Source organism: Dermacentor silvarum, chromosome 1 (assembly GCF_013339745.2).
Source record: "Dermacentor silvarum isolate Dsil-2018 chromosome 1, BIME_Dsil_1.4, whole genome shotgun sequence".
Taxonomy (NCBI): Eukaryota; Metazoa; Arthropoda; class Arachnida; order Ixodida; family Ixodidae; genus Dermacentor; species Dermacentor silvarum.
The window spans coordinates 345,892,052-346,036,230 of NC_051154.1; the positions used below are offsets into that span (position 1 = coordinate 345,892,052).

Consider the following 144,179-nt stretch of genomic DNA (forward strand, 5'->3'; position numbering starts at 1 on the left):
TATTTTCTTTGTATTGCACCTGTTTGGACAGTAATGTTCCCCTCTATTATTCGAACTAAAAGCTCGGTTTCCTTCGGCGAATGTATCTTTCTAGATGAGCACGCCTCCGATTTTTGGGGTGCATAGTTTTCTCGGGTGGAGCTTATTTCTTTCTAGGTGATTATCTGCTTAAGGTGGGACGCGGCTTTCGCATCGCGAAAAATGGCTAAAAGATCGATTTTTTTGAAAATCACATTTTCAGTTTCTGTAACTCTTATTCTATCTGATTCCGAAATATCATCACTGAAAACCAAGTAGAAGTGCTCTAAAAAAATTGTTGTATCAGCCAAGGTGCCGAAAGATTTCGCGGAAATCGCGAAAGAACGGCGTTTTTCAAGCCACGATATCTCCGGAACGGCGCAGCCGAGCGCCGCCATCTTGGTCTCGTTGGAAAGCGCATTTCTCCGTCTTCAAATCTGCCGCTTCAGCTATCTCCTCCATACAGAAACAAGCACACAAAAAGCAAATGATTGAAGGTCGTGCCGGAGCCACCGATTGGCCGCGCCCGCCACGTGACTCCAGCGCTGTTCGCCATTGCTCCGGTGCTCGCTCCGTGATGGTGTCGTCTGCTCCGCTTGTTGCGGTCTCCTCGCGAGCTCCGGACAGTTTCCGTAATCTCGACGAGTGTTAAAAGCGGGCGCTACGCGGACATCGCAGTAGCGTGGCCGATCCCGCTTTTTGTGGACGTCTCAGACCCGCCGCTAAGCATTCCGAGCATCGGTGACGCGGACTTCGCGACCGAGCTTCGGGCACGGAATGCTCGGACACGCGGCTAAGCCTTTCGCGCGTAGGCGTCTCCGACTCGGCGATGAAGCACATCGCGCGCGGACTTCTCGGATCCTTGCCTAAGCATTTCGTGCGTTGGCGCCTCCGACTGCGCGACTAAGCAAATCGAGCGTCGACTCCTCAAGCCCGCGGCTACGCATTTCGCGCGTCGGCACATCGCTCATCGAGTGTCAACTCCTCGGACCCGCGGCTAGGCACTTCGCGCGTCGGAACCTCGAGCGTCGACTCCTCGAGCCCGCGGCTAGGCATTTCGCGTGTCGGCACATCGCTCATGGAGTGTCGACACCTCGAGCGTCTATTCCTCGGACTCGCGGCTAGGCATTTCGCGCGTCGGCACCTCGGACTGCGCGATTGAGCTTACCGAGCGTTTGGACCCGCGAAAGGCATTTCGCGCATCGGTACCTCGGACTGCACGACTAAGCTCGTCGAGCGTCTATTCCGCGGACCCGCGACCAGGCATTTCGCACATCGGCACCTCGGACCCGCGACTTAGCATATCGCGTGCCGACTCTGTTATCGTAATGCCACGATATCTCGTAACAATACCTATCATACCACCCCTTCATAAAGAGAACCTGATCATGAGCTCTGTTCACTAGGCCACTTGGGCTGGCACAGACACCTGGCTGCAGAAGTGAGGCATGATACAAAAGTACAGGCTGGAAAGCACCTAGCAGCTGCATTGCTGCCTATCTATCAGTGGCTCTCCTAACCTCCATAGCCATTGTCAATGGAAGATGATTCAGAAGGCTGCTGAGAGCCTTCATTCAGTAACATGGTCGATTCTACCAAAAGAAAACAATGCCTCACTGACCTCACTAGAGGCTGCTATCAATGAGGCAGTCTGCAGGTACAACGCTAGAACTACTGTATATTTATGCCCACATAGTTCTGCATCTCACTTGCTTTGAAAGCCAGGCACCATGCTCTTTATAGAGCAGCAGTAAAGAATGCCATACAAACATGAAAAAGGCAGAACGAAGGCTCAGCAGACCAGAGGCCACATGTCCAAGAAGCCCCACGTCACAAAACACATCAAAGATTACAACTTTGGTGCATTTTAGAGAACTGAAGAGATGGTGCAACTTTGAGAGCCGTTTTCTCAAAACTGTTTTTTCGCTTTTCTGCTCAGTTTCTGGAGCTGATTTATTCGTTACCGTTTAGCCTATTTTGATTCTGTTTTTTTCGTCACGTTCCTTGGACTACGGTGCAGGTCGAGACAGTCTCGCATTTTTATCTTGACTTTTTATAAATTTATGGCGTGGCTATTCGTTCACCCCGAAAGTGTGCTTGGTGCGAAGGTAACTTGAAAAATGACTATCTAAAAATTTGTGTTGCGAAAAAAAAAGTAAGACTGTCACGACCTTCAGCACGCATTGAGCTATGCACTCAATACTCAACGAGCCTTCCATCATGTTTTTTAAGCTCCCCAGGCCCTCCAGAAAGTTCTAGAGAGAAAAATTCTGCTCAATAAAATGTTCTCAAGGTATCACTCTGAAACTTTTATGGAAGTATCAGGGAGACATTCTAAAGGATGGAGGGCGCCGCCACTCCATCCGTTCGAGAACTGCTGCCCGAGGCCGGCAAGCGTCTGCGCCCGTGGGCAGAACGAGAGCTGTCGGGCTACGGGCCCGAGCTCCACGACCAGCTGCCCGGCCAGAACGCCGCCGCCCTCAACCCCTGCTGCCAAGCCGCCTGCCTTCCCGGGCATCGCCACCCTGCCCGATAGTCAACTGCTGCTGCCCGAGGCCGGTGAGCGTCTGCGTCCGCGGGCAGAACGTGAGCTGACGGGCTACGAGCCCGAGTGCCACGATCAGCTGCCCGACCAGCACGTCACCACCGTCGGTCCGAGCTGCCTGTCTTCTTCCTCTGAGCCAGAGCTGCCACGCTCTGGTAGCCGGTCCGATACAGCGACCTTTGGTGAGACCAACAACGCTTTTCTCGTCGTCTCGTCTCCGCTTCGCCGCGTCGAGACTGTAGTGCATACGCACACCCGCAGCCTGCCCGAACTTGCCCGACATCAGTAAGCGTTCTAGCCACATGTGTGTTGTATTATGAGTTCTTTTTGAGTGTTTACTTTATGGGGTTTTTTCTCTCATTCTAGTTACATTAAACGTTTTGTGTGTGCGTTCCACAAACGGCTTTGTCCTCGATTGGGTTCTGGGAGGCTCCGCCTCAGAGAACCGCCAAAAAAACATTAACACACAAAAAAAACCTGCTCATCACAAATTGGCGTCCGTGACAGGACGAAGCCGTTTGTTCGGATTCTCTTGCTAATTCTAACAGTTTAAAAACATGGCTAGCACGCGAGAGCTGTTAGCTTTAGCGGAACGCATGGGGCTTGAGGGAGCAGAGCTAAAAGCGTGGTTCGCGGAGCGGCAGGCGCGAGCGCGAGAAGAACGCGCTGCGGAGCGAGAAGCGAAAAGAGAACAGATTGAGCGCGAGGCACGTGTTTTGCAGTTGCGTCTCAGGGTCGCGGAGGCGGAATGGGCGCGAGCATTGAGAGAAATTCGCGAGCTGGAGTCGCATGCAAGCTCGATCGAGCGAGCGTTTGACACGCGCTCCAGACACGAAGTTTTGAAATCTCCCTCCAGTGATTGCCCCGAACGCCGTCGCAGTCTTCCGCTCGAAAAAGGCACGCAACCAGGGGGCAGCCGAGAATTATACAAGGAACAGACCAGCGTAGGTCCCGATATTAACCTCAGGGACGCTGAGGATAGTTCAGGGAGCAGACAGCAGACAGCTTCTCATGAAATCGAGGCACGCATGCGCATCTGTGCTAGAAAAAGCACCTTGAATAAAGAGGCACAAATGCCTTCAGAAAGCCCGATTGACTGGGCAATGGTGCGCATGGACTGTGACCTCGAAGAGGACAAAACCACCAAGGAGGTACGCATGCGAACCTGTGCTAGTAAAAGCACATCAGATAAAGAGGCACAGATACCTCTACAAAGCCCGACGGACTGGGCAAAAGTTCGCATTGCCAATGGCCTCGAAGAGTATGAGGCGAGCAATGAGACGCTCACCCACTCTTCCGGTGTGCCCCTTGCAGTGGTAACAAGTGGCCTCACGAAGTTTGAGGACCACCGAGACAACTCACCTCGAGAGAAGGTGAGCTTGATTGTCTGCATCCCGGAAGACCCGATAGGTCCAATTACAATGAACTTGAGTACCGATGTACTCACCAATGAGACGAATCCAGATAGCTCACCTCAAGAGGTGATCTTGCCTCTCGGCTTCCATGAAGGCCAAATAGACCAAGATGCAAGGATGAGTACAGATGCACTTGCTAAAGAGACTAGCACAAAATCCAAGGAAGAGATCTGTGACTTACAGTGCGAGTCACATTGCCAGTCAGCACTAAGTGATGACGTGCGCATACTAGGCCTGGGTAAATGCAGATTGGGAAAGGCCCTGACAACGTCGCAGGATGATCCCGCTAAATAACCCACTGGTGAGAGTCACAAAGTAATCTCGAGAAGGTCAGCACATTGGCTAGGCATGGTGACTTTTGAATCAGTTCAGCACCTGAGTCAGATAATTCAGGGGCCCCCCTCAAGTATGCATTTCGCGGGGGGCAAGAAATTGGCTCCGGTGTGGTCCTCTCGAACGCAGAAGAGACGTGCGGTTCGTCTCACTTGGGACGCAATTACCTAAGAAGCCGATTGAATAGCCGGCTGCCATATCAGGATTTGACCTTGGACAGAAACGTATTGGTTGGACAACTTAGTTATCAACTATAAGTGCTTTATTTAAAGCAGTTTTTGTGAGTGCCTTGCTTTATACGCCCCATAAACATTGTATTTAACTTGTAAGGGCTTTCGCTTGTTATGAGCATTCGTGGGTGATGTGCTTGAATGCCTCGTGAGCTTCAATTTAAGACTTGAATTTGTGTGATGGACCCACAGTGAATGTGCCATATAGAGCATAAGTGTGAACTTGTCGCGCACCGACCGGCAGTTTTTCCTGTGGAAAAACTTGTCCCAAAAAGGGGCTTATGTGATGTGTGGTGCGCGACGGTGATGTTTGTGGTGTGCGACAAGGTGCGTTGCATTTCAAACAAGAAGCAGACGACAAGGAGAGCGCGTGCCGCTCTACCGCGCCGCGCCGAAAACGACGACGCCGAAGACCGTCCGGCGCGTGAACACGCGGCGCAAGAAAAGAAATCAAAAGAAGAAAAGCCAATCCAATCACAGAAGAACACGGAGCCTCGAGCAGCCAATGAGAAGTCGACGAATCGACCAGAGCAGCAGAAAAAGGAGCCGCGCTGGCAGTAGGGGGAGGAGTTCCAGAAGCGACACCAGGACAAGGTCGGCCACCGGATCGGGAGTTGAAGACGGCCGTCGGGTTCCGGACCCGAGCCACCAGGACTTCACCCGGCCGGGGCCTCCTGCCAACCCGTTCCTGGGCGCCGCCACTCCATCCATTCGAGAACTGCTGCCCGAGGCCGGCGAGCGTCTGCGCCCGTGGGCAGAACGAGAGCAGTCGGGCTACGGGCCCGAGCTCCACGACCAGCTGCCCGGCCAGGACGCCGCCGCCGTCAACCCCTGCTGCCAAGCCGCCTGCCTTCCCGGGCATCGTCACCCTGCCCGATAATCAACTGCTGCAGCCCGAGGCCGGTGAGCGTCTGCGTCTGTGGGCAGAACCTGAGCTGTCGGGCTACGAGCCCGAGTGCCACGATCAGCTGCCCGACCAGAACGCCACTGCCGTCTTCCCGTGCTGCCGAGCCGCCTGTCCTCTTCCACCGAGCCAGAGCTGCCACGCTCTGGCAGCCTGTACTACGGTCCGACGCAACGTCTTTTGGTGAGACCAACAACGCTTATCTCGTCGTCTCGTCTCCACTTCGCCGCATCGAGACTCTAGTGCATTATCACACCTGCAGCCTGCCCGAACTTGCCCGACATCAGTAAGCGTTCTAGCCACATGTGTGTTGTATTATGAGTTCTTTTTGAGTGTTTACTTTATGGGTTTTTTTCTCTCATTCTAGTTACATTAAACGTTTTGTGTGTGCGTTCCACAAACGGCTTTGTCCTCGATTGGGTTCTGGGAGGCTCCGCCTCAGAGAACCGCCAAAAAACATTAACACAAAAAAAAACCTGCTCATCACATTTGTGCCTATTTTCGTCAAAATCCATGAAGAAATCAGGAAGTTGATTTTCAAAGCCACGTCCCCCCTTAACTGAATTTGTTAAAGCGAAAATGCGCCATATGATCAGAGTATTGTGTTCAACACTGCCGATTGCATCCAGTGCACATAAATTTACTGAGAAGCAGTCATTCACATGGGCACTATGCCGTATACGGCGATATCACATTAGAGTGCACTTGATATTCGATGAAAAAATGGGATTGAACATAATTCCCGACATTCTGCGTCTAAAAAGCTCCAATGAATAATGAAGAAAAAGCACCAAGTTAAATACGAACCCCAGTAGCGCACCCAGGATCTCTGCCAGGGGGGGGTTGACAGTTTGCCAATACCATCTAAACAGCACTAATTTCGATTTCCTCACGGGAAATTGTTAAAAAAAGGCGCTTTTTGCGAGTGTGCAGACAATTGCGCGTCTTACATCTTAGTTGCAGTACTCAAATGCGTAAGGAAAGAAAAGGGGTTAAACAAAAGGAGGGGTTAAGTCGGCCTCAGGGGGGGGTTCCAACCCCCGAATCCCCCCCCGTCGGTGCGCCACTGACGAACCCTGATAACCATTCGGGAACTTGCCCAGATGTGAACTTGTATATCAATCACCTTGCGCAGAACTTGCCTACCGCAGAAGCCGCAGCGCGACCACTGCAAGAACCCGGGCCAGGGCTCCCTCAAACACTTTTGTGCCTTTCCCCTTACCGGCTTGTTTTCATCCCAGTGAGAGACACAAGTAAGCAAGAAAAAAGTTGCAGTTTCGCCCGAAAGGCGAGGCATCGATTGCGATAGCAAATTAGTGGACAGCTATACGAAGTAAGGATAGTAGTTTAATCGGCCGTATAAACTTGTAAAGATAAGCATACCAACTAAATTAACAAGCATGGTATCACGCGCGCCCAAGCAAACATGAACGCATCTCAATCGATGACCGCGGAACTCGCCGTCAAAACGCTGTAGTGAGCAAGCGCGGCTGCCGCAGCGAGAGAATTGATCTTCATCCCGCCGCTCGCACCAACGCAAACGAAGCCGCGAAAAGACAGCGCAGGGAGGAAGGACTCTGCCCTGGTGACGCAAAACTAACGGTGAATGGACTATCAATAGCATCGATAGTTTTTTTTGAACTATCGATAATGTAAAAAGACTATCGATAGTATACTATCAATAGTGTTACCATAGATAGTGCAGTCGGTGTTTCTATCGATAGTACCATCGGTAGTCCTTATACGTCCTTGTGTGTACGTATGTACATTCGTGAGCAGACTTGTTTAGAGCACTGGAGTGGTGTGCTGCGGAACAAATCATAGTGCGCAACTGCTGTGTCAAGGGCAACGCGCTCGTTCCACGCTTTTATGTCTATGCAGCTTCTATTTAGTTCCGCCACTGACCTTGAAATCCAGCAAGAATACGTTCTGAAGTAATAATTCGACTCGGAAACCAGCTCAGAAGCAGGCGCGCCAAACCTTGCGTCTCGGGTCGCTGTTGCCACCACAACAATGACATTTGCGACACTAACACGTTATCTAGCAACATCTGCCGAGCTCGGTGACGGGTAGACTGCGATAACGAAGAGTCCTGTCATAGTTAGCACCACCGCCATATACCACGCACTCGGGAAACCAAGTTTATGTTGCAGTGAGTTCGCGCGGTTGATTTCATGGTATCGGTAGTACTATAGAAATTACTATCGATAGCGCTATCGACAGTGTTTTGTAGCATCGATAGTTGGACAGCGACTCAACTATCAATAGTTCTGCATCACTACAGTCTGCCCCCGCCGCAGATGGCTTTCAAGATAAGAGCCGCCCGCGTGGAAGCGCGCGGCGTAGTACGCGGCCTCCTCCCCCAGTCTTGCAGACCGGCGGGCGCGCGCGGTCGCTCGGACGACGCGGAGAACGCCTGAACCACTACGCCACCACGGCGGGTGTCGTCACCTTCTCAATGCGTGGCAACGCCGGCTGTAAACGGCACACTTTTCTTCCTTTTTTTATTTTACGAGCCATGGTTGAACGCAGGTTTGGCGCATACAAGCAGAGTATTCAACATTATCTTTATTCGGTCAATAAATAAATTCGGAATAAATAATTAAAATATAAAATTATTAACATAAAAGTGAACAATAAAAGATCATCTTTATTTTACGAAACAATTACAAAGGTAAAGTTGGAATTGCGGCACGCAATCTTTCAAACAAAGAAATTTATGTGATGCAAAATATAATTAACGAACACAAATTTCTGTAAGGATATCAGCAGCCTTCTCCGATAAATTGTACAACATTGCAGAACCTCGCATAAAATGAATATATTATATAGAACTTTTTTTAGTTTCTTTTTTTATGTATCGCTAGTGCACGACGACGGCGCACTTAGCGGCTCGTGCGAAGATTCATGGCGCGCGGTTCCTCAGTCTGGGGCCGTTGCACGCGCCTCGCTCTGCGCGGTGCCTCGGCGTCGCGTTCGAGATGGGGGATGACCTGTTGTGCCACGAACTCCTCGGCCGACGAGAACGACAGGATCACGTCCTCCCAGGCGGCCAGTCGGCCGCGAGGAGTGGACGGCTCAACGACATCCGCGACTTGTTTTGTCTTGGGGAGCTTCTTCAACAACTTCGTCAGCAAGTAGTGAAGCCACAGCACGTTGGTGTGCGGGCGATAGGCTTCCCAGTCACCACTGCGAGAGAAATACGTAATAGAGCGCGTAAGATGCGTGTCGTACACTCATTTACTACACTCGAAAATGGTAGGTCTGCAACACACACACAAAAGGCAGGAACACGAGTACGCACACACCGCCTAGGCAAAACGTGCGTGAGTGCCCAGGAAGGCCCACCGCAGGAACCAGTGCGCATGCGCAAAAAAAAAAAAATACCGAGTTGGAAAGGGGTTTGGAGCAAGAGGAGACGGAATGTCTGGGTCTTTCACCTCGGGGTAACACGTGTTGGTGGCGTACAGAACGGTCCACTGTTAAAGGGAACACCGAGCGCGTGGCGTCTGCGCGGCGCCACAGCCGGTCGGCGGCTGCAACTAGTATCGCGCAGGCTCAGTGAGCGCTGTGGGTGGTGCTTTTTCGCCGTCTGCTACCGTCGGCTGCGGCGCTTCGGATCGTCGCGAAGCAAGCAGCTCGCGAAATTCGTATTTAATAGCAGCCACTGTCCTTCCAGCTGGAAGGAAAGTGAGATTATATTTGAGATTATATTTGAAATATAATCTGAAATATAAATTTGAAATATGTTAGTGAGATTATATTTGGATCATCAAAACAGTGATGCGTTTATTTAGGAATACCACCGATCCCCCTAACAGCAGGCTAGTCACCACCAGCCCAGCGTGTTCTCCGTCAACGCCTCCTCCTCCAACGGCGGCGGCTAGAAACATGGTACGCGCGAGCGGCGCAGCGTGGCGCCAAGGGTCCAGCGCTGTGCGTGGGCTCAAATAGAAATACGCCTCCCACAGCGCTCACTGCGACCGCGCGAAATTCGTTGCAGCCGCCGGCCGGCGGTAGCGCCGAGCAGAGGTCACAAGGTAAATACACCTGGTAGTCTACCTGGTAGCGAAGCTTCCATAGAAGCCCATACGTTTAAAAATGGCGGTTCATTGGTGGTTCATGGGGCTTAGCGCCATCTGTGTGAGGAGAGCCGGAAGAAAAAATAATGTGACGCCATATGCGTTAAAGACAGAAGTGACGTCATTTTGTTCTCAAAGGCGCGAAATTTGCTTTCGGGGGCCTGCCATTAGAGTTGTATATTCAAATGCCCCGCCATTCGACGTGATGGGCGTTTCGAGGTTTCAGCGCGGAAACCGATGCAGCAAAAGTTCAGCGATACGGGTGTCGAAACCGCACCCTTGCGCAGAACATACTTTGTTTGGAGCCCGATAAACGCTTTGGGCGTAGAGTGCTCGTCCTTTCGTCGGACGACCAGCCCGTCGGCCAGAGCTGTCCCAGGAAAACAACTAAAGTAAACAATTATCAGGCGGTCGCAACTCAATACTTTTGACTGAACAGGTTAAGAAACAATGAAACTACACGCGCCACCAAATTCAGACAAACGTCGACAAGCAAAGTAACACAACATGTGAGGAGGGCGTATTGTATCAGGTGAACTTTACGAGTGCCCCTTTCTGCCCACTTCAAGAGCTGCATTGCATTGCAAGCGATAGTAGCGTGAACGCCCGCCGCTATCGGTAGGTGCTATTACGGTGGGCGCTGAAAAAAGGTATTTATTGATAATGATCAAGTAAAATACAGTTGTTCTTTTATCACCATGCGTATATAAAATTGATTAGAAATTTTATTTTTGTTGAATGAATCTAACTGTGTTCCGCTTTAATTAAAAAACGCTTTTTTTTCCCCAATGTTTGTTCCCTCCAAACATAGTCGCCCTTCAATCGCTGCTCCCATAACTACCCTTGCTGATGTCGGTGACAATTCGTTCTGAACCGCTTACCGCCCGAAGCTTCGCGACCATTTGGATCGACCTTGGAGGTCACGCATAAAGTCCCTATATAGGAAAAGTACCAGCATTCTTTGATCAACGCCGCTTCTCTCTCTCCTGTATCTCCGATTGGACGATGACAGCGCGCGCTTTCACTTGTTTATATTTTGCTTTTTTTCCGCCTCAGAGCCACTTTGAAAGTCACTTCCGCAGCCGCGGTCGCCGGCGGCGGCCGCGACGCGCGCCCGGCCTGAAAGATTTAACGGGGACTTTCTAGGGCCGCCACCGTCGACTTGCTTTAGTAAGCCAAAAGTAAAGGAAAAAAAAGCGCTTTAGGAGAGGAGACGACGGAGGAAATAGTAGATGGCAGTACTTTTACTATATAGGGACTTCAGTCACGCGCTCCGGTGTTCCCTTTAATTGTGGACCGCTCTCTACATACGCCCTCGCAGCGTCGGCGTGGAGTGTACACCCGCCAAGTGTAAGGAAGCGAGGGGAGAAGGAACGTCTGGCGGCGCGGTTGGTGACGTCGTTCCTCTCTCGCAGCGGCGCGCGCCCGGGTTATTCTCCCTCCGACATCGCAATGATACAGCCACGCGTCATGCGTTCTCCCGAGCGTACGAAGAACGGTGCCGCTAACAGCGCCGGGAGTCCGCCCACCACCGCCGTGCCGCCAACGCCAAACGTGTCCGTGTCTTCATTGCTCCGCTTAAAGGGGCGCGTTAAGTGACACTTAATTGCGTCACACAGTTCAGGAACACTTTAATATACCCGCGTGATAAACCTTAAGATAAACACCGCAGCAACCCCTTTCCAACATCGCTGTTCAACCATCTCCACGGCATGTAAGGGCTGAACATTTTAAAAAAAATGAAGCTTTATAGGCTCAAAAGTGTTGGCGGTAGTGGTGGTGGTGGTATCACGCTGAAAATTGGGCCGATCCTGGTGATTGTGCAGAAAGGATTCAAGCTCAATGGCACATACCCCGATGGGCTCGGGGATCTGTAACGCGCCCTTAAACTACCCTTGTCACATGTAAGACCCAAAGGGAAAATCACCAGCCCTTCCCCTGTTGAGAAAATAGGGTAAGCGAAGCTTGGTTGTCCGATTCTAGCGTGAGGGCTTCCGAAACCCAGGCGATACGTCAGCGAAGAGGCGCGGACACCGAGTTGCGGGAGCGCGCTGTTGAACCCAAACGTCAGCGAAGAGCCGCCAACCCTAAGTTTAGGGCAAACGAAGCGGAACTACAGTGGCTAGAATGGGGAAGTGTGACGAGAGGCACGCAGCGCCTACGGGGAGCGCATTGATGATTGAAGACGCCGGTAGGGAGCCGCGAGGCTGCGCGCGCTGTCGTTGGCACGTCGCCCGATGCGACGCGCCTGCTCTGCTGCTTCAGTGACGCCGCCCGCCCTGACCTGTGTAAAGTTACGTTCGCTTCTTTTATTGCGATAGCAATTATATGGACACTTCAACCGGATTTCTGCCGTCGCCGTCGCCGTGAGGTTCCGTATAGATTCCAAGGGCGATAAAATCATCGCCACGCGCCGTATGTGCGAGCAAAAGCGCGCGGGGGACGCGTGCTATCACAGAGGGCGAACTCCCCCGCGCACTATCATGAAGAGCGAACGCACGGCGGAAAGCAAACGCGACCGTCGCGCGAGAGGCCGTGGGGGTATGGGAGGGAGGGAGGCGGGGCGGCGCTGTGCTCCGACACCAAAGGCGTATCTTGCCACTCAATCTCCCACGCGAAATCAACAAAGCGGGAAGGCAGCGCGGGAAGGAGGGGGGGGGGGTGCAGCTTCTCCTCTGCTAACAACTTCTCCTCTGCACAACTTGCCTTGCGTTGGCCGTCGCCCGCACCGTCTCTTATCTCCACACCGCTCTGACCTTTGTATGCGCTGTGCATTCGCCGCTCAGTTTCCGTTGAAGCGATAGACCGCGTGAGCCTTCGCCCACTGCGGCGTTTTGACAGTCGTCTGCGGTCATTCAGTGTGATCTATTCATGTTTGCACAATTGTGCGCGCTGACACCACGATTGTTATTCAGTTAGTAAGCGAATGTGTCCAAGTTTATGCAGCCGATAAAACCACTATCCCTACTCCGAATAGCTCTCTACTAATTTTCTATCGCAATCGATGCTTCGCCTTTCGGGCGAAACTGCGACATTTTTTTTTTGTGCTGCAGCAAGTCTATATTGTCACGTAGTAGTGACGGTAAATAAAACAGTCGCAAAACTGTGTATGAAAACTGGTTGTTTATTGGGCGAACCTGTGCCCACAAAAGCAAGCTACACTCAAAGCACAACGATAGCGGCGAACACAGTCGGCGATCGTCGAAAATCTGATCAGCGGCAAAACGCGTCGGCTTTTATACCTGAGTCATCGAAGGTTCCAGAATAATCCCTGGTACGCGCGTGTCTTCCAGAAAGTTCTAGACAATTCGCGTCGCTCATACAATCAGATAACATAAGCGTCGGTGAAAACAGGCAACGGAAAGAAGCATCGATAACGTTCTAGAAACTTCCGATACAGGCGCGTCCTGCGCCGAGCGATAACGTTTAACATTTGTTAGCCGGTGGAAAGCGGCCATCGGAGAAAGATAAACATGTATACGTGTCAATATGTGTACTGATGGCGCGAAAACATTGTTTCGTGCCTGAATGCTACTATCGTACTACTGCCACATTTTCCCTCACCATGAACTGCCCTTAGTTTCTACGATTTGGTCAAAGCTCCCAGCAGTGGCAACTGTGAATGGGGCGATCTGACACTTCTCCTCATCATTGAGGATATAAACCATGAACTGGACGCACTGCTGGATAGTGGGGAGGTTGAGGAAGCTTCTCAAATGATAATGAAATCCTATACAATGCTTTGTTTACACAGTAACGCAGAAGCACACGGACGGCGAAATAAACAGACGAAATTGAGCGCTAACTAATAACTGAGTGTTTATTACACGAGAGCAGATGTATATATCACCGCACAAAAGGAATTAAGGGAGAAGGAACACACACAAACAAATCAAACCAACCCAGCAAGTTTAACTGACACAGACGCCTTAAGCGACAAACACTCAGTTGTTAGCGCTGTGCCCCGTCTGTTTCTTTCGCCGTCCGTGTGCTTCTGCGCTACTGTGTAAATAATGCCATACCAATTACCGCACCAGTCTGTCCTTTTGAATCCGCAATGCTCCCCGACCATGATTGCCCTTAAAGGATGAGCGACTCGCGGTTAGTCTTCTGCGTGACAAGGTATCCTGCACGCAAAACAATCCTGCAGTCTTTGTGCAAGGAGTGCTTTGACGAGCCAACGAACTGGTGGCGATGTTCACCAAGTTCTACGTCAATGGGGACCTCATTTACCCTTCGGAGGAGCTCTTCTCATTTGTATAGACGGCCTTGAAACAACTTTTTTAGATGTGGGTCAGTTACAACTAGCAGCACAGTTACATGCAGCTAGGAAGAGCTTGTTTCCTGCCTGCACAAAAACGATGTCATACTGGGCTGTGCACGGCATGGCCTCAGCCTTACCAACCAGGTTACAAAATTATTTTTGGTCAACCGTTTGCACTGCTACACGAAGGCACTCAACAAAGAGAGAGCGTCTTCCCGTGAAAAGAAGAAGCACCTGAAGCTCAGGCGCGTCACTAAGCGGAGAATAACCCAAGTCTGACAACTTTCTGTTTGAACTGTTTGTGAACAATTTAAACATTTTTTTTTCTCTCGTGAGAAAAAAGCAGCAGCTCAGGTGCGTCGCGTAGCAAAACATCATCGATGACTGAGAATGGTTTGTTTTAAACGGATTGTGAGCCACTCTTCAAAAATGAGTGGTTTGCGTAAACAGTGTGTCAAAAATAAAATGTTTGCTTCCGAGTTACCACTGGGAATGTGTTGGCTTTGCGTTCGATAAGGTGCCAGCGAGAGTAAATTGGCTAAAGCAAGCTGCATTCTACCATCGTTACCTTGGCGCCGTTCAATTACGAAAGGGCTAGCATAGCTACTCTCTCGCCATCTGCTTCCATGCACGAGCGAGTATATTACGATGCTTTCTTTTTTTTGTTATTGCATATTAAGCTGCGCGCGCGGATTATCGTATTCCACACAGCGCCCTTGCACTGCGGCTGCTATCCGCCGTCGCGGCCGACATGATGATGATGATGATGATTTATTGGCATCCCCTTTGAAACGGGGCGGCGAGAAATAGTCACCTAGCCTGCTTGATTTAATCAGGTATACTATACATGTTCTTTATCTAGCATTTTTGTATACCCCCTCTCATTATTTTTATTTTTCAAAAATTTACCTTGTACCGCTGCCTATGATTTTAATAGATCAGGTCGTATCCATCTTTTCCCTGCTTTTTTTTCCACTAGTACTCTAATCGTCTCTTGCTGATCTCTACGGCTGATCTGTTTATGTTTCCTTCCACTTTAAACCCAAGCGCTTCTGGGAGTTGCACGTTACCTACGGTTCTCGCTGGGTGGATCCCGTCGCATTCCATCAGGATGTGCTGAGTGGTTTCTGGATCTTTACTGCAGCATGCACATGTCTCATCTAGTTCCGAATATTTGTTCCGATATGTTTTCGTCCTTAGGCAACCGGCTCGAGCCTCAAATAGCAAGGCACTGCCCTTTGTGTTATCGTACAGATTTTCCCTTCTAATTTCTTTCTTCTCATTCTTGTAAATCTCCATTGTCCTTTTCGTTTCCATTCTTTGCATCCAATTCACGGTCTCTATTTCTCTCACTTTCTTTCTGATGACCCCTGGTTGTCTATTTACAGTTTCGATTATCCTGTACTTGGTTGCCAACTTCCTTGACCTCTTCCTCCATTCTGTGTCCACGCTTTTCATGTAGAGATACTTGTGCACTTTAGCCGCCCATTTATTTTCATCCATGTTCCTGAGCCTTTCTTCAAAACTAATTTTGCTCTGTGCTTCTCTGACTTCAAAAGAGGCCCAACCCATGTCACCATGCACTGCCTCATTTGTCGTATTACCGTGTGCTCCCAAAGCCAACCGGCCTACTGATCTTTGGTTAACTTCCAAACCCGCCAATATATCCGATTTTAAGCATATAATGGCATTTGCGAATGTTAGCGCTGGCACCATTACTCCTTTCCAGATTCCACGCACCACCTCATACTTATTGTGGCCCCATAGTGATCTGTGTTTCATTATTGCTGCATTCCGCTTCCCCTTTATTTTCAGATTATCTTGGTGGTTGCTTGAGTAATTCTTTCCTTCGTTTATGTGTACGCCGAGGTACTTATATTGCGCCACTATGGGTATTACTTGCTGTTGAATTGACACCACGAAGTTGCTAGTGTGTTCATTAACGATCATAATCCCTGATTTCTCTGTGCTAAACTTAAGGCCTAGATTTGTCGCTGCGTTCCCACAGATATTCGCAAGTATCTGTAAATCTTTTTTATTGTCCGCTAGTAGCACAATGTCGTCTGCGTACATCAGTCCATGTCTGCGTACATCAGTCCACATTGATGATGATGATTTATTGGCATCCCCTTTGAAACGGGGCGGCGACAAATAGTCACCTAGCCTGCTTGATTTAATCAGGTATATTATACATGTTCTTTATCTAGCATTTTTGTATACCTCTCATTATTTTTATTTTTCAAAAATTTACCTTGTGCAGCTGCCTATGATTTTAAGAGATCAGGTCGTATCCATCTTTTCCCTGCTCATGTAAGCGTGTGTCAGCGCCACCTGGCGGTTTCCTCCCAAAGAGCCACGCGCGAGCCGGCGCGTTCACACACTTCCCCATTCTAGCCACTGTAGCGGAACACGTCTTGCCACAAGCTTCACTTACCCCCATTTTCTCGACAAGGGGAGGGCTGGTGATTTCTTTTATCTAGCATTTTTGTATGCATATCCTTAATCTTTTTTCCCCCTTCAAAATCTACCTTGTACCGCTACCTATAAATGCAAGAGATCAGGTCGCATCTATTTCTTCAGATTTTTTTTCAACCTGTGCTCTAAACGTCTCTTGCTTATCTCGACTGCTGACCGGTCGACGGTTCCGTTCACTTAAAACCCAAGCGCTTCTGAAAGGTGTACGTTACCTACGGTTCTCATTGGGTGAATCTCTTTGCATTCCATTAGGATGTGCTGAGCGGTCTCGGAATTTTGGCTACTGCATCCACATGCGCAATCTAGTTCCAAATATTTGCTCCGGTATGTTTTTGTACTTAGGCAACCAGCTCGAGCCTCAAATAGCAAGACACTGCCCTTTGCGTTATCGTACAGATTTTCCCTTCCAAATTTCTTTCTTCTCCAATTAACATCCAATTAGCTGTCTCTGTTTCTCTCACTTTCTTTCCGATGACACCTGGTTGTCTACTTACAGTTTCAATTACCCTGTACTTGGTTGCCAACTTTCTAGACCTCTTCCTCCATTCTGTGTCCATACTTTTCAAGTACAGATACTTGTGCTCTTTAGCCGCCCAGTTATTTATATTTATATTCCTGAGTCAGACTCAGGAACATGAACCAACTAAACTTAGAGACAGATAAATTATTAGGCACAGCCGCCAAGCACATGCCTGTGTTGGGCAACGTCCTTTTCCTGCAAGTTTGGCGAAACCGATACGTGGCTTCGCTACAAATTTTGCACTAGCCGTATAAGAGACGGGTTTGTCGTGAGCAGAAACGGTGAATTTCCGTAAATAAAGAAAGGCTACTATCATCATAATCATCGACAGAATCTGACCCCCCTCAGAAAAAAGCTGGATCCGCCCCTGTCTGCAAGACGTCCTTCCCTCCAGGACGTCCCCTGACTTTGCGGTGGCGCTGTCGTCAGTGCAGACTTCATTACAGTATAGGCGCTCTGCTGGCTCTGATTCTTCAGTGCCTTAGTTGCCGTGGGGTTTTTCCCACGTTCGTGTACGATTAGCAGTGATGTAGGAAAGAAAATGCATTTCTGACGACAAGCTGATTCACGGCGGGCTGCGCAAAGGCACAAGCAACAAGGCGTGGATATAGCCTCGCACACTTTTACGTGGGCATGGATGCAACGGCATCGAAGCTGTGCTCATTGCAGTGTGGTCGTCAATAAGTGCACTTTAACTAAAGTGTGCCGAGTTGATAATTCAAGCTAAAGCAAGGAAAAACGTGGTTCCCGTGGAGCTTTATCTGTGTTCGGTGTGTTTTAACAAACCGTATGTATACGTATACAATTAGGTACTCTGGACACGAATTCATACATGCTATGAATTGGCCTCGTGTAACTGCGGGTCGTGCGGCTGTCTCCGAGATTGTGAGGCACGCCGTATAGTGGGGGCCTCCGGATTACTTTTGATAACAAGGCATGTTTAACGTGTCCGTAATGCACGGGGCACGGGCGTTCTTGCATTTCGCCCCCATCGAAATGAAGCCGCCGCGGCAGGGATTTGATCCCGCGGCGACCTCGTGCTTAGCACCGCAACACCATAGCCGCTAAGCCACTGCAGCGGGTGTAGGAACATCTTAAAGAGTATGGCAGCACATACAGGGTGTCCCAGCTAACCTTATAATAGCCAAGCTCTTAAAGGTAAAATATGAAAATATAGAGTATACAGGACGCAATCAATGCTATTCTGTCACCAGTGGCGTACCGCACCAGCAGGATTGTTTTTTTTTTTTTCAGAGTTAGGATATCGATCATATTAACGAACTTTTGAATTACTGAGTTTAGGGCACAAATTTTGATATAAAGGCAGTAATTGTTTTTTTGTTTTTTTTTTAACGCCCGGTTCGTTGCTGTCAGTGTTGCTATGTCTCGCGTAATTACTTTTCCCGCGTTATAAAGAAAACGCGCGAAATATGAAAACAGCCGCATGATTACGCGTCCGCGCGCCGCGACACCAGCGGTCTCAGGTGTTACTCGGAAGAATTAGCTCTGCTCAATGCCTGACTCGTCGACCACGTGGAAGTGGAGAGGCATCGCTATTGGCGTTGCTCACCGCCAACTGCGAGCTGCCTTTTGCGCGTCAAGCGCGAAGCCAATGCAGTGCGCAGCAGCATTGAGCAGAGCTCATTCTTCAGTCCATTCAACGCAGTTGAGTGCATTCACCGCTTTGGCCGAAAAAATAACAACCGGATGCGTGCCGTGACATTGCGCTTTTGTGATTTCAGAGGAAAATCGGTAGTTGTGAGCAACTGCCGCAAACATAAGGATGAAAGCGTTTCTCTTTCAGAAGATTTCTCGGCCACTGTTAGGGAGCCACGGGGCAAACTGTGGACCTCATCCCATGCAGTTTGAGCGATGAAATGGACAGGTTAGTCATGTTTATGATAAGCTTAAGATTAACAATGACTCGAACGTGTGAGATTCTGCGATGCTTTTAAAGCAAAGCAGAAAGCCGGGTTACTGAAGTCACTGAGGGGTCTCAGTGATGCCAGGTTTGGCTATATATAGCCGAATTGGGCTACATGAAAAATATTTTGGCTATGTGGCTATATTTGGGCGACTGAAAATCTGCGTCTTGGCTTTGTTTGGGCATAAGTGGCACCCTAATCCACGCTACAGAGGTGGCTCTGATCGGTTAGAAGCATATCTCGAAGGCTATGCTTTCGCTGGCTGAGCCGGCCGCGTGGCTGGACGTGTGTGCGTGCGCGAAATGACCCTCCCTCCCCTTCCCTCTCTGCGCCGTTATATGAGCCGGTGGCGTTGATCTTTGATGCACTTAAACTTACACCTCGCTTGACCGTTATGCACCCGATCCCCGGGCATCGGGATGAACCTAGGAGTAGTGGGTTTTTCACCGTACACCATACTAACATGGCTATGCTCAGGAAGGGAGAGAAATAGCATAGGGTCGGGGCCGTCGGGCGATCGTGGCGCCGACATGAAAGAAGGGAAGCACGGGTGGATGACACGCTCCAGTCTGTTCATGGTCATGTTTTCTGGCTGAAGTATCGCGCCGGGCACAGCATTCGACCTACTCCACGTTTCTCACGCGAAGCTTTACTGCCATTTTCCTTCTCCTGCTAGATGAATTTTTGTTCATGCTTACATTCGAGATTCATTTCGATAGGTTGGACGTAAGATCGGATCCTCCTCAGAGAGGAGAATCCAAAGATGGAGAAGTGGGCCAAGTATGCGAGAACGTATAAAAAAGAATGGGAGCAAGACCCCGAGCCAAAGGTGGGTTCTGGTGCTTTTACTTCTATAGTCGGGTACAACTTTGGAAGACAGGAGGAGGCCCCGCCCAGTTGACCGAAGCGCAGCAGCCAATTCCTCCGCTACTAAAGAAATAGTCCCGCTGAAAAAAAATTGAGACTGCTTCTAAAACGCGTATTTGTCGGTATAAATAAGATTTCTGTATCTTGACGAGCGGTTTGGTAGAACTATCATGATGGAAATGCTACAGCACATGCGGGAGCGCGAGAGAAAAATAACTCCGTGCCTTCTACAACGCTGTGCGTCGTCTGCTACGGAGCAAGATCGACGGCACCGGGCGTAGCAGTCGCTGGATTAATAGCATAAGATTCATATATACTTTTTTTGCAGAAGCTTATTTTTTAATGTGTTGTGCTAATTTTTAATTGATATTTTTTTCTTTTTTTTCGTGGTTACGAACCTGCGATCTTGTGAGTTCGCGCACGATCGCGCGCGGCATTCCGTGCCTGTTTTCCGCCATGGAGCCCAGCGAGGTGACATCGGAACGCGATCCTTTGTTGCCGAACGAGCCTTGTGTCGCCTCGATGACCACACCACCAAGGAGCCTCGGCAAGAACAAGAGCGGCCACATCCTGAACAGCGATTCACGCAACATGATCTTCCACTGCTACACGTTTTGGCGTAACAGGCAGCCTGAACGCAGCGTGGAGGACACGAGCAAGTTTGTCGCCGACATGCTCGGTGTCAGCGAAAGGACTGTGTTCAGGGTGAGGGAGGAAGTTAAAGCTTCGCATTTTTCGGGTGGCAAACTGACGACGCCATCGCGAAAGCGCCCACGCAATGCGGAGAAGAGAAGACGCAGCGCGAAGTTTGACAGCTTCACGTTGTACACGCTGAGGTCATGTGTGCACGATTTCTTTCGCCGCAACGAGATACCGACGGTAGAGAAGATAACTACCGAGTTCTCGGAGCGTATGGAACTCCCATCACTAAGGCGGTGTACTGTGCGTCGCCTGCTTGCCGAGATCGGCTTCAAGCACGAAAAGAGAAGCCGCAACTCGCTGCTTATCGACCGGGATGACATCACCGATTGGCGGAATCGCTACCTCCGTGACGGGGAGCGCTACCGGGCGGAAGGCCGAAAGATCTACCTGGACGAGGCATGGGTGATGGCGGGACACACTCGGTCGATCGTGTGGACAGACACCGTGGTGCAGAAGCGCGGACGCCTGTTCGCTCGAGCAAATGGCCCGACGACGGGTCTAAAACAACCTTCTGGGAAAGGTCAGCGCCTGATCGTGACGCACATCGGCAGCGAGGATGGTTTCGTCGACGGCTGCTTGGATGTATTCAGAGGCCAAAAGACAGGCGACTACCACGAAGAAATGGACGGCAATCGCTTTGAGGGCTGGTTCAATGACGTTCTGCAGAAGTTGCCAGCTGGTAGCGTCATTGTTTTAGACAATGCACCTTACCATAGCCGGCGAGAAGAGAAATTGCCGACGACGGCCTGGAAGAAGGAAAAGATACAGGAGTGGCTCACAAGCAAGAACATCACCTACGGTGAAAGGATGATAAAGAAGCAGCTGCTTGAGCTGGTGGCATCTGTAAAGTCACGCTTTCTGAGCTACATTGTAGACAACACAGCTGTAAGGGCCGGTTGCATTGTACTCAGGCTCCCACCGTACCACTGCGAATTTAATCCCATTGAGCTTGTGTGGGCCAAGGTCAAAAACGGCATCGCTGCGGACAACAGAGACTTCAAGCTGTCCACGGTCGACGTCATCTTGAGGGAGAAAATCAAGCAGGTAACGGCGGAAGACTGGAGGAAGAGCATTCAGCATGTGATGGACTTGGAGGCAAAGTTCAGACTTGACAGGTCTGGGAGTGAGCACATTCAACCCATCATCATCCAGCTGGGTGAAGATGACACTGAAGAAAGTGACTCTGACTGCGAGCTGTCTGGCATTGAGCCACTCGACGAAGCATAAAGGCTTCTTATTAACGAAAGAACAGCCCTTATTAGGGCTACCAAAATTTTGCCGGTCGCACTGCTCAAATAAATAAGCAGTTCCATTTATGGCATATTCCTTATAATAGAAGCTCAATTCTGATAAGCAACGTCCTGCACACATTGTGCTCGATTTAAGAAGTGGTTAAGAAACACATTTAAATGCTGGCATATCTGAATTGAAACACTATTGTTAACCCTGATTATCGTTGGCGGGCTCAAAATGCTCATTCGGGCAGCCACCGTCGAGTTTGACGTGCCCCATAGTGAAATAGCAGCAGTCAGAGCACGCTTTATGGTTCTGTTAGCAGTCTGCACTGGAAATCACAGTAATGTCATAGCGAGTGGTGGTGAAATAGCAGCAGCCAACACCCAACTGACCCACTGTCAGCTGCTTGAATGCCAAAGCACATTCATGTGGTTGCATTATTGATTTTGTTATCTGGCTCACACAAGTAATGCAATTAAGAGAACAAATATAAAACATCATTAGCTTAGTGAGGCCCAAAATGCTCATTCAGGCAGCCACCGTCGAGTTTGACGCGCCCCATAGTGAAATAGCACCAGTCAAAGCATGCTTTATGGTTCTGTTAGCAGTCTGCACTGGAAATCACAGTCATGTCATAGCGAGTGGTGGTGAAATAGCAGCAGACAACACAAAACTGACAGCGACTGTCAGCAGCTTGAATGCCAAAGCACATTCATGTGGTTGCATTGTTTATTTTGCTATATGGCTCACACAAGCAATGCGATTAAGAGAACAAATATAAAACATCATTAGCTTAGTGAGGCCCAAAATGCTCATTCAGGCCGCCACCGTCGAGTTTGACGCGCCCCATAGTGAAATAGCAGAAGTCGGAGCACGCTTTATGGCTCCGTTAGCAGTCTGCACTGAAAATTGAAGTGTTGTCATAGCCAATTTTCAATTTATTAATCTGACTCGTGCAAGTAATGCGAATGCAAGCACAATTATTAACGTGATTAACTTTGCTAGCATTTTTTGTCATATTTATATACCATAAAAATGCTCAGTAAAGTTGAACGTGTTTTAGTGAGTCACTTTGTTCATTACAAGGCCGTAGGCAAAGTGACGGACAGATTCAGACAGTGATATTGGGGAAGTAATAAATGGTGAAAGTTGCAAAAGCTCTCACAGCACTGCTTTGCTGGACTCCATTCACTAGAAAACTGCATTTGTAATAATGAAAGCGTCAAGACAGGAAATGATACCCCACTGCACAATGTTATATATGTGTACCACCACATGTGACGGGCAGCAAAACCATCTGTTTATTAAGACTGAATGCAACAATATAGCAAGGTGCTGTTTCACAATATGGCACCTTTTCATGTGCACTTCTGGCAAGCTACCGTATGCACTGATGCATAAACACATTAAGAGGGGTAAGAGACGAAGTAAGTGTGCAAGCCACATGATGCTTTTAACAATTTGTATCTGTCAATGTTTCTGTTGTCACAGCTGATAGAACTTTCTTTGGTGCAAGTTGGTTAATCACGTTGCGGCAACAGCACAAGAAGCAAGGTCAGAATAGTAGGAGAAAACAAAGCAAGTTGACAGACTGATGAGGCAAGGTAGACAAGAGAGAATGGCTTTAATGACATCGAAGAGGCCAGCCCTGCTATTCACAGGACTTGGTGCTTTGAATGAGACGAGTTAATTGAATTGTAAAGAAAGACGTGGCTGCAGCATGCTTACAAGAACAAATGCAAAAATAAAAGGATAGAAATAGGAATAAATACATACACGCACGGAAGAACTCATATAGTCACACATGAACACAAACGCGAGCGCGAAAACTAAGATCTAAAATACAAAAAAGGGCAAAATAACAAATATATACAAACACACAAGAAAAGACGCATACACATTTAACGCAGACGCGAGTAGAACTATTAGGAGTCAGTTCACAAGCAGCGGTGCCTACTTTGTCGTACTTTTTTTTAATGTACATGTTGGCTCTGTTGCCTTCACTGTCATAGGAGTTTTTTAGTAGCGACATATCACGACAAAGCGCAAAGCTGTCTTGCGGGAAAGCGAGTCGAGAGCTGACAGCACAGCTCATGCGCGATTGTGTCACAGCAGGCTTTCTATACAGCTGGCGCGTGCAGTGAGCGAAGAGTTCTAAGCCACAAAGCGACGCGAATTCATGCCAAGCTCCCTTGCAACGGCACCAGTGTATCAGTGATAATTTTATATTAGCATTCAGGCTGACATTAAGGAAACAAACACTGCTTCCAAACGCCTGACCGTTAACAATCCAATGACATTCGCTCAAGCAGCGCGTGTTAGTCACTGATTGTTAGCATTGGTGGAAAGCAATCAATCGACGGTGCTACACAACACTCGAACGACGCTGCTAGACGCTCGGCTATCTTATCACACTGCTGCCAACGATCGGTCATTTGCATGCTGAGCTGGCAGCAACGAATCTTTGCGTTGGAGGTTGCTTTCACAAATCTTTTCTGTTGAGAAACTCGCAGGTTGGTTTCATCCGCGCATGCTTTTCTCATTTATCCTGATAATGGTTTTGCTCCATCACTTCACCACGTCCGACGAGAAATGCAGGGGCACAGTACACAAACACACCCGCCGCTCACAGTCGGTACCAAACTTTGGCGAACTCTCTTCGTCGTAACTTCACTTAGGAGCAGAACAAAACACCACGGAACAAACACGTACGATGTTTGTTTGCAGCGGTATGTCACCGCGGGATCCTGTTTCCACACGAAGCGCAGCGTAACCGATGTTCGCTGCAATCTTTCTTCGCCGGCTCACGGCTCAGAACAAACGCACGCGGCACAAATTGTGCATCGTAAGCTCACAATAATATTTCCGGCATGACAGACCACCACAAATAATTCGAATTCACTCTGACGAAGGGAGACGCACAGAGCTGACGCGACTCGGCCCAGTTCGAAGCGAGGGCGGCCATGTTAGGCATGTTCTCCGTCGGCGGGGACACCGGCCGTCCGGCTCATGACGTCACCTGAAGTGCGCGCCTATTGGTGCCGGCTCGTGTGCATCCGCCTTTGAGGTGCAAATGCCGCTGCCTTCTAAAGTTGTATCCGACTATAGATGGTTTGCCCGTTATTCCACGGATAAAGATACTCATTCTGCTAATATCGAAACATGTTTGCCACGATGACATCAGTGCACCACATAACATTAACTTCACCCACCGTGTTAGCTTAGCTTGTGAGGTGTCGCGCTGCTGGCTCGAGGACGCGGGTTTGATTCCCGACCACGGCGGCCGCATTTCGATCAAGGCGATATGCAGGAACACCCGCGTATTTAGATTTAGGTGTACGTTAAAGAACCCGAGGTGGCCAAAATTAATCTGGAGTCCCCCACTGCGTCATGCCTCCCAACAGTAGCGCACCCAGGATCTCTGCCAGGGGGGAAGCAAGCGCTTTGCATAATATGCAATTTCCTTGCTTTAGCCAGAGGAATTCAACAGCAAATAAAATGCCTAATAATTACAATAATGACACCAAGGATGAGGACGATGTTTATTTCTTCAGCGTTTTACTCAAAGTAATTTCAGAGTGAATGAAGAAATACATCACAGTGATCGAGTGTTTTTGTTAATCAGGAAAATTCGACCTCAAGCCACCTCCTGAATTTCATTGACAATGTGAACAGAGCGCTGAAGGTACACGTTGCACTGGTGGGGCTGTCCGCGTGGGGTGGGGGGGGGGGTGGGGGGTTAACTCGGCCTCTGGGGGGGGGGGGGAGGGGGTTACAACACCCGAAGCTCCCCCCGTCGGTTCGCCACTGCCTCCCAATCATACCGTGGTTTTGGCACGTAAAACCCCTGCAATTATTAGAGAGTTTTAGAATAGGGGCCTCAAATGTTTTGGGGCCCCAAAGAAATAGCATCGAAGCCACTGCGCATGCGTAAGACGCAAACTGTGTTTGCGTTTTGCGTCGAGCACGCTATTTCATCGATTTAGCAGGAGCCCCAAAAGATGCTCCAAAAGCTTTCGTCAACAAACATGGCGGCGCCCATCGAAGCGACTGCTCTAACCTATAGCGCCAATCTGGGCTTAATTGATGGTAACGCGTGAAGTTCGTAAGCTAAGAGAAGTGATTGCAGTTATCGCTTTCTCTCAACTAACATGTGTAATGAAGCTTGATTCATTAGACGCCGCTGATTCCGAATTCAATTGTGGATTTCATGGCTCGTAGGCCTAACACGGATTGGCTTGGCTAGGTGAAGGTAGGTAAAGTTGGTTACGCAGAATTAAGCGCAACAATTTGCTTGCTGCTAATAGAATAAGTTCTAAATTGTAATTAAACGCGGAAACAAGAAAATCTAAATTACTCTTCTTATCATGAAATGGCATATTTTATTTTACTATTTATAATAGCTTTTCTTTGACGCCATGGTGACGCTGCAAGCACAACACGCTATCCGCAAACGCAAAACGCCTATTCTAAAACTCTTCACTCCTGCATGCCCCAACGCTAACACCCACAAAGCCCTTTGGGGGCCCCTATTCTAAAACTTTATTAGCCCATTAACATGGTTTGCTTTTTGACAGTAACCGGTTTTCACAGGATTACCACTGTTTTCAATTTGTTGTTTACCTTTGCTCTTTGTGCGCCGTCGCGGCTTTTACCATTTCGAGCGAGTTACGTTCGGGACGTGCTGGTCGCCAAATACGACTGCTGCTTCTTACACTGGTGTGCCGTTTTGCTCAGTAACCTTTTAAAGCTTCGCTTACACTGATTGAGACAGCGAGTGGCATCTGTTGTCTGTCACTTTAACGCATGTTCTTGCCGTGCTGGAGACCTAAGATGGCGGCCAGGTTGATGTAAATGGACAGTATATTTTATTTATTTATTTATTATACCTCAAGGGTCCCGTGAGGGACATTAAATGAGGGGTGGGTACAGGGGATACAACATAATTACAGTTAAAATTGGTGAATACAGGTCAAATGAATACAAGTCAGTTAGCAAATACAAGGCAGAAATAAATAAAATAATAATGATGCGCAGCAGTGTACACGATAATCCTATGGGTTAGCGTCAATGCGTGTGATTTCTTCGACGGCGGATTTGAATTCTGCAGGGTCGGTGATCGTAGCGATATGGCCGGGAAGGCGCTTCCAGTCACGCGCAGTACGAATGAAGAATGATTGATGAAATGTTGTGGTGTGGGCATGTGGAGGGATAACGGCGTTTGGATGGGTGTTGCGTGACATGCGATGGACGGGAACGATGAGCTCGTTTTTAGGCGGCAAACAGTGAACGAACTTGTGATAGAGATTTCGTCGAGAATTTCTGCGGCGATGAGCCAGGGCGGGTAGATCAAGTTGTGATTTCAGCGCCGTGATACTAGAGTTGTAGGAATAATCACTCAAGATGAATCTAGTTGCGGCGAGAGCAAAGAGCGCGAGGAGAGAGTGCAGGAGGGTATGGCGAAAAATATAGAGCATGTACCAGCTAGCCCGGGCCAAGCTAATTGAGAAAAAAAAAAACGAGAAAACAAGATAGGACGATAAGACAAATAACACGAGGCATCATAGCGGGAGTGACTTGTTTTAGCTCATAAAAAACGAAGCCGTGAGCACTTCGCAGATCGCTGGACAGCTGAACTTCTACGCCGTAGGCAGAGATGACGTGAGAGATCGATGATGCTAAACATTTTACGTTCACGACAGCTGAAAAGCAGAGTTCGTAGTTAATATTACTGTAAATAACTAAAAACAATAACTTAGTACTATTTGTCATAAAACAAAAACAGTGATTTCGGCCTCTGCAGCGATTCGCTGGAACTTACAAACTTCCGGGCCCAACCAAAAAGTGATCTGTGCAAGCATGATGTCGCTGTTGTTTATGTCAAGGGCCGACCGTCACGGCGGCACGGACATTTTGTTACGACGGGTTGCGCAAAAAAAAGATTGCCGTAGTCGAATGTGAAAATGTATACACAAATAAAACTGCAAATAAAAATGGCTATATTTGGCTACGAAATTTTTTGCACTTTTTTGTGTTTGGCTACATTTGGGCTACAACTTCTCTAGCTTTTGGCTACGCCGCCTCGTCCGACCTGGCAACAGTGAGGGGTCTTCGTCATGGAATGTTAGGCCAGCAAAGAAGACGTTGACAGAGCTTAGTTTTAATGCCAGAAGTGTCGCAAATAAAGTTGATAAACCCCACCTGATGTTCTGGTGATCACCTAAATGTGACTGAATCCTTCGACAGAAGATTGTGACATTTTTCCCTCCCTTTACTAACTTTTTTTGTACGGATCGCCATAGTCGGGGGGCAGGTGTCGCTGTAGCTGTCAAGCAGAGCCCATCCTCTCGCAAATAAGTTGCTATTGACCATCATGAGAGCGTTTGGCAAAGGATTGCTGTCTATGGTTCCTCCGTACTAGTTGGTGGCTCTTACAGACAACCTGACGCCCCTGACCAATATTTATTACAGCTGCATGACTATTTTAATGCCTATGTAAACGAGCGCACTAAATTATTACAAACTGGCGATTTTAACTTACCGGGAATAGACTGGACTAATCTGACAGTTGGGAATAAGGAAATCGCAAACTGTGAAGTACTTTTAAATACAATGTTTCACTTTGCTCTGACCCAGCTGGTTACACAACCAACGCGCACTCCGGCATTCTGGTAGAAACAGCCACGACAAATGCATTCGACCGTTGATCGCACGGTGTAACGCTTTGAAGAATTATTTACAAAAGAATTAGAATTGTGGAATAATAGACTGCCAAATAATTATGTGAATTCCACTAATTCTGATTTGTTTGTTCGCGAAGTTGAAATATTTCTTGAATCGCTGCTAGTCTGACAAATTAGTTTCACTGTGTGCTTGATTTCCATAGCTCTTATTGTATACGAACCTGTTTTCGTTTCCAGCATTTAAAACAAATATTTTTATGCTCCTTTTTCTACATCAACTATCTTTTGCATTGTGCTGACATTGCAGCTTGCAGCTGCAATGTCAGCACAATGCAGCTTCATGCAGCACAATGCATCAGCACAATGCAGCACAATGCACAATGCAGCTGCTTGCAGCTTACGAACAGCAGGGCGGCGAAACACGTCGATAATGGCAGTCTTGAAAGCGGACCAGGTCGGGAAATCGGATTCGTGGTTGTTGTATCACATACTTGCTACTCCCGCCAGGTAAAAGACCAAGTTGCTCAATTTGGCTGCCTCGTCCCATTTGTTGGGTACACTCACGCGCTCGTAGATAGCGAGCCAGTCCTCCACGTCGGTGCCATCCGCGCCAGTGAAGATAGGTGGGTCGTGGTGACGAGGGACACCGGGACAGGCAGTGGTGCGGGAGGAGGCGTTTGCTGGGAGGCGTCTTGCGGCATGGCAAATGGATCGAAGCTCCAGGGGCATCTAAAGGGTTTCGGAGCGATTTTCAGAGGGTTTCAAGGGGTTTCGGAAGCGGTTTGCCGGCGCGCGCCGCCGCCGCCGTACTGGTCCTATCTGTCACACGTACCCCGCTTCGCATGGATCGCAAGCACTGCAGCATCTGACCATCAACCCACTGGACACCTTACACTTGCACGTGCTGAACTGGCATTGATCAACGATGGTTAAGCGGCGGCCAATCAATGCATCACACGAACAACAGGAAACTAAAACTGAGCGTTCCCCAACGATCGGTTGCAGTCCGGCGGAGCGTGTGAGCCTGTCCTAATCACCTTGCTCTTCTTGTTAGGTAAGAACAGTTGCCTTTGAATTTCGGTTGTTGTTACCCTTCTCCACCAGACTGACTCGTAGAGCTCGTGAAAGTACCTTGTTTTCTTTTATCATGGTATTTGAAGAGTGCATTGCTTGCCACAGTGCGTTACCTGATGATGATCGTTTTATGTCAGGCGCTGAATGGCTACCATTTGGGTCAATACTGTTCAGCCATAGCACCTATAGTCGGATACAACTTTAGAAGACAGCGGCATTTGCCCCTCAAAGGCGGAGGCACACGAGCCGGCACCAATAGGCGCGCACTTCAGGTGACGTCATGAGCCGGACGGCCGGTGTCCCCGCCGACGGAGAACATGCCTAACATGGCCGCCCTCGCTTCGAACTGGGCCGAGTCGCGTCAGCTCGGTGCGTCTCCCTTCGTCAGAGTGAATTCGAATTGTTTGTGGTGGTCTGTCATGCCGGAAATATTATTGTGAGCTTACGATGCACAATTTCTGCCGCGTGCGTTTGTTCTGAGCCGTGAGCCGGCGAAGGAAGATTGCAGCGAACATCGGTGGCGCTGCGCTGCGCTTCGTGTGAAAACAAGATCCCGCGGCTCCTAAGTGAAGTTAAGACGAGGAGAGTTCGCCCAAGTCTGGTACCTACTGCGGGCGGCGGGTGTGTTTGTGTACTGTGCCCCTGCGTTTCTCGTCGGACGTGGTGAAGTGATGGAGCAAAACCATTATCAGGATAAATGAGAAAGGCGTGCGCGGATGAAACCAACCTGCGAGTTTCTCAACAGAAAAGATTTGTGAAAGCAACCTCCAACGCAAAGATTCGTTGCTGCCAGCTCAGCGTGCAAACGACCGATCGTTGGCAGCAGTGTGATAAGATAGCCGAGCGTCTAGCGGCATCGTTCGAGTGTTGTGTACCAACGTCGATTGATTGCTTTCCACCAATGCTAACAATCAGTGACTAACACGCGCTGCTTGAGCGAATGTCATTGGATTGTTAACGGTCAGGCGTTTGGAAGCAGTGTTTGTTTCCTTAATGTCAGCCTGAATGCTAATTTTAGATTATGACTGATACACTGGTGCCGTTGCAAGAGAGCTTGGCATGAATTCGCGTCGCTGTGTGGCTTAGAACTCTTCGCTCACTGCACGCGCCAGCTGTAGAAAGCCTGCTGTGACACAATCGCGCATAAGCTGTGCTGTCAGCGCTCGACTTGCTTTCCCACAACACAGCTTTGAGCTTTGTCGTGATATGTCGCTACATAAAATTCCTATGACAGTGAAGGCAACAGAGCCAATGTGTAGATTAAAAAAAAGTACGACAAAGTAGGCACAGCTGCTTGTGAACTGACTCCTAATAGTTCTACTCGCGTCTGCGTTAAATGTGTGTGTGTGTTTTCTTGTGTGTTTGTGTATATTTGTTATTTTGCCCTTTTTTGTATTTTATATCTTAGTTTTCGCGCTCGCGTTTGTGTTCATGTGTGTGAATATGTGAGTTCTTCCGTGCGTGTATGTATTTGTTCCTATTTCTATCCTTTGATTTTTGCATTTGTTCTTGTAAGCATGCTGCAGCCACGTCTTTCTTTACAATTCCATTAACTCGTCTCATTCAAAGCACCAAGTCCAGTGAATAGCAGGGCTGGCCTCTTCGATGTCTTAAAAGCCATTCTCTCTTGTCTACCTTTCCTCCTCAGTCTGCCACCTTGCTTTGTTTTCTCCTACTATTCTGACCTTGCTTCTTGTGCTGTTACTGCAACGTGATTAATCAACTTGCACCAAAGAAAGTTCTATCAGCTGTGACAACAGAAACATTGACAGATACAAAATGTTAAAAGCATCACGTGGCTTGCACAGTTACTTCGTCTCTTACCCCTGTTAATGTGCTTATGCATCAGTGCATACAGTAGCTTGCCAGAAGTGCACATGAAAAGGTGCCACATTGTGAAACAGCACCTTGCTATGTTGTTGCATTCAGTCTTAATAAACAGATGGTTTTGCTGCCCGTCACATGTGGTGGTACACATATATAACATTGTGCAGTGGGGTATCATTTCCTGTAATGATGCTTTCACATTACAAATGCAGTTTTCTAGTGAATGGAGTTCAGCAAAGCAGTGCTGTGAGAGCTTTTGCAACTTTCACCATTTATTACTTCCCCAATATCACTGTCTGAATCTGTCCGTCACTTTGCCTACGGCTTGTAACGAACAAAGTGACTCACTAAAGCACGTTCAATATTACTGAGCATTTTTCCGGTACGTAAATATGACAAAAATGCTAGCAAAGTTAATCACGTTAATAATTGTGCTTGCATTCGCATTATTTGCTCGAGTCAGATTAATAAATTGAAAATTGGCTATGACAACACTTCAATTTTCCGTGCAGACTGCTAACGGAGCCATAAAGCGTGCCCCGACTACTGCTATTTCACTATGGGGCGCGTCAAACTCGACAGTGGCTGCCTGAATGAGCATTTTGGGCCTCACTAAGCTAATGATGTCTTATATTTGTCCTCTTAATTGCATTACTTGTGTGAGCCAGATAACAAAATAAACAATGCAACCACATGAATGTGCTTTGGCATTCAAGCTGCTGACAGTGGCTGTCATTTTGGTGTTGTCTGCTGCTGTTTCACCACCACTCGCTATGACATGACTCTGATTTACAGTGCAGACTGCTAACAGAACCATCAAGCGTGCTCTGACTACTGCTATTTCCCTATGGGGCGCGTCAAACTCGACGGTGGCTGCCTGATTGAGCATTTTGGGCCTCACTAAGCTAATGATGTCTTATATTTGTTCTCTTAATCGCTTTACTTGTGTGAGCCAGATAACAAAATAAACATGGCAACCACATGAATGGCTGCCCGAATGAGCATTTTGAGCCCGCCAACGATAATCAGGGTTAACAATAGTGTTTCATTTCAGATATGCCAGCATTTAAATGTGTTTCTATGCCACTTCTTAAATCGAGCACAATGTGTGCAGGACGTTGCTTATCAGAATTGAGCTTCTATTATAAGGAATATGCCATAAATTGAACTGCTTATTTATTTGAGAGGTCACGGAATGGATGGTTGGCTGTTGCGATCCCACCGGCAAAATTTTGGTAGCCCTAATAAGGGCTGTTCTTTTGTTAATAAGAAGCGTTTATGCTTCGTCGAGTGGCTCAATGCCAGACAGCTCACAGTCGGAGTTGCTTTCTTCAGTGTCATCTTCACCCAGCTGGATGATGATGGGTTGAATGTGCTCACTCCCAGACGTGTCAAGTCTGAACTTTGCCTCAGGGCAGAAAACGAAACTTGAGGGAAAAGGCTACGTTGGCGCCACACCAAGTCCATCACATGCTGAATGCTCTTCCTCCAGTCTTCCGCCGTTACCTGCTTGATTTTCTCCCTCAAGATGACGTCGACCGTGGACAGCTTGAAGTCTCTGTTGTCCGCAGCGATGCCATTTTTGTCCTTGGCCCACACAAGCTCAATGGGATTAAATTCGCAGTGGTACGGCGGGAGCCTGAGTACAATGCAATCGGCCCTTACAGCTGTGTTGTCTACAATGTAGCTCAGAAAGCGTGACTTTACAGATGCCACCAGCTCAAGCAATTGCTTCTTTATCATCCTTTCACCGTAGGTGATGTTCTTGCTTGTGAGCCACTCCTGTATCCTTTCCTTCTTCCAGGCCGTCGTCGGCAATTTCTATTCTCGCCGGCTATGGTAAGGTGCATTGTCTAAAACAATGACGCTACCAACTGGCAACTTCTGCAGAACGTCATTGAACCAGCCCTCAAAGCGATTGCCGTCCATTTCCTCGTGGTAGTCGCCTGTCTTTTGGCCTCGGAATATATCCAAGCAGCCGTCGACCAAACCATCCTCACTGCCGATGTGCGTCACGATCAGGCACTGACCTTTCCCAGAAGGTTGTTTAAGACCCGTCGTCAGGCCATTTGCTCGAGCGAACAGGCATCCGCGCTTCTGCACCACGGTGTCTGTCCACACGATCGACCGAGTGTGTCCCGCCGTCACCCATGTCTCGTCCAGGTAGAAGATCTTTCGGCCTTCCGCCCGGTAGCGCTCCACGTCACGGAGGTAGCGATTCCGCCAATCGGTGATGTCATCCCGGTCGATAAGCAGCGAGTTGCGGCTTCTCTTTTCGTGCTTGAAGCCGATCTCGGCAAGCAGGCGACGCACAGTACACCGCCTTAGTGATGGTAGTTCCATACGCTCCGAGAACTCGGTAGTTACCTTCTCGACCGTCGGTATCTCGTTGCGGCGAAAGAAATCGTGCACACATGATCTCGGCGCGCACAACGTGAAGCTGTCAAACTTCGCGCTGCGTCTCCTCTTCGCCGCATTGCGTGGGCGCTTTTGCGAGGGCGTCGTCAGTTTGCCACCCGAAAAATGCGAAGCTTTAACTTCCTGCCTCACCCTGAACACAGTCCTTTCGCTTACACCAAGCATGTCGGCGACAATCTTGCTCGTGTCCTCCACGCTGCGTTCAGGCTGCCTGTTACGCCAAAACGTGTAGCAGTGGAAGATCATGTTGCGTGAATCGCTGTTCAGGATGTGGCCGCTCTTGTTTGCCCAGTCTCCTTGGTGGTGTGGTCATCGAGGCGACACAAGGCTCGTTCGGCAACAAAGGATCGCGTTCCGATGTCACCTCGCTGGGCTCCATGGCGGAAAACTGGCACGGAATGCCGCGCGCGATCGTTCGCGAACTCACGAGATCGCAGGTTCGCAACCGCGAAAAAAAAGAAAAAAATTATTAATTAAAAATAAGCCCAACACATTAAAAAAATAAGGTTGTGCAAACACACAAAAAGTATATCTGAATCTTATGCTATTAAGCCAGCGACTGCTACGCCCGGTGCCGTCGATCTTGCTCTGTAGCAGACGACGCACAGCGTTGTAGAAGGCACGGAGTTATTTTTCTCTCGCGATCCGGCATGTGCTCTAGCATTTCCATCATGATAGTTTTACCAAACCACTCGTCAAGATACACAAATCTTATTTATACCGACAAATACGCGGTTTAGAAGCAGTCACAATTTTTTGAGTGGGACTATTTCTTTAGTCGCGGAGGAATTGGCTGCTGCGCTCCGGTCAACTGGGCGGGGCCTCCTCCTGTCTTCTAAAGTTGTACCCGACTATAGTACTTTTGCGACTAAGGGCCAAGCTAAGCGAGAAACTTGGTTCTGCAAAATCTGTCGGGCAGGCAGGCAGCGAGACGCTTCAGCATCGCAAATGGAGTGTAGCCAGACAGGGAACAGCAAGTTATGTGGAGCCATCCTTGACTTCTGAGCTCAATGAAATAAAAGACAGTATTGGTCTTAATCTTTTTATTCATTTCATTGATTGAGCTCTGCATTGTATTGATTGAGCACTACCCTGTGGCTGGCGCATCATAGCCACAGTCGCTTTTGCGCCATAAAACCCTACATAACTAACTAACTAACTAAAAGACAGTATTGCTTCTTTGTTAACTCTGCATGCAAAAGTGGATTCCCTGCTTCTGCTGAAAACTGAGTTTACTAAGCTTTCCATGAGTGTTAAATAACTTGAGGAATCGGTCTCATTTGTGTCGAAGCAGTATGATTCAATAGTGGAGGACATTAAAGCTAACAAAGAGCGCGAAAAGGCCCAGGAAGAGGAAATTGTGCGCTTTAAAGAAGTAGTCAAGGCTCAAACGATACAGGATGTACAGAATGAGAACAAACAGCATAATAGGAAGAATAACTTGGAAATTGAAGGCCTACCACTGGAAGAAAATGAAAACCTAAGGCATGTTTTATCAGAGGTAGCCATCAAGCTGGAGCTAGCAAGCTTTTGAAGCACTGATGTAGAGGCGGTGCATCACGTGCCTAGTAAACGTAAACCGATCCCGACAGTCCTGATACCATTCACTTCTGTAGCAGCGAGAGAAGCTTGGTTTGATTCACAAGGCAAGCTGCGGTGATTACACCAGAACGGTTCTCTACCCAATTTGTTTTTCAACGATAACTTGACAAAGGCAAATCGTAGTTTGTTTTGGCGTGCAAGAACCGTGTCTAAGGAGAATGGATACAAGTTCGCCTGGGTTAAAGCCGGTAAGATTTTTGTAAAGAAGGACGAAGGTGCACCTTTGATCCGAATAATCAGGCCAGCTGATATTGGTAGGATTGTATAAGCAGCATGGCGTCTAGTTTCCTGTGTGGTTCCTGATTTTACAAGTTTCAAAAATACGTTTGGCCTGAGGTTAATTACAACACAATTTTACTCTCGTCAGCGTAAACATAAGAAGCCTCCAAAAGTACTGGAATGAATTTATAGAGATAGTGGAAGCGGCTAGCAATTACGTTGTGCTTTTGTTCTCACTGAAATAAACAAAGAAATTTATCACATGTCAGTGCCGATATGTTTACGCTGTCTGGTTATCGTTCACATTTCATGACCCGGGCCACGAGGGTGAAGAGGTGGTTTAGCGATGTTTTTTCGTGACACGTATGCTACATCTGGAGTAGATATTACGTTCGTTCATGTGGAATGCCTGGCCATAAAAATAAATCTTTCAAATGCAGATTTAATCCTCCTGTAAAGGGGTGTACTGAACAATTCCGGTGGTAGCGTCTGTTCGTAACCGAGAAGGCTGGTGACGCGGAGCAGGAACAGCTGGCTGCCCGAAAGGCTCACACTCGTGCTAAGCACTGGCGATCCGGCTGGCCCACTGGTTGCACTGGAGGCATTAAACAGTCTATCTGGCTGGCCTTGTCCTTGTGCTCTTCTTCTTCATTACAATTACCCCCGGTGCAAAATCGCAGCCTTCCTGGCGACTTACGACGTGGAGACGAGCGGGTCATAGAATGGTTTCAGGCGCTGAACGTGGACAATATCCCGTCCACGGCGGCGCTTGTCGGATGTCGGTGTAAGTGGCTCTATGACATAGTTGACCGGAGAGGTGCGTTCAACGATGCGGTATGGTCCATCGTACTTCGAGAGAAGTTTTGTCGAAAGTCCAGGCGTGGTAGAAGGCACGGATAACAAGACAAGTGAGCCGGGAGCGAAGTTCGGAATCGTAGCATCGCCATCACGATTGGCATTTTGTCGTTGTTGATCGTCGGAGGTGAAATGTCGGGCTAATTGACGGCATTCCTCGTGTATCGGGCGACGGCTGAAACTGGAGCACACTCGGACGCGTCTGGTGTATAAGGCAAAACAGCATCGATGGTATGGGAAGGATCGCAACCGTAGAGGAGGAAGTACGGGGAAAATCCTGTAGTACTTTGGGTAGCCGTATTGTATGCGTACGTGACAAATGGGAGGATGATGTCCCAGTTACATGGCGAGCATATTACCAAGGGTTCTATTGAAACGCTCTGTAAGCCCGTTAGTTTGAGGATGGTACGCAGTGGTGGTCCGGTGAACTATGTGGCATTGAGCAAGCAGAGCTTCAACCACCTGTGACAAAAACACACGGCCTCTGTCGCTCAGCAGTTCCCGACGTGGACCATGACGAAGAATGAAACGATGGAGCAGAAAGGATGCAACGTCCCTGGCGGTTGCTGCAGGTAGAGCGGCGGTTTCAGCATAGCGTATAAGGTGATCAACTGCGACAATAATCCATCGTTTGCCAGCAGGTGTTAGCGGTAGCAGCCCGTACAGGTCAATTCCCACACGGTCGAAGGCACGAGCAGGGCACGGAAGCGGCTGTAATAAACCGTGGGCCGGATGAGGCGGAGACTTGCGGCATTGGCATTGCAGGCACGAGCGGACGAATTTTTGGACAAAAGTAAACATTCCTCGCCAGTAGTAGCATTGCCGCAGGCGCTCATACGTCTTCAAAACGCCGGCGTGTGCACATTGTGGGTCAGTGTGGAAAGACGCGCACATGTCGGAACGCAAAGTCCTAGGGATGACTAGGAGCCACTTGCGACCATCGGGCTGGTAGTTGCGTCGATACAATAGGTTATCCCGGACAGCAAAATGGGCAGCCTGGCGATGCAGGGAGCGGGAGATGGGAGATGCTGGCGAGCCAGAAAGGAGATCCAAAAGAGAGGCCACCCAAGGATCCTTGCGCTGTTGTGATGTGAAGGTGTCGATGTCGACCGACGACACCGTCTCAAAGGTGGAGACGGAGGCAGTGTAGGCTGGCAGCGGAGAGCGGGACAGAGCGTCAGTATCAGTGTGCTTGCGGCCTGAGTGGTAGATGACGTGTATGTCGTATTCTTGAGTGCGAAGAGCCCAGCGAGCAAGGCGCCCAGACGGGTCTTTTAAAGAGGATAACCAACAAAGGACGTGATGGTCAGTAACCACATTGAAAGGTCTGCCGTATAAATAAGGGCGAAACCTCCCGAGTGCCCAAACGATGGCCAGGCATTATTTTTTTGTGACGCTGTAATTGCGTTCCGATTTGGTCAGCGCACGACTGGCGTAAGCAACGACGTACTCGGAGTAGCCAGGCTTGCGCTGCGCAAGGACAACGCCAAGGCCAATACCACTGACATCCGTATGCACTTCAGTTGGGGCGGTGGGGTCGTAGTGTCGCAGTATAGGCGGAGACGTCAGGAGACGGCGCAGGGTCACGAACGCGGTGTGGCATGCAGGAGACCAGGATGATAGGTCGTTGGCGCCACTTAAGAGTTGTGTCAGATGTGATATAACCGAGAGAAAATTGCGAACAAAGCGTCGGAAGTAAGAACAGAGGCCGATGAAGGCGCGGAGTTCTTTGAGTGTCTTAGGTTTAGGAAACTCTGCCACAGCGCGAAGCTTTGATGGGTCGGGGCAAATGCTGTCCTGGGATACGACGTGACCTAGAATCATAAGTTTGCGCGCAGCGAACTGGCAATTTTTTAAGTTCAGTTGCAGGCCTGCGTTGGTCAAGGACGTCAACACTTGCCTAAGGCGGAGAAGATGCGTGCTGAAATCAGGGGCGAACACAACGATGTCGTCGAGGTAGCATAAACACGTGCTCCATTTTAGGCCGCGCAAGATACTGTCCATCATTCGCTCAAACGTAGCAGGCGCATTGCATAGGCCAAATGGCATCACATTAAATTCGTATAAACCATCTGGAGTAATGAATGTGGTTTAAGGGCGATCAAATGCTGACATCGGGACCTGCCAGTAGCCCGAGCGTAAATCCAACGAAGAGAAGAATTCAGCACCTTGCAAGCTGTCCAGAGCGTCGTCAATGCGCGGTAGAGGGTACACGCATAGAGAAAGAAATTCAACAAGAGGGGACACTCGGCAAAAACTGGCAACAGGAAACACGACACCATACGTCACGCTATACTTTTAACACCGAACGTTAGCTGCCGCGAGCATCGAAAAAAAAAAGAAAGTGAACTTAAGTTAACAAGCATTGATTTATTTTTTAAATTCTTTGCCGCGAAAACTAAAACGTTTTGCGGATAAATGAACTTAAGCTTGCGACTTATTTTCCTTGCCTTACCTAGCTAAAGGTCAATGACGCGCCAGATACATGCGTCATCCGCCAGACACTCCCCCGAAGCCAGTGAGGATGCCTGCGCGCGCGTTTGAGCGCTCGCGCGCAGCGACCCGTCTGTCTCCTTTTTTTTAATGTAACCTGGTTTATTGGGCTCTCGGCGTATTCTTGCGTTCCTTCTGCAATGGGACAAGACACCACTGCACTACTGGACTACGGCAAGGTGAGAAATCTTGTTTCACAGTCTACGACGCAATTAGGCTTACGGCACGGGACCGAGACTTAAGATGCAGTTAGCGAAAAACAGCTCGGCCATCCTGGCGCAGTTAATTTGAGTTATGAATCGTGCTGAGACATGTTTCCGACGCTTCCTAGGGGATTATGGTAACTTATTTCGGTTTTTGAGCCACACTGGCCGCACAGGGCGCCGTGTCGCAGTTAGCGAGAACTCAGCCGTGGTGCGTAGTCTAGTGCATCTTGGTAGGAGAAGTTTGTGCCGCTTTCTCTGACGCCAGACATTACTGAAAAGTAGTTTCGTTACTTTCTGGGGTACTTTTGAGGCCCGCTGGCAGCACAGCGCACTGTGACGCAGTTAGCGATAAGCAGCTCGGCCGTGGTGATAAAGTTAGTTTGGCGTGTAATGAATCTTAGAGGGACAAGTCTGTGACGTTTTTTGTGGCTCCGCAACAACATATACCTTCTTTCAGTACTTACGCCTGTTGAAAACGCGATGGGCGATTGCCAAGAGTGATAGCATGGGTTGTGCTGCTGGCGCCGGCAGAACGCGCGAAAGATAACGCCGAGGAACATATCAGAAACTTGTAATTCGAAAATTCCGTCTTCTAAAAGACTGGAAGCAGGCTTTGCGCCCACGCATTTGTCTTGAGTGCGAGAAGGCATTCTGCGAACGTCTAGCATGGTCCGGCTGGGAGCCTCTGTTGCGTCCGTCGCGTCGCCCGAGGACAAGTTTTGGAAACGATAAGTCGCCCGTGTGTTTGTGCTGCTAAAGTGCACGAAATAATGCCCGGAAACGGGGGACTGCTTGGAAATCAGATGTTTTCATATTTTATGGTATTGTTTGGGATGAGTCGGGTATTTTCTTCGCCATGTATGTAAAAGCGAATTGCTTTTGTTTGTAATTCTGCCAATTCACCGCTTTCGCACGTTTCGCCTCTACACGCAGTATTCCCCTATGTCTAAATACCAAAATGACACATGCTTGTAACATTTAAAATTAAATTAAATTATGGGGTTTTACGTGCCAAAACCAGTTATGATTATGAGGCACGCCGTAGTGGGGGACTCCGGAAATTTGGACAACCTGGGGTTCTTTAACGTGCACCTAAATCTAAGTACACGGGTGTTTTCGCATTTCGCCCCATCGAAATGTGGCCGCCGTGGCCGGGATTCGATCCCGCGACCTCGTACTCAGTAGCCCAACACCATAGCCACTGAGCAACCACGGCGGGTGCTAGTAACACGCTGTTAGGTGCTTGTAAATGTAACATGCTTGTGATTTACTTTTTTCAGCTGATGCCGTCCGGTGGAGCTTCATACAGGAACTACTGCCTAACCTGCTGGGGTCACAACGCTGGATGAACGCATAAAAAGCGCGGAACGAGCTTTTATATAGAGCAAAATAAATATTTCCTCATTGGACAAAAGGTCTTGCGTCTACTTTGTGAAATTGTACGTGGCACCGATTCGATAGGACTTTACGAGATCGTTCGCAATAATTTTTACTAAATAATAAACCGATTCTGCACGAAGAGAAAAAAGAGGGGGGGGCGCAGCCGGCGTGTTAGCTTGCGTTCAAATTACGCGCGCCCAAAACCGGAAGTGATTGACGCCGACCGCTTGGCACGCTGCTTCTCTATGGTACATGTCTTTTCGCGTTATCTTATTAACACGGCGATAATCGACGCAGAACCGAATGGAACCATCTTTTTTTGCGACGAGAACCACCGGTGATGCCCACGAGCTATGGGAAGGTCGAATGATGCCGCGCTGAAGCATGTCGTCGACGTGCTCACTGATCACCTGACGCTCCTTGGCTGAGACGTGGTACGGGTGCTGCCGCAATGGCACGTTGGAGCCAGTGTCGATGTGGTGGCTGACGGTTGACGTGCGGCTCAGGGTAGGCTGAGCAACATCAAAAGAAGAACGGAACTGGGCAAGCAGGTGAAGCTGGGAGCGCTGCTCGGAAGTAAGGTCGTCGGCAATGAAAGGTGTGAATAAGTCAGGTGATGGCGGAGCAGAAGTGGAAAGTGCACAGAAGTCAGTGAGCTCTGCATGCGAAGCATCCGGCAAGTCGGTAATAAACATGTCATCAAGGGGCTGAACACGGCCAAGTGCTTCGCCGCAAAGAGCCTTCAGCGCTGTAGGAAGCGGATTGCAGACAACGATGGAGCTGAAACCAGCTGAAATGTCAAGCGTGGCGAAAGGGACGGGAACATCTTTGCGGGTTATGAAGTGTTCCGAAGGAGTGAAGAGGACAGCGCCTTCAGAGACAGCGCCACAAAAGGCGAACAACGGCAGAGAGAGTACGACGGTATGGCGACGTCTTCCCGAAGGACTAGCTTAGCGGGAAGAGAAGTGGCGTCGACGAGGGGCTCGTCACACAGAGGCGATAATTCGACTTCAGCACGCGCACAGTTGATGACGGCGTTATTTCGCGAAAGAAAGTCCCACCCAACTGTCACGTCGTGAGAGCATGACTGCAGAACCACAAACTCCACGATATAAAGAACGCGCTGAATAACAACTCTAGCTGTGCATGCTGCTGAAGGCCGGACTGGCTGGGCGCTTGCTGTGCGAAGAGAAAACCCAGAAAGTGGCGTCGTAACTTTTCGTAAAGCGCGAGAGTGGCGTTCGTTTAGGACAGACACGGCTGCTCCAGTATCAATTAGTGCAACGGTAGGAACGCCGTCAACAGTAAGGTCGACAACGTTTGAAGGCGACAATGGAGGACTTGTACAGATCGATGGCGACGCAGTTCCTGCCTCCTGAACTGCGGCGCTTAGTTTTCCTCTTGCGTGGGTGAAGGGCGCCGACACATGGGGGACAACGAGCGGCGACGCGGGGAAGGTGAACGTGTAAGGACCGGGCGCTCGGCTGGTGGCCTGTTCGACTGCCGACTAAAAGAAGTGTCGTGGAAAGATTGCACATCGGCGTAGGGAGGCGACTGCGCAAAGCCATCAGAGTGCAGCATGCGGCGGCGGCAGAGTCGTGCAACATGGGCGGGAATACCGCAGGCATAGCATATGGGTCTGTTGTCTTGCGTGCGCCAAGCATTAGCAAAGGCAGGAGCAGGTCGATGAACGGGATGTTGAACGGGTGGTAGCGGCCGTGGATGTAGCGCAACGAGTGGTTGACGAGGAGACTGCGCGGCGACGGATGCGTAAGTGGCGCGGCGACAGGGGACTGCTGATGCTGCATTGGTAGAGCCTCAGCAACTTGGTCTACAATAACCCGCCGGAGCGTCGGGGCGAGCTGTGTAGGAGGCTGTGTAGGAGGCTGTGTAGGAGGCTGTGTAGGAGGCTGTTGCGGCAGCGGCTGCCGTTGGTGTAGCTCAGCGAAGGGTAGTAGAGAAAGCTGACGTGCAACTTCCTCCCGCACGAAAGCTTGGATTTGTGTGAGCAGTAGGGAGCGATCAGAGAAGACTGTCATGGAAGAGAGGGCCTCGTCAGCCACTGAGGGGCGCCTGGTCAAATCGCGCTGCCTCCTCGACTCGTCGTAGCTTTGACACAAGTTTATGAGCTCTGCTACGGTGTGCGGCCTCTTGGCGATCAACATTTGGAAAATGTCGTCGGCGATGCCCTTCAAAATGTGTTTCAATTTATCATTTTCGGGTATAGAAGCATCCACACGTTTGCGTAGGTCGAGAACCTCTTCGATATAACAGGTGAATGTTTCACCGGGTTGTTGCGCTCGCTCTCGTAACCGCTGCTCGGCGCGCAACTTGTGAACGGCGGGGCGACCGAAAACTTCAGCGAAACTGGTCTTGAATGCTGACCAGGACTGAAAGTCGCCTTCGTGATTTTTAAACCACAGGTGAGCCACTCCCGCAAGGTAGAAGATGACGGCATTTAACTTCGCGGTATCGTCCCATCGATTGTGCACGCTCACCCATTCGTAGGTAGACAACCAGTCATTGACGTCCTGCTCATCCGTACCGCTGAAAACCGCTGGATGACGGAGCGGGAGATCGCCAGAGCAGGCAACGGAGGGTGGTGGCGACGTCGGCTGGGGAGAGTCAGGCATGACGGGAGGGAGAGTCCGAGACCGGAGTTCCAGGGTGTAGATGTTCTTGAATACCCAGCACCTTCCACCAATTGTAAAGGGGTGTACTGAAGAATTCAGGTGGTAGCGTCTATTCGTAACCGAGAAGGCTGGTGACGCAGAGAAGGAACAGCTGGTTGCCCGAACGGCTCACACTCGTGCTAAGCACTGGCGATCCGGCTGGCCCACTGGTTGCACTGGAGGCATTAAACAGTCGATCTGGCTGGCCTTGTGCTTGCTTGCTTGCTTGCCTTTAAAAGTGGCTCGTACCCACTATGGGGGATTGGCCAAGAATCGGGTGATTTAAGGAAAACAATTATCGGAGTCTAATCAGGATCACTTTTGAAAATTTTTGAATGACGAAAGGAAATTATTCATATAAAAATTCCTTGTGCTCTTCTTCTTCATTACACTCCTTTCGATATATCATCCACCATGTAACAGTGTGAGGCAATTCTTGGCAGAGCTCGATGAAATACTGGGCAAATGGGGTTCAGCTACGCAGCTATGCTTAGCTGGTGATTTTAACATAAGTACGCTATGCGTCACGTCAACTACTGTTTCCGATTACTAATCCATTTTGTCTTCTTATGGTTTGGAATCCATCATAAATCATCCGACTAGAGAAGAGTGCTTAAATAACCGAGTAGTAGCAGTCCTGCATAGACCACATTGTGGTGCGCGCATCTGACTATTCTTTGGCTGCTTGCGTCGTAAATCAGAGGTTAGCCAACCACTATTTTGTGGCCTGTTGCCTTTCGAAGCCTTCTCTAGCTGTAGAACATCAATCGGTTGGGAACACTAAAAGAAATAAAATGGAAATTCAAATCACTAATGCAAAAATGTTCGACCAACACATCACTAATTTTTACTGCTCTTGGCTGATTGAGGGCAGTGCGCCAAATAAGGTATCGGGTTAATAAATCTTGTTGTTAGGCTAGTTGGTACATGCTTCATACAACGAAAAGAGGCAACACACCACACCTTTCGCCTGTCTTTTTCCTTGGTGTGTTGCGTCTTTTCGTTGTATGAAGGTATCGGGTGCAGAACGAAACGGCAGTTGAGTGCAGAACGAAAAGTTCTACACTAAGCTTAAACTATTTGAGCGCCTAAGTAGATATACTGTTATGAAAAAGTGCAGAAATAATGTTAGCTGGCTTAATGCCGATATTATGCGTGCCATATCGTTTAGGGATTGGCTCTGGAAGCACTGCAAACGTTCTCCTAAAAACGAGGGTTTAAAAGCTGAATATAAAATGGCAAGAAACAGGGTAGTCGGGCTTTTGCGAACAGCGAAAGGAATGTGTTTTTTTTAAAAATAAATTCAACCATTCGCGCAAAAGTACCGCGAAAACGTGGTCAATAATAAATAATCTTAGGAGAGGAAATGACGTGCTTTCTCATCCCATTGACTCATTTCCAGATGACAAAAAAGTGGTAGTTAACGCATTCAACTGTTTTTTCTCACGCACTTCAGAAAACGCTTTATCCCAACAGGAAAATAATTGTACGTTGAAGGAATCTGTGTCGGCGTCCGCTTTTATGCCTAGCTTATCAACGCCTGACCTGAAAAGGATTCTTTTGAGTTTTCGGCTAAGTAAACCACCAGGAATAGATAGCATATCAGCAGGTACTCTGCGAAGTAACTTCGATGTGCTTGCGAACATCTTACTTTTTTTTAATTAATGACTTTTTAGAAAGTGCAGTAATTCCCGAGACTCTGAAAAGGGCTATAGTTAAGCCACTATATGAAGGAGGTAGAAAAGATAAGGTTGAAAATTATAGACCAATCTCGATTTTGCCGGTGCTTTCCCAGATACTTGAAAAATTCATGTACGAATGCATGACGTCTTTTTTAATGAAGTTTTCCATTTTATCGCCCGGTAGTTTGGTTTCGTTGCGAATCGCGGTACCACAGCCCTATTAGAAGAATTCTCAGATGAAACATATTTCGCATTTGAAAACAACTTATTCACCTGTGCGCTATTTCTAGACATAGCAAAAGCTTTTGACACAGTGAATCATAACATTTTGCAAGCGAAACTAACTTTAATGGTATTCAAAGGACCATTTCACAACGTACTGCGAAACTACATGTGTGGTAGGTCGCCGATAGTTATGGCCGACAAGGAAACCGTCAGTAGCAAGCTATGGCTTACAGCCGGTGTTCCCCATGGGTCAATTTTATCGCCTCTTGTATTGCGATAGCAATTATATGGACACTTCAACCGGATTTCGTCGTCGTCGTCGTCGCCGCCGTCGCCGTCAGGTTCCCTATATATAAAATCTTCGCCGCGCGTCGTATGCCCGAGCGGAAGCATGCGGGGACACGCGCTATCACGGAGAGCGAACGCACTCAATCTCCCACGCGCAAGCAAGGAAGCGGGAAGCCAGCGCCGGAGGGAGCGGGGGGGGGAGGGGGGAGGCGCACTTCTACTCTGCCAGCAACCGCGCTCGTCGCTCGCTCGCACCGTCGCTTATCTCCACACGGCTCGGACCTTTATGCGCTGTGTATTCGCCGCTCAGTTTCCGTTGAAGCGATAGACCGCACGTACCTTCGCCCGCTGCTTGCTGCCAGCGTTTTGACAGTCGTTGTCTGCAGTCATTCAGTGTGATCTATTCATGTTTGTTTGTGCGCGCTCACACCACGCTTGTTCATTCAGTTAGTAATAGTCGGGCCACATTTTCCAACGCACGCTACACATGCAATGCTACCCGGATCGGCAGTGCAGCGCTACAGGTGTGTCCCTTCGCACGCACTGCCCACGGGAAGCGCTTCTCATCAACACCACCGTTTCACAGGCGCCTTCTCGTGGTCATCGGGTCTCTCTTCATGTCGGTCTACTTACGGCGCAGCACACCTGCTTACTTAATCAGCTCATGTTTACTACAATTCATATTGCTACCAAATCCGCTCACCTTACTTCGTATGATATTGCTGTGTTGCTATCGCATTCATTGCTTCGCCCTTAGGGCGAAACTGTGACATTTTTTTTATTTAATATATTTGTAAACAATCCTCCTCTAGTAATTTCTAAAGGTACTATCTTTCATTATGTAGAGGGTACGGTAATATTAACACAGCATATAAATTATGAAAAGGCTGTGGGCGCCCTGCAAAATACAACACATAGTGTAATGCACCGGTTTACGAAAAATTCTATTAATGTAAATACCAGGAAGACAAAGTTGATATGTTTTAGAAACCGCTTAAAGACCACAGCAATAAACATACCAGTATTCTTGCATGACCAGCACTGCGCTTAGTGTACATGTGCCCCTGTTCAGTATGCGGACTGTGTGAGATATCTCGGTTTTTTATTGATAGCAGCATGTCGTAGCAGCAGCATCTGGCCTATCTGTGTGGCAAACTTAAGAGCATCGCTTGGTTGCTTTTTAATATAAAAGGTTTCACGCCATTATCGGTAAAGAAAACCATAGTGCATGCTCTCGCGTACAGCATATTACGATACGAAATCACCGTATTCACTTTCTGCGCATTGCGATGGCAAACGCGAATTGACAGTTTATTGAAAAATATATTTAAAAGATTTGCGTATGGCTGTGGCCAGGTGTCAGATGACAATTTCTTTTCAGCATTCGGTTTTCCTTCATTTCAGTAGTTATTTAGGCAAACAGTTGTTCTTCCTAATTTTTGGAACGACCAATTCAATATGTAGCCCCTCGACATTTGAGGGACAACAAGCGTTTCAAGGTTCCTCGTTCATTAACTAGGTATGGCGAGGCACGACGACGTGTCTATGTGCCAAAAACGATCTACCTGACGAATTTTGCTCGGTTCAGTAAAAAAAAAGGTTTTAAAGAAAATGTCATTTTCCGTTTTTTATGGGTATTTGATGTAATTTGGTTGCCTTAACCTGTATATCTATGCAAGCGTAAAAAATTTTTTCACTACGTTGGAATAACATGTATTGAATTTTTGTTTTTTGTTTTATATAAGCATGAAAAAATGTTTACGCTACATTGGCATAACATGTATTTAATTTTTATTTTTGTTTGCGCAATGTTCTGTCGGCGCTAAGGAAACGCCTGTATGTACATAGGCTGACCTCATGGCTGTTGCCGGCGCTGCCGGGCCTAGCGACACAAGCCATTTAGGCTTCGACAGGCCCGCCTACTATGTATTTGTTCTTGCGGTGCATAAATAATAATAATTATCATTATTACTACTATTATTATTGGCTTTGTTGTGATGAGCTTCACCAGCTTTTTATTGCTGTACATGTTGCCATTTTGTTTCTGTTTGTCGACGTGGCGGGCCAAGTCACGCAAGCCACTGCCTTGCCTTTGACGGGCCTGCCTTTGTATGTACGAAGACTGTAAGATGGCAACAACAATAATAATAATAATAATAAAACTATAATTATTATTATTATTATTATTCGGCTCACCTTCTGTTTCGTTTCAAAATCCTTTGCGGAATCCTCACCTGCCCCCAAATCCTCATTTCTATCATGTTTCGCATTCTGCACAAGATCACCAGAGAACATAGACCTTTGCATGTTTCCTGCCTGTCGTCACGTACACTCAACCATCCACAGGATACTGAATCTTATTATAATGCAAACTTTCATGATATTTTGCATAACTCGCTGTCATAGTGCGACTACGAAACAACGCAAAGCGTGGACAGGAACACGTTCAACTGCGTTTCCTCCTCCCTTTTGTATTTACCTTGCGCTTCGTTATGAGTGATAATTGTTATTTTCATTCATTGTGCGCACTCTTTACGTACTCTTCATTTCGATACACTATTTTTATGTTCACTCGTTTGCTTAATTGTTATTCAGCGTCTTTATTATTTATAATAATAAAATAATAATAATACATTTATTCTTAAAAATAAGTGGTACAAGGTGCCAAGGCATTAGGGAAAAAGTTGCTACAAACAGCAACTTGACTAGTCCTAATAACCAGAGGGTCCAGAAGGCAGCAGACAGCAAGAAGCGAACCGATGAAACAGTTAAGAAAAAAAGGAGAAAAAGAAAAACAAAAGAGAGAAAGGAAAAAGATAGTAAGAGCATATAGCACATAGATCACATTTAAACAAACTTGCTTCACACATCAAACAATTTGGGGAAAACAAACAACATGGATATATAAATACTTACTACTCTTGAGAAAAAAAAAAGAAAATTAGATATATAGTCAAACCCAACTCTTGGGGCAGTAGAAATTATATAGTTCTCTGCCAGAACAATTTGGTACATCAATGGATGCAGATCTGAGATTATTCAGCAATAGCTCCACTCGCTATTGCAGGTAAAGCACACAGTTTTGACAATCTCAGCTTGCTACTAAAGGTGTACTTAAGAGGATTAGCTGAAGATGGGGGGCCATATTGCTGGTTAAACTGACGACTTTCCAAGGTGATAGCGTTCGGGCTCACGCGTGGTATTGCTCTTTTTATAGCTCGCAAACTCTCTCGCCAACTCCACGCATTACAGCGGAAGCTGCGGACAACCTGAAGAAATGCTCTTCCATTGTTCTCCTCTGACGCGTCTTGATGGGATGTTAATTGAAAGGAAGCTCCATGGAAGGATCAGTGGGACACTATGGGTGAGCGCCCTTCCCTTCTTAAAACACACAGCCGTCTCTCGTTACGTTGACGCGATCGTCCACTCGCCGAACGACCAAGTGACAGCTCTTCCCTTGCGAGTTCACGCGCAGGGCTCTGCTAGCGTAACAACGTGCGAAGAATATACCAGAAAATCCCACTGTTTTCTTTTATGTGTGGCTTCCTGAGACGTGTAGCGTTGCTATGATCGCCATAAACGGTTGTCAAAGCATTTTGTACAGGCTGAGTGTGTTTAACTGAACCTGGTAGATCACACTCCTGAAGTGCCAAAAATACCACTCTTAGCGTGACCAGATTCCTCGGTAACCTACAGAATACATACAAAACGCAAAGCAGGTGGCGACGTATGCCAGATTGAAGTTCCCTCACAACTTCCCCTCGCGACGTCAAGCATTTTGATAGCGTCTGCTGAAGACTAGTTAATAGTTTGTGTTCGAGCAAGGAGTACACTGCAGTGTATATGAAGAAAGGAGTTAACCTACTGATATTGCGTGACTTTTTCCCAAGTAGTACTCCCAAAGATACGAAAATCTTTACAAGTAAGTGAGGTCACGCTAACTCACCCACGCTGTCGTTCGGGAGCGAACCTTGAAACCGCAGTGCCAAACGAGTTGCTACGCTGGCACTTTTGCAGTCCTAATTAAGCGTGCAGTGATTTTTTTTTTGCTCACAGAGCAAATTTGTTAGAATCCTATAGGCCCGAGTATTCGCAAAACGATCTTAGGCTAGAACTGTATGTAAGATTATTAGCAAACACGGCCGGCCAATGGCAAGTAGCAATTACCAACGAAAAACATTGCCTATGCGGGCCACCGATTTTTGGCTAAGCGGTGTCTCACTCCGCTCACCTGTTTTGCTCCTTCATGGTTCGGTAGATTTCGTGCTGAACGCTCCCAGTTCCCTCGAAAAACGCACTGTCCCCAGATAGGTCTGTGAAGCACACTTGTTCTCCTGGGCCAAAAAATAGGTGACAGATGTACACTTTGTACAATATGTAGGCAACTAAAGAACGATGTACATTACACTGCGGTGAAAGTGAAGGTGTATTCATGTTCTTAGTATAGGATGTGACCCCGTTTTTCGTGTGTCATCGTCTAGGGCGGAAAGGATAAAAAAGCTGGGATTACGGGGCATGGTACAGTTCATTGAAAGAGTAGAGAGACAAATGGGCCTACATGCTTTTTCGATACTCCTGTTTATGTTCATAAACATACCTATACTCGCCTATATATACAACACAGCAAGCTCTCGTAATTTTTTTTATATATAAACCGCTGTCTCCCTTGGGTTTCACAGGCTACCTTTACAAACAGCGGTGCCGAGAAGATCATGAAATGATGTTTAAACCACGGTGTCGTTGCGCGTGTGAGCTTTAATTATTGGCACCTTCCAGGGCGAACTAAGCTTCCAACTACTGATCGGCGTGTTTTAGAATAATTGTGGCCTCTGTGCCTACGTAAAAAACAAAAATAAACGTAATCCCAATGGAGTGGCTAAAGTTACCGCGGCATTTTTAGTCATCACACGTGGCCACTCACATAGGGGCCCTGAAACCGGAGGACGCCTTGGAATCAGTGCAATGCTTTTTGAGACATAAACCTAGATTGCAGGGTTAACCCCCTCGAGACTGCATAGTGGGTTATACAGTATGGGTTATACAGTATACTCGGGAGGGACACGTAGTGGGGGGAAGGGCGGGCGATGGATGGACATGTTTTCGTATAATTTTGTCCTTCTGGTGCTCTTGATCCTGCGCCAAAACACGGCAAAAGAGCGTTCTTGCATTCTGCACTCTTCACGGGGAACAAATTCCGGAATCAAATTTTAAGGCGGCCTCATATGAAAGGATGAATGCTTGGAGGCCTCTCATATTACTCTTGAACGCTGGGCGGGAACCGGTAGCAATGCACGTGGTGCTATGTCCTCCCGTAGCGTCAACGTAGGTTTAATTTCTTTTAGCTTAATTTCTATTTCGCGGCACGCTGGCTTTCACTTTCCTACGGGCACGCTAACACTGGCAAAACACAACAGGCTGTCACAAAGTCAAGGTCGCTAGTGGGTCGCTTTGACGGAGAACATCTCGGAACAGTGAAAATAAGGCCGGTATAGAAGCGTTCGCTGAGAGTGGCGGCCGTGGCATCCATACCAATGAGTGTCCGCGAAAGTGAGAAGTCGATCACCGACGCCTTCACGCCGACAGTGCCCACTTGAACTCTCCGGCCGCGAAGCAGGAACTCGGCAAACTCTTGCTGCGTGGTATTGACCAGCACGTTGCCGCAGTGCAGGTCTCTGTGCTCGAACTGCAGCTCAACCTCGGCCACAGCCAGTGAACAGGCGAGCTGGAGGAACACACTCTCGAACTGCATGATCAGCATCTGCGGGCACGTGCGCCACACCCTTTCTTTATCTACATACACCGTAGGACTGCCGCAGCGAGTACAGGCGCAATTTTCGTGCAAGTAATACATGCTTGCAGTAGTAAAGGCCAGACAATCGTGGGCTGCTCTTCTGTTAATCGCCAGTGCCTGTGCAATAATTTTTGAAACAATTTTTGACTACATGGCTCAATTTCGGAAAACGCCGCGAAAGCTTTGTGCAGGAAGGCCCGGCACAGAGCCCTCAGGGAAGACGTATTTATCCTTTTATTTTTTTAACCGTTAAGGATGGCGCGATTTGGATAATTCTGAGTTCAATAACATCTTATTGCAACAATGCACATGGCTGTGCTGAAGATTTCAAGTAATTAAGATTAAATTATTGAGTTGAACGTTCCGAAGCTTCAGGAGCAACCCCCAGAGTGACGCCGCGGTAGAGAAGGGGCTCCGCATTAACCCCCCACCTCGCGGAGTTCTTAAACACACGCCCAAAGCATGGTACGCATGATCTGAATGCGGCCGCCGCGGCCAAGAATCGAACCCCCGACCTCGTTCGTGCTGCCACACACCCACTGAACTTCCACGGTGGGGGATTTGAACTAGTGCTACCACAGCGATTGAAGGTGAAAGTACTTCAGAAGCATACATTACAACAACAGTGTCTCATAGCAATAACATCTGTAAGACAGAAGCCTTTGGCTGCCTCACATACATCCCTTACTGCACAATCACTTCAAATGCGCAAGCGCCATGGTACTACAGTCATCTAAAGCCCTTATCCAACCAGAAAGAGCGCTTCTATCACTTAGCAAAATTAACACCTTCTGATGCGCACTGGGCAGCTTATAAATCCGCTTCAGATATCTATATAGCAGCTCTAAAAACTGCTCAACGTAACAACTTGTTTGGTACACTACCTGAAATACTAATAAAAAATCATAAGAAGTTCTGGCGAACAATAAACCCAACAACTAATTATGCTATTTCACTAGCAGATTCATCTAGAAATGCTGTTTCCGAGAACATATGCGCCACGATTCTTAACGATTCCTTTACAAGTCAATTTTTGAAAACTGGCAATATTGAACTTCCTATCGCATACCAGTACAAATACTTACCAATGCATCCTGTGATTGTTGAGGTACCTGGAATTAACAAGTTAATAGATAGATAGATAGATAGATAGATAGAGAGCCGTGTGGATCAAAGAGCAAACTGGGATAGCCGATATTCTAATTGACATTAAGAGAAAAAAATGGAGCTGGGCAGGCCATGTAATGCGTAGGATGGATAACCGCTGGACCATTAGAGTTACAGAATGGGTACCAAGAGAAGGGAAGCGCAGTCGAGGACGGCAGTAAACTAGGTAGGGTGGTGAAGTAAGGAACTTTGCAGACGCAAGTTGGAATCAGCTAGTGCAAGAAAGGGTTGTTGGAGATGGCAGGGAGAGGCCTTCGTCCTGCAGTGGACATAAATATAGGCTGATGATGATGATAATTTACCGTATCATTCGTCATATGGTTTCGACTGCATTAACAATAAATTCCTTAAAAGCACTAGCCTCTTTAGTTCCATGATAATGACAAAAATTTTCCAACAATCCCTAAACTCATGTGAGCTTCCAAAGGAATGGAAAATTGGGAAGGTGGTTCCAATCTTTAAATCTGGCCCCAGAAACTCGCCTCTTTATTATCGACCCATATTCCTTACAACTAGCTGCCGTGAATTGTTAAAGCATCTAGTTTTCACGAATCTGGCCAGCTTACTACAGTCTAACCCATATTTTACTACCGCACAGCATGGTTATCGAAAATAATACTTCAGCAAAACTCAACTGGTATCTTTTACTCATCAGCTGCATCACATCCTGGATCGCTCATCCTGCGCAGTCTTCTTTGATTTTAGTAAACAATTTGATAAAGTATACCATAATCTACTGCATTGTAAACTAAGATTACTAAATATCAACCTTAACTTTCTAAAATGGATAGAACCATTCCTTACTAACCGCTTCGAATTCGTTACTGCTAACGGTCATAACTCCCTACTCACTCAAGTTCAATCAGGTGTACCACAAGGGTCTGTGCTGGGACCACTATTATTTATTATCTACTATATTAACGACCCAACAGTTACAATATCTTCTTACATCTGTTCGCAGATGACTGTGTTATCTTCCGGGAAATTATCAACACTCATGATACTTTAACACTCCAGGCTGATTAGGATAATATAGTTGACTGGTGCGTGAAGTGGCTAATGGGATTAAATATTAACAAATGTAAAATAATGCGCGTATCCAGATCTAATTCTACTCCTAGCACCTGCCATCTTAACAACGTTACCTTATATTTCGTCATGGCATATAAATATATTGGTTTACACGTTACAAATAACTTAAATTGGACCACACATATAGAGTACGTCATTAACAATGCTAATCGCATGCTCGGGTACTTACTGTGCAACTTTTCCAAAGCACCGCCTACTTTAAACTACAGCTTTACAAGACTCTAATACGCTCGAAACTTAAATATGCAACAGCAACATGGGATCCCAGTCACGTTAATCTCATTACTTCACTTGAACTACTACAAAAAAAACTACCCGTTTCAATATTTCTAATTATAACCGTACTGCGAGTATAACCTCTGTGAAAACTAACCTAGCACTTATTCCACTAGCTAACCGCCGCAAGGTATTTCGCTATTTCATAAAATTTTCCATCACATCACACTTCACGACAATTTATAATGTGGCCTCGGTACATTTCAAACCGCCTCGACCATGGCAATAAGGTAGCAATTGGTTTATCTCACACGACGTCTTTCTTTCACTCTTTAATCCTCCGTACATCGCAGGAATGGAACCACCTGACCTCAAGTATCGTAGCCATCACCGATAACAAACTTTTTCACGAAACATTAGCTAACGTTGTATAATCAGGCTAACAATTGTATTACCAGAACTCACTGCAATTGTTCGTTTGATTTGCTTTGCTCTACTACTCTGTAACCACTCTCCTCTTTAATGCCATGTGGCCCTGAGGGTATTTAAATAAATAAAATATGATAAGCGTTAAAACGAGCGAAAAAGCACCGACGACAGCGCAGGCGGGTCTCCAGTCTACACGAACGATTTCGATTTGCGGTTTTCGGCAAGATCAGACCATGGAGTAGACCCGGTGGAAATGTGTTTTTTTCGTTCGCACTGATACGTATGGAGCAAGTCGCGGTACTTTTCGAGGGTTACGCGTGGCCAGTGCTCGCGAACAAATAATTTGTGCCCCCATATTGACGACCGAATTTGTTGTCAACAATGGCAAAACGTAAGGCAGGCCGCACGTATGTCGATTGCACGAGAACCAGCCTGCGACATAATGAAGCCTTCAGTACCTGTGATTACGAACTGATTAAAGGCATGCTGGATTTGAGAGTCGACCAAAACCCGAACGATGTACTCAAAAAAAAGTGTCATGTGGCACGGCTTGCCAGCGAAGTGAGGCAGTTTCGTACAGTCGCGCTGACTTGCGCCGATGCCCGCAGTCAACTTTCAATTAGTATGTTTCTTAGGCACGCTGCATCAACTCCTCTCTATTACACCAGTTTACCATGCTAGCTACAGACACGCTGGCATGTTTATTTATTGCATCTAGATTCGCACGAGCTTTACAGAAAAAAGTACCCGATTACAATTATTTCATTCAAAATTGTAATTGATTACAGTTAACAATTACTGCACCACAAAAGCAATTATTGTCCAAAAGTAATCGATTAGTTCTGCGTTACTCTCCTCCAAACATTCTAACATTTCGCAGATACAGTTGAAAGAGATGGCCTGGCATTTTTCAGTGCGTCTTCTGCAACTCTTCGCACATTATTTATCACCAGTAGCAATTGCTTGTCAAAACTTTCGTTGGCCTTCTTCCCTTGGTTTTGTTGTAAAGGCATCAGCAGCGACACTGACAACTCGCTCGATGTGCGCGCTGCAGGGAAAGGGCCGTGTTGTAACGTACGGACCATCTTGCGCACAACGTTGTCTTTACTCAGCGTCTGTGTCTTTTATCAGGCGCGACGCTTCATTGTTACTCTCTAGTGGGCCAACGAAAAGCTTAAAAATAAAATCATCCGTAGCTGATTGCCTGTGACAAGCAAGTGATAGCAAGTGACTCAAGCTGGTGCGAAACCGGTTCATCGAATAGCGGCACACATGCAGCGACCCAAGTTGGTCCGACCGATGGTTTCTAACCCTGCTCTCTTATCAAGCAGCCCGATGTCCTACCCATTATGCCACGGACTACCAAGTTGGTGGGAAAGCGGTTAGACGAAAAAGTCCCTTGAAAATGCGCGATGTTGCCAAAGAAACCTTCTGGGTTTGCCTGTCTGAGCATGCACATCCGCGAGTTTCCGCTAAATTCACGTTCTCAAACCAATGTCTACCCATTAACGCTTGACCCTTGAAGAAATCAACTGATTACTTGTAATTGATTACTGAAAAAAAGTCATTCGATTACAGTGAGCATTACCGAGTAAACAAGGTAATCGTTAATTTACAAGCTTATCCAAAATGTAATTGTTTAAAAGTAGTTACATGTATTCGTTACGTACAAGTCTGGTTGCATCCCATTCTCGTTTGCTTGCACAGATGTATAGTACAGACGGCAAGATGCCTAAATGACATGATCGTAAACAAAAATTAGAGGGCCACGTGGATGGGCATCTCTCGGTGCACTGTCATGTCTGAGGGCGTGCACCAGTGTTAAGTGTTGCACAACATCGTTGAACAATGGAACAACACCACGACAGTGATTCAGTGGTCCAGCTGCATGGTGTACAAGAGTGGATAGAAACACGTGAGTGGAAGCCATGTCCGATTGCGAAGGGGGGTCCATTGCAAGCTGTGCCGGCTGCATCATTAAGAAATGACCTATCTGGACTCTGCAGCATTACAGGAGCGGTTATCTAGCCTTCTCTCGACTGTGGGCTATTTGAGTCGAGTGCGTGCATAAATGTCAGCCCACCGTTTATGTCTGTCTTTCTGTGTCCTTGTCACTTAGCGATATGTGGTACTCTGTAATGTCAAAATCAACAAGGATATAAGTCCGCTCATGAGCCCGAAGATCTGCTTTGATAAAATAGCCACATCTTTGTCTTGATAGCGCGTAAAATGTGATCCTGATGTCGTGCAATCGGCACAACATACAGCACGTCACTATACGCATCGTTTGTATTGTATACTTCACTGTCACATCTCCGTCGCAATGCATGGGTATTACACGGTTGTTTTCTTTTCACAGTGCTACTGCATAAAAACATCGCTGAATAGTACCACCGCAAGAATAGTGTGCAGTGGAGCTCAGTAAACAAGCGATCACTGGCGCGCACTTGCGAGTGACAGTCGACGCGTGGTTATAGAGCAACACTAATTCCTGTGGCCCAGATCCCATACCTTGGCAGGTTCCAGAGTTTTTCCTCCGAACTCGAACTCGAGCAGGACGTAGTATTGGGTCTTCCCAAGTAACGCTGAAAAAGACCGCGGAAATAAGTATGGAAGCAGGAAACACAGGCATACCAATATTTTGTCACGGATTTCACAAGCAAAAAAAAAAAAAAGCTTAAACACTCCGAAAATTCCCAAGTCGTAATTATTATAAAAAAATGCGGCAGATCACATGCCACATTAAGAATCCAAGTGATGATATATTGTACATATCATTGTTTCTCTATCACTGTGGCCGATCTCCTATGCATCGAATTGCTCTGAGTGCAACCGAACCACAGAACACTTAGCTGAAAAATACATACCCTCCCATAGGGCTATAATGGACGCGGAACTGTGATATTATAGCGCTAAGCTGTCCACTGGTGTTCGGTGTGAACAGTGTGCGCATGCACATATGCTCGTTTGGATTTCATTTCCGGTTTCGGTTACGTGCGCACTGACGCGTGTTCTGCGGCGAAGCCCCCACATGTGTAATCCAATATTTCCTTGCGCCAAGAAGTTCATCGTAGTGACCCCTTTCAGGACGCAAACGTTTTTTTCTTCATAACCAATCACATTTCGATTCAATTCGTATTATCGTAACTACGTTCGCCGCGCTTAGCAACTTTCAATTGTGTGGGAGGGTATCTGGAATACTTCGATCCTTACATTATTCATGAGCCAAATGCGATGGAAAGAAATGTATTATGTAGACATTATCGTGCAAACACCAGAAGTATCGCACAAGTTGTGTTTTCAGACACTCATTCACGTGCTTTGTGTAGTTTCAAGAACATTGTGCGGTTATTCTGTCATTTGATATCAGCGTTTTTTTATGCATTCATTCGCAGGACACTGAATATAGAAATTACCGAAATACTTTTGTTTCATGAATTACCAAATACTTTTGGAGCACATATAAGTCTAGAAAATGTTCACTTTATCTTCAATGACACGCAACACCGGAAATACAACCAGCCTGCAGTTCTCGCATTAGTGCTTTGTGCATGTCGATCGCTTTGCTGCGGTGCGATCACTCGCGATCTTGCCTTGCGATCATCGTATTAGGAAGACTTACGCTTCATAACAAAATGAAAACAGACATAATATCCGCAATTAAATAAACTTTGTCAGAGCCGTTAGCGTAACAGTTAGCCTACCAATTAGCGTACAAAATTCATTGCCTTATAGCTGGCGCCCATTGAGCTACCGCGGCGCCATCTGTCAGGCCACTTCTAAGGCATCTGCGTGTAGAATTAGCCCTACAATAGGGCCAGCTAGCGCCGCTCAGGGCCAAGTGGTGGCGCTTCGGATGTTCTTCCTGATGCTTTCTTCTCAGCAGCGCTGCCGCCATGCAATAAAAACAACTCGCCCAGTTTTCTATCCCGATGCTGTGAACCACAGTGCCGATTTGTGCGGTCTTTCGTGCATCAGGCCTGCTCTTGGAATTGTGGGGTCTGTCCACGTATTTCGGAGGTCACAGCGACACTGGCGTGTGAAGATGACGTTATACGCATCGCAAAGGAAAAAAAATGCTTTTGAGATGGCACGGCGGTGTTCGCTGAGAGAGCCTGCCGCGGTCTCACTAAATAGGCTCAGAGCCAGACGTAATGCTAAACTTCATGAAACAGGCCCACATTTGGGAACCACCTGATCGAGCTTTTTCCATTTTTGGCTTCTCGTGCTGTCGTTCTGTGCAATAAATTCAACTTCATTTACATTGACAATTCTGCGCTCCGTAAAAAAAAAAACTATGAGGGCGTAGATTTTTTTACGTTCCTCGTATATTCTGTCAACAGAGGAATGTCATAAATTTCGTTATCAATTTAATCAGAGTTTAGATTTTTATGAAATTAAGGCGTGCGCGGAAAAACCGTGATGGGTTTGACGTAAACTAACAAAACATTTTTAGTTATGTTTCAACACAAAAAGAAAAATACACAACCTTAGGAACAATGCAGTGCAAACACGCTCACAATGCATATTTGGCATACAACCCGAAGGGTGCAAGAAAGCAATAAATCACGTGTGTTGTGCTGGAGCCCTTTCAAGCTTTGTGGCATACGGGGTAAGTAAATATTTTCCACAAAATGCCAATTTAGCGTTTTTGGTATCTTCGGTGCACCTTATCTACAAAACTACTCCCCAGACTATAGTGAAACATTTACAGTAGCACTGTAGTGATAACAATCAAACTAAAGTAAAATCTTCTAAATATATCATATTCGCGAAAAAGAAAACATCCAAGTTTTCTTATATATCCCCACAAGTGTAAACATTCTTCCTTGCAGGCTGCTAATACAAACAGGAATGTAGGTTCTGTTTGAGAACTGTTTAATATGAAATATACTTGCCAAATGAAATGGTCATCCGGTGATTAGTTTCTGAGTAAAAGCGCATTAAAAGCAGAAACTTTACCAATAATGTGGCACATAAGTACATAAACTATTAGAGGTGCCATGGCGGAAGTACTACTGACCGTCAGGTTGAAGGACCCTTTCAGCACGCCACATTTCGGATTTACACATGCAGTAGCTTTTATGATAAAACGCTGGAACCAAGTGGACCCATTCACTTCCTATGTCCCGTTAAGGCATTCGTATAGCGTGGGTGCGAGCTATGTGCACGAACAGATTTTCCGGTAAGTGTTCTTGATACTACAGAGCTTGCCTCTATAGAACAGTACTGTAACTTTTCTTTGGTGTCGTTCACGAGGCTCAGGGCACAGGAAGCCCCACGTGCTAATATCGGATGAGAATGATCATACTAGCGTTGTTTACAAAGGACGCACTGTGAAAAGCCGCTCGCTGTTTTGAAAAGGCGACAATCAAATCTTCTCGCATTCGTGATGATACATAATATTCGCGTGTTATGCATATACTACAGATGCAGTACATTTTTGTTTGCTGTGGCGTTGCGCGCATGCCGTTTAAGCTATTCTCGTGCAATACTGATATTTCAGTGCAATGAGCACAGCAAATTCGCATCATGGGACGGAGGAAACAGTCGTTATAAGGAAATGCTTGTCCTACAATACTTCAAAAGGAGACCAATAGTAAATAAGAGGAACAGATCACTCCAATTTCACGGATACTTCGTAGTTCTGAGTGAGACAAATGATTAAGTGAGTGCCGACATATGATCCCGTGACTGTCTTTATACGTGGACACACCCATGCATGTTTACTGCGGGGACGCGTACAAACTCTTGTACTTTCTTGTATTTGTGCGACAAGTATTCACTGCGTGTTTTTAATGTGCGTCGTCTTCAACAAGATCAATTGCGCGCGAGGAACAGAATAAAAGGCAGGCAGTAAGTGCACTTACCGGGGTCGTTGTTCTCAGAGCAGAACTGGTTGTCGTAGTCTCTCCAACTCTTCACCAGGACGGGATGGTAGGTTCCTTGCACGCAAAATATTCTGCAACAGATGACGACGCCAGAACGGCGGTGATATACAGGAAGCGCAGAGGCGCGAAAACAATTTGGAGGACGCATAAGCTTCGCCTTTAAGAATGGAACGCGATTGCATTAGAAGATCCCTGGCCGCTTATCAGGCGTCCCGGCAACTGCAGCTTTCTTTCTCCTCCAACTTCGCCTCCGCACGCGGCCATAGAGTAACATACGGATTACAAGAGTGGCCACTCCAGCCTAAAAGCGGCCGAGCTACGCAGCTTCATGCCGCCCGCTAGAGGGCAATACAACACTCCGTCTCCAAGGGAACACGCGTACTAGTTATCTACGGTGGTAACTTTTCTAGTGCACTATACATCTACTTGTCTATGTGGCTGTAGACGTAGACGTTATCAACGGGATCAGCCGGCCATGAGCGGTGGATGATAAGACTAGTATATAGAATAAAGCGTAACGCATCGCTACAAAATATCGGCCATGGTGTGATCAGGCAAGGCGACGCTACAAAAGATGTTCGATAACGTCTGCGTGCTCTTTGCTGGTTTCGTCTGCCAGAACGTCTGTCTGCTTGGCTGCTGCTTGGTAAGAAGGCCTTCATTACGTTCTTTTTTCCCTTCATTACTTTGCAAATAGCTTATGTATTTGTCACTTCAGCCATAAGTTGACATTTGTCGCATGGTGCTGTTCGGCGCAGAGAGCTTTTTGTGTTTTTCACTTGGCGCATGATGTTCGTGGATTGCTTCACATTATGTAAGAAACAGCAATTTGGAATGCTGCGCAGCAGATTTGCAAGAAAATAGTTTCTTGGCGCGAGAAAGTCAGTCGGCGCACGCCGGTATACGTAGACTGAATTCAATGCACGTGTGTGCAATAGTGTGAAAGAATGCAGTTATGCTTAGGATCGTTATTCATGGCGTGCGCAGATTGCTTGAAGCCTTTGTTACAAGCACAATTAGAGAGAACTTGCGAATTGAGAAGCATGTTTAGAAGCTGTGGCTACGACGTATTCTGAATAAACACTCCGTCCTCAGTACCGCATGCATGGCACCGAAGGTATAGCTTTTTTTTAGCTGCGACAATTGCACGTGACGCTTTTCGCGACAGAGCGATCTGAAGTGCGTAGGTGAAAATTTGTGCGAAGGCGGGAGAGAAGACATAACCAATAATTTTTTTTTCAGGTCATGCCGACCATAGTCAAGTACTACGGGTATTACTCCTGTGTTGCGAGGTGCAGTAACAACGGCAGGACAGGGAGAGAGCGTGCTTGGCTGACAACTGCAGAGAGTAGCCTTCATTCCTTGTTTGCTATGCAGCCCGAAACTACCACTTAATAAGAAAGGTTAGACTTCACAGGACGAGCGTTGTTTTCCTCTTTAATGCTAATGCTGTCTACTACAGTGTTACTGTTCTGTGGGGTTTTTCATAATATCGCCTGTTTGTTCGTTTTGTATAATTTATTCTCAACATATGACACCTGTATTGGCATGTCTTGCACCTTGCAGTGCAACCAACTTTCTGTGCTTGCGTTCATTGAAGGTTGCGAAAAAAAAAAAGTGTGCATGTGCTTAGTAAGAATACGACTTGAAACTAAAATGTTTCGTCTCTTCTAACACTTGTCATGTTTATTTAAAATGTCTGCATAAACACACAGTGGTATCGTGTGCTTGCTGCTCTGGCGGTACAGCTTACACGAAGCTACTCGATGCATGCCAGCAACGCGTTCAAAAAAAATCGAAATATAGCCTCCGGGACGAGCACTCACACGGATGCAATCTTGGAGGCCGTATAATTTTTCCGATCACCAGAAAATAGCCTTCGAGATCGGTTTTATGCAGTCCCAATCTCTGAGTCTGTGTTGATTCCACATACCCGCTAGGTGCGCTGCGAACCAAAATCAGTATCAGGGGCCTATGGAAGTGTCCTCTCTTATCCTTGTATGTTACTCTATGACGCGGCTGCTGGAAAACCCCTATATATAAAAAGTAGCGCCATTCTTAGATGTTGCCGCCACCGCGCTCACCCCGACGTTTCCTCCTCGCCGCCTCCCGTCGCCCCAGCCTCCTCCGCTCCCCTATTGGCCAATCCGTCTCACGTGGAAGCAGGCGTTGCGCTTTTGTAAATTTTTTTTCTTTCCAGCGCGCTCCGACCGCCATTCTCGGGCCTGTGCGACGAAAGTGCTCTACGAACAAACGGATCAAACGTGATCGATCGCGCTGGCCGCACCGTGCGCGACAGTAGAACGGAGGAGGAGGGAAGTGGTTGGCGCTACATTTTATATATAGGGGCTTTGGGCTGCTCAGGAGGCAAGTGACATCTGGACGATGGTTTTGCAAGGAACTAACCGCGGCGCGCCACTGTATGAATTGTATAAATGCTGAAAATAGGGTTTGTGTTTGAGTTTCCGCACAACAGAATTATTTTTTCTCGTATATTCAAATTACAATCCGACGCCATCATACCTGTAGGTCGTGGTCAAGTCGTACTTTGCGATTTTCCTGACGCATCTTACTTTGATAAATTCAAGTAGTTCACTAACGCCTCTGTGCCATTCGGAGGGCCTGCGTGGTTCGGGATTTCTTGGGCCGCGGACGCCGATGCCGGATTTTCTGCGACGCGGCACCTTTAACGCTATCGCGATAAAGCGCACGGGAGACCGTTTCTCTTCTTAGAACCAGCCGCGTATACACTTGAATGCGACGCCTCCCACCCAGTCTGCGGAAAGTGGCACGGGCTAATGAAACGGTTCTACTCCAAGTAGATTTCGCTCTTGGTCAGTGGTCCGACCAACGCTCCGCCATAGTTATATCCCCACGATCGGCCGTTTGGGATCGGTGGATTAAAAGGAATGTAACGAAGCGAAAAGAACTTCTACACTATTGCGCCCTTGACACGAGTCTTCTCATGCAGAACACACACTTCGCGGTGTCGTAAAGCAAGGATGGGCAATCAGACAGTTCGGACAACAGATGTGGCGCACGCTCAATCGCATTTACCTGAAGGGACGGCCCGCCAAAAGCTCTGGTTATGGCAGAGAAAAATAGATCGCTTCGCAGATTATCGGTTGAACGCAAACATGGGGCCGTATATTTGTAGAAAATAAAAATACTTCCCTCTCAATCAAATCTGAGCGCTAGCGGAAGCGCTACCTTCGCGCGAGCCGATGACGAATCGGAAAAAAAATCAAAAGATGCGGCCCCCACGGCCTCGAGAATCGTGCTTGGCATTTGTCGACGGGCCCGCACGTATACACTCACCTCTTCAACTCGATGAAGTTGGCCGACTTGTTCGTCTCGTTAAAGCGAAGGTTGCTTAGCTCCCTGCAAAATAAATAAATAAATAATAGTAAACAAAGGGAGAAAAAATAGAGCAGCATCGGGTGCTTGCCCACGGATGATTCCAAACAAAGTGTGGACCCACTGTGTGTCACACGCGCGTCAGGCACCGAAGCGGTGACGGTCAACGAAATATAAGATTACAGACGCTTTTTTTTGGACGCAGCAAGGACGGCGATGTTTGATAACGTTTATTTATTCTAGTGACAGCTTTCTCAAGCTCCCTCGTCCACGTTAGATAGATGGACAGCGGCCGGCGGAGGAAAGTGAGGAGGACGCGCGCCAACAGTCCTTCATTACATGCACACTATAGGCGAATTTCTGCCGTCGCCGTGAGGTTCCGTATAAAGTCCAAGGGCGATAACGTCGTACACTATATGTGCTAGTGAAAGCGTCCGAGGGGAGCCGACGATGCGGCTCAATCTCGCCCGCGCGAAAGGGCGGAAAGCGGGCAGGAAGTGAGCCATCTTTAGCCACGCGCGAGGCAGCCAACGTTGCGAGGTATCGAGGGGAGGGGGGGGGGGGGCTGTATTTTACTCCGGCTGCAACTGCGTATGTGGCGGATGCGCACGGTCGCGCGACCGAATCTTGAGAGTGATCTGCGTTGGGGTCAGAGTCTAGGTGTGTCGGCGGCTCGTAGCTTTGGGCATGCTGTGTGTGCTCAGCGTTCAGTTTTCATGAAGCGATAATACATCACGAAGGTCACTTCGCTCGCTGCTGCTGCTGCTGCGTTTCCTCACGCCAGCGTTTTGACTGCGAGTGTTCGCAGTCATCGAGTGTGATGTGTCCATGTTTTTCTGTGCGCGCTGACACCATTCTTGTTAATTTAGTTAACAAGTGAATGCTTACAAGTTGACACGGCCGATAAAGGCAATATCCTTAATTCATATGGCTCTCTGTTAATTTGCTATAGCAATCGATCCTTCGCCTTTCAAGCGAAACCGTTATTTTTTTTTTGCTAACTGAAGGACATACTCCCACTCGTGCGCGATCATAGCATATAGCCACAAGCCAAATAATCTCGGATTGCACCAATTCACAAGGCTCTTCATTCGTAGATGCTCTTGGGCATTGGCCGGTCTCCTCCGCTAAAATTTTACGTCCAACATCACGATTGGCTCACTTTTGCTCTACGAATTGTTCTACCATAATAAACTTTTTTTTGTAACTGGCCCTAATGTCAGCGCTTCGCGTTGCTTGCTTGCAGGTTGAAACAGCCAGCGGTACCGTAAAAGCAAGCAATGTGCCTGACCATCAGACCACTTGCAACTCGCATTAGCACAGTTTCTTGAAGAATCAAGATTACCTAAAAGTTTCTCAATTTTATTATTCTAACTTTGATTACGACGCCGTATTCACTCATATTGCTGCGAGACAGAAGAAGAAGACTACAGCATCAGGCTGGCATCGATGAAGAAGAGGCAGAGGTTGATTCTCGCCATCTTGGCTGGCTGTTGTTACGCCTGTGCTACTCGCCTTACTTGTAAATATTTGTAAATATATGCTTTTTGTGCAACAGTCGTGTAAATGTGGTGATTCCGTGTGTGGTTGCGCTGCGTTTCCCACCAATGAGGTCCGCCGTGTGTATGTCAAAATGAACATATACAACGCTTGTGAACTGCGCAGAGAATTGTGTTCATTTGTAGAATTTACAACTGTTGTCACTATAGTCTTCTCTATTCTTAGAGAAGACTATATTCTTATTCTGTCATTATTAGAGGAGTAGCCGGAACCATCTAACAGGCACCAACATCTCCTTGCATACAGCTTAAAAAAATTTTTGAAGCAGTGAGCACTCCCGGTGGCAGCCTTACATTTTAATTATTAAATGACCAAGCGGGCACAGTGAAGGAGTAGACAACCAAATACGAGGGTTCCCCTGTGCCTTCAAACTGCTCCGACGCACTGCCCAACCTGGGCGCATATTCACAAGGTACTTTGTACACTAAAACGATTGGTTAGAGCACGCTCGATCTAGCCAATCGTGACGGAGAAATATTAACGAAGGCCAATGCTACCATTGAAAAGAAAATGTTCTTACGAAACAAAACTAAACAAAAAAAGCATTTGGCAATATGCGGCCTATGTTTTGCTGACCACGCGATTTACGCTTTCAGATATTTTAGCCATTGAGCCACCAATTAATATGCGTTCCTAATTTTACATCTCGGGTAGGTGTCGGTGAGTCCTGCGCAGATTTCTCGGGATGGCACCGGTTACGATATGTGCGCTGTCAAGCTCACTGTAAAGGTGCCACGTTGTTCCACTATTGTTTTTCTTTTTAACAAAACCTCGTTTTCTGCATCGAAGCACAAAAAGTAACTGGCGAAAGTAATTGGGGAACGATTATCTCGAAACTGGTCTCATCCGGCGAAGTCCTCGCAAATGAATACGCTTCACGAACTAACCGAGGCTACAATTCGTAAATTGCAATATGGTTCCTAAAGTAATTAAAAAAGGTAATTATTTTTTGTTAATTCGATTGCGGTTTTCGATTTCTCGCTTAAGTATAATGTCCGCCTCTCGAGTATTCCAGCTGAAGGGTGAGAATCGCGCTATCTTCCGGAGACAATTTCTAAAAAACTTCGTCCGGTCTTAGAACACAAAAAGACATCGCGCCCGTATACGGGCGGTTGCCGCCGACCTGGTCATGAGGCATTGGGGGATGACGGTGCTCAACGCCATTTCAAGCTCGCCGTCCTGGTTCGGGCCGCCGCCCACGATCATCATCACCTTGACGGCGCTCTCGTCGCCGCTGGGCCTCCGGATGTGGTAGACGTCGGCCGTGGAGCCTTCGGCCAGCTTGACGCACCTTCGGCAGTCGTCGCTGCATGGCGCAAACATAGGGAGGGTTATATGTGCGGGCCCTTATTCTGAGGGATGATCTCCCTTTCTGCGCCATACAGATATGGATGACCAAAACCCGCAAATGGCGCCACTGGTTTTAAGAAGAAACGCGAACGTCCTGGCACATTTTACGGGAGATCATAACGTAAGTATACTCATACGAGGTCGATATTCTAGTTAGACAACGAGCTTTTATTCTTACTAGTAGCCTAGCGTTTACATTATAGCGGACCAATAGCGCTTCAAGCTGGGGAGCGGACTCCAGCATGGCTCGGCTCTCTCTCGGAGCTCAAGTCGGGGCAAGCGCTGGCTTCACTTTTGCTGGCGAGATGCTGCGGCTGCAGACAGAGGCGAATTTTGAAAGGAGCCTCCTTGGCCCTATGGGAAAAGAACATACTGAGATGCGTTATATGGATCACGGAAAGGTTTGTTAATTGAGTAGAGAGTTGCGCACGGTACAACCAGATCATCTCGGGCGAACAAGCGGACGGTCCCGTGGAAATACGCCCATACAAGAGGCCGCGACTTGTAAAAAAAAAAAATGGCCCGAAAACACGAGGGATACTTATTCCAAAAATGCAACTATCAACTATTTGCTGCTCTCTCTCTCTCTCTCTATATATATATATATATATATATATATTGTGCGCATTATTCATACGCTTCATGTTATCATCACCGTTTTGGGGCCTGGTGGTGGGGCTCTCGCTCGAGAGCAAAAAGGCGAGTTTGACTGCCTTAACCTTGTCTCACTATATATATATATATATCGTATTTTCACGGGTCGTCATTTTAATTTCTGCCAGTTTTCTGCCAGTGTTCATATATATATATCGTATTTTCACGGATCGTTATTTTAATTTCTGCCAGTGTTCACCAGACGGTCGCTGCTATCAAATTATCGCTCGGCGCCAAACGCGCAAACAGTGGATCCGAATTTTCTTGAACGTCGTCGCCAATTCCTTATAGCAAAGGAGGCGCGTCCGATCAGATTATACGCGCGCCACGAATAGTGCAGTGTATACATTGTCGAATGTAGGCGATCGAGCACCAACAACTACTCTGACATGTGTAGCACATACGGTGAGACACGTATCAATGGCGGACGCGCACTTGACCACTTGACCCGTGAGAAGAGATTGGACAGCCGACGACATTATCTGCTAATAAGGTACATTTCCGTGGGGAACAAACGCCCCCAAACAGAGCTGCTTTAAGCGGTGCCGCATGCGAGCCTAAACTGGCCTATACGGCGCTTCTCTAGACTGTTCCCTTTCCCTCAGGCACGTGTGCACATGCAGGCGTGGAAAGGCTCACACTGAGACTGCAGGGGGGGTAACCAACACCACCCAGATAGCACAAGGCCTGTTCACTCCGATCCATGACGTCATGCTACCTGGCCCGTCTGCCATGAAATCTAATGGGGATGCTCCCGAGTAAGCAGCGGTGATTTCGACGTCGCCGCTTTCGTCACGCCAGGCTTTACAATGGAAATTTCGGGCCAGGCTGCATGACGTCATGGATCGGAGTGAGCAGGCCTTGCGCTATCTAGGTGGTGTTGGGGGAACTGAGCAAGTATGTATACCCTACGCGTGGACAACTCACGTGAGCCGCAGTGCCTGTTCGAAGGTCACCGGAGCCTCCTGTTGGCAGTGCTTGAGCAGCTGCTCGAGCAGAGTGGCGGGCGACGAGTCGTAGCGTGCGGCGGGCGCTGGTTCAGGCTGCGTTTAGTGAAAAACAAGAAAAAGTAACGCACTTTGAGAGGCGTATCCGCTATGCAAAAAGTGGCCTTTATGGTCAGAAAGACCAAGAGTATCTTTCAGCACGAAAAAAAAAAATGCAAAAGGTAGCGCGCGACGCCAATATCTGATACTTATGTTTTAAAAAGCGCTGCACGAACCATGTGTTGACGTCTTTGACATAAATTGATGAAAAAGTTCTTAATCACTTCTAAGGAATTTATCAACGGGAGCGCGAAAGATACTGGAAGCTCCTGCAAGAGCTTGCTAACGACTATTAGGTTGGCTTCATCCGCACGTAAGGCTTCGCGCCTAAAGTAAAAATTTAACCTTTCTTTTTTTAGAATGATCCGTATGCCTGACTTGGTCCGCAACCGCCAAGTCAATCACGCATAGATCATTTTCCTGTTTCTAAAGAGCCTGGAAAAGTTCTGGTTTTGCCCATAGAAATCGCCAGCTGGCTAGCAAGCCAATAGCGAGTCGCCGACTCGCTGTAGCGCGCCAGAACACTAGTCCAAGACATTTTCGACACTCTTCCTCCGCAACTATAATCGCAATGTTGCAAATCAATTTCGTTACAAGTTACACGAAAAAAAAAACAAAAAAAAAACGTGGTTGCACTCCAGGCTTGTGGCACATTACTTCTACCTGAAGACGCAATAATGTCCCGTACGTTGATCCAACTTCGAAATGCGCTTTACTAGCATTGTTGACTGATAGGATCCGAGACTGATAGTTTACTGGGGCGCAGGCCCTCTGCTTTTACGGCGTTCGCAATAGGGTCTGTACTCCCACAACCCCACTGCTGACCACCGTTCTGGTGTCAAGCAGATGTATATGTATAGCTAGACGTTAAGCTGCAGTCAGAAGTAGATTTAACAGCGGAGCTGTTGTAGGTCGAGGCTGCGCCGTCCGTCCGTCCGCTGGTGTCACGCAGGTCACGGGACCAGGAGAGGATGAGAGGCGAGGACGGATTGAAAGGGTGGCTGTATATTTTTTTTCTTACTTTCCCCATTTCGTTTAAAGTGCGAACCAATCGCTACAACAAGACACTGCCCGTTCACTGGCGCGTGAAGGTTGTACTCGGAACACGTGGAATGGAAAGCTCTGCCTATTAGGCGGTCGTGCAACGGACATAGTCCAAAGTGCGTACAGGTACACACACAGACACACAGCGACGTATACCTGTTCGTGCCGCGGGTCTTCCGGAACTTGGGAAGTGGGCTGCGCGCCGAAGCTGGCGATGGCCGACTGTGACGATGGCGCGTCGGACAGCTGGACTCGCTCGTGGTTGCCGGCGACACCAAAGTGCATCACGGTGCTCCTGCATACATTAGGTTCAACAAAGATGCACTCGGTGCTAGCGCTCTTTTATACGACGCATATATACAGTACATCCAACCACAAACGTTTTCGGAACGCGGAATTTGCGATAAAGTTTTTCTCCCGACTTCAGTTCTAACCCTGCAATTTATAATAGGCGAGCGATCTGCTAATCATATCGGGAACGTAGGCCAATGCACCTCTTGACTAGTGGTAGGAATTAAAAACTCAGGTGTAAGTGTAATTTCATGTACAGGAATTAATTTTATGCATGCGGCACTACAATAAAGGTCTCTTCAATGCTTCGCAGTAACAATGAACATCGCATAGTGCGCTATTTATTTACAAAATCTGGCTGCTTCGCTGCACGTTTAGTAGGGAGTATTCTAACATTTGATCGCGTCTGCGTTGGCTGGCGCAAACATTCAATATTTTTGTTCAGTGTGGTGATACGTTGGTAATCAAGGGGGTGTTCAGCAGCGTGAGTTAAATGCGTATGAAAAACAAAAGCTTTCACTGGGGTCCCATATCGATTGCCAGGACGACTTTGACGGCGAAAGCGTTAATGCGTTAACGCCATTTCATTTGCGATTGTTTACTTATTTCGATTAATAATTTTTAGCTATTATTTGGTCACGATTCGGTTTCAATATTTTTTACTTGCTGCTACGAAGTCTTGAACTGACCCTAATTAGTAGGTACTACCAGAGTCCTTCCATGCCCTTTCAAAAATGGAAGGACTCTCGTACTACTCTTTGGAACTCCTAATTAGTCTTAATTTGGCGTGACCAGTCTTATCACGGAGTCTTTAATTGATGTTAAGTAGTCTCTATTACTATTTGCAACCCTTAATTACTTATAATTATTCTTAGTTACTTATAATTCAATTAAGCACGCATTAATAAAAGTGTCGTATGTCCATGTACTGGTCTTGTTAATTACCCTAATTACTTTTATTTAGTCTTTGGGACACTTGAATTACTCTTGATAACTTTTAGCTACTTGGTGCTTAATTCACTTTTACATGCTTTATTGAACGGTAGAGGTGTAGTACGCCGTTTTCAGAATTTTCCTACCGCAACTGTTGCCGACGATGGTCAAATTCCGCGACTAATGAGCCAGTTAAGCCTTTCGCTTTAGAAGGCGCCAATGCCCATTAACGCACGAGCGCTTATGCTCCATCGCGTGCACACGGGCGCACACAGCGTTTTAGAGACCGCATCCGCACCTGTGACAACGCTAAAATGCACCCAACACCATTCTTTTGGAGCAAGGCAACACCTATTTAGATGCACTGGGGAGTGAAGTGACCTTGTAGGGAGACCGCGCATGCACAGACCCTCGGACTACTTTTTCATCGGCGCACTCCGCCGACGAGCGGCCACCGGTCCGGCGTTACGAGTTATTTTGTGGGCACCTGTACATACAACAAGGCGCAAAATGCATACGTAAGAAAAAGGGGGAGAAGGGAAGTTGAACAACATGGTGAAACTAAGACACAAATACGGAAAGCTCAGAACAGGACAATGACATCAAGTTGTGAAAAATATCAAGGTCACGAAAGTGGGCGTTATAAGGACTCTGTATTCTGTGGACGGTTGAGTGTTGATGGTGACAGGCAACAACATGGAAAGGTCTGTGTTCTCTGGTGATCTTGCGCGGAATACCAAACATGATACAGCTGAGGAGTTCGGGGCACATGAGGATACCGTGAAGGAGTTTGAACACAAACAGAACGTCAGCACGATTACGTCGGAGTGAAGTAAGGGCAATGACAATAACCCGACAGTGCTACATCAAGGTCCAGCGTCCGTGCTAGGAAAGCGGTGATGATACATGCTTAGAAACTTTTTCTGGGCTACATCTATAATGTCACTGTTGGATCTAGAAATGCAGTTCCAGACGACCTATTCGAGTTGAGGAAGACAGATTGTTGTGTACAACTTGTGGAACGGTATACGAGAATTGAATTATTCGATAGTCGGCAAACAGAGCCAATAGTACGCACACCCCGCAATGCAACGCGTTTAGTGTGAGCTTAATAGTGTAAGGTTGTATCAAAAAGTACACCGAGATCATTGATCTCACGGACCTTACACAATGGAACAGATTCTACTGAATAAGAAAAAGGAATTATCGCTGTTTTGCGAGAGAAAGTCGTGACTTTGGTCTTAGCAGCATTCAAGGTGAGGTTATTGTCTGTGCACTATTAAGAAAAAGAAAGCAGGTCAGACTGCAGGATGCGACAGTTATCAACATTATGTATTGCCTGAAACATGTTGATGTCATCGGAATATAGAAGGAATGAACAATTCTGAATGGCAGAAAGAACGTCATTTATAAAAATTAAAAAAGGAGTGGTCCCAATACTGATCCCTGCGAGACGCCGCTAGTTGCAACGTAAGAAGAAGACGTTTGGCCATTGACGTCTATTGACGTCTATGATCTATCAGTAAGATAACTCTGCAAGAGATTCACAATTGACGATTCAACACCAAAGTGTGTAAGCTTGATCAGAAGCAGTGAGCAAAGCACCCCATCAAAAGCTTTGCTGAGGTCACAATTAATTATGCCAACTTGCCTCCTTTGGAGTACTGGCGAGGAGATATGGATCACGAAACTTGTGAGATTTGCGATAGTGCAGCGGCCACTGAGGAATCCATGCTGATTCGGGATCAATGCGTTCTTCACAGTAAAAGACAATACGTTGTGAAGAGCAAGCTCAAAAATCTTAGACGTGGCACAGAGAAGAGAAATTGTGCGATAATTTGAGACATCGGTTTTACAGCCAGACCTAAATTCAGGCAAAACACGAGCAGTTTTCCACATGCGAGGGAAAGTGCAAGTATTCAGAGAGGTACGTATTAAATATAGATGTCAATACTGGGGCAAATATACTGCGGTAAGCTTATAAAATTGCGGAGGGGATGCCATCAGGACAGCTGGATAGGGAAGGCTTCAAGCGCTTAAGGCATTCGCTGATCAGCTTTTCATCAAACAACACAGGACTAGATGTAGGAGCTGTTGTGTGCTGCTGACTGACACCAGCGTTGAAACCTGAAGCTTTATTTAAGGAAGAGAAATGGGCAGCAAAACAATCCGCGACTGTTTGGACTTCTACTCCTCTAGAGTCGAGCAGGCGAAAACACTGTCTGCGATTACCAGAGCGCTTGCGGATATACTTCCAAATTCCACCGGCCGGTCGGAGGCGCTCTTCTCCAAGAATGCAATACATGAGTCATGATCCCGCTTATAAAGGCGTTTGCAGAGAGCTCGAAAAAAGAATTCTTCTTTCCACTTATTAAGCACAGGACTTTTGGAGTTACGGAGCGCGCGATCTTAATACTTTAGTGCAGTGATAAGTTCAGATGAGAACCAGTCGGTATATTTAGAGTGTTTATGAATATATACTGATGAATGTATTTGAGCATACTGCTCAAAGCAAGCTTAGTAAACTGATCTATTTTGTCAATGACATTGCTTTTATCGGTGACCAGTGACCAATCGGTGGAGGACAAGAAATCGTACAAGCCAACATAATCACCCCGTTTGTAAGCAAAACGAGAAGATTCATTAATACCAGTGGAGGAGCTCTGCCTCAAGGCTGAAGCAGAGGCCGTTATCTTAAGTAAGGGGTGAAACTTATCAGGACAGACAAGGGAAATGTCAAAACGGGAGTCATCTATAACCTGAGCATTCGAGAGGCAAAGGTCTAAAACGTTGCCTCCGGAATTGGCGATCAAGTTGTGCTGCTGAAGAGAACAGAAGGACAGAAATTACAACAACAGGCTGCATTTGTTCTCTATGTAATGGTTTTAATGAGAATATGTAAGCGTGGTCCAATAAATTGCTGGTGTGTTAAAATCACCAAGAAGTATTACTCTGTGCTTGCTATGGGAGGATAAGACATTTTAAATAGAAGAGAGGACCTCACGAAAAAGAAAGGGGAAATAATGGGTGGTACGCAAAAGTTGGATGGCGCGGCGGTCGTCGAGGTGAGCAGACGCGTTCACATCGGCTCCGTCTTCTACAAATGATTTCGCAGCGATTTCAACTGTATTTTACCCACTAACTTTCACCAACGGATCTGTGAAGTCGAGAGGCATCGACGGATACCCGATTTTGCGGTGGGCCACCATTATTCGCGGAGATATTGAACTTTCTGTACTCCGATCACGCCGCAGCCGCGCTAGGTCTAGGCGTCTACGCCGAACGCTAGGCCTAGCCGGCGCAGCAGCTGCGCGCCGCCGACGGACGGGATGCCACGTATACGGACTTTGCCCAACAAAGCGGCACAAGCCGACAAACGTGACTCAAGAATGAGCGTGCAATTAATGGGGGAAGACATTTCCCCCGACGAAATTACCGAAGAAGCCGGATGGAAGACCACCGGAGCGCGGCGTTCGAGACCCCGAAACCGCGGGGAGAACCAGACGCACGACATCGACGCAAGAACGGACACGCTCGGCACCGGCCAGCAAGGTACTAAACCCAAGTATAGAAAAGGAAAGGTCATCAAGGCGGGACGCATGCCCAGACTACCGAAGGATGAAATGAAGATCGAGGTTCGACCGCAGGGTCGCTAAGGTCGGCGCCCCTACAGTCACCGCCGCTATCTTCGCTGCCGCCGGTATACCTGGAGAAGAAAGCGCGGAAGCCACCGTCTGTCCGAACTCACATCAGAACATCGTCGTTGTCAGCACTCCAAAACGATCGAACGCGGACCGCTACTCCAAAATGCGGCAAATTCAGATCAAAGGGAAACCGCACGAAGTCAACGCGTACGAAACGGCACCCGATAATACAACGAAAGGAGTGATTCGAGGCATCCCCATTGAGGACGGACCCCAAGTGCTGGACAAGAACATCGTAAACTAGAGAAACCCACTGGCACGGGCGGCCAAACGCATCGGCACTATGACCACGGTAGTCATCGCATTCGACGGACTCAAGGTACCCAACCTCGTCAGGTACGGTGCAACACTAATCCCTTGCAAGTTGTATCGCAAGCAGACTGACATCTGCTATCAATGCGGTCGCCTCGGCCACCGCATGGACGTTTGCCCAAATCCCGCCAACCGCATCTGCCGGGGTTGCCGGGGCTGCGGCCTCCGCAACTCCGACCAAGGACATCGATGCTCGCCCAAGTGTAAGCTGTGCGGCAGTGCTCACATGACCACCGACAAAACCTGCAACGCAAGGTACAAGACTCCGTACGTGATTCGCAGACGACGATGGGAGCACCAAAACGCAAATAATCAACTGACACAGGAAGACTTCCCACCCATCCAGTCGACCAGACGCAGATCCAGGTCGCGATCGCCTAACCGGTCCCGGTCTCGCAGCAGGCAAAAACACAGCCGCGCTCCGATGAGATCCAGGTCCAGGACTCCAGATCCCCGTAGACAAGATGAGCTGGGCGGACACTGTCCGGGGCACCGCGCGGGAGGGGGTCGGCAAGGCACCTGAAGTCCCAGAGCACAATCAAAAGGCCGATAACGGCGCCTTAGAGGCGCTAAGGAAAGAGAACGTGGAAGTGCGCGAACTCAGACGCGAGCGCGCCGCGGCAGATCAAAATAAAGAGAGCGCACAACCCCCGGTGCCGGCGAACGTTCCTGACGCGGACGCAGCGGCCCCGAAAAAACGGGCGTTACAACAACAAACGCACGAGGAAGGTTTCGAGAGCCAGGTACAAGTGGAAATTACTGACATCAAGAGAATGCTATGCACCATGCAAAGTACCATTGAGACCCTTCACGCAACAGTCCTCGGGCTCTCAAACAGGACCACTAACCTCGAGGGAAACGTGCTCACCCCGTATTCACGCAAAGCGGACACGTAACGGCGAGCACCGACGCGGGACCTAGCAACCATCAAGGGCAGCCGGGTAACTCACATCCGCTTCAACATGGCCATCGATAATCGAGGGATAGTAATATGGCAGTGGAACTACCGTGGCTTAGCCGGCAAAAAGGCAGTTCTTCAGCAACACATCAGACACGCAACACGTAAACCCGACGTAATATTACTCCAAGAAACGCTCACGAACGCGGCTACTTTAACAGGTTACAAAAATCACGGCAGCAAAATCGAGGGAAGGGGTCTATGCCCGCTCGTAAAGAAGAGTCTCACATTCGTTGACCACGAACTAAGTGGCGTCCAGATGGAACACGCTTTCATCGAACTGATACCCACCAAGCAGAGGAAACAAAGCATATTGATACTGAACGTATACAGCAGTCCGTCGAAACCCCGCCAACGCTTCCGGGCGCTGTTTCAGAAGATGCTCAAGATTGCCGGGTCCCGAACGTTGATTGCAGGGGGCTATTTCAACGCGGCAGACACGGCGTGCGGTTACGGATATAGCACGGCTAAGGGAAGACAACTCGGACAAGACGCACATGAACTCGACTTCACGTTAATTACGGATCCGGCGCATCCGACGAGAATCGGCAACTCCACCACCAGGGACACGACCCCGGACCTGATGTTCGTCAGAAATTCTGGGACGACGAACACCACGTGGAAAAACACGTCGACCAACCTGGGGAGCGACCATATGATCTTCGAAATACGTCTCGACGCTGGACGAGGCGCAGGGCAGTAATCGCAAATTCGAATGGACCGACTGGGCATACTTTAGAAAAAAACGAGACCAACAGCAGCCTTCAGGAGATACGATCACGGACATCGAAGCGTGGACCCGCTCGTTGGTCGCGGACGCCAAAGCGCCAACCAGGACCATCGAAACCGAGGTCGAAACGGACAAAATGGACAGCCGCCTGGCGCATCTCATCGAGGCGAAGAACTCGGTCCTGCAGCCAGATGGAAGGGACAGAGACTCAATCGGAGAGTCAGAAAGAAGATAGCCGAGATCAACCGCAACATCGAGGAACACTGCCACATGCTCAAGCGCCAGCAATGGGACGAGTTATGCAATGCAGCGGACGGCCAACTACACAACCGGAAATCGTGGAACCTGCTCAGGTACTTGTTGGACGAAACGAAGACCAAGTCCCACCAGAGGGACTGTCTCGCACGTCTGTTGCACAAGGAGCTCGAGAAGCACGGCGAAGATGCAGTGACCGCCCGGTTACGAGCAAAGTATCTGCCGCACACTTCGACCGTACAACACGGCCCGTATGAGGGGGATCCGAACGAAGAATTGGATAAGGACTTTAGCGCAGAAGAGATCAGCACGGCACTGCACAACCTCCACAGCAGATCAGCTGTGGAGGTTGTGCCTGTGGATTTGACACCCGGGCCCCGATCGGGTGTCAAATCGCACCCTGAAGAATCTCGACGACCGATCTGTGGAACAGTTGACGGCATACATCAATGACTGCTGGCAGCGTGGCAGCCTCCCACAACAGTGGAAAACTGCGACAACGATCCTAATCCCAAAACCAGGAAAAGCGCCGAGCCTCGACAACCTTCGCCCCATATCGCTAACGTCATGCGTCTGCAAGACCATGGAGCACGCACTACTTAACCGCTGGCAAGCCCACTTAGAGCAGAAAGGGGCATACCCACCATCCATCATAGGACTCCGCCCACACCTGTCCACGCAAGACGCAATGATACAACTGAAACACTAGGTGTTCGATGGCAAGACGAGAGGCACCAGAGCTATTCTAGGCCTCGACCTCGAGAGCGCGTTCGATAGAATGGCGCACTCGGCGATCTTATGCCAAATATCGCGCCGTAACCTCGGCTTACGCACGTACAACTACGTGAAAGATTTCTTGACAGAGAGACGAGATGTTTTAGTGGCCGGCGACCTCCATCTAGAAGAGCAAACGCTGGGAAGCACTAGCACCCTGCAGGGCTCGGTCATCTCGCCCACGCTATTCAACCTGGTCATGATTGGGCTAGCAGAAAAACTGCAGGAACTCGAAGACGTGCGGCACACCATATACGCCGACGACATCACCATCTGGGTGCACGAAGGCAGCGACGGTCACATTGAAACGGCGCTGCAACTAGCAATTGACACAATAGAGGAACACCTCATGGGTACGGGGTTACGATGTTCGCCGAAAAAGTCGGAACTCCTACTCTACCTCCCCACGCAAAGGCGCAGACTACCCGGAGGTGGTAGGAATGCGGCGACGACCAGGCGAGAATACGAAGAGATCATACTACGCACGAGCAACAGAGCAACCATTCCAATAGTCCAGAAAATAAGGGTCCTGGGCATGATAATCCAGGCCAACGGCGTCAATGGCGAAACGATTACTTAACTCAAGCACAAGACAACCAACGCCATGAGGCTCCTCAAGAGGGTAACTAGCAGAAAAAACGGAATGAGGGAGGCGAGTCTCACACGGCTCATACACTGTTTCGTTAGGTGCCACATTGCGCACGTCGCGGCATTCCACAACTGGTACACCGGAGAAGAATCCAAGATCAACGTCCTCATCCGCAGGGTGTACTGTACAAGATAGCACTAGGTCTACCCCAGACCACCAGCACTCGCCGCTTGCTCCAGCTGGGGCTTCACAACACCCTGAGCGAAATCGCCGAGGCACAGCACACTTCACAACTAGAAATATTAGCGGGCACGAGAGCGGGACGCCAGATCATGGAAAGTCTCGGCATCCGCTACCACACACAACAGGGACAGAAAGTCGCCGTTCCGGACGCGATAAGACAAACGCTAAGAGTCGACCCGATTCCACGGAACGTCCACCCGGAACACAACCGGGACAGAAGGGTGGCCAGAGCCAGAGCTCTCCTCCACACCCACGGAGACGAACCGGGGACGTGATTCGTTGACTCCGCGGAATACACAGAACGCTCGCGATTCGCGGTCGTTGATTCGAAAGGCACAATGCGCATATCGGCAAGTGTAGAAGAAGCGGAGCAAGCGGCGGTGGCACTCGCCCTCACGGATCAGACGTGCACGACGGTTCTCTGCGACTCACGACAAGCGGTCAGAAACTTCGCCAAAGGATGGATCTCATGGACAGCGGCCCGAGTCCTGAGCAATCGCCATGTCCAGCGGGAGGTAGCATTTCAAACCAGAATCCAATGGTTCCCAGCGCACATGGGAGAAGTATCGGACACGCATCGCAACCGAAACGAGACGACACACGCCAAGCCGCGCCTGCTCACGAACCGCGCCGGCGACCGTCGTCCATGGGATAGCACTAAAGACCGCTTGGCGAGCTACAACGAAATTACCAAGGCCCTCTGCCTGGCCCGCCGAACCTTCCCTCCGCCCAGCGACAAGCTGGACAGGGCGCAGGCGGTGGCCTTCAGACAACTGCAGACACTCACGTACCCTAATCCGGCACAATACCACATCTCTACCCTGGTACATATCCGACAAATATATGTAAGGTCTGTCATACTGAGATAGCCACTTTAAGTCACATGCTCTGGGACTGCAACGAAAACCCGCATGGTGCTAACTCCGGAACCCTTCCGCCGCGGTTGGCCGCTGCCTTGCGCAGCCCCAGCCTCGGCGATCAACTCTGGGCCGTCCAGCAGGCCCGCGAGGCGGTGGCGAGGCAACACCTTGACGTCCCCACGTGGGAGACCTAAAGCCCCGTCGGCGAAAGCTCTGCAAGATTATCAATAAAGTTGTTACCAACGAAAACGTAAAAGTTCCGATTAACAATTCTTCACAGTGCGCTAGGCTGACTTCAAGAGAAATCGATTCAACACTTTTTATGTCGTTGCGTCTTACACATCTCAATCAACTGTCAACAGCAATAGGTACGCCACCGCCAACTCAGCTGAAGTCCCTATCACTGCGGAAGACGTTGTAATAATAATAATAATAATAATAATAATAATAATAATATATAATTATAATAATAATTATTATTATTATTATTATTATTATTAGGAAGTCCAGGAATACGGGACATCGACTACTGCGGCGAAACCAAACCTGGGGCGATGCGGTTGGCGTAAGTCTATGCACTTAATACCAACAACGGTCTTGCGCTACATATAGCGTCTAGTTTAATTTCGCTGGCTAGTTTTTTTTTTCCTGGCACACTTTTGTAGACCAGTTTAAGATGCATGGCGGGATATTTTAAATGCCGATTGTAGCGCAGCGAGAACTCATCCGCTAATTGCACTCCACTGGCATATACTCTAGGTCTCACTCTATATGTAAGTCCGGTCTGGGTTTATTTCGCTGGCTGAAACTTTTGCCTGGGGCGCTTTTGTTCAGCTACTGTGCGGCGAAACAGCACTACAGGGGTAATAGATTCGTCCGTCGTTGTATTGAAGGGAAAGGGTTCATAGATCATGTTAAAACGTATTCGGCACTTTAACAGACCGCAGTAATTCCTTCCAAGCACGCCTTGATGAATCTGAAGATAGATCGAGGCGTGACAACTTAATCTTTCATGGTCTTACTGACGCTAAAGAAACCTGGAGTGAAACAGAAGCTAAAATCGACTCGATTGATCGTGCGCACCGTCTTGGTCCGTTTTCACCGACCAAATTCCGTCCCATTAAAGCCAAATTTGCGAGCTTTAAGGCCAAAGAAAAAAATTATTTCACTTCGCAACCAGCAGAAGCAACAGAACATTTCAGTGAGCGAGGACGCCTCCCCCAGCACCAGTATCTCTCGAAAAAATGAATCAATTTTGCTAAGAGTCAATCAGGTTCCCCTCAGTTCAGATTGTGCCATAACAGATTGTTCATGCACAACAAATGCTTTAGCTACAGCCTTAACCTCGACCGCGTTCGAAAGGTGGATACACGTGGCTTTGGGGCAAGTCACCAAGACACCACTGTGCCGCGAGTTTCACCTTTGGAAAGGTAGAGGGGCATACCATCGCAGTCGCACGCATCTGAAGTATCGGTACTCTTTAGTAACACCAGAAGTGTTCTTAATACACGTAACGCTCTCTCATTCGTGATAGAAACATGCGGTGCCAAAATAATCGCCTTAAGGGGACACTGAAGGCAAATATTAAGTCAACGTGGAATGGTAAAATGCGATCACAGAAACCTCAAAACGATTGTTTCGTGCCAAGAAAAAACTTAATTTAAGAGAAAATTGCGTCTGAAGCGTCCGCCTACCTCTAGCGCCATTCAAATTACCCGCTCTCCCGCGCGAGGAGTAGTGACGCCATGGTCTCATAGTGACGTTGTGCCACCCGTGAGTAAAACGCCGCCCGCCGACGGCGCTACGGCTTTTTTGCGGAAAACGCCGACGCGCGGCCAGAAACAGAGCCAAGACAGCGACGACGGCAGTGCGAAAGCGGAAGGAAAAGCATGCGCCGAATTGCTAACGTTATGATCGTCGACGCTCGTCGCAATGGACCTTGTTGACGACACTAACGACACATTGGCTCGCGATGCTGGGCTCGATTTCAGCGATTTCAGGTCCGATGAGCGTGACATGCTGCTGGGGGTCGCGCTGCCGGCGTCGTTGCCTACTACGACGGCGGCCTCGAAACCGACTCTTCCAAGCGCGAAAGCAGCGAGGACTCTAGCAACGCGACGTCGGGCGACGCAGCTGGTCACCGTCTGGACGTGCCGTCGCGCGGACCTTTTGGGCATCCCGCGTCATCACCTGGACGCGCATTCTCTGCTGCTTGCAATTTCAAGTGCGAGTTCAGCGAGCCAGTAACACCAGAGCACTACGCGATAACGGAACCACTGAAACTCGAAAGCGTGCATCACAGAGTCGAGCGAAAACGAAACCTTTACACCACCCATGTCGTTGTCAAGGGTAACGCCAAAAGTTATTTTTTTTTCTCAGAATCTAATAGAAGTAGACAAGTAGCATTTTCTTCCGTCTTATAATTCAAAGAAATTATCTTTTTTATCCGAGTGGTTGAGTACTAGTGACAAAATTTTTTTGAGTGCCTTCGCCATCGGGAAAGTACCTGAATGTCCCTGGGGAGTCTCTTATCGTGTCCTGCATTTACCTCAATCTCTCGGTTACTAAAGCTCTGTACGCGATTATATGGACGCCTTAGACGTTATAGAGCATTACTCTATCACTTTAGCTTAACTTTTTATTTGCCTTTGTGTCCCTTTAAATGAAACCTGGTTGCCCACGCATATGCTTCACTCGCAGATGTTCTAGGATGCACGCCAGTTTACGGTCCATCACTGCGACCGCACCGAGCGTAGAGGAGGAGGATTGCTGCTTGCGGTTTCAAAAGACATACCATCACCACCTATCCTAGTTAACAGCGCTCCAGAAATAACATGGGTTAAATTAGCCCTAAGTAACACTAAACCGATTCCTGGCACTTGTTATCTACCTTCTTCATCACCCACATTTATTAACGAACTGCGTGAAACTATCAACATAGTATTTCTCGTTTTCCTTCTGACCCTTTGTTTTTGCTAGGGGATTTTAACTTTCCAAACATAATGTGGAACACCCTGCCATTACGTCTTTCGCCATTCTTGCAACCGGCTGACGACTTTCTTAATTTATGCTCCGTCTTTTTCTCTCACAGAGTTAGTTACTCAGGCCACCAGGATTCCAAATATTGTAGCTAACACCCTCGACTTTGCAGTTATAACACATGCTGATCTCGCATTTCGTATCACATACTTACCAAGAATTAGTGACCACCTCCTGCTCAATGTTATAATTAACGCTTCTTTCCCTAAAAAGTCCAAACACCGAAAAACTATACGTGACTATCGGAAAGCTAACTTCTTTGCAATAAATAATGAGCTGCCTCATTTCCATGAAGATTTTGTTAAACATTTGATGTTCGTTCAGTCCAATCTAACTGGGAATCGTTTGCACGTACGGCTCACAGATTAGCTGAGAAATACATCCCTAACCACACCATCACTTCAAATGCGCAAGCGGCATGGTACTACAGTCATCTAAAGCAGGGGCGTAGCCAGGGGGGGGCGCAGATGGGGGCTTCAGACCCCCCCCCCCTCCCCCCGAAATTTTTTCGTTCCGGCATGCACCGCCGGCCAAAATACCAACGACGCCGGGAATCATTCTGGATTCTGTGTACAATGTCTTTTTCACGCTCGTAAATACATTTCCGCACGAACATTGCGAACTCGAGCTGGATTTTGTGGCAACGCCCTTGCACCTGGAGTCACGTAACGCAAGGAGCCCCATCCGACCACAAACTTTCAAGGGCTTTTCGATAGCGAGCGGGCGTGTTGCGGCATCTCGCAGTGGCCGCGGAATCTACGGAGCGCATGGATTTCAATTACGAAACTTTATGGGTATAAAGTTCTCATAAACTTTTGGCGCGAAAGGTGCACCGACATTTCCAAAGGCGTGCATTAGATTTTCAATTCTGGAACTTTATGGGGTTAATGCTCTTATAAACTTGGGCCAACATGCGTGCACTGGAGCCCTCGTGTCCAATCCGTTCCAGAAATGAAAGCACGCGCGCTCGCAATCTTCCACACACACGAAAATACTAAATATCACCGTCACTGTGAGCTAGCAGCTGATAATTTTCTTCAAACATTTTCCAGAAGCGGGCCTAATGTGATCGATCAGCTGGACCAGGGCAGGCAAAGTAAAATATGAGAAAACAGAAGAAAGTTAACGGCTCTCCGTGGCCACAGAGACCGTGGCCCTATGGACTTAAGCATGTATCCCCCGCTGAAAATACAGGTATTTTCAGAGCGCTTCTTAGCATGCGAGCTGATTGTGGAGATACATATCTGAAGAACCATTTGGAAAGTTGCCCTAGTAATGCCTCGTATTTAAGCCCAGATGCACAAAACCAAATTATAGAAATTTGTGGTGAAATTATCGAAGAAAGCCTAGTTGCAAAAGCAGGCTACTTCTCCATACTTCCTGACGAAACGACGGACATCGCTGGAATCGAACAGCCTACTGTTTGTGCAAGGTACCTAAACAAGGATGCCAACAACATCGAGGGAGTGTTTTAGGTTTTAGCACCGGAATCGATGGGCTCTGTCATTGCGATTGCAGGTTCTATATAAATGTGTAGAAACTGCTGCAGATTCTAGTCACCCTTCCAGTGACCACTGCCAGCGCAGAGAGAATACTTTTTAACAAGAGTTTACTAAAAAAAACTACATGCGCTCTACAATGTCTCTGGAACGCATGGTTAGGCTGGCGCTTCTATACACCCACAGAGACGTCGGTATCAACGTCTTCGAAGTCATTGACCGCTTCGCTCAACTTCCCCGTCGAAAGAAGTTTGTCCTTTAGATAGCGAAGCAGCAAAAATCAATGCAAGTAAAAAGCTCTGTTTCTCCAGGTCCATAAGCTCGTAATTATGAAAATGTATGACTGTTCGTTAGCTTTTAAAACTGCAGACATTTTAGCCGTTTATTCTAGCAGTTAGCATCATGATCAAAATTAACATGCAAATACGAAAATTAAGAGGACATCAATAACCAATTTTGACCGACCTTGCTCATTGAAAGCCCTGCCCACGCGGCGTTTGCCAAAACACACTCGGATATTGGGTAGTTCAACTTGCCACATCATCTGTGGCTTTCGTTTGTCCGCTTCTGTCCTCTTTAGCTACCTGCTTTTGTTTGTTTTTTGAAACGAAGCAATACTCTCCTTTAATTTTGGGTGCAGCATAATTGTTGCCGTTGTACAGGCAGTTAAATTACACATTTTCGTACTGATTTCTGCATTATTTCTCTATTATTCTACCCATATGGCGCTGTCACGACCGCCGCATGGCCCGAGTACATATCCTTATTTCTGCGGTCATACTTTTGTTCTTGCCTAGATCATCTGTCTTTCTGTGCGCAAAGTTACTATCTGTGACTGCGCAACATGTTTATTTGTCTTGTTTGACGCATTATATATAGAGACGTTTGCTTAAATATGTAGATTTATTGGAGACTTAGACGTATATTTAAATATCTTGTTGCGAGGTTTTCTGTATACAAGCAGTGAACTTTGTTTCCAGCCACTCTTTTTTTGCCCTTTAGCGAGTTGGATCTGGCATTTGGATATCTCATTCTATCGTCGCATTTCTAATGTATATTTTGCAGAACTCCTGCTTTTATATGTACTCACTGTTGCGACTATAATTTCGGTTCAATTACAATACACGACCGGTATCTGCTGCTCCTGCGCAATCCATTGCAACTAAGGACAGCGTCATTGAGGTTTTTTCCTGGCCGTTGCAAATGTACAAAAATGAAAACAAGGTTCTTGAATGACGAAGATTCATCAAAATATTTGTCCTCAACTTATTCATTTCATGGCCTTTACGTTTTTCATATCAGCTGCATGCATGCCTTGCTGGGCCGGTATTTTGTAGCGACGCCTTTCCGGTAGTAATGCCTTTTCACGCTTATCGCGCTTTGTCAGTGGTCGGAGCGACGGTCCGCTCGCGTTATCAACGGGATCCGCCGGCCGTGAGCGGTGGATGATAAGACTAGAGTAGAATAAGTCATAATGCCTCGCTACAAAATCGCGGCCCTGGTTTCGAACTGATATAGTTGTAAAGTTCGTGTGATATTTTCTTAATTAAAAAAAACCGCGGCAGCATTGGTATGTGTTGTTTTTGCCACAATTTTTGGGACACACGAATATATTCTTTTATGAGCAAATACATATTTTACTTCACAGTGCGTAGCGTTCAATAATTCGTTTGCACCATATATTATACAATGGCATTGGCAATGCAGTTAATATTCATGTATTTGATCCCTCGACAAATTCTATAAGGAGGAGGCCGCGCACCAACCTGAGCCCCCCCCCCCCCCCCCGAACAAAATTTCTGGCTACGCCACTGATCTAAAGCGCTTATCCAACCAGAAAGAGCGCTTCTATCACTTCTCGAAATCATCCCCTTGTGATGCGCGCTGGGCAGCTTATATATCCGCTTTCTAAAAACTACTCACTGACATTACTTCTCTAGTACACTACCTGAAATACTCACAACAAATCTTAGGAAGTTATGGAGAACAATAAACCCAACAACTAACAATGCTATTTCACTAGAAGTTTTATCTGGAAATGCTCGTTCCGAGAACATATGCGCGACCCTTCCAAACTATTCATTTACACGTCAATTTTCGAAAACTGGCAATATTGAACTTCCTATCGCATACCAGTACAAATACTTACCATTGCATTATTCTTTTCTTTGTATATAAATGACCTGCAACAAATTATAGACTCTGCAGAAATATTGATGTACGCAGATGACACATGCATTATGGTAACTGCGGATTATATTGCAGAACTTAGCCATAAGGTGAATGTAGAGTTAAAGAGAATTTCTGACTGGTTCTTGGCTAACAAATTAACAATTAACACAAAAAAATCTATTGTTTTTCAGTCCCGCTTCAAAATAGTAGATACTACACCTTTAAACATACATTTAAATAACATCCCATTGGATCAGACAAGTTTTTACAAATACCTTGGGGTAATTTTTGAGAAACACCTGTAATGGGAAGATCACATAAACAGCGTCTGCTCTAGATTAGCATCTGGTTGCTACGGCTTAACCCTATAGCCCGCGAGTACTTTGACACCTAGGTTTTACGACTTATGTATTCTGCTTTTATTGAAAGTAACTCGAGGTATTGCATCGACTCACGGGGATGGGCGTATAAAACCATATTAAATCCGATAATTAGGCTCCAAAAATGCGCAATTAGAATTATGTCTCATTCTAAGAACTGCGATCATACGGCTCCATTATTTCACCAATATCACATATTACCATTTGGCTACTTACGTTAGCAGAGCATTTCATTGTGTGTGTATAAGGTTGTTAGATTCAACCACCCATTCAGCTCATCAATATTTTACTCAACTTCGCGTTGTACAAGAAATGTAACTGCAGGTCATTTTAACCTCGCACCATGTAGCAATGTATACAGAGAGCGTATGCTCTCTGTATACATTGACAAGTTCACAGGCATTAAAACCTGGAACGGACTCCCAGTGGATATCATTAATTCCTCGAACTTCCCTAGTGCTCTGAAACAATATTTTCTTTCTTTGTTAAAGACAGAGTAAATCTTGAATTCCTTGATAGATCTATACAAAGCTAGATGAATTACATTTCTTAGACTATTTTCTACTTATTCTATGTAATTCATGTTACGCGATTGTGTTGTTTTATAATGCATTGAGATGTCATCTTGTTCTCGTTTTGCGCATTATCTACGTATTGAATTTCAAAAATTGTATGCTTTATCAACCAGTTCAGTACTAATCGATTTTGTTTCGCGTTTTTGTGGGATACGTAAAATAAATTGACATCATAGTGTACATCCTTAAATTGAGATAGGTATTCTCCTGTATTTGAACTGTGCCCCTTACATTGTTCTTTGATACTCTAATGTAATGACTTACTTTTAGTTGATTTGTGAATTGACAATCAACAACTTTGTATATACAATTACTATAGCTCTTTTTTATTCCTGCTGTGCTAGGATTTCCTTTATATTTTTTATCGGACGTTCAACTAGCCTTCGGCTACAGATCCGACAAGTGTTTGTTACTTGTGCATAATAATCTGGAAAATAAACATCTTCTTCTTCATCCTGTGATTGTTGAAGTACCTGGAATTAACAAGTTAATAGATAGATAGTTAAAAAACAAACAAACAAACAGACAGACAGACACAGACAGACAGACAGACTACACATAGATAGATAGATAGATAGATAGATAGATAGAGAGCCGTGTGGATCAAAGAGCAAACTGGCATAGCCGATATTCTAATTGACATTAAGAGAAAAAAATGGAGCTGGGCAGGCCATGTAATGCGTAGGATGGATAACCGGTGGACCATTAGAGCTACAGAATGGGTACCAAGAGAAGGGAAGTGCAGTCGAGGACGGCAGTAAACTAGGTAGGGTGGTGAAGTAAGGAACTTTGCAGACGCAAGTTGGAATCAGCTAGCGCAAGAAAGGGTTGTTGGAGATGGCAGGGAGAGGCCTTCGTCCTGCAGTGGACATAAATATAGGCTGATGATGATGATAATTTACCGTATCATTTGTCGTATGGTTTCGACTGCATTAACAGTAAATTCCTTAAAAGCACTAGCCTCTTTAGTTTCATGATACTGACAAACATTTTCCAACAATCCCTGAACTCATGTGAGCTTCCAAAGGAATGGAAAATTGGGAAGGGGGTTCCCATCTTTAAATCTGGCCCCAGAAACTCGCCTCTTAATTATCGACCCATATTCCTTACAACTAGTTGCCGTGAATTGTTAGAGCATCTAGTTTTCACGAATCTGGCCAGCTTGCTAGAGTCGAGCTCATATTTTACTGCCGCACAGCATGGTTTTCGAAAATAATATTTCAGCAAAACTCAACTGGTATCTTTCACTCATCAGCTGCATAGCATCCAGGATCGCTCATCCTGCGCTGACTGTCTCCTTAGATTTTAGTAAACCATTTGATAAAGTATACCACAATCTACTACATTTTAAACTAAGATTACTAAATATCAACCTTAACTTTCTAAAATGGATAGAACCATTCCTTACTAACCGCTTCGAATTCGTTACTGCTAACGGTCATAACTCCCCACTCACTGAAGTTCAATCAGGTGTACCACAAGGGTCTGTGCTGGGACCACTGTTATTTCTTATCTACTATATTAATGACCTAACAGTTACAATATCCTCTAACACATATCTGTTCGCAGATGATTGAGTTATCTTCCGGGAAATTAACAACACTGATGATATTTAACACTCCAGGATGATTTCGATAATATAGTTGACTGGTGCGTGAAGTGGCTAATTCAATAAAATATAAACAAATGTTAAATAATGCGCGTATCCAGATCTAATTCTTCTCCTAGCCCCTACCATCTTAACAACGTTATCTTAGATTTATTCATGTCATATAAATAGGTTGGCGTACACATTACAAATAATTTAAATTGGACCCCACATACAGAGTACGTCATTACACTGCTAATCGCGTGCTCGGGTACTTACGGCGCAACTTTTCCAAAGCACCGCCTACTTTAAACTACAGCTTTATAAGACTCTAATACGCTCGAAACTTAAATATGCATCTCCAATATGGGATCCCAACCACGTTAATCTGATTACTTCACTTGAACTACTACACAAAAACTACCCGTTTCAATATTTCTAATTCTAACAGTACCACGACTATAACCTCTGTGAAAACTCTGTAACTACTTCCCTAGCTCTTTAATGCCATATGGCCCTGGGGGTATTTTAAATAAATTAAAAAAAACTCACTCGAATGTGCCGCTCTCATGGACATTCGTGCCCAGACGTGCAAGGAAAGATTACAATGCCAGATTCTGCAACAAGCAGCGGACCGAATGACCTTATGAAATGGCATCCAAGCATTAGGCACTGCTACGCACGCTATTTTTTCTAATATTTCGGCGCGTGGTAAAATGTTTTATTTGGTATTTAGAAAGAAACATTCCTTTTTACTTAAATTATGAAAACCAATTAGTAATTACGCTGAATTTATGAGCAAGCTTTTCCATAGTAAGCTAATTATTTAATCTATATTAACTAGTGATCGCTAGTTACTAACATACTAGGCTTAGTTTTCTCGGTTTTACACACCTGTAACGTCATCGATATCAAATGAAACATCCTATAACGAATAATTCAACAATAAGGTTGTTTTCGTGCACGTCGTCACTGGGCCTTCATTCACTAGACAAGGAAACGTTGATTCCTAGTGAAGATATTAAAAGCAAGCTTCTTGCCCCCCCCCCCCCCCCGCCAACTAATGCTGTATCAAAATCCCGGCGCCTACACGCTAGCGTAACGTCACCAGACTTCACAAAAAAAAACAAAAGAAAAAAAAAACGTTTGTTAGGCTGAGTGCTTGGCTTATATAGAATGCATAGTATCCCTTGCTTACCAATAAACAATTTATCAGAACTCAGTGAGAGCTGTCAACATCCGTGAAAGGTGCTTTCTCATCGAGCGGCCGTGTATATGAGCATCAACGCAAACTATAGTGCTTGAACCTCACGCAGGCACAGCCACCATTCTTCCGTTTTTGTATCTATTCTATCTGCCTGAACCTTACCTAAAGGCATACAAGGTATTCTTTGGGCGATTACTTCAGTTATTTCCCCTCGCCCCTCTTTCCCCCCTTCTCATCCCCCCTCCGATTGTACTTACATTCCCGTCATCTAAGCAATAAACTTGGTTGTTAATGTGCGCTCTGTCCTGTCGCCTTCTTCCTTCCACGTTTTGCACACCATAAAGGATATTTTTTTTTCTTATTACCTAAAGACTGCTTCACCAACCCGTGGCCCTATTTTTTTACGCAAGTTACCGAGGGCTTTTGTTCTATGGCAGACCCACCACTCCGCCGCGTCGACGCTCCTCCGAGTGGCCGAGCTCTCGTCATGACGCCGTGACGCCGGGCTGGCAGCAGCGCTGGGAGGCTCAGTCGGCGGCTGCTCGCCGAAACAGGTCACTGCGAGCCACAGACACGGCAAAAAACAAAAAGTTAACTTTTCGCTTAACCCAGTGGTCGCGACTTTGGCAGATGCTGAATCCGAGATCCTTAATCCGAACGGGACGATTAAGCGAGAGAAAGACTGGTTTTGACGTCATGTGTGTACTCATCTGAAAAAAATATCGGCGTGTCACCAGCTCTGAAAAAACAATGTTCTACTCTCCACGCGGATTCTTCAGATTCCGGGCAAAACCTGTACGATAGTGTCTTACAGACATGCCATACAATGCGAGACACTTCGCGTGCCCAGTCCGAGGTCGTACATTACGAAGATGCGCGGACACAAAGGCACTTTTTCGTACTAGAGCCCGTAAATGTCCCCCATGGGTAGCGAAGTGAAACTAGCTCTGGATGCGCTAACCCCACATAGAAGTATTAAATCGACAGCATTCTTTAGCTACTTTGTCCACTCTGAATGGACGTCGACGAATTGCGCATAAAAACTGGAGAGGGTAACACGAACGAGAAGAACAGTAATGAGCGGAGAGAGAAAGTGTAGATGCGGAAGAGTGCAACGCATCTGATTGGTGGTCGCGCGCGCGGGTGACGTCACGCACTAGGGCAGCAGAACGTTATGGGAGCGCCTTGTTCTAGAACTTCCACCGCGGAGCGCTGCCGCTTGAAGGCACGTCATTTCAAGGAAGATGCAGTCAGGATATCACGAATAGTGGGGGTTACTACGGAGTTTCAACCAGGGTGCTGTGATTACAGCAATACACGAGAGGGAGCTGATAAGCATTGAGCCTTACCCTAAAAAAAGTCGAGCTGGGTAGCTGTAAACTGCCAGGTAGATTGGCCAATTAGTTCTCAATTGTGCAAGAATAAGAAAACTTTTCAGGTTATCTTTCTTTTTCGGGTTCCTAGTTAACATGGCAGCAATTCCAGAAAAGTTCAGCGTGGAAGAGCATAGGACCACAATAAAGCTCTTGTTACTCCAAGGCAAAGGTTTCAAGCAGGTACATGATAAATGTCACAAGCTGTGCGACAGTGGTCCTTCATATGCTACCATTAAACGTTGGGCTGCCAATTTTAAGACAAGCCATTTCGGTATTGAACGTGAGAAACCCCGTGGAAGACCTGTTTCTGCATCTGCCTGCAAATCCGAAATGCCTCGATGACATGCTACATATGTGAGAATATCCCGTAAGAAAATTGGTGCCATTATCCACGACGCTTTGGACATGTAGGTGGCAGCAAAGTGGATTTGGAAACTTTTGACAACCGAACAAAAAAATGGAAACCTGGGGAGACATCGTTGGCTGTTTTGGAACATTATGCAACAAATAAGCCAGATTTCCTGGACAAAGTGGTAACGAGACATGAATCTACCGTTATGATCCCGAGACAAAGGTCCAGTCTAAGGAACTACGGCATGGTAGCTCCTGCAGGCCAACGAAGTTTCGTGTGCAAAGCTCGGTGCAGAAGCAAACGGCCACAGTTCTTTGGAATAAGAAATAGTTCTTCTGGTGGACTACCAACAGGGTGCAACCATTATTGCAGAGTATTACTGCGCTTTATTGGCGAAGTTGAGGCAAAACTTCGCGGAACGTTTTCACACGGTGTCGTCCTGTTGCATGGCAATGCAACGTGACACACTACAGGTGCAACAATGGTAAAACTGACTTCTTTAGGCTTGCAAGCGATGCCCCCCATCCACCCTACTTGTGCGACCTCACTCCTTGTGGCTATCAACTTTTGCCTAGCTTCAAATAACACCTAGAAGGACAACAACTCGGGAGTGTTCTGAAGGCGACTAACGCTGAGAATGAGTGGTCATCCTAGCAGACGGAACGTTTTTCTTTAACGCGTTGGCGTTAGAAGCGTCGCAGTGGGAAAAAATATGGAAAGTGTGGGAAGTCAGTCACGTGGTAGACTTCCTAATTTACTTTACGGCACATTTTGAAATTCACGAATTGTGAGTTTGAGATATTTTCCCCAAAGTGTGGTACGAAATATATGGGCGTTCCAGTCAATTTTGTGCTTAAATGCTAAGAGAACGTTTTGTTAAAAATGTAAGTGGAACAACAGTGCATTTTTATGGCGAGTTCGCATATCTCCAAACGCCAGAAAATTAGGTGGGGTGATGAAATCAAGAAATTTGCAGGTGCAAGTTTGAGTCAGCTAGCGCAAGACGGGGACAATTTGAAATCGCTGGGAGAGGCCTTCGTCCTGCAATGGACGTAAATAAAACATGAATACAGACACAGATGGGCTGGTGATCTCCAAACTGGTGTCATTCCGTAAAAAAATTCCAAGTGAATACGCCTTGCAAGCTCACCAGCTTCAATTCCTCAATTTCAATGTGTGCCGCAAGATACCTAAGAAGTTAATTAGTTTTTTAATTAGTCTAATATGTGTTTCGCTTTCTCGTGCAAGTAATGTCCGCCTCCCTGAATAATTCAAGGTTAGCCAAACAAAAGGTTTGGCATGCTACCACAGGTTTAATATACAGCGTCTCCAAACTATCATGCACCAAGATTTAAAAAAAGAACAATTGCGTTACTCGAAGAAAACCTACTGCATACTGTTTCTAGTACAGTGGAGTAGCCGCCAGTAATTTTTTCGCTACTGAGATTTAATTAGGTAATTGTAATTATTTACCTAACCCAAGAAGAGCTGTCCTAGTTATCAAAGTGTTAATGAGAAAATTGTAGAACACCATGATAAACCCCCGATACCGCTTTCTGTTGCTCAGTACGTGCTACATAAAAGTTTTTCCGAGTGTGAGAGAAGCCCGCCAATAGACGCAATGTGCCTCGAGCGGTCAGTCACGCGACAATTCTGCGTGTATTCGCGGGCTTCTTTCAGGGTCTGAAAAAAACTCTTACGTAGCACGTATTGAGGAACAGAAAGCTGTATCGGGAGTTTTTCATGTTGCCTGTATAACCAGAGGTCAATGGACGAGAGAACAAACAAAAAAAGAAAGGAAACGCAGGTGCACCCACTCACACAAAAACTACGAAAGGGGCAGCAATGAGCACATAAAATGAACATGGTGGACGTGGAACATGGTGAACATGGAGCCTTATGACGCCGACAAACATTGTTATCCATCTGTCGCTTTGGCTGCACCACAGCTACGGATAGCATTTTCGTTATTCACGGTTATTGACAAAAATGGAGAATTCGTCTCAATGTTGGCAAAATAATGGTACGGGCGTAATTAGGGTCAATATATTCGAAAATTAATCACATTGCAACATACCCATGTAAAGGGTGCACCGTAGTCGATATAGACATGTTGAGGCAAAGCCACCGTGCGGCACGCTTTTGGGAAATGGAACGAGTTCGATTGGACAAGACAGAGCTCGCGCTAGGCAATGGTGTCTGGAAGGCGGCTTCGGCGGTTCCCAAAAGAAGCGAGAATTAGTTGCAGAGTAGGTAAAATTAACGGTACGGACGGAATTAGCACCAAGAACGGCGCAAATCAACCGCATTGTGCCCCAGATTGCACTATCCCCGGAATTGGCCCATCTGGACTCTTGGGCAAAAAGAGAAAGGGTCCACCAAGTATCGATGCTAAATAATACAAGGTCGGCGTAATTACGCGTGAAATGCGGTACGATTCAGGTTTGAAATTAGCGAATAATGAACGTGAAAAAAAGAGAGAATAGAGATGTTCGGGCTTTTTTTTTTTTTTAGAAAGGCGCGCTTATTTTTTAACACGCAGCTAGGGGAACAAAGCCGCCCAAAGTATAGTGTGTTGCAAACAATTGGAATTGACGTTTTTGAAGCCGCTCTAACACCTAATGTTGACATAACTGCCGTAGATATAATAATTATTTCATTAAACATTAAAACTGATAATTTAGAAAGGACAAAAAATACAAGGCGCTTCTGCATGTCGCGAACGACACGCAATTGGTTTCAGCCGCATAGAATTAGGCTCCCGCTTTTGAAATTTTGGTTGTTGATAGCTGGGACACCAGGCATAAAACAGTGATGATGCTTATTTTCCCACCACTGAACTTACATTCGACGGAGGAGGCCGAAGTAAAAACGATAAACGGCTTCGTAGAGTTCCCAAACCACATGTGTACGCAGGATATATCGCAGTATGTATAGAGGCTGCCTACACTGCAATGGAAACAAGAACATGGGATGTAAAGATGCCAAGCAATGAGGCATACGCAGCCCATAGTGCATGATTGGGGCCTTCCTCGGACATGACAAAGAATGCACGACGCGTCCCGTACAAGTGACATGAGAGTCTGGTTTACACCTGGAACTACTGTGGCACAATGGCTGCTCGTAAACCGTTGGCCGCATATTCCCACAGCCGAGCTAGCGTGTCATTTCTGCAACAATTTGCTCACTTGTACGCCTTGTAATTCCTCGGGGGGAAGGGGGGGTGTAGTCTGTCAGTTGTGGACTGTCCATTTCGGCTGTCGACGATTGGCGCCAGCTGCAGGAGCGAGAAGGAGCCAGCCAGTCGCCTTCTCGCTCGTGCAGCTGGTCGCATCGATGGAGTCGGATGGTCAAAATGGACAGTCCACTAGGTGGACTCTTACAGAAGCACCAGTGTGAGATGAATAAATTACGCCTAGTGTGGGATAGTGATCTCTCTCAAATGCGAGCATTCCCTCTCGGATGACGCTCTACCGAGCTACGCCGCTGAAAGCCAAATCAGAGCAATTTAGCTTCGACTGTGTCATCCGTAGCGCGACAACGACGCCATCTACACACGCGACACACAAATGATCAAGTAATGGCTTCTTTCCTCTACTCAACGATACAAGTTTCGATACGAATCAAATTTCACATTAGGGAGTACTGTAATCGTCGTTGAATCTTTTCCCCGATAGACCATAGGCCATCTGTTCAATAAACATCTATTCAATCAATAAAAGACCATGTTCCAACCGTTCAATAGACATCTATTCAATCAATCGAAGTTGTTTCGCGTCGAAATGAAAAGGAAAGGAAAATCGCGAGGAAACAGACATCCTCACCTGCTCCGCTGCGGTTTCTCGGCGTTACGGCGGGCGTGCGATGAAAGCTTCGCTTGCGGCTGGACTCGTCGCTGGATGTGCGACGACGCCCGCTCGCGCCGGCGTCGTCGTCCGAGCTCATGTCGTGGACGTGGCGCTCCGACGCCTTCGGCGGGCTCCCCCCGTCGACGTCGGTGTCGGAGATGTACACGACGCTCCCGGCGTCGCTGTCGGTGTCGGAGATGTACACGACGCTCCTGGCGTCGCTGTCGGAGCTGTCTCCAAAATGTCGGGTCTGTCTCCAAAATGGAGACATGATCGAGGTGTAATTGGCGTCGCTGTCGAAGCTGTCTCCAAAATGTCGGGTCTGTCTCCAAAATGGAGACATGATCGAGGTGTACTTGGCGTCGCTGTCGAAGCTGTCTCCAAAATGTCGGGTCTGTCTCCAAAATGGAGACATGATCGAGGTGTACTTGGCGCGGGTGTAGGAGCTGTACATGGGCGCCATGCGCCAAAATGGAGACACCCACGTGGTGTCCTCGTCGTCGAAGCTCGAGAAGACCGAGCCGTCGACCCGTGGGAACTTGACTCGCCTGTCATCAGGCTGCTGCGCTTCGCGAGGCGGCTCCGGGAAGCCCGCCTTGCTGGTAGACGGTTGAGGAGAAGTGGGGAGGACCACGTCACACGCGGAGGCGGCCTCCTTTGGCGGCGGGGTGCGGGGGCGCCGGTTGTAGTACCGCATCCACGGGGTCGAATCTTCGCACTTCTTCTCACCCTGCGTAAAGATAAAATTGTTGCAGAAAGAGTCCAAGAGTATTTTCAATGCAAACCAACCGGTTATGCCGACTGCAGAAATTAAGTTATCGAAACAAATTATCGTCAACATTCTTTTTTTTTTTTGTTTTGTATAAACTGCATGAGAGCGACGACGATGGTTTGACGACGGTAGAGTGAAGACGATGGAAATGACGCCGGTGCGACAACGTACGACGCCAGCGTCACAACGACGGCATGACGACGCAGGAATCACGACAGCGTGACCACGATGGCGATCGAGATGATGGATGCTGTGGAAGCTGCAGAACTCCTTGGCCAACAGCACAAGAGTTTCTCACTGTATTACCTAGAGGGAAATCTGGCGCCACTGTTTATGCCGAGTTTTGTAAAGAGCGTTGTGCCTTCATGGAAATGACGGTATCTGGGTGTACGATGCTTGGGTTGGCTGATGTTGTACGAGGTTTCGTCTAGAACGTGGATATATGGCTGCACAAATAACTCGTTCTTAAAGTAAAATCTTCACAAAAGGTTTCCATTAGAGAGTTTTAGTATTGCGGAAAATGTTTGCGTTAGCGTGTTACGTGCGCTAAATCTTTGCGGAACGCTGTTCGATAGAGTGTTAGTATAGCGTAGGACAACGATGCGCCGCTAAGCGCAAAACTTCGCCGCGCCATCTAGCTGCGAGTAGTCAAAGCAGCAAACTGAGCAGCTCAACCACCAAACTAGCCGTGTGGATCCACGCCAAGCCTTGAAACGAGCCTGCATGTCAAGCGCTCGGGCCATGTTTGCAACGCTAACAACTTAGCGAGCGTTTAGCGTCTCCGCTATATTCGAAAAATAGCGGACGCACGCTACGCGCAAAACTGAAATGGCGTTCTGAGCATGCACAGTCTGACCCCGCTATTTTTTTGCGTTTAGCGTGGTGCCATTTCTGCAATACTAAAACTGTCTGTTCACCCATATTACATCTTCCAATGAAGTTTAGTCGGTTACAATGCATAATCAAGCGAAGCAAAGCAACGACAAACGAGAAACTGTCCCCAAGCGAGCGCGAATCTTGTCTCTCCTCTAACTTTAGCACCCCGCTGACACTTTTTATGTTTGATGTAATTGTACATGCAATAAAAAGTTCTCATCATTAAACAAAACATGTTTTTGCGTAATAATAAAGCTGAAACAGCCTTTTATGTGCTTTTTAGCAGGAAATTATACATGACAGACGGAACGGTGCTAGACAGGCGGGTCTTCAAGGTATCCTGGCTCTCCGAGAACGATACCAATCCGAAGCCACAAGATACCACAGCACAGCAGCACCAGATTTCCATTTAGGTAATATAGTGACAAACTCTATAGGCACCCTGCAATGCAGTTTGGCTGTACATGACGCGCCACCTAGCAGCGGCGGTGAGCACCCGCGAGTAGGCACCCTCACCGCCATTTCACCTTGGTCCGTACTGCGCTCAGGCGCACCTGAAAGCCTCCTTTTGCCATTTTTCAATGAATTCATCGCGACCTCTCGGCAGCTCCTCCGTGAGAAGTGCGAACAAAAATAACATGCGCATATACTGCTGTTTTAGGTATTTTCACAACCGCGAAGGGGATGTCGGCATCAAATTGTGCCGCTGCCCTTCAAGACTGTGGGGGAGAAACCCGGCGGCTAAAGGTGCATCGTCGCGGTTCGGCCCGTCAAGTAAGAGTTGCTCTTGCGAATTTCTGTTGAACTAAGACGCAAACGCAAAATTAAAAAAAAAAGAAAAACACAAGGCAGCATCCGTTAAAACGCACAATAAAGCGACAACTGCATAAACACTCGTGATCTGATTCCCGCTGTTGTAAATTGGTTTGGATAGTTGTTTAGCTAGTCTCGCTCCGAAACAAATGCGCAGTGGTGGTTATGTGTGAAATCGAGCTTCATAAGCGCTCCGCGTTGGACCCTTGTACGCACTGTAGTTCCTGTGCATTAATAAGCCAACGTGCAGCTCCTTTCTGCGCCTGGATCAAGACGCGGCTGCTGACACCGGGCTCATTCATGCCGATGTTTTCTCGCGTTTAGAACAACAGAACTAAGGCTGGAGTGCACCGCAGCACACATCGAGTATTCGCAAATTAGCACTTCTCTCGCGCACGCTAGCACACATTTGTTCAGTCATGGTTTTGCTTAGTGTCAGCTGATTGCTCTCTGTTATGTTTCAGCGGTGATGACCTCTCACACTGGAGCCCGAATGACAACACCAGAATATGCTCGAGGCACTTTGTCAACGGAGAAAAAAGTTCCATAAAGAATCATTCAGGTTATCTTCCAACTCGCCAAAACCTCGACAAGTGTGATGAGCAAGTCACGCTCGAAGTATACTGAAGCTACAAATGATAGTTGAAAAACGTCTGCGGCCGTATTTGCCCACTTAAGCGGAATAAATTATTTATTTGTTAACTTACTTTGAGTTCGACGTCGTAAACGTGCTTTATTTGTTGTGACAAGAACATTGCTGCGATTTCCGTCCTGTTTACTTTTTTGACACGATATACATGGTTGTTGTCGTAAAGTTGACGTCCTTTCTCAAGTGTCGGCGGTCGAAAATGGGCCTCAATGTTTTCAATTGCTTAAAAACCACAATTTAGAACGCCCGACTTGTTTCAAACGAGTGCCACAGAAGCATGCCTTCGTAGAAGTGGCCGCCTCGGTGTTTCGCGAAACTGACACGGCGGCGCTGACAGCTGAGCTGATCGCTGCGCCGCCTGACCATTGCAGTACACTGTAATTGCAGGGAGCCTATACCCAACTGGAAGGGCGAGCCCCTTAAGATGTGCTCATCCACGCCGCGTCGTCTGCTCGACCTCCATGTGGGTTCGCGCTACCCGATTCGGCGGGTGTGTTATGCAATAAATGTATTGGCGCTGTAACCATAAGTAGCGTTTACGTGACTTCGACAGTGGGGCATCGCATTATGTTTATACGCTCTTCCTCAGTAGTTCCCCATTACAGCTTCCTTAGCCAACAAAAGGGGGTCGAACACCCGTCTATGTCCATCTGCGCCGCGTCGACTACTCGGCGTCCAGCGTTTGCTCGCCACCCTGCCCTGTCTGAACGTTCGTTGGCGTATGAGGGAAACGCGGTTCCCATGATAACGCCATTCATATATACTAGCGCTCTTTCCGCGATTTCTTCTTACCGCACATTCAGTGCTAGGGAACCCTCCTGTTTCGGAAAATGCGGATTCTTAGCTATAGCGCTCAAGAGATCAAGCCGCCGCCATTTTTTTTGAGCGGTAATGCACAACCCCGCCACAGCACCTATACCGGGATACGCGATAAGTTAGACCAACTGCGAATGCGCAACCTCTCCGCTTCACCACGGTAGACATGCCAATATATCAACGTTTTAGCATACTTTCATCGTTTACCGTGCTATTAAATTATTGATGCCATGAAGAATTACCCTTTTAAAGCATTCCGGATTGCATTACCAGCACTAACGTTCTGGTTCCATCTGCGAGGTGGACATCAAACCACGTTTGTGGCTCGGAACTATCTCGCTAGGCCTCGAAGCGTAAAGACAAGCAGCTGGCCTCAATAATAAAGACAAAACATACCTAAAGCTTCGTCCTCATTGTGAGAACAGGCTAAGCGATGGCTCATTTTAAATGCGTAAGCATTTGTATGGTTACCCAACGAGAAAACTGTCGGTGCGTGCGTGCGTCCGTCCATCCGTCCGTACTTTGGGTAAGACGGTCACTTTCAAGATAGAGCCAGCAGCAATGTTTTCGCCAGCTGTGGAAGAAGACCACGACGAACGCGCGAGCAGTGGCACGAGCGAGTCTCTGTGACCACGTGACGTGTGCAATCAGGCACGCACTAGGCACACCTTTAGTAAGCCAGAACTGTGGAGAAGCCGTGGCTTCGGATCGGAACGTCAGCAGCGTACCTGGCCCCGCCAACTGCAGTATATAGTCTGCTTGCCTCAACAGTTCACGTTGCGCCGCCTTTCGCAGCAGTTCATGTCACCGCTGCACTGTTGCGGTTGCCGTAATGGCGCCTAGTCGCTGATCAGTTCAAGGATTACCAGCAGTACGGAGTGTGGGCACTCAACACCAGGTCGTTACGGCGAAATGCTTACGCATCATTCATATCATTCCATGAGGAGTTTCTACGTAATTTTTAATGCGAAGCATTTATGAGCGAACATTTGCCACTTTGACAGTATATCTATCTATCTATATACCTACCTAGCCGCCTACGTCTTGGTGCTCTCATGGTCGTATCGTTAACTTAGTATTTACTGTAATTGGCATAGCAAGACAAGAGTGTATGACGAACATAAATGATAGGTTATGACATGAATATCACGACATGTGTGTCATGTAGGTCATGAAACAGCCGCCTTAATGACAATGACCCAGTGAAAAAAATTCAGTGGTTTTTGAGTGTTAATATTGCTACGGAAGGATAGGAGGAAAGAAAAAAAGAAGATCGAGAGACACTGGATGCTGCGTGTTGTTGCTGGTCAGCTATCTTGACCACACTAACCCTACTTGTGTATATATTGTAATTACATCCAGTCTATACCCCGCACCTCCACCAATATGTTACGGGGATGTTGGGAGTATAGACTGGATGTATTTACAATATATACACAAGTAGGGTTAGTGTGGTCAAGATAGCTGACCAGCAACAACACGCAGCAGCCAGTGTCTGTCGATCTTCTTCTTTTCTTTCCTCCTATTCTTCCGCAACAAATTTAACACTCAAAAACCACTGAAATGGGTTCGGACTTGGGTACTACGTGAAGCAAACACTAAAGGATGTTGGTAGAAGCTATAGCCATGAGCATGGCTCAGCAAAAATGACAATGACTCAGCAAAAAAATTAAACTAGAGAACCACTGAAATGGGTTCGGACGTGGGAACTAAGTGAATGAAACACTAAAGGATGGTGTTAGTGGTGGTAGAAGTCATAGTCATGACCATAACTCAGCAAAAATGCCAATGACTCGGCGTAAAAATATTAACACTAAAAACTAATGTAATGGGCTCGGATGTGATACTAATATAAGAGAAAAGGCTAAAGATGGTCGAAGATGGCTAAAGATGGTCGAAGTCATAGTCATGAGCATGACTAAGCTTTCGCCTTAAGGTTTCTAAGGCCTAGCTAAAAGGACTCCTCGGGACTCATGGCATGAATCTGATGACATGCGTGTCATGTAGGTAATGAAACAGCCGCCTAAGTCTTGGTGCTCTCATGATCGTTTCGTTTACTTGTTAGGCTCCCCGCACACTGCTTCGCATAACATCGACTCCCACAGGGCGTGGGATCTGCCGGCTTTCTTTTACCATTTATTTCTTGCTGTCAGGGCGGAGAGAAAGTAACGATATAATGACGCTACGGATAAAAACGTGATTTAGGCGGGCGAATTGTGTATCACTCACTCTAAGAAGAAAAAAAAACGCGTCAAAATTGAGTCACAGCAACTTGACTCTTTTTCTTAGCTAAGACCCCTTTTTGTGTGAGAAGAGTCACCAAATAATGACCAACCCTTCTGCATGAGTCAGTGTGCCTCTCAATGGCTTGCGAAGAGTCGTCGTGAAAGATCGTGACTTCTTTGTGACCCGAGATGAGCCTTGGCGAGAGAAAGATTATAATGCAGGAGAAGACCTGATTTCGTCTGGCTTTATGCTTGCTTCTAGCTTAAGCACTCCCTCCGCGTTTATACCCTGGTTCTAATGCAGTGTCTCACTCCTTCGTCGTTGTCATGTTCTACAATGACTTCAAACTCTAAATGTTGATTTCCCTTGACCATTTCTGTTGATATCCCACACGCCGAAGCGATAGCTGGTTTCCTGTGCTAAGGAAGACCTTGATTTGTCACAATGGATTCTGACCATATGTAAATCCCCGCAAAAGGCTTGGCTAATGAAAAAAACATAGCAATGAGATAGGTTCAATAGACGACCTAAACAGTGCCGATTGTAAATCTAGTTCCGCGACGTAAACTTAAATTTCGAGGGTTTACGTGTCCAAACCAAGATCTTATTATGAGGCACACGGTAATGGGACACTGCAATTAATTTTCAGCAGCTCGGGTTCTCTAACGTGCACGGAATGCACGGTACACGAGCGTTTTTGCATTTTGCCGCCATTGAAATGCGGCTGTCGCAGTACTTTGAGCTCAGTAGCGAAACGCCATAGCCACTGGGCAACCGCGGTGCGTTGCGTTTCGCGACCAGAAACATTAACGTACGCAACACTGCTTTTGAGCCCCCTTAGAAATATAAAAACAAAAATGCCGCAGTTTCGCGCGATAGGCGAAGCTTTCACAGCCATAGCAATGTATTAGACAACTACACGAAGCAAGGTTAGTAGTTTCATCGGCTGTATAAATTGCAGCAAACATTCGCTTACTAATTACGTTAGCAAGCACGGGGTCACGCGCGCACGTGCAAACATGAACAGATCTCACTCAATGACCGCGAACACTCGCTGTCACAACGTTGGCGTGAACAGCGCAAACAGAGGGGACCGAACGCTTCTGCGACCTCTTCCTTCAACACGTCTCCGAAACTTGAAATTACGCAACCTCGGCTCACCCTCCTTTTGAAGCCATCGGAGATAACCTCCAAGACAGGACGAGGGTGCCATAAGAGGAGAAGCGTACAAAACCAGAGCCTCCCTTCCCCCGGCTAGCACGCCTTTTTATCACGTGACCTCATATATATACATGGGGCACCCATCAACCCACTATCCATTTCGGCTCACCCTCGAACATTTCGCTTATTCGGCTTTATACGTAAGTTCACTGCAATGCCGACGGACAAATTTCTCCGGTTGTGTCCGTATGATCTCTATCGCAATAAACGTAAAACATTTTATGAAGAACCAACCCCGGTAGTTCTTCATGCCATGAGCGAGCGGTGAACCGTCTTCATAGAAAATTTGTGTACATAAATCTCCGCCAAATGACTACGCCGGCAGTTAGTGAGAGTGGCACACAGACGCAAGAACTTGCTGCGGAAATGCAGGAGATTGGGCAGCTTCATGTGTACTATAGATTATTCTGTAACATGGGCGTCTCTATAGTTATACCTTACATCAGTGCGAACTGCACTCGATAGAGATCGAGTGCAGCTGCACCGTTATAGTTAAGCAAATTAACCATCATTACGCCGCCTCTTTATCACAGTTAGAGCACGCTCCGAAGCCCAACCATACATATTTCAAGCGTAACCAGACTCGGACGAGCAAATTTTTCTTCTGTAAAGTGAACGTAGCGGGTATTTCAAGACGCATGTTTAAACTCATGACTGTTTCATTCGTGAACATTATTTACGTGATAAAAAAGTATAATTGAGAAAAAAAAATTTTTTTTCAACGCGAGGAAAGGAAACCGAAATTAGGGCATGTCCACAATGATCCTAAGCCGAAGCTACAGTGTCTAGAATAGGGGAAGTGTGCAGACCGCGCCGCTGGCTCTGAAGCGCGTCGTCCGCTAGCGAGCGCGCGTTCGCTACGCGGACATTGGCGCACGCCCAGTTTTTCTCGCAGATCCTCTGTGCAGTACATTTTTTTAATGGTTTAGTTGCTTCGGTGCGCCCATGCCTCTTGACGGCCGGTACCAAATGTAGGTTTAGCCATGTGAACTGCTGTTTTTACCACTGTCCTCTAAAAGTAACTGGTATCTCCGCACCATGAAGGCTATACGTAAGAAAATTTTATCGTGTCATTTTACACGCGCTTCTTGTTGGTGGATATTGATCAGGGACTATGATCGAAGAAAAAAATATTAGAGTGAAATAAACCAGGTTTATTAACTGCGTGGCGCGACGAATGGGCAATGTATTTCTAGGTAATTAAATCAAAGGGCGCATAGACATATATATTCACGATATATACATGTAAGAAAAAAATAACAAATATGCTAAATGCAATAATTGAAAAAGTGAGAACTCCCGACCGGAATAAGCGCACGTGTTTGCAGTAACAAACACACTTTTTAGTGAATACTGGAAATAAAACTCTCATTCACAGAAATAATATTCATAGCAGGCAAAACCATCTTATATATGTATATGCGTGCGCGCGAGCGTGCGTGTGCGTGTGTTGCGTGTGCGTGTGTGTGCGTGCGTGCGCCAGTGTTATTATTATACTGTACGACGCCGAATATTCATTTCCGTTCGAATGTAACGCATAACAGCACTATTGAAATCTCAAAGGTGAGTGACTGCATGCATGTGAGGACTGTTAATTCCGAATGATTTTGCTGCCGGAGAGTCGTGGCTGTTGCGCAGAGGCGCAGTTCCTGAGTGAATTAATGGACGGGTGTTAATAAGTCCTCCTTAACAAGTTCCTAGCTCTCATTCAATATAAACGCCCCGTTTTGGGCTAGCCTGTAGATCTGCTAACTTGATTCAGACAAGAATTTTTGACAGTCTCACCATGTTTGCAACCCATTCAAACTGAGTGCCACATGTGGTACCACACTTATCTTCTTCAACGAACGCAACAGATCTGCACATATCTCTACGTGTATGTGAGACATGCCGTTCCTTTGTTTCATTATGGTCATTATGATAGTGCGCCGGATAATTGAACGCAGCCGTTTATAATATACAAGCTGCAGAGTTGAGCGGTCATACATTTGGGAACGGCATGACATTTACGCATGGAATATATGATAAGTGTAACATGTTTTTCTCGGAAATCAGACTCGAGAATAACTTATGTTGTTTACACCCACAGAAATAAGCCGAAGAACGCAGCCACCTGCTTTTTTTTAAATATAAGCAAGTTCTTGGGTGTTACGTGGCAAAAGCACGATATGATTATGAGGCACCCGGTTTAGTTTTCACCACCTGGGATTCTTTAACGTGCACCTAAATAGAAGTACACGAGTCTTTTCCATTTCGTTCCCATCAAATTCTGCGACCTGGATTGAACCCGCGAGCTCCAGAATTAGCAGCGCAACGCCGTATCCACGATATAGGCACTAATTAGGCTACCGCGCAGGCTTTCTTTCTTTCTTTTTTCTTTTTTGAAGTATCGACTGGAAAAAACATTCCACGTACGGCTTACGGCCAAAGACTAGCATATAGAATGGCTAACTAAAACCGATTTCGGCGCTAGACGTCCGACTGCAATAAATGACCCCGTACCAATTACTCCGCATTCTGTTACGAGAAAGGCGGAAACTTGAATGGAATGCTGCACTGCAGGTACTCTTTTTTTATCTATATCAATGCTTCCCGTAAATCGAAGTACAAGGCGCCGGATGGGGCAGATATGATTTACTTGTTTGAAGCGGCAAGCAGGAAGGTTACATATGTTACAATTGCTTCGTCTGCGTTTCGCAAGACCTACTGATATAAAACTATAGGCGCAACAATACACACGAGAGATACATGCTGCTTGAAGAACGAGAAAAATGTTTTTTCTCCGAAGGGAACCGTACAATAACATAGTAGAATGAAAGCCGACACTGCGGCCGCAATGCACGCGCAATCACCGAGCGGCATTAGAAAATAAAAAAATAAATAAAGAATAGAAAGGAAAGGAATTTATTCTTAAGGCATAAATACATGTCATATGCAATTATGAACCCCATTTGAGCGGCCTGAACGCAAATACCAGCGCGCGAAGTAGTACGAATGACCCTGCCGAGCAGTATCGCCAGCAGTTTCCAACGGCGCGACCTTGATGCGGCCCAATCCACTTCGACCGCAGCGCCGCCCCAGTATTTTTCCACATCGGGCGCCTCACGGCAAAGCATGCGCCGCCCCAGCCGCTCGTCCCACTCGACCATATTCTTGTACACTCTAATTTTTTTTCTTTCCAGCGCGCTCCGGCTGCCATTCTCGGGCCTGTGCGACGAAAGTGCTGTACGCACAAACGGATCAAACGTGTTATGGACAAGAACTTCGTTGTGATGGCATGCTGCTGCGCCTTAAGTTGCCGCAACCGACAAGGCGAGGGCAAAAGGCTTTTTTTGTTTACCATCCGGCGTGCGCAAACGCTTGCTGCACACTTGATATTTGCGCCGTCTCGCATCGTTGCGTTGCTACTTCCAAAACGGCATTATTAAGACCAGTTACTGACTGACGAAGCAAAATCGCGCCTCAAAAACTTCTCCGCAGGGCGCGATCGAAGTATTCCTCGGATTTCCTGTGGTAGCGCGTTAGCTGTGTCGTCTGCCACGGCAGGCCCGACGCAGGCGGCGCCACTGTCGATATCGCGCCTCGATCGCGCTGGTCGCGCCGAGCGCGATAGTGGAACGGAGGAGGAGGGAAGGTGATGGCGCTACTTTTTATATATAGGGGCTTTACTTGGACCTAAAGTCCCCATATAAGAAAAGTACCGCCATCTACTCTTTCCTCCGCCGCCTCCTCTCCTAAAGCGCTTGCTTTTCTCTTTACTTTTTGCTTGCGAAAGCCAAGTCGATGGTGGCGCACCTAGAAAGCCCACGTTGAAGCTTTCAGGCCGGGCGCGCGCCGCCGCCGCCGCCCCAACCGCCGGCGACTGCGGCTGCGCAGAGGACTTTCAACATGGCTCTGAGGCGGAAAAAAAGAAAATATAAAGAAGTGAAAATCCCGCGCTATCATCGTCCAATCGGAGATACAGGAGAGAGAGAAGCGGCGTTTCTCAAAGGATGGCGGTACTTTTCTTATATAGGGACTTTACTTGGACCTAAAACCCCTTGATGTTAGAAAGTAGCGACACGCTTTGATCTACGCCGCAACTACCCTCGCCGGCGCGGTCAACTCCTCTTTTTCTGCCCCTCTTTCGCGGAGGCAGCGCATCCGCCACGCTGAATGGCTGCGGCGCGCGAGACTACCCCGTCAGGTGACCCTGACGTCACGAAAACGGCGCGAAACTTCTTTTCGCGCGCCTTTAGTTTCTCCCGCCCGTCATGTGCAGTCCAAGTGGTGGTCGCCCTGCCGCTCCGAACGTGTGTTTCCCAAGTTTTCCCATCCTTTCGTAGGAATCCGAGATTCGTTCTCCGTGAAAATGCCTTGCTGCTGCGCGTTTCAATGCAGCAGCAGGCCAGAGAAAGGGCAAGCCTTATTTTATATCCCCCGAGGTGAACGGAATGTCGTGCGTCGGAAGCAGTGGCTCCATAACATCGGGAGATGGGATTTCGCCCCTTCTAAGCACGCCGTTCTTTGCGAGGTGAATGTTGCAGCTTTCCTCATATTTGTAGATGAAGTTGCATGAAGATTTTAATGCTCTTCGCATAGCCGTACTCTTCGTTCAGTTCAATACAGAGCACCGATAACTGTGCATATAGTTTTTTTTTTAAGTGAGTCGGCTGAAGTTTTCGTTGACTCTTCGAGCCGTGACAAAGCTTTTTGTGTTTTCGCGCGTGCGTTAGTTTTCAAATGTATGTAATTTGCGAGTTAATGGGTGTAACTCATATTTTGTATGTGCGTGTGTGTGTGCGTGTATGTGTGTGCATGTATGTGGGTGCGCGCGCGTGTGTGTGTGTGCGTGTGATCCTTGCGCCTGATACTTGTGAAGCCAAGGAACTATTTTACTCTTATTGCGTGCTTATTGTATCTTTGCAAAGTTTCAATACTGCGAGCATTTTTTTTCTTTACGTACTTTATGTTGCGAAGGCATGAACCGCAATATATAGGTAGATAAGTGGTATTATGTATTATTCGCGCATGGTCATTAAGTACAAGCCACGCGCTTCTGATAATCTCCCTCAATTCTGATAAACTTGACATCTTGAAGTCTGTAAGTTAATTATCAAGTGCCAGTCTTAGCAGTTTCCGTGTAAGCAATCAGCCTTTTTCTTTTTTTCTTTTTTTTGAGAGAGAGACTTAGGTTACTCCCAGAGGTGATGGAATGTAATTTCTCGTCGTTTCATAGTGACGGAATACAGGCGCGTGTGTAAAGTTCTATGTTGGCTGTTTCGCAAGCACAGCAGGTATTTTGCACAGTGGCATTGGTACAAAGGCTTTTGGCCCACTCATTTTGTCCACTCTTATCCTCTCACAGGTAGTGAGCGGAGTGAAACGAGGGAATGCCGCTGTATTCCTCCCATGCATCGGAGTAAATATTCAACGATGGGAGTATATAGGGCACATCACCTTGTTATAATTCCCATGTGGGGGTATTTTCGTTTACAGTGTACCACATGGGACACTCAGTTTTAATGGGTTGCAAACATGGTGATACTGTCAAAAATTGTTGTCTGAATCAAGTTAGCAGATTTACAGGCTGCCCCAAAACGGGGCGTTTATATTGAATGAGAGCTAGGAACTTGTTGAGCAGGATTTATTAACACCCGTCCGTTAATTCTCTCAGGAACTGCGCCTCTGCGCAACAGCCACGACTCTCCGGCAGCAAAAATCATTCGGAATAACAGTCCTCACTTGCATGCAGTCACTCACCTTTGAGATTTCAATAGTGCTGTTATGCGTTACATTCGAACGGAAATGACTATTCGGCGTCGTACAGTATATCAATAACACTTGCACGCACGTACGCACGCGCGCGCACACACACACACACACACACACACACACACACACACACACACACACACACACACACACACACACACACACACACACACACACACACACACACACACACACACACACACACACACACACACACACACACATCTTTCTTCTATCTGGGGTTTTACGTGCCAAAACCAGTTCTGATTATGAGGCACGCCGTAGTGGAGGGCTCCGGAGTAATTTTGACCACCTGGGGTTCTTTAACGTGCACTACAACGCAAGCACACGGGCGTTTTTGCATTTCGCCTCCATCGAAATGCGACCGCCGAGGCCGGGATTCGATCCCGCGACTTCATGCTCAGCAGCGCAACGCCTTAGCTGACTGAGCTCTTCAGCGCATCGCTCGGACTACGCCGCTCGCGCTCGCGGTTCCTTGAACTGATCGGACGGTGTTACGGTTGACGTACGACAGCCCGTTTAAAAGGATTAACGGAGGATGTCTCCCCATTGGCTTTCTTGTCGCGGGCGGGACGCAGTAGTTGCTGATCCCGTTGTGTGCAGGTGCGGAGAGGAGACCAAGCCCGCATTCTACGAAACGTTCTTCCGGAGCATCTGGAACGCAGTAGTTGCTGATCCTTTTGTGTGCATGTGCGTGGGAGGCGAATAGGCCCGCCTTCCACGAATAACGTCTTCAGGAGCCTCGGGTTGCCGCCAGCGGAGGCAAGCCCGGGAAACATCGCCTAGGGGAGCTGCCCACCTTCCGCGAATGACGTGCTTCGGGAACTTCGGGTTGCCACCAGCGGGGACAAGCCAGGGAAACGTCACCTAGGCGAGAGGGAGCTGCTGCCGCATCCCCCCTGACTGAACTTGCCTGTCACGTGATTTGAGCGAAATCCCGCCTCATTGTTAGAGGGCCTATTTAAGCGGCCCCGCCATGTATTTTTTCTCATTCGTTCATTCTCTTCTTTGCAATCCTTCAACATGAAATAAACCGTGCAAGTTTCGCACTTAAAATCGTCTCGCCCTGCCTGGTCGCCATGATCTACCGGACGCCTGCAGCCTGCCGGCAACGCCACGCTACCGTGAAATAACGCCGGTCGAGCCTAAAGGAATTGGTACCGCAACAACGGTCAGCCTTACGCTTGCGTGCAATAAACGCCTTTACAAGTGGTGGAGAGTGCTACGCTCGACCGCATCCTGGAGCTTCGATCCCGTACCCTCTCTTCAAACATGTCTCCGGACGCCTCTCAGCCGACGACCCAGCAAACGCCTCCTGCACCCTCCGTCGTGTGCTCTGGTCTACCTCGCCACAAGGATCCTCCTGTTTTCAGCGGCACCGACGACCACGACGTGGAGGACTGGCTGTCCACGCACGAGCGAGTAAGCGTCATCAATAAATGGGACGATGCCATGAAACTGAGCAACGTACTCTTTTACCTCGCCGGCGTGGCCAGCCTCTGGTACAACCACCACGAGACGTAAATTCCGACATGGTCCGCGTTCAGAACCTCACTAGTAGCTGTGTTTGGTCGTCCTGCTGCGCGCAAGGTGCGAGCAGAATCCCGCTTGCGAGAACGAGCCCAACAGCCGGGAGAGTCCTTCACTAGCTACATCGAAGATATCCTGGACTTGTGTGAGCGCGTGGACGCGACGATGTCGGAAATCAGACAGAATCCGAAACGTTATGAAAGGAATCGAGGACGCCGCTTTCAACATGCTGCTCGCTAAGAATCCACAATCCGTCACAGAGATCGCAACGTTATGCCAAAGTTATGAGGAGCTACGCAGGCAGCGCTCGTTGACTCGTCGGCCTTCATCACGCGACGAACACATCGCTGGTCTGGCTACCACCTTCGACCAGACCGCACTGCTTGCGGAAATGAAGGCCTTTCATTCGGGAGGAAGTAGCCCGCCAACTCTCCTTGGTATCATTTGCTCAGCCGCCGCATGTGCCACAGCCCGCTTCGACTATCGTGCCTCCGCTCCGCCGTGCCATCGAGCAAGAAATCGCCGAGGTATTGCCCGACCACCATCACCATGTTCCTGCGCCTATGCCACTGAGCTACACCGACGTCGTGGCTCCACCCCAGCAGGCCCCGGCACCAGCACAGCACCGCTCAGCTACGCTGAAGTCGTCGCGAGGCCCCAACCACTCACTGCGCATGTGCCCCTAACTTTTGCCGACGTCGTGGCTAGGCCACCAGTGCAGCCCGCTGTACAGTACTATCACCAGCCGCTCCATACCGGGCGTGCTCCGACGTGGGCGGGACCAGCCACAGCGAACCGGTGGCGCATATCTGACAACCGGCCTATATGCTTTGCCTGCGGCTACGCCGGTCACGTGGCCCGTTTCTGTAATCGTGTGCAGCCGCCCAGCGTCGCATCATCCATGCCAAACCGTTCGGCCCGTCAATCTTACGACCCACCTTTTGGTGGGTCACCAACATACCGCCCGCCGCCGAACACCCGCCGCTCCCCATCTCCACGCCGGCGCTCGTTATCGCCAATGCGGCCTCGTGCCGCCCCTCGGGATGAGGAAAACTAACAGTCGCAGTCCAAGAGGCAAGGGCTGCGACAACGTCGAAGTGCACAAGTCCTCATTGCAGCCCTTCCAATGTGATAGACGTGTTTGTCGACGGTGTCCGCGCGTCTGCACTCGTCGACACAGGCGCAGCCGTATGTGTTATGGACGCTACACTTTGCCACTTACTTCGGAAAGTCACGACGCCCCTGTCCGTACTATCCCTTCGCACAGCCAGTGCTCAGCATATTCGACCCTTGGCGTCTTGCACTGCTCGTGTAGAAATTCAGGACGTTGTCTACACCATAGAATTCTTTGTCCTTTCTTCCTGCTCTCACGATGTCATCCTCGGCTGGGATTTTCTCTCGCGCCACAATGCCGTTGTCGATTGCGCACGGGCTGAAATAGAACTATTGCCGCTGCTCGATTTGTCACCCACTGATGCTCCGTCGCTTTCCAGGAAACTGATCGTCGAAGCCGACACTCAGGTTGCTCCCAACGCCTCAATGATCGTGTCCATGCACTGCAGTGGCCTGTCGAACGCCATTGCATTACTTTCCCCGTCTGGCCATTTCCTCGCAAGGACCTGTTGCTACCTTTTGCGACCGTGGACATCGTCAAGGGCACTAGCCCAATTTTCGTTTGCAACCCGTGTCCATACCCTGTCACGCTGCTCCGAGGAGAATGTGTTGGTAGCGTGGAAGCCATCGACGACGTGCAAGTTATCGACGTGCCCGACTACCCTAATTGCACCACCTACCATACGCTCAGAGCTGTATCTACATCTGACGCATTGCCCAGAGATGTATTTGGTTCCTCCATCGCCGGAACCCTTACAGCGGCTCAGCATTCCCAGCTGCTGTCCCTCTCGGAAGAATTTCGTTCGTCTTTCGACGTGGGGCAGGCTTCCCTGGGTCGGACTTCCACTGTAACGCACCACATCGACACTGGCTCTCACCCACCATTGCGACAACGCCCGTATCGCGTTTCTGCCAGCGAACGCCGTGTGATTAACAAGCAAGTCGACGACATGCTTCAGCGCGAAGTAATTCGACCCTCGAAAAGTCCATGGGCTTCTCCTGTCGTCCTTGTTACAAAGAAGGACGGCTCCGTAAGGTTTTGCGTCGATTATCGCCGGCTCAACAAGATCACTCGCAAGGACGTCTATCCCCTGCCACGCATAGACGACGCAATATACTGCCTTTAGGGAGCCGAGTTTTTTTCATCTCTGGATTTGCGATCGGGGTATTGGCAAGTACCTATGGAAGAAGTCGATCGGCCGAAGACAGCCTTTATCACGCCCGACGGCTTGTACGAGTTTAACGTCATGCCTTTTGGACTCTGTAATGCGCCCGCGCCATTCGAACGTATGATGGACACCGTTCTACGAGGCTTAAAGTGGCACACATGTTTGTGCTATCTTGACGACGTCGTAGTTTTCGCGCCCGACTTCCCCGCGCACCTCAAACGCCTCCGGCGTGTTTTGACGTGTTTATCGAACGCCGGCCTACAATTAAATATAAAGAAGTGCCGATTTGCTGCACGGCAACTCACGATTCTTGGCTATGTCGTTTCCAAGGACGGAATTCTCCCCGACCCCGACAAACTTCGCGCCGTTGCCGAATTCCCCAAGCCAACATCAATCAAAGAATTGCGCAGTTTCATTGGTCTATGCTCGTACTTCAGACGCTTCATTCGGAATTTCGCCGCCATCGTATCGCCCCTCACGAAGCTCCTAGGGGGCAACGGACTCCTCACCTCGTGGTCATCAGAGTGTGACGAGGCGTTCACGAGTCTTCGTCGTTTGCTGACTTCCCCCCCAATTTCGCGCCACTACGATCCGACGGCCCCCACAGAGGTACACACAGATGCCAGCGGTGTTGGCCTTGGCGCTGTCCTCGCGCAACGCAAGCAAGGGTTCCCTGAGTATGTCGTCGCTTATGCCAGCCGAACGCTTACCAAAGCCGAGAATAATTACACCGTGACAGAAAAAGAATGTCTCGCGATCATCTGGGCTCTTACTAAGTTCCGGCCATATTTGTATGGCCGCCCATTTGATGTCATCACGGACCACCACGCACTATGTAGGCTGGCGTCATTGAAAGATCCGTCCGGCCGTCTTTCACGTTGGGCACTTCGCCTGCAAGACTACAACATCCGCGTACTCTACCGCGGCGGACGACACCCCTCGGACGCCGATGCCCTCTCGCGCTCTCCCTTGGCTGACAAAAATATATCTCGGTTGACTGTGTCTTCCATCGACTTTCACACCATCGCTTCTGAGCAGCGCAAGGGCCCCTGGATTGCGTCGCTTATAAGCTGGCTCTCTGATCCATCGACCAGGTCAACAACCCGCGCGTTGCGTCGTCAAGCTCACCATTTCGTCATTCGCGACGACCTGCTTTACCGGCGCAATTACAGCTCCGACGGCCGCCGGTGGTTGTTAGTAGTGCCTCGCAGCCTGCGTTCCGATATTTGCGCAGATTCCACGCCGATCCCCAATGTGCCCACCCTGGCGTTTTCAAGACTTACCAGCGCCTTCAACAGCGGTACTACTGGCGACGGATGTACAGCTACGTTCAAAAGTTCGTACGCTCTTGTCCCGATTGCCAGCGCCGGAAATCTTCACCCCGCCTCTCGCCAGCTGGGCTGCAACCTTTACCTTGCCCCACCTGGCTCTTTGGGCGCGTCGGTATCGATTTGTACGGGCCCCTTCCCATGACATCGGCTGGAAACCGCTGGGCTATTGTGGCAGTTGACCACCTTACGCGATACGCTGAAACTGCGGCGCTTCCGGCAGCTACTGCGCGCGACGTTGCCTCCTTCCTGCTTCGTCGGTTCATTCTACGTCATGGGCCACCCCAGGAGCTGCTCAGTGACCGCGGACGTGTCTTCCTCTCGGAAGTAGTTGAAGCTGTTCTCAAAGAGTGCCACGTTGTTCATCGCACAACAACGGCGTACCATCCTCAAACTAATGGACTCACGGAACGATTCAACCGTACGCTCGGCGACATGCTCTCAATGTACGTCTCCTCCAACCACACGAACTGGGACGCCGTTCTGCCCTTCGTCACCTACGCGTACAATACCGCTACGCTGAGCACTACTGGTTTTTCGCCATATTTCTTATTGTACGGCCGGCACCCATCGCACACCATCGACACAATGCTACCATACCGGCCCGACGCATCTGAATGTGCGCCCATTTCTGATACGGTGAGACATGCCGAAGAAGGCCCCGACCTCGCCCGGGCTTTTACCTCCAATGACCAAGAGCGCCAGAAGAACACTCGCGGTGACACCACCTCTGCGCCCACCTTTCTTCCTGGAGTGCTTGTGTGGCTCTCAATTCCTTCCGCTGCACCTGGTTTGTCTTCCAAGTTAATGCCCAAGTATGAAGGTCCCTACCGCATTGTCGAGCGTGCATCACCCGTCAACTATGTGATTGAGCCCGTTGAACCATCTTCGGACATGCGCCGTCGCGGACGCGACATCAACGTTGAGCGCCTCAAGCCGTATTATGATCCCCTAATAGTGACGAACTGTTAGGTCGCCGGACGGCTCCCTTTTTCGTCGCCGGGGTAATTGTATTTAAGAAGAGGGACGATGCAGTGGGGCATCCTTACCAGCGCTGCCGAGTGGGGCAGGCTCTCCAGCGCATCGCTCGGACTACGCCGCTCGCGCTCGCGGTTCCTTGAACTGATCGGACGGTCAGCCTTACGCTTGCGTGCAATAAACGCCTTTACAAGATATATATATATATATATATATATATATATATATATATATATATATCTTGTAAAGGTGTGTGTGAGGGAAAAAATAACAGGCATTCTAAATGCAATAATTGAAAAAGTGAGACTACCGACCGGAATAAGCGCACGTGTGTGCAGTAAGAAACACACTTATTAGTGAATACTGGAAATAAAACGCTCATTCGCAGAAATAATATTCATAGCAGGCAACACCATCTTATATATATATATATATATATATATATATATATATATATATATATATATAAGATTATTTCTATAAATAAGATATTATTTCTGCGAATGAGCGTTTTATTTCCAGTATTCACTAATAAGTGTGTTTCTTACTGCACACACGTGCGCTTATTCCGGTCGGTAGTCTCACTTTTTCAACCTGTTATTTTTTCCCTCACACACACACACACACACACACACACACACACACACACACACACACACACACACACACACACATATATATATATATATATATATATATATATATACATACATACATATATGTACCCTTTGGTTTAATTAATTACCTAGAAATACATTGGTCATTCTTCGCGCCACGCAGTTAATAAACCTGGTTTATTTCACTCTAAGATTGTTTTCTTCGATCATTGTCCCTGATCAATATCCACCAACAAGAAGCGCGTGCAAAATGACACGATATCAATAATAAAATTTTCTTACGTAGCCTTCATGGTGCGGAGATAACAGTTACCTTTAGAGGACACTGGTAAAAACAGCAGTTCACCTGGCTAAAACTACATTTGGCACCGGCCGTAAAGAGTCATGGGCACACCGAAGTAACTAAACCATTAAAAAATGTACTGCACAGAGGCCGGGCGTCCTCCAGCATCCGCGTAGCGAACGCGTGCTCGCTAGCAGACGACGCGCTTGACAACGACAGCAAAATTGAAGACGTCGCGTTGTAAAATCTATGCCTCAAATATATATGTTTGGCAAATAGGTGCAAACATGAAGTTGCAGTTGAAATAAAGCGCTACTTTAAGAGCGTACTATGCGCAATCGGCCTCGGCGCCAGCAGCGAAAGTACGTTGAATATGCCGCGGAGCGCGTCTCCGCCCCAATCCAGTTCGCTCGCAGCGCCTTCGCACTATTTTTCCACACGCGGCGCCTCAGCGGCAGAGCGCCGTTCGGCCCACTCGGCCATTGTCTAGTACACTCTATTCTAGGCACTGTACCGAAGCTAGAGTGACCTAGAATACGGGAGTGTCCAAAGCGCCGCGCGAATGCATGGGAGGAGCGCGGACCTTTTTGTGTAAACTCCCGCGCGGCGGCGCTGCTGCACCGGACCCGTGTGTGAACCGTCTGGATGCAAAGAATGGAAACAAAAAGGACAATGGAGATTTACAAGAATGAGAAGAAAGAAATTAGAAGCGAAAATATGTACGATAACACAAAGGGCAGTGCCTTGCTATTTGAGGCTCGAGCCGGTTGCCTAAGGACGTAAACATATCGGAAAAAATATTCGGAACTAGATGAGACATGTGCATGGTGCAGTAAAGATGCAGAGACCACTCAGCACATCCTAATGGAATGCGACGATCTACCCAGCGAGAACCATAGGTAATGTGCAACTCCCAGAAGCGCTTGGGTTTAAAGTGGAAGGAAACAAACAGATCAGCCGTAGAGATAAGCAAGAGACGATTAGAGTACTGGTGGAAAAAAAGCAGGGAAAAGATGGATACGACCTGATCTCTTAAAATCATAGGTAGCGGTGCAAGGTAAATTAAAAAAAATAAAAATAATGAGAGGTATACAAAAATACTAGATAAAGAACAGGTATAGTATACCTGATTAAATCAAGCAGGCTAGGTGACTATTGGTCGCCGCCCCGTTTCAAAGGGGATGCCAATAAATCACCATCATCATCATCATCGTGGGCTTTCTTCGCTGTGGAAGCCGCGCCAAGGTGGCGGGTGTCTGCTACGAGCTTGATATTTTGGTTGATATTTTGGTTGATATTTTGGTAGCCAACATCGCGATAATTTAGGATGTATTAAGTACCACGTCACCGCAAGGTAATACCGCAGTGACTCACAGCACAGAGAACGCGTTTGCCGGCAGTGTTGCCAGGTCCGACGAGGCCGCATAGCCAAAAGCTAGAGAAGTTGCAGCCCAAATGTAGCCAAACACAAAAAAGTGCAAAAAAATTTCGTAGCCAAATATAGCCATTATTATTTGCAGTTTTATTTGTGTATACATTTTCACATTTGACTACGGCAATCCTTTTTTTGCACAACCCGGTGTAACAAAATGTCCATGCCGCCATTACGGTCGGCCCTTGACATCAACATCACCGACATCATACTTGCACAGAACACATTTTTGTTGGGCCCGGAAGCTCTTCAGTTGAAGCGAATAGTTGCAGAGGGCGAAATCAGTGCTTTTATTTTATGACAGATAGTACTAAGTTATTATTTTTAGTTATTTACAGTTATTTACAGTAATAATATTAACAACAAACTCTGCTTTTTAGCTGTCGTGAACGCAAAATAATGTTTACCATCATCGATCTCTCACGTCATCTCTGCCTACGGCGTAAAAGTTCAGCTGTCCAGCGATCTGCTACGTGCTCACGGCTTCTTTTTTATGAGCTAAAACAAGTCTTTCGCGCTATGATATCTCGTGTTATTTGTTTCATCGTCCTATCTTGTTTTCACTTTTTTTAATTAGCTTGGCCCGGGTTAGCTGGTACATGTTAGCGGGTTAGCTGGTACATGACTGGTACATGACACTGTTCATTTACATCAACCTGGCCGCCATCTTAGGTCTCTAGCATGGCAAGAACATACGTTAAAATAAAGTGTCAGAGAACAGATGCCACTCGCTCTCTGAATCGGTATAAGCGAAGCATTAAAAGATTACTGCGCGAAACGGCGCACCAGTGTAAGAAGCGCGCAGTCGTTTTCGGCGACGAGCACGTCCCGAACTCGCTCGAAATGATAAAAGCCGCGACAGCACGCAAAGAGCAAAGGTAAACAACAAATTGATAACAGTGTTTATGCTGTGAAAACCGCTTACTGTCAAAAAATTTACATCATCTTCCCGAGGGGAACCATGGGCTGATGCGGAGCATCACGGTTGTTATAACGGCGTTAATTACGTTGTTATTACGGTGTTATTAACGTTGTTAACTTGGTGTTATTATGTTTTTATTACGTGTTAACTTGCGTTGGTCACCATCACATCGTGTGACCACCGTTATAACGACCGCGATGCTCCGCATCAGCCCATGGTTCCCCTCGGGAAGATGGTGTAATTTTATTTGAAGAAGAGTAATGAAATTGCGTAGACGAAGGTGAAACGCTTAACGAATGTGTTTATTGAGCAGCGTCTATTTGAGGTGTGCACTTGCTTTGAGTATGATGGCTTTGTGGTCGGTGAAATGAACTGAGTGCTCGTAGCAGTGGTTGTATCTTGAAATTGCTGAAGAAGTGATCTATGCATCTTCCGTGAATGGTAGTTGGCTGTTGTTTGCGGTCGTCGTGTGATGCGTGTTGTAGCGAGTGGTGTGATGACATGTACTCAACCATCCAATCGGTGTTCATGATGTCGACATTAAAGTCGCCAATGAGCATGAAAGGTTGTGTGTCTGCGTATTGTTGCTTTCGGTATTCACCCATGGCCTCGTCGATGTACTTCTCCACGGCTGTGCGTGAGAGGTTGGCGGCGAGGTACATTGTCATGACGTTAACGCCGTAGACGCTAGCGGCACAATGCTCGCCGTTGCTACGTTGGTCAGCAGTGGGGCGCAGTTCTAGGTCCAGCGCGTTGACGGAACGTTTGTCAGAACTCTTGACGTAGATTTCCACACCGCCCGCAGTTCGTCCAAACCCCTGCGTACGCGCGACCGTAGCGTAGCCCGCAATGTCGACGTTCACGGCGTTCCACGTCTCCGTAAAGCAGAGCACGTCCAGTTTGCTGAGCACCGGATCTCGCTCAATGTCTAACGCATGAGCGCTGAGCGATCTGGTGTTTAGGAGTACTGGCTACTGCTGTTTGAAGATGTGCCAGACAGTTGGTTGACAGATTCGTTGGCGTCCATTCAGCCCATCGGACGGCGCAGCGTGACTAAACCGAAGCAGCGACTGAGGCAGCGGCGGATGCACCGGGTTTATGTAAGCAGCTGGCGCGGAGAGGAGAAGGAGAGAGAGAGAGAGAGGTGCGCATGCGCGCGCTATCGCACAGGTGGCGGATGAAGACACGGAGGGAGAAGCGGGTTATCGAACAGATAACGTGGAGAAGGGGAGAGGAGGAGAGAGGCGTTATCGCACAGCTGGCGTGGAGAGAATGAGGAGAGGTGCGGACGGACGCCGACGCCAACGACGCCGCGGGACAGGCCGCCGCTATAACATACTCCGCATCTAAAAGCAAATCATGTTGATGTGCTAATAAAGTTTTAGAATAGGGGCAACCAACGTTTGGGGCCCCAAAGAGCTTTGCGGGTGTTAGCGTTGGGTCATAAATATTAAAATAAAATATAACATTTTATGATAAGAGAAATTTAGATTTACGTGTTTAATTACAATTTCGAACTAATTATATTAGCAGCAAGCAACTTGTTGCGGTTAGTTTTGAGTAACCAACTTTACGTACCTTCCCACAGCCAAGTCTATCCGTGTTAGGCCTACGAGCCATGAATTCGGAATCAGCGGTGTCTAATGAATCAATCCTCATTACACATGTTAGTTGAGAGAAAGCGATAACCGCCATCACTTCTCCTAGCTTACGAACTTCACGCGTTACCACGAATTGAGCCCAGTTCGGTGCTAGGTTAGAGCCGTCGCTTCGATGGGCGCCGCCATGTTTGTTGACAAAAGCTTTTGGGGCATCCTTTGGGGCTCCTGCTAAATCGCTGAAATAGCGTGCCTGACGCAAAATCCAAGCACAGTTTGCGTCTTGCGCATGCGCAGTGGCTTCGCCGCTATTTCTTTGGGGCCCCCAAAAGTTTGAGGCCCCTATTCTAAAACTCTCTAATAATTGCTCGGGTTTTACGTGCCAAAACCACGATATGGCATGACGCAGTGGGGGACTCCGGATTAATTTTGGCCACCTCTGTTTCTTTAACGTGCACCTAAATCTTAGTACACGGGTGTTCCTGCATTTCGCCTTGATCGAAATGCGGCCGTCGTGGCCGGGAATCAAACCCGCGTCCTCCAGTCAGCAGCGCGACAGCAGCGCGACCTGCTAAGCAGCGCGACAGCAGCGCGACAGCAGCGCGACAGCAGCGCGACCTGCTAAGCTAACACGATGGGTGAAGTTCATGTGACGTGGTGCACTGATGTCATCGTGGCAAACATGTTTCAAGATTATCAAAATGAGTATCTGCATCCGTGACATTACGGGCAAACCATCTAGACGTAAAAGCACCAGAACCCACCTTTGGCTCATGGTCTTGCTCCGATTATTTTTATACGTTCTTGCATACTTGGCCCACTTCCCCATGTTTGGATTCTCCTCTCTGAAGAGGATCCGATCTTACGTCCAACCTATCGAAATGAATCTCGAATGTAAGCACGAACAAAAATTCATCTAGCAGGTGAAGGAAAATGGATGTAAAGCTTTGCGCGAGATACGTGGAGTAGGTCGAAAGCTGTGCCCGGCGCGATACTTCATCCAGAATTAAGACATGGCCATGAACACACTGGGGCGTGTCATCCACCCGTGCTACCATTCTTTCATGTCGGCGCCCCGATCGCCCGACGGCCCCGACCCTATGTTATTGCTCTCCCTTCCTGAGCATACCCATGTTAGTACACAGTGTACTGCGAAAAACCCACTACTCCCAGGTTCATCCCCATGCCCGGGGATCGGGTGCATAACGGTCAAGCGGGGTGTAAGTTTAAGTGCATCAAAGGTGAAAGCCACCGGCTCAGACAACGGCGCAGACAGGGAAGCGACGGGGAGGGGCGGTCATTTCGCGCACGCACACATGCACAACCGCTCTGCCGGCTCAGCCAGCTAAAACAAAGCCTTCGATATTTGCTTCTATCCGATCAAAGCGACCTCTGGAGCTTGGATTAGGACGCCACTTATAGCCCAAACAAAGCCAAGTCGCAGATTTTCAGTAGCCCAAATATAGCCACATAGCCAACTCGCCCATGTCGACAGCAAAATTTTAGGGGCGAAGCTCCTTAAAGCGGCACCCGTTCGTCCCTCGTCGTAGTAGTAGTGTGTAACCAGTCTGAGAAAAAAAATTCCGAAGTTGTGTCCGTAGCGCGGAATCGAACCAGGGACCCCTCGCTTCCGAGCGCGCGGCGTTAGCCCACTACGCCACGAAGCACACATAGACACAAGCACCACGATGGCAATAAATACCCAACATTAACGAAAGGCCGCGTTTCTAGCGCGTTTCTAACGCGTTTGTGCTAGCGCGTTACGGCCCCTGTAAGAAGCTGGTGTAAGACGCTGTGGCCTCTCCGCCTTACCTTCAACGCGTTTCGAACGCGCTGCCCAAGGCGGTGGCAAGTCAAGTTCAAGTCGAGGAGCGTTTATGAATACGGGGGGTATACTCTCTCAGCAGTCATGTGATGGCGTCGGCAAACGCGGTGCACGTTCCGGCATGTGTAAATGGCTGCGTAAGACGCTGTGGCCGCTCCCCCTTACTAGAGAGTACTGCACGTCTCTAACGCGTTTGTACTAGCGTCCCTTAAGCGGGAGATCCGATGATTCCCTCCGGAGCTTCGCCCACTCATCATCATTCACCCCGTGGATAAGCAGTGATTTTTTTTCTTTCCTACCGGACCGTGTAGTGAAATTGCTGTTTCTTTTTTTTTCCTGTAGCCCAATTTGGCAATATATAGCCAAACCTGGCAACACTGAAATTGCCGGCTGTGAATACGGGTATTTTGTCTTTCTTTCTCGCTGGCTTGGTCCGCGCTTACGCGGCTGTTTGAGTAACGCATTCCGCGCGCTTACTTCATTTAGTTATGCGTGGAATGAGCAACGTGAACGTGCTGCAGAAGAAAATAAGCTGGAGACCGCGATAATAACCAAGAGAATGTATCAGATATGGCTAGCTCATGCTAACGCTTTTACATCCTATCGTTTCTTTTATTTCATGCATCCGATTTGCTTTACAAGACTGCATCCCACGCTTTGTTGTTTCTTTATTAAGGCGAAATCCTTAACTGGGCTGTTTGGGAAGCGGAATGTGCCTGTTGGCCGATGCCGCGGTACCAAAAATAAATACAAACCGCGTAACTCTCACGGCTCGTTCACTTGGTATATATACCAAAGTATAGTGTGGAAAGGCACAGATGTGTGACTAAGATGACTGATGGGTCATGGCATTAGTAACTTGACATACTTGCACTCACGTCACGATTAACGATAACAATATGACGTGTGGTCATATGACGACGGCCAGAAATCCCTCTGATGCTGTGGGTGTGACGATAAAAAAATGTCGCAGTTTCGCCCGAAAGGCGAAGCATCAATTGCGATAGCAAATTAGTAGAGAGCTATTCGGAGTAGGGATAGTAGTTTTATGGGCTGCACAAACGTGGACACATTCGCTTACTAACTGAATTAACAAGCGTGGTGTCAGCGCGCACAAGCAAACATGAATAGATCACACTGAATGACCGCAGACAACGACTGTCAAAACGCTAGCAGCAAGCGCAGCGGGCGAAGGTCCGTGCGGTCTATCGCTTCAATGGAAACTGAGCGGCGAATGCACAACGCATACAAAGGTCAGAGCCGTGTGGAGATAACAGACGGTGTGGGCGACCGCCACAGCCGCGGGCAAAGTACGAGCACAGTTGTTGGCAGAGTAGAAACTGCGCCCCTCCCACGCTGCCTTCCCGCTTTCTTGCTTTCGCGTGGTAGATTGAGTGGCAAGTTCCCCTTACGCCCGGTTGTAAGATACGCCTTTGGTGCCGGAGCACATCGTCACCCCGCTTTCCTCCCTCCCATACCACCACGGCCTTTCGCGCGACGGTCGCGTTTGCTTTCTGCCGTGCGTTCATTCTCCGTGATAGCGCGCGTCCCCGCTCCCCGCGCGGCGACGATTTTATGGCCCTTGGACTTTATACGGAACCTCACGGCGACGACGACGGCAGACATCCGGTTGAAGTGTCCATATAATTGCTGTTGAATGTCAATAAAAGTGTTGAATGTCAATCTCGATCTCAAAGTGTCGAACTTACCCATATATCATGAAGAACTGAGAGCACAGGTAAAGGGTAATAATAGTAATGATAATTTCTGGGGTTTTACACCCAAAAATCACAATATGGCTATAAGAGACACCGCAGTGGAGGGCTCCGTTATTTTCGACCACCTGGGGTTCTTTAACGTGCACCTAAATCTATGTACACGGGTGTTTTATGCATTTCGCCTCCATCGAAATGATAGCCGCTGTGGCCGGGAATCGAACCCGCGTCCTCGAGCTTAGCAGTATAACCTACAAAAGCCACTAAGCTATAGCACGGCGTGTATAGGTAAAGGGTACGCGAGAAATATACGCGGCAAAAAACAAGACAAACCAAAATAAATGAAACGCTAACAGTGCAACATTGTATACGTGTGCCTTATTTCATAATTGCGAGAAAGCGTCAGAAAACGAACATGACGGATTACGTATGTGCAACTCGTCTTTCGCCTTCTTGTGTTGCAAGAGCGCAAACACTAAGCGAATTTTAACATGAAAGTAACTTTAGGAATATTTATTGCGTATTCTCGCCGGTTTGTACACAGCAAATATACTTACTGATAAATAACTACGTACTTGTAGTTACGTAATGAAAGCGGCAACAAATCACCAGAACATAAACTTCCAATTTTTTGATGTTATTGAAGGTAACTATTTTAGGGATATGTAGAATCAATAGCGATATTTGTAGTGCATCAAAGAAAGTAATGCAGTATAATGCAAGCACAAACATCCTCACGCGCCATGAATGCTTGTTAGTTTACGTAAAAAATCACACCTTACGCAATAACTATGATATAATGAGAAGTTACATGTTGGTAATTTCAGAGGATTCACGGATTATTAAAACAAGACTATTGCAGTAATAACTTTTACATAAGAAATTAGTAAATGACTAGGCCCAGTAGTAGCTATCTATTCATTTCAATGTAGAAAAAAATATATTTGTTTAGCTATATTGGCTGGACCAAATGACTCTTCTTTCGAATGTTTGAATTAGAAAATAGCTTCGCTCACGGTGAACCTTAAGGCACATGCGCGAAGTTTGCATTGAAGAGATAGCGTACAGCAAGAAATGTTTGTGTACGCAATCTCTGAAGCGAAATAAGCCAACAATATTGCGGCGTTAGGGCCGTCTTTGCTCTTTCTCTTGCTTCCCCTTACACCTTCTCACTCTGCTCTGTTCATAAGATATTGTCGTGGCTAAAAAATATTCGAATAAATACATATGCATATAGCTGTAAACCACTACTGACCGTGAGCGAAAAGCGCGTAATGGTGAGCGAAGCGGTCACTGCACGCACGTAAGTATTTCACTTGACTGCGCGAGTAATTTACTTTTTTCGCTACTCTTATTCTTGCAAGCATGGTGCTATTGCCCGCGTACCCATGCGAATGTTTCTTTCTTTACGTTGTTTCCTTGCGCGGGCTCATTTAGCGCGTTTCTACGCACGCACAGTTACCGTAATACCGTTCCCGAACTTTAGCACCAGAGCTAGGCCGCGCTGATGAGTTTGATACGTTAGTTTTTGCATTATATTGCTGCCCAAGCACAAAGAAACGCTCATAGATGGGTAAGCTCCATGCAGCACCACAATGTGCTTTGCGTGGAAAATGAACGCAAAAAACTACAGCGCGTAGCAGACGACCCTCGCTTCCCGCGCGCTTCGCGAGCGCGAAAAGCCCACGGGTCCGGAGCAGCAGCGGCGCGGCGCGGTAGTTCACAGAAAAAGGCCCTCGTCGGAGCCGGCGCTTTGGACACTCTCGCATATTCTAGGTCACTCTACCGAAGCCATCAAAAGCGCCATTTTGCAGTTGTGTTACAGTGGCTAGTGTAGTTGTGTTGCATCATGCGCGAGCACGTTGTCGTTGTTGAATGGTTCTGAAAGCGCTGCGTTAGGGGCGACTGCAGCCTGACGTTACGGGGGGACCTTCTTGCCGTGCTATGTGATTACGACGACAAGTACTGCCAGCAGCAACGTGACGCCGATTTCTTCTTTGCCGACATTACAGTGGCTAGAACGGGGAAGTGTGTTGAAGGCGCCGGCTCGCGCGTGCCCCTTTGGGAGGAAACCGCCAGGTGGCGCAGACACAGGCTTACACGTCGGCCGCGACGGCGGCTAGCAGCCGCAGTGCAAGGGCGCTGCGTGAATTGCGATCGTCCGCGCGCGCAGCCGAATATGCAATAACAAAAAAAGAAAGCTTCGTAATATATATTCTCGCTCGTGCATGGCGGCAAATGGCGATAGAGTGGCTATGCTAGCCCTTTCGTAATTGAAAGGCGCCAAGGTAACAATCCGATTGAGCGCGCGTCGATGGTAGAATGTAGCTTGCTTTAGACGATTTACTCCGGCGGACACCTTATCGAACTCAAAGCAAGAAATTTCCCAGAGGTAACTCGGAAGCAAACATTTTATTTTTTTGACGCATGCACTCTTTTCGCAAACAACTAATTTTTGAAGAATGACTCACAATCCGTTTAAAACAAACCATTCTCCGTCATCGATTATTTTTTGCTACGCGACGCACCTGAGCTGGGGCTTTTTTTTTTTTTTTTGCTCACGAGAAAAAAAAGATGTTTTAAAGTGTTCACAAACAGTTCAAACAGAACGTTGTCAGCCTTATGTTATTCTCTGCTACAAGCTCAGTCGCATCACTCGTCTGAGTGACGCGACTGAGCTTCAGGTGCTTCTTCTTTTCACGGGAAGACTCTCTTTGTTGAGTGCCTTCGTGTAAAAGGGAAAACGGATGACCAAAAATAACTTTGTAACTTGGTTGGTAAGGCTGGGGCCATGCGGTGCACAGCCCAATATGACGTCGTTTTTGTGCAGACAGTAGACAAGCTCTTCCAAGCTGTCACTGTGCAGCTCGTTGTAACTGAACCACATCGAAAACAGTGGTTTCAAGGGCGTCTATAAAAATGAGAAGAGTTTCTTCGAAGGGTGAATAAGGCCCTCATTGACGCAGAACTTGGTGAACATCGCCACCTGTTCGATGGTTTTGCCGGTGGCAACAAGAAGCTCGTCAAAACAATTCTTGCACACAGACTACAGGGTATTTACCCTGTCATGCAGAATACTAGCCGCGAGTCGCTCATTTTTTTAGGGTAATCATGGTCGGGTAGCATTGCGGATTCGAAACGACAGACTGGTGGGCTAGTTGGTATGACATTATTTACACAGTAGCGCAGAAGCACACGGACGGCGAAAGAAACAGACGGGGCACAGCGCAAAGAATTGAGTGTTTGAACTTGCCACGTTGATTTGTTTGCGTGTCTTCCTTGTACATTCCTTTTGTGTGGCGATATATATATATTGTAATGGGGTTTATTGACGACTCAAAAACGCGACCGTCTCAGTTGAGCGTCGGACACCGAGAGCGCGAGCCCGTCTTCGTCGGCGGGCCGATGATGATAGTGCGTCCACAGGGCGCGCCAGTCACACAGGGCGCCAGTCTTCTTCGCTACAACTGCCCCCTGGAGAAGAAGGAGCCATCCTGGCGACTCAAGGAGAGGACAAGGGGGTCGTAATAGGGTTTAAGTCTCTGGACGTGGACTGTCTCGCGTCCACGACGCCTCAAGTCAGTAGATGGCGTTAGCGGCTCGACGACGTAGTTGACCGGCGTCGTCTGTTTAACGACGCGGTAGGGACCGTGGTATTGAGCGAGGAGTTTAGAGCATAGACCAGGGGTGCTTGAAGGTATCCACAGCCAGACTAGTGAGTCCGGCTGGTAGGTGCAGGGAGGTCGATCATCATCGCGACGGAATTTTTGGAGACTCTGGTCTTCCGCCGTGAACGAACGGGACAGCTGACGGCATTCCTCGGCATACTTGGAGGCTTCAGACAGAGGCGTGCCCTCTGATGGGTCAGGCCGGTAGGGGAGAATGGTGTCGAGCGTACATGTAGGTTCACGGCCATATACGAGAAAGAATGGCGAAAATCCCGTTGTGGCCTGTGAAGCGGTATTATAGGCGTACGTAACATATGGCAAAACGAGGTACCAGTTGGTATGATCCGATGCCATGTACATGGATAGCATGTCGCCCAAAGTACGATTAAACCGTTCTGTTATGCCGTTCGTTTGCGGATGATAAGCTGTACTGGTGCGATGGACGGTATGGTACGCGGTCAGAAGGGCGTTAAGAACTTCGGAAAGAAACGCACGCCCTCTGTCACTAAGAAGTTCCCGCGGTGCCCCATGACGCAGTATGAAGTGATGCAGTAGGAAGGACGCAATGTCGCGGGCTGTCCCTGTTTGCAGTGCCGCAGTTTCTGCATAGCGGGTGACGTGGTCGACAGCGACAATAATCCAGCGATTGCCAGCTGATGTGCAGGGAAGAGGGCCGTAGAGATCGATGCCGACGCGGTCAAATGGTCGGGACGGACAAGGAATGGGCTGTAAAGGACCAAAAGGACGAGGAGCAGGAAGCTTGCGTCGTTGGCACGCTGTGCACGAGCGAATGTACTGTCGCACAAAATTATACATGTCACGCCAATAAAAGCGGGAGCGAAGCCTGGCCTAAGTCTTGAAGAGGCCGGCATGGGCGCATTGCGGGTCTGAATGGAGAGCAGAGCGTACATCTGTGCGCAGATGGCGGGGAATGACGATCAACCATTTGCGACCGTCGGAAGCGTAATTTCGACGATAGAGAACACCATCCCGCAACTCGAAATGAGAAGCGTGGCGGCGGATAGCACGTGAAGGGCGTGTTGTTGAAGTGTCAGAAATGCAATCCATAAGTCCCGCAATCCAGGGATCTTTACGTTGCTCCACAGCCATGTTGACGGGCACAGGCGACGAAAACGCCGATTCGATGGCCGTAATGCAAGTCATGTCACTTGGTGTAGGCGACCGAGAGAGGGCATCCGCGTCGGTGTGTTTACGGCCAGACCGGTAAATGACGCGTATGTCGAAGTCTTGTAACCGTAGAGCCCAGCGCGCAAGGCAGCCAGACGGATCTTTTAAAGTCGATAACCAACATAGAGCATGGTGATCTGTAACGACGTCGAAGGGGCGGCCGTACAGGTAGGGTCGGAATTTTCCAAGGGCCCAGATGATAGCCAGGCACTCCTTTTCGGTGACGGAGTAGTTAGATTCCGCTTTCGTTAGTGTTCGGCTGGCGTAGGCTACTACGTATTCATCATGCCCACTTTTTCGCTGTGCAAGCACGGCACCAAGTCCTACGCCACTGGCGTCGGTGTGGACTTCCGTGGGGGCCGTGGGGTCGAAATGGCGCAGTACGGGAGGCGAAGTGAGCAAACGCCGCATGGTTTCAAACGCATCGTCGCAAGCTGTGGTCCAAGTAGAAAGTCGTGTGTCGCCGCGAAGCAGCTGAGTCAACGGAGCAATGATGGAAGCGAAATTCCGGATAAAACGACGAAAGTAGGAGCAGAGCCCGATAAAGCTCCGAAGTTCTTTCAGAGACGTGGGTTTCGGGAACTCGGCGACGGCGTGAAGTTTCGAAGGATCAGGGAGTATGCCATCTTTCGATACGACGTGTCCGAGTATAGCAAGCTGCTTGGCTCCAAAGCGACATTTCTTCAAGGTGAGTTGGAGGCCTGCCTCGGTGATGCACTGCAGGACTTGTTCGAGACGGTACAGATGTGTGGGAAAATCTGGAGAAAAGACGACGACATCATCAAGGTAACATAGGCATGTCTTCTATTTGAGCCCACGAAGCAGATTGTCCATCATTCGTTCGAATGTAGCAGGGGCATTGCAAAGCCCAAACGGCATAACGTTAAATTCATATAGGCCATCTGGGGTCACGAAGGCTGTCTTCGGGCGATCAGCAGGATCCATAGGCACTTGCCAATAGCCTGAGCGTAAATCGAGCGAAGAAAAATACTCCGCGCCTTGCAAACAATCCAGAGCATCGTCGATGCGCGGTAAAGGGTAGACGTCTTTGCGAGTTATCTTATTAAGACGGCGGTAGTCAACGCAAAATCGAATTGAGCCATCTTTTTTCTTAACCAGGACTACAGGCGACGCCCAGGGACTATTAGAAGGTTGAACCACTCCACGCTCAAGCATTTCGCTAACTTGGTTTTCAATAACATGGCGCTCCGCGGGTGATACACGATAAGGCCTCTGGCGCAGTGGTGCGTGGGTGCCGGTGTCGATCTCGTGACGTACAGTCGATGTGCGGCCTAATGGGGCGTGTTGACAGTCGAACGTAGATTGGTATTTCCGTAGAAGGCTGAGAAGCTGCGAACGCTGCGTAGGGCTCAAGAGGGCATCCACTGAACTATGGAAGACGTCGTGCCTAGGCTGGGAACAATGCAAGCTATAGGTCAACGAGTTCACGTCTGAACAGGTGTCGTCAAGAGGCGCGTCAAAGATGGTAACCGAGTCAGCAGACTGAAGACGTCCAAGGCACTCGCCACGGCGTAAGACGAGGGGCGTGTCCTTAGCGTTGGAAACGAGTAGTCCCGTGCAGCCACCACTGACAGTTAGGACAGCGAAGGGAAGGGAACATTGTCGGCGAACAAAAATCTCCGATGGGACAAACAGGGCAGTAGTGTCAGTGGCGAAAGTAGAGCAGGCATGCGCAATCACCGAAGAGTGCGGAGGGATCGTGGTGTCTTCTGTAACGACCAGTTTGTCGCCGAGATCGTCAAGTTCATGTGAGCGGGTGTCGGGAAGCGGAGAAAATTCAATTTCGGCGCGAGAACAATCAATGATGGCCTGATGATCGGAAAGGAAGTCCCACCCCAAGATGACGTCGTATGAACAGGATGAGAGGACGACGAACTCGACTGTATACGTGTATCCTTGAATGACGATGCGGGCGGTACATGCGGCAACAGGGGTAATGCACTGGGAACTTGCAGTCCGGAGTGACAGCGCAGATAAGGGCGTCATTACTTTTCGAAGCTTGCGGCAAAGTTCTTCCGTAACTACTGAAACGGCGGCGCCTGTGTCGACTAATGCCAGTGTGACGACTCCTTCAACAGACACTTCGATTACGTTCGTCGGAAGAGAGCGAGGCCTTGTGTGGTTCGACTGGAACGCAGTTCTCGCCTCTTGAACTGCGGTAGCTAGTTTTCCTGCTCCGATGGGGCCGGACGCCGCCGCATGGGGGAAAGTGAGCGGCGACGAGGGGATGGCGAGCGACGATCACGGGCAGAAGGAATCACGCGCGTAGACGGCAAGTGGGAATCACGTGGTGGTGAGAAGGACGAAGCTGGCGAAACGTAGGAGGAGACAGGTTGGTCATGACCTTGAAGCCATAAGCGACGGCGACAGAGCCGTGCCACGTGACCAGGGATACCACACAAGAAGCACACGGGGCGATTGTCGGGTGTACGCCAGGGTCCCGTGCTAGCTGGTGATCTGGAGGTGTACACTGGAGGGATTGGACGTGGCGGTGCAGCAAACGGTGGCGCTGAAAAAGTCGATGGGGGTGGCCGTGCTGCAACCTCGGCGTAGCTGAGAGGTACAGACAATGGTGGCGCTGCACGAGGAGACTGTATGGCTTCGGACACTTGTTCTTGGAGCATTTGACGCAACGGAGGAGCCAAGGACGGCGTAGGTCCGGGGACAGCGGTGAGTAGGGATAGCTGGCGGGCGACTTCGTAGCGTATAAACTCCCTGATTTCGCCGAGCAGATAGTCGTTAGTGACAGCGGCTAAACTTGCAACGGAAGCATCGGGAACAGAAGAACGTCGAGTGAGCAGACGTTGCCGCCTGAGTTCGTCGTAACTCTAACAAAGTTCAGCGACCTCGACCACGGTCCGCGGGCTTTTCGAGAGGAGCATTTGGAATGCGTCGTCTTCGATTCCCTTCATCACGTGACGGATCTTGTCAGACTCAGTCATCGATGGATCGACGCGCTTACAAAGGTCTACAACATCTTCTATGTACTTGGTGAAGTTCTCACCGGGTTGCTGGGAACGGCTGCGCAAGCGCTCTTCGGCACGGAGCTTCCGCACCGCAGGGCGACCGAACACTTGCGTAATGCGTGCCTTGAAATCGGACCAGGTGCGAAGGTCGGATTCGTGGTTGTGGTACCACACGCTAGCGACACCCGTAAGATAGAAGTTGGCGTAGCTGAGCTTCGTAGCATCGTCCCATTTATTGGGGGCACTCACCCGCTCGTAGATCGAAAGCCAATCTTCGACGTCGTATTCGTCGGAGCCGCTGAAGATGGGAGGATCGCGTTGACGCACGGGGCCAGGACAAATCAATGTTGGCGGTGCCGGAGGTGTTGTTTGGCTGGCGTCGTCAGGCATGATGGCCGGCAGCGTCCGATTCAATGCGTAGTTCCAGGGTTGGGGAAGTAGAACCCAGCACAGCTCCACCAAATATGTAATGGGGTTTATTGACGACTCAAAAACGCGACCGTCTCAGTTGAGCGTCGGACACCGAGAGCGCGAGCCCGTCTTCGTCGGCGGGCCGATGATGATAGTGCGTCCACAGGGCGCGCCAGTCACACAGGGCGCCAGTCTTCTTCGCTACAATATATATATATATATATATATATATATATATATATATATATATATATGCTCTCGTCCAATAAACACTCAGTTGTTAGCGCTGTGTTCCGTCTGTTGATTTCACCGTCCGTGTGCTTCTATATAGTGCGTAAATAAAGCATTGTGGACTTCTTTATCATATGAGAAGCTTCCTCAGCCTTCCCATTATCCAGCAGTGCGTCCAGTTCATGGTCTGCATCCTCAATGCTGAAGAGAAGTGTGTCAGATCGCCCCCTTCACAGTTGCCACTGCTGGGAGCTTTGACCAAATCGTAGAAACTAAGACGCTTCAAGGTGATAAAAAATTGACACGAAACACGAGAGCATCCAGACACGAAACAATGTTTTCGCACCATTAGTACGCACATGGACTTGCTGCAGCACAAAAAGAAACGAACGTAACTTTCCACAGGTCAGGGCGGGCGGCGTCACTGAAGCAGCAGAGCCAGCGCGCGCCCCCTCGCGGTTCCCTACCGGCGGCTTCAATGCGCCCCGCCCCGTAGGTGCTGTGTGCCGCTCGGCACACTTCCCCATTCTAGCCACTGTACCGACATCGAGCAAGTGCAGCTCGCCGGACCGTGACAAGCATCCGAAGTGTTGCGGTCTGCACTGCGTCGTCTTTCATAGCGATGTGAGAAATCGTAACGCACTGACGCTGCCAGATGCATACAAAAGCCTACCAGCAGGAAGTGACTGTGCCATTTTTCTCTTAACGTCTCAGGTGAGTATACCAGGTTTTGTTCGAGTTGGAAAACGGCGCGTACTCGGCCCTTCCGGTTTGCCTACCTTGTGTGTGACGTTTCTCTTGTCATTACAGACGTTTCCTAGGCATGCGCGCAAAAGTTTGCGCGCGCGGATGCATGCGAACATACTACTGGCATCTGAAATTATAACAAAGCTGTACTGTCAGGCGAAAGACCGTTCTTACCGATCCGAGTGGTGAGCGGCCTGTCGCATTAAAGAATCCGCAGAATAACAAGTACTGCGTAACTTGAAGTGTGAAGAAAATCGTAGCACCAGCCTGTGATCAGCTGCCGAAGACAGGCCGTCGAAAACATTGAAGACAGTTTGTGTACCTTGAAGATTCATTAGCAATAATAAAAAGACTACAATGCTGTATGGAGTGTCGGGCCATGTGGCACTACAGAACTTTTCGTAGCAGTAAAGCAGCTGCATGCACAAACGTAAGAGGCACAGCGCTTTAAGCGCTGAAACAAATTGAGTTTAATGTGTATTTGACTGCAAGTTAGAAACACATGAGCTAACAATCTAAACCGATATATGATGTATTAGTTCTTACGTAATCTATTCAAGAGCATAAATTTGCTGCAATCTTTGTATAGTAAAACCTACTAGGCTTACAAAACCTAGGTGTGCTCAGTGGTTATTTTAAATAATATTACTGGATTTTCTATTTTGTGTCCTGTGTTTTATGGAAAAAGTGGTCTTTATTTGGCAAGCAGAAATTATTTTATTGCAAAGTTGTTCCTCTCAATGAGCTGCATATGAAGCCAAATTAATCTCGTCTTGGCTACTGTAATGTGCATATAACAATTTTAAGTAAGTACAGCTGCAGTTGGCTTAATCGCTGTAGAAAATTTTGTTGTAAAAGTAGAAGCCTATTTATTATTTTACTGCTTCCATGCAAAAATACCTTTTTTCTTGTGACAAGAACCTGACAGTGTTGAATGAAGTATAATTAGGTGTGTTGTATTCTACTAATTTAGTTTTAAAAATTTTGTGTGTCGTGTATCAGAGATTAGTTTACCTTCTTGCACGAAACAATGTTCTGACATTTGCTCCTGTACTGCTGTTGTACTGCATATTTAAAAAAATGTTTGATATGCATTTTATTTTAGGTATTCAAGAAGTGGCAACTGCCACAGGAAGTAGCCATCTTATCCGGCACGTTATGGGTGAGACAAATTGTAGCAGGCACTTTGGCATATCTCCTTAGCAGTATGATGCTATTTGTAATAACTTTTGTGTCCTCCTTCCTGCCTTTATTCATTTTTGTCACATTGTGCAAAAGATAATATGTTTACATAGAGACAGAGTAATCACAAAGACAAGACATGGCTGGAGTAGACAAGACAAACAAGCCTCCTTTGACCATGTCTCAATGTTGCGTAGTTACTGTCATTATCTACCAACAACCCAAATTTCTCTTCAGCTACATTTACTAATTTTCTGTTATTACCATTTCCATAACACAATGTTGGAAGGACTGATGTACACCGGAAGGCTTGACTTGAAATGATGAAAAGTCGTAGAGCATGGAGCATCACTGAAACCAATAATTCGACAAGAATAAGGAGACAAGTTCTCTTGTCGAAACGCTGGCTCCAGCGACATTCCTTGTTCTACCGCTATTTACTGTTAAAAGGAAGCATTATTGATTTTGCTGAAGTATTATGCATTATGGAATAAAAATTCGTAGGGTGAAATGTCAAGAATGTGAATGTTGTCATAACAAGAAATGAGCAGAAAAACTAGAATAACTTATAGAGAAGCACATTGTTATCTTTCACTACCAGGTTGGCCAGCTTCATTCTGAGCTTGCACTTTGTTGCATTAACAATCATGGCAATTCGTTAATTGAATTAGCTTGGCAATTTACTTATGCCAAGAGATGTTCAATGTGGATTAATGCAGCTTAAAATTAGCACAGGTGAAGCAAATATACTAGTGACATTTTAAGATGGCAGTCTAGCTATTGATTCTTGATCACTTGATGGCATGACCTCAGGTTCCAACCGAGTTTCCATGCACAGCTTGGTTGCTCATTCTTTTTCATCTTCACTTGCATTTTTATAAACATAAATGTGGTTTTATTTTTGTCGGGGTTCTAGTTGGTGTTGTAGGCCCTAACCGTTAACCTTTATTTGTATTTGTAGCCATGTTACGCAGACAACTGCTGCATTTGTTTTGTAAATTGCTACATAGTAGGACTAAACACACTTGTGCAACTTTGTTACAGGTACAACCTGGCTACTCTTGCACCTGCCTCCTGCCACTACCCCATCCTGACTACATCCACGAGAGAGTTGGCAGCCTTAGTGATGATGCCAAGCAGGCTGACAGCAGACAACACGCAGGTAAATACATGTAATCCAGCAGCGTTCTCTTGACTGAAGCGGCTTGTAGCCACTCAGCAATGAAGGAATTAACTTCGAAGCAGTTTAGAGTCCCCTCTATCAGTGGAGGGATGCACAAGTCCATGCATCTTGTCTTAGCCGCCAAGAGACTACGTGGATTAAATGAACCACGATGCAAATTTTGAAACTGGTGGGAGACCACTTATACAGTTTCTTTTCTTGCTTAACACAAAAACTACTCTGATAGAGCTTTACCAAATTTAAAAGCAATACAATGTGATATTTGGCATATTTTTACTAGGACCGCCTCAATGTTAAACATGCAAACATACGCCAAAACTGAGTTTTTTGCAAGTTCATCCTCATCTCTGTGCACTTCTGCATAATATTGTAACACACACAGTTCATTAAAGTTAGTTTAATTGATTTATGTTGGGCAAACTTGTGCCCGACAAACAGTTAAGCAAGAGTCTCGCTCCAACGTACACGGTCTTCTCACAAGAGTTCCACACGTCTTCTTCGTGCCCCGCCTGATGATCTCTTGCTCCGATCGCACGTGCCTTGTAAGCACGTGTTGGCCGCTTCACTGCTGCTATCTTTCGTACGTAGCAACACATGGACGGGCACAGGAGACGGCTGGCGCGCGAGACTTGTGTCATTGGCCCCCTTCCAAGAATGCATCGTCCTGATGCTTATAAAGAAGGCGGTGGTTTTCAGGGTCATTCGGAAAGCTTGTTGGCCAATTGTCTGTTATTGTCTGTCATAGTAGGGTTTCATTCGGACAACATTAACGACTTCGGTGCGATGTCGCCGTCGTGAAGAGGTTACTTGACCTTCTGGAAGAACTTTGTAGTTCAAGGGGCTAAGTCAGCGAATTATCCTGTACGGGCCAAAATAACGACGAAGAAGCTCTTCGGATAGGCCGCGCATTCGTACAGGAGTCCACACCCATACCCTGTCTCCAGGTGCGTATTGGATGTCTCTTCGTCGCAAGTTATATCGATTCGCATCGGTTTGCTGTTGCTGCTGAATGCGGTGTCGCGCCAGCTGCCGTGCCTCTTCAGCTCTTTCTGTGAAGTTGCTGATATCATCGTCATTTTCCAAGGTCTCATCTACAGGTAGCATTGCATCTAAGGGTGTGGTGACGGTCTGGCCAAAAACAAGTTGGAAAGGTGTCATTCGAGTCGTCTCTTGCACTGTGGTATTGTACGCAAACGTTGTGTATTGTAGGATCTTGTCCCATATTCGGTGCTCCATGTCACATATATTGATAACATATCGGTCAGCGTTCTGTTGAGTCGTTCAGTCAGTCCATTTGTCTGCGGATGATATGCAGTGGTTTTTCTGTGACTGGTGTGCGTCAGTTTCATAATGGACTGTGTCAAATGGGCAGTAAATATGGTTCCTCAGTCCGTGATCAGAACTTTCGGAGCGCCATGCCGTAGTACTATGTGCGTGACAAAAAATTCAGCTATTTCAATGGCTGTTCTCTAACAAGAGACCATCTCGGCATATCGAGTTAGGTAGTCAGTTGCAACTACGATCCACCGCTTTCCTGACGACGATGTAGGAAAGGGGCCAAGTAAATCCATACCCACTTTTGCAAATGGAATTTCTGGTGGCTGTATGGCCTGTAGGAGACCTGCTGGCTTCAATGGTGGCATTTTTGTCTTTGGAAATCCCGGCAGGTTCTCACATAGTGTTGCACAGAATTCAACAACTTTGGCCAGTAATACTTCGCACGGATGCATGCGAAGGTTCTGCTTACTCCTAAGTGTCCTGCTGATGGGTCATCGTGGCACGCTTCCAATATCTCTGGGCGTAACTTTGAAGGTATGACAAGCAGAAATGTCTCAGCACTATGCTCAAAATTTCTTTTGTACAGGACATTATTCCTCAGTACGAACAACGACAAGCTGTGGATAAAAGCTCGTGGAATGTCGACAGTGTGTCCTTCTAGGTGATCAATGAGCAGACGTAACTCCACATCAGAGTGATGATGCTGCGCCATTTGCGATGATGTCACAGCTCCTAAGAACGGGCAATCCTGTTCATCTTCAGCAAGTTTAGATTTCGTGGATTCAATCGGTGCGCGCAGCAAGCAATCAGCATAACTGTGCTTGTGACCGAACTTTTATACGACCGTTATATTGTATTCCTGCAGTCGCAGGCTCCGTCTTGCAAGCCATCCAGATGGGTCTTTAAGATTGGCCAGCCAGCACAACGAATGATGGTCGCTGATAGCTCGAAATGGTCTGCCATATAAGTATGGCCTGAACTTGCTGATGGCCCATATCACTGCGAGGCATTCTTTTTCTGTCGCTGAGTAGTTCACCTCAGCCTTTGAAAGAATACGACTAGCATACGCAATCACTCGTTCCTCTCCATTCTGCCACTGAATGAGGACGGCCCCAAGGCCTAAATTGCGTGCGTCTGTGTGGATATCAGTCTCGGCTTCCAGGTCATAATGCAGAAGAATTGGATGATTCTAAAGACGCGTTCGTAGTTCATTGGGGAAGGCATTCTCCTGTTCACTTGACCAGACGAAAGGCATGTCTTCTTTTGTTAGCCATGTTAGCGGTTCGGCAATCCTTGAAAAATTTTTCACCAAGCATCTGTAGTAGGCGCAGAGTCTTAAGAATCACCTAACGGCCTTTTTGTCGGTTGGTTTTGGAAATTTTTCAACAGCCACAGTCTTCTCAGGGCCTGGGCGAATGCCTTCTGAACTGACGACATGGCCAAGGAAAAGGAGCTCGTGAAACCCAAAATGGCATTTCTGTGGTTTTATCGTCAAACCTGCTGATATAATAGCTTTCATCACAGCCCACAGTTGTTCTACATGCTGCTCGAAGGTAGCAGAAAAAAACCACGACATCATCAAGATAGACGAGACAGATTTGCCATTTCAGACCGGTGAGCACAGTGTCCATCATCTGCTGAAATGTTGGAGGTGCGGAACAAAGGCCAAACGGAAGTATTTTGAACTCGTATAGTCCATCTAGCATCATAAATGCTGTCTTTTCGTGATCTCGTTCGTCCACTTCTATCTGCCAGTACCCATTTTTGAGGTCTAGGCAGGAAAATAATTTTGCATCTCGTAGTCTATCTAGAGTGTCATCGATTCTTAGAAGTGGGTAAACATCCCACTTAGTGACGGACGTTCAGCTTCCGGTGATCTATGCAGAAGCGCAAGGTCTGGTCCTTTTTTTTACAAGTACCACAGGTGACGCCCACAGACTTGCCGATGGCTGAATTACGTCGTCTTTAAGCATTTCCTTAACTTGACTTCCGATGACTTCTCTCTCTTTGGCGACACTCGGTAGGGATGCTGGCAAATAGGCCTCACTGATTCATCGACAATTATCTGATGTTTGGCGATACGTGTACGTCGAACCTTGGATGAAGTTGAAAAGCATTCGGCGAATTCTCTTATGAGGTTCTCTATTTCCTCCTTCTGTCCGGGCAATAGACCTGGTTCAATGTCTATTGATGCAAGGACAAAATACACATCTTGGGAATTCGATAGTGCATTCTTGGGAATGCTTAGGTCCGTAACTTCGACAAAGTTATTAAGGCTTGCAATGACGGTTCCATTCGCGACATGTTGCACTTCATTTCCAAAATTAGTGAGGAATACGTTGGCACATCCGCCGCACAGCTGAACAAGGCCTCTTGCCATGCAAATCCCATTTTCTAGTAAGAGTCTGGTGTTGCTGTCTGCAATCCCTTCGTAGTCACTGAATGCATTGCTCCTTACTGCAACACCTACGCTGGATCTCGGAGGAACCATTACATCGTCATCAGCAATGCAGCGCGCATCGAATTTTTCTTCAGTGTCAATTGTTCCGACAGCGTGCTTCATTGACAAGGAAACACGTGATTCCCACAAATCGATTACGGCACCGTTAGCCTGTAAGAAGTCTATGCCAATAATCAAGTCTCTTGAGCATTCGGAAAGCACAATAAAGCTAGCGACGTAGGTGAAGCCTCGTATTCCTATTCTAGCCGTGCACTTGCACGTCGGGTCGATGAGGTGTCCTCCCGCAGTGCATACTTGTGGCCCTTTCCAAGGAGTCAGCACTTTCTTCAGTTTCCTGGCAAGCTCACTACTTATTACAGAGTAATCAGCACCTGTGTCCACTAACGCATTCACTTCGTAACTGTCAACAAACACGTAAATCGGAAGCGACGTCGCTATTACGGCACTGGTTTCTGAGTCCCTCGTCGTCGTTTGGAGTCATCGATGGAGGCTCTTCTGTTTTCGTATCGGCAGTGGCCTTACTTCCCCAAGTCGCTGACTCTAGTTTTCCTGACGTGGGCTTTGTGAATGGCGTGTTGGGGAGCTTGGTGACGGACGGGGGCTCGGTGACCGATACCTCAACGGTGCTGTTGATCGAGGTTGGTGTTGCTGAGAGGTGTATGGGGAGCTTTGACGAGTTGACAAGTATTCCTCAATTTCGAATGGATGCTCACCATTTCGAGGGCAAGGTGCGTTTACCGGAAAACCACGGAATCCTGCCTGGCGATAGGGGCACATTCAGTAGAGGTGGCCGGCTTCACCACAGTGGTAGCAAAGAGGTATTCGGTCGGGAGTGCGCCATACATCAGCCTTCCTAAATCTTCTCTCGGGTGGCGACAGCGTATTTCGAGGCATGGCGTTGTTAATAGATGTAGTGGCTGGGATGTGAGCACGCCTGGGAGTTTGCCGCAGTACATCGGCATATGAGAGGCTTGGCTGGCGCAGTAATTGTGCTTGGGGGTGTGCACTGAGCTGTGGTTCCCGAATCACCTGTCTGACCTCTTCTCGAACCACATCTGCCAGTGAAGAGGGCGTTGGAGCGTTCTGGTGAAGTCGTAGCCTCTGAAGCTCTTCTCGCATTACAGATCGTACGAGCTCTTGTATGACTTCCACGCTGCTTCCGAAGACTGCTGGAACTGCATCTACAGAGGTGACCTTCATTTCCCAGTTGCACATCCTTGATCGCTGAAGCTACATTCTTTCCATTGTTGTCGCCTCCGAACGAAACTCAGTGACCGTGTGTGGTGGGCTACGAACTAACCCTGTGAACAGTTCCTGTTTTACGCCCCGCATTAGATGGCGAAGCTTCTTGTCCTTGTCCTTGCTCATGTTCGGATCAGCTCGGCGAAATAGGTGGGACATGTCTTCTACATACAGGGCGACGCTTTCATTGTTTCACTCGTTTCTTGCTTGTAGGGCAGCTTCGGCCCTCTCCCTGCGGTCCGTACTCGGGTAAGTGCAAGCAACTCCCGTTGGAAAGCATCCCATGACACAAATGTCGCTTCGTGGTTTTCGAACCATGTTCTTGCGCTGTCCTCTAACGCGAAGTAAGCGTTTCGCAGTTTGCGCTCTTCGTTCCATTCGTTGAACTCCGCAATGTGCTCAAAGCGTTCCAGCCAGTCCTCTGCTTCTTCAAATGTGTCGCCATGGAAACGCTCTGGCGTCATCGGCGGATTCACTACGATGTGAGTTGGCGTGACCTGAGTTGTCATCTTGGTAGCGTTTCTGTTAACAGATGTTGACGCTCTGAGAGAATCCGGCAAAGGGAAAAACTCGGGGGGCTCACCATGTAGGCGACGACGGCTGCATTGGTGAACAGGAGTCAGTTCAGTGGGTGTGAGTTGGCGAGGGTCCAGGCTGCGTTCTCTGACTCGAGAAGGGCTTGAACTCATACCCAGCACCTCCACCAGAATTGTAACACACAGTTGCTTAAAGTTAGTTTAATTGATTTACGTTGGGGGAACTTGTGCCCGACAAACAGTTAAGCAAGAGTCTCGCTCCAATGTGCACGGTCTTCTCACAAGAGTTCCACATGTCTTCTTCTTCTTCGTGCCCCGCCTGATGATCTCTTGCTCCGATCGCACGTCCCTCGTGAGCACGTGTTGGCCGGTTTGCTGCTGCTATCTTTTGTACGTAGCAACACATGGATGGGCACAGGAGACGGCTGGCGCGCTAGATTTGAAGGCACCTTGTGTCAATATATCTTTCTGAAACAATTTTTTGTACACAGCACATGTCCTGAGCAGTTGGATTACGTAAGTTTACTGCTTTTGCTAGAAGCCAGTTCTCTGAAAATAAAAATACCCAGCCATTTAGTCCATTTTTACCAGCTGATAATAAATTAAACAATGGATAAAAAAATGCTATTTTAGGTTTAAGGCCTCGTCATTCTTCTCAGAAGAATTTGTTTTCTTCTCTCATAATGAAGGAACCGGTTTCTAGCCTATGCCTTTTGGTGCCTTACAACAAAATTCACATAGTGCTTATGCCAGTAAAAAACTGCTTCACCTAGAAGTATTTTATCAAATGACCATTTGTCTTATATTGAAGGGTCTCCAATTTTTCAAAAGTCCCAAATGGTCAAGCGCCAGGTTGGGACAGTTGGCATGTAATAGCCTACTTACAGAAATAGGGCATATGGAGGGCCAAGAAATGTACACTTGACATTGCGTTAAGCTGCAATTATTGATCTACACAATACAAAATGACAAGTATTTCATCCTATAAGCAGTTCCTCACATTTGCTTATACTTTTTGCACATTTATTTACCTTCAGTCTGGCGACCTGTGTCTGTTTTCATTATCTGCTATGCAGATGGTAAGCTTTAGATTTGTCCTAAGGTGAAGAATATTTTGGTGTTTAAAAATTTCGACTTGTGTTCTTCAGGTTGCCTCGAAAGTTTACTCAAGTGTGCCACACACTCGACCTGAGCCCCTAGGAAAGGATGCATAACCAGGCTCCATGCATCGATGTCAGACGAGGCCTGGGATCAAGGCAACCTGCTGTGCCCCAGCATTCAACGTTTGGTGACCCCTCTCCATGTTTCACCTATTTCACAGCTGTACCTCGGCTGCCATCTATCCAAACAGCATCACCAGCTGTCACCACTAATCGTACCATGAGCAAATACTGGAGTGGAGTGTTCCCTGAGCTTGACTTTCCATTTGCCCCTTAAGATTCTTAGCATACAGGGTGTCCCAGCTCGAGGCATTTTGCGTGTATTCGCAGTCTTCTTTCATGCTCGGAAAAACATATTTATGTAGCACGTATTGAGCAACAGAAAGCTGTATCGGTAGTTTTTCATGTTGCTCCACAATCTTCTCATTGACACTTTGATAATTAGGACAGTAATTTTTGAGTTAGATAATTAATTACAATTACCTAATTAAATCTCAGTAACCAAAAAATTACTGGCGGCTACTCCATTGTACTGGAAACAATAAGCACTAGGTTTGCTTCGCCGTAACGCCATTCCTCTTTTTTCATATCGTGCTGCATTGATAGCTGGGATATACTGTATACTCCTGTTATTATAATCTATATGTGTCTTTAGTGCCTAGTTTTTAATAGTTCCTTTCTCTTAGAATCCTTAGCATCATCTCCTGCTATTATATCTGTTGATAGTACGCGTTTAATAGTAGATACGCTCGGTGTTTTTATGAATGCGCTGAAACAGGCAACGGCCAAACAGAGCGAGCCCGAGCACCAACAACAAACGTCTTATTCTTCGTCTTCTGCTTATTGCTTATGCTTCTGTATTTATGCCCAGTTTTTTGTAGTTCTTTTGTACTTGTGTATGTAATTGATAGGTTACTAACTCTTGTAATGCATAAAGCTAAAAGGCTGACTTACACCATTTTTTCAGTTATTATTCTACAGCACTGCAAAATGTTGAAGATATGTAACTTAACCAGGGCTCTGGGGCAGAATAAACTTAAAGGCCCCTAAACCACCCAGAGGTCGAAATTTAGGTGTGGTGTTGCAGTTGTGCACGATTCTACAATGAACATATAGCTGCGAGAATTTTTCGACATTGTGCCCTAATAGCTGAGTTGCACGCATTTGATGATCGATACACGACACTTGCTCATTTCGCTCTTTCCTTCGCTACACGCCTCGTCGGCTGGTCTCTCCTCTTTGCCAAGTGCTCCTCCAAATGTCACATGACATACGTCATCGCTAACGCACTTTTTAAAACACTATCCACTTCCGGTAAAGGCGCGCCCATGCCAGGGGCAAATATACCGATGACGAACTGGCCTCCAGTGCCGTACGTCTGCCGCATGAGGTGTCCAAAGTAGACGGCAATTTGCCCGGCCAATCGACAACCGCGGAACTGTGCACCTCCGCCACCGACGATGAGAAAATCTGATGCAGCTTCAGTTCCAAGCAACATAATTTCCGCTAGATAAAGCGATGCATAAATTGTACATATTATGAAAAACAATATCCACTGTCAAACATTAAACACGAACGAGAGTTTCAATACTTGTCGAGCTCAGCTGCAGTGCACGGCTACTGATGGCAGACGACCGGCTTGGCTCTGCTTGCATCGCAGCCGACAGTGCCGCTAATATCAGCATATTTTCTTCTTTGTGTACAATTATTGAGAAGAGCGACAATAATGGTAAGAAAATGTTGCGGCTTGTGAGTGTCCGTGATTCTTTCCAAAGCGCCGTTCGCTTTAGCTTTGAAATGAACTGGAGAAGGCCTAACGACGATATCGGCGTCATCGAGCGATCAGCGGCGGTACAGTGTACTAGAAGAGTTGTAGTGCACTCACAACGCTGCAGAGCTTGACGCACTTCGTGTCGCCGCCGACAGGTGGCGCGGTTCACAGCGTCACCTGAAACTTTCCTACGGGTCGCGGTAGAACAGCTATCGGGTGTTGCTGTTTTCACCATATAAAAGTAAAATGCATGAGGTGCAGTGCACGAAAGTTCTTTTGGTGCACCTTCGCAGTTTTCAGTGAAATAAATTACTATTGTTATGGCTGATCTACAGAGGGTTGGCGTTGTTTTGAGCCGGAGGCACGGTTGAACTAGCCTTGCTATTCATGCATGTTCTGTTAAAAGCTTGATACGGCCGCTGCAGTCACGGTAGCAAGGGGCACTCGAGTTTTTTTCTGCAGCTGATCGATAAAATGGTCAGTGTGGTTTCGCCACTACGACCGCACATCGGCATTTCCAGCACCACTGCGCTGAATTTAACCACCACTTCGTTTTTTTTTTTTGCAGGTAAGGCGTGCAGCGCCTTAGACATTTTCACGTTGCCCCATCTATTCACGAAATATTTAGGTATCACTGCTGCACAAGTTAAGCTGGTTATTTATGTATTACATCTTTCATAACGTCAATGCGACATGAAATCGAAAGGATGAAAATACCAGGTACACCCGTGAGCAAATGTATATAGACCACAAGGTCGCTGAAACAACTCAATTTTTTCGTAAATAACATGCATAAATTGAAATTGACGAGTATACTGGAAAGCTCGCAATGCCAAGATTGGACTGCAGTCCTAAATTTCAAGTTGCATTCGCAGGTAGTTGAAACAAACGGCTTTATCGTGCTATCCCCGGTCCGTATACTTTTGCTCACGGGTGTACATTTATACAATACAAATGTTTATTTACAACGAAATAAAGAATGATCCCGGAAGCGCCGGGAGCAGCCGGTGAAAACTCCGAATAGCTACTGTCTTGTGCGCTTCGGCTTTTCTTCGTGGATGCTTTGTCCCTTTCACACCTTTTCTTTTGTTCCTGGGCTTAGGTGTCGTCTTCATCAGGTACTGTGGTAAATTCGGAAGAATCGTGGGAACAGCATTTTCTGATAGCAGTGGCAATTGTCACGAGGAATGCACACCTCTTTGCATTCTATAAGGTGCACAAGTCCCTAATTATGAATCGCGGTTCGAAGTGTAACTCGCAGACCGCGCAAGATTCCTCCAGTGTCTTATCTGCACGGTTGAGGTTCCTCTCCCATTCCTTACGCCATTCTTCATCACGTGGAACGCTGAGCAAAGACGCCTTTGGTGCATCTTTCACGCGACTGTAGCCAGTTCTGCACTCGGGTGCAAAACAGTAATTTCGACGGCGGCTAGCCATTCTCACTCACTCAGAGTGCACATTGAGTAATGCGTCAAGCACAGAGCAAGCACAGAGGATACTGCTGAAAACACCGGCGGGACTTGCAGTCGATAGCCGACAACGTCGATATTAAGTGGTTCGTTTTCAGTAAGGAAAGGTTGGCGCTATCTTCTGCAGCCCTTGAGGGAGAACAGTCAAAGTTGCGATCCAACAGAACACACTCCATACCAAGCGAGAGAAGTTTTCAGGAGAAACTGGCGGCAGCGCCTCTGGCGGGCGCCGGAGCAGTCGACGCTGAGTGCGCCGCGGCGCAGGGATACGGCAGTGAGCACACTGCTCCTATTCTAGTACACTGTAGCGGCGGTGAGGCTGCCGCACAAATGGGTTTCGATGTCATCCTCACTACGGCAAAGAAATCTTGCCGTTCGCGAGCAAAACCACCGTCGAACGGTGGCTCGCGACTGGCAAACGGCGTGCGGCAAGTTACTGTGACTAATGAGAACGGGCCTTAGCCGTGACTTTACGCCTCTTGGCTACCTGCTGTTGCTGCTGTGCCGCCCCGTGCTTATGTGAAGCATGCCGCTATGGACACTGTGTTGCGCGCATGTCTAGAAAGGCGAACACTATCGCGCTCT

At 47.7% G+C, this 144,179-nt stretch overlaps 1 protein-coding gene and 1 long non-coding RNA gene across 3 annotated transcripts; one reads left to right on the forward strand and one right to left on the reverse strand.

Moving 5' to 3' along the window:
- Positions 1 to 7,998: 7,998 nt before the first annotated feature.
- LOC119444420 (serine/threonine-protein kinase haspin-like) lies at positions 7,999 to 95,146 on the reverse strand. 2 transcript variants are annotated; one of them, XM_037708823.2, is made up of 3 exons: positions 50,670 to 51,045; positions 49,372 to 49,474; positions 7,999 to 8,634 (listed from the first exon to the last, which is right to left on the reverse strand). In XM_037708823.2, exons 1-3 carry the CDS (start codon positions 50,989 to 50,991, stop codon positions 8,331 to 8,333), a joined length of 729 nt encoding a protein of 242 aa, XP_037564751.2. In that variant the 5' UTR covers positions 50,992 to 51,045; the 3' UTR covers positions 7,999 to 8,330. The 2 variants fall into 2 exon arrangements, with proteins under 2 accessions (XP_037564751.2, XP_049516449.1); XM_049660492.1 differs by lacking the exons at positions 49,372 to 49,474; positions 50,670 to 51,045 and adding an exon at positions 94,399 to 95,146.
- Positions 95,147 to 123,942: 28,796 nt separating this feature from the next.
- LOC125942345 (uncharacterized) lies at positions 123,943 to 133,645 on the forward strand. Its single transcript, XR_007465021.1, has 4 exons — positions 123,943 to 124,091; positions 131,117 to 131,279; positions 132,418 to 132,474; positions 133,539 to 133,645. It is a non-coding gene; the product is annotated as an uncharacterized LOC125942345 (long non-coding RNA).
- The last annotated feature ends 10,534 nt before the right edge of the window (positions 133,646 to 144,179 follow it).

Bases quoted from the DNA above. Each gene is read 5' to 3' on its own strand.
- LOC119444420 (XM_049660492.1), bottom strand. From the start codon at position 95,119: ATGCGGTACTACAACCGGCGCCCCCGCACCCCGCCGCCAAAGGAGGCC. The intron at 8,635-94,398 runs GTGAGGATGTCT...TTTCTCTCGCAG, and splicing joins GAGAAACCGCAGCGGAGCAG to TGGTGACTGGGAAGCCTATC.